General features: G+C 41.5%; 3 protein-coding genes and 1 long non-coding RNA gene across 8 annotated transcripts; 1 reads left to right on the top strand and 3 right to left on the bottom strand.

Annotated features, from left to right (window-relative positions):
- Positions 1–588: 588 nt before the first annotated feature.
- ddx28 (DEAD (Asp-Glu-Ala-Asp) box polypeptide 28) lies at positions 589–4,590 on the bottom strand. Its single transcript, XM_061814470.1, has 2 exons — positions 3,100–4,590; positions 589–1,317 (listed from the first exon to the last, which is right to left on the bottom strand). Exons 1-2 carry the CDS (start codon positions 4,365–4,367, stop codon positions 924–926), a joined length of 1,662 nt encoding a protein of 553 aa, XP_061670454.1. The 5' UTR covers positions 4,368–4,590; the 3' UTR covers positions 589–923.
- Positions 4,591–9,646: 5,056 nt separating this feature from the next.
- nfatc3a (nuclear factor of activated T cells 3a) lies at positions 9,647–82,890 on the top strand. Of its 3 annotated transcripts, none has more exons than XM_061814467.1 (10): positions 9,647–10,290; positions 24,467–25,649; positions 32,135–32,297; positions 52,004–52,203; positions 52,594–52,766; positions 55,587–55,727; positions 58,768–58,823; positions 58,991–59,117; positions 62,194–63,285; positions 80,713–82,890. In XM_061814467.1, exons 1-10 carry the CDS (start codon positions 10,200–10,202, stop codon positions 80,787–80,789), a joined length of 3,303 nt encoding a protein of 1,100 aa, XP_061670451.1. In that variant the 5' UTR covers positions 9,647–10,199; the 3' UTR covers positions 80,790–82,890. The 3 variants fall into 3 exon arrangements, with proteins under 3 accessions (XP_061670451.1, XP_061670452.1, XP_061670453.1); XM_061814468.1 differs by lacking the exon at positions 9,647–10,290 and adding an exon at positions 20,328–20,452; XM_061814469.1 differs by lacking the exon at positions 9,647–10,290 and adding an exon at positions 21,029–21,284.
- On the bottom strand, positions 57,890–84,228 carry LOC133498064 (uncharacterized). Its single transcript, XR_009794179.1, has 3 exons — positions 83,767–84,228; positions 59,021–59,064; positions 57,890–58,048 (listed from the first exon to the last, which is right to left on the bottom strand). It is a non-coding gene; the product is annotated as an uncharacterized LOC133498064 (long non-coding RNA).
- A 1,922-nt stretch (positions 84,229–86,150) lies between these two features.
- On the bottom strand, positions 86,151–114,825 carry esrp2 (epithelial splicing regulatory protein 2). 3 transcript variants are annotated; one of them, XM_061814838.1, is made up of 17 exons: positions 114,653–114,825; positions 114,311–114,463; positions 113,778–113,906; positions 105,254–105,367; positions 104,354–104,468; positions 104,124–104,219; positions 103,726–103,780; positions 101,848–101,958; positions 101,298–101,430; positions 99,290–99,332; positions 94,631–94,932; positions 93,046–93,273; positions 92,790–92,988; positions 92,028–92,214; positions 90,780–90,978; positions 88,341–88,441; positions 86,690–86,828 (listed from the first exon to the last, which is right to left on the bottom strand). In XM_061814838.1, exons 1-16 carry the CDS (start codon positions 114,731–114,733, stop codon positions 88,355–88,357), a joined length of 2,232 nt encoding a protein of 743 aa, XP_061670822.1. In that variant the 5' UTR covers positions 114,734–114,825; the 3' UTR covers positions 86,690–86,828; positions 88,341–88,354. The 3 variants fall into 3 exon arrangements, with proteins under 3 accessions (XP_061670821.1, XP_061670824.1, XP_061670822.1); XM_061814837.1 differs by lacking the exon at positions 88,341–88,441 and having other exon boundaries at positions 86,151–86,828; XM_061814840.1 differs by lacking the exons at positions 88,341–88,441; positions 114,311–114,463 and having other exon boundaries at positions 86,151–86,828.
- Between the last annotated feature and the right edge of the window lie 1,368 nt (positions 114,826–116,193).

Raw genomic sequence — 116,193 nt, 5'->3', positions numbered from 1 at the left:
CATCTGTCTGTTACTGTAATCTCCACATTTCCTCCCAGCAGCCCCACGCCCCAATCCCAGAATTTCAATTCTGGAAATGAGACGTCTCTGGGAAGAGAGATTTGGATTCGTTCCCGTCAGCTGCCAGTAACGCGTAATTGCGTGGCACCCTTCCACGAAACAATCCGAAGCGCAGGAAAAGTTTCACTGTGAGGCCCCGACACTTTCCTTTTGACAAGCAACCCACAAGCAAAAAGGAAGGAAAAGACCAGGGACGAGGGGGAAGAGGGGGGGTCCAATCAAGGTAAAGCTTCAAGGGCCACTACCACAGCAACAAGTGAGTTAAGGTGTCAGGTTTGGGCCTGTGCTCGTTCATTGAAATTGGAGACGTGTATAATTAGTGCAATGTGGAGTGATTCTGCAGCGCAAACATGGAAGTCACCAAAATGCACAAAGCACACTGAAAAAAAGCATTAACCAGTGACCCCCGTGGTAGGGTCATCGCTTTCAAACAAATCTCGCATGGATTTCTCATTTTCTGGCAACGAAGCATTGGGGGATCAGCCAAATGCTACCATCTAGTGGTTAATCATACGAGGTGAGCGTGGGTAACAGCAAAGTTACATTTATTTTTCCACAATCTTGAGAAATTAACGTGAGACATGTCAGAAAAGGGGTGTAGTACCCATCTGATTAAAGACAGCTTTAAAACAATTAAAAATAAATATTCAACAGGGTGAAGTGCAGTTTTTCATCATGAAATAAGAAAAACATGATCAGCAACCATCCGATGTCACATTCAGGTCTATACTTAAAAAAAAAAAAACAAAGATTACTGTACTCTCAAGCAGATGGGGTGCAAATTTGAGTATTTTATTTTGAGGACAAGCGCTGTAGAAAATTGCCAGCGAGCCATTTAATTCCATTGTTAATGTCCATCACCTCTACACATTTGTCTCCTCTATGACAGGTTTTGGTTCTCGTATCTCAGACTCCATGCCGGGCAAAGTAGTCCTCCTCCGTGCCGCGGTCTCAATCTTCTGCACAAGCTCCACCTCCCACGGATGCGTGACGAAGCTGAGCACCTCGCCGCCTTCGCACCCGCCGGCCCTCCCCACCCGACCGGCCCTGTGGATGTAGTCTGTGTGCGTTTCTGGGAAGTCGTAGTTGACCACCAGGCGCACTCGGGACGTGTCCAGGCCTCGTGAGGCGACATCTGTGCACAGCAGAACGTTCGTCGTGCCCTTCTGGAAGGACTGGAAGATGCCCGCCCGCACCAAGGCCGGCATTTCCCCTTGGAGGCGAGCGTGCGGCACGCCCATCTCCTCCATCGAGTATCTGTTATGGGGGGGAATACATCAAAAATTGTAAATCTTTGAAAATTAAATAACTTGCATGGTTTATTCATTTATTTTTCTATATCTTATTAGATCATGTTTAAAACTTGGTGAGTTAGCTGTGGAGTTTTTGACCAACTTATTTAATAGAATACTAGCGGCAGAGAAGATGGCTGAAGAATGGAGGAAAAGTGTACTAGTTCCCATTTTTAAGAACAAAGGCGATGTTCAGAACTGCGGAAACTACAGAGGAATAAAGATGATGAGCCACACAATGAAGTTGTGGGAAAGAGAGTAGTGGAGGCTAGACTCAGGACAGAAGTATCTGCGAGCAAAAGTATGGTTTCATGCCTAGAAAGAGTACCACAGATGCATTATTTGCCTTGAGGATGCTCATGGAAAGGTACAGAGAAGGACAGAAGGAGCTACATTGTGTCTTTGTAGACCTACAGAAAGCCTATGACAGACTACGAAGAGAGGAACTGCGGTACTGCATGCGCAAGTCTGGTGTGGCGGAGAAATACGTTGGACATGGACATGTATGAGAGCAGCAGAACAGATGTGAGGTGTTCCGTTGGTGTGTCAGAAGAATTTAAGGTCGAGGTGCGACTGCATCAGGGATCTGCACTGAGCCCCTTCCTGTTTGCGGTAGTAATGGATAGGCTGACAGACGAGGTTAGACTGGAATCGCCTTGGACCATGATGTTCGCAAATGATATTGTGATTTACAGTGAAAGAAAGGAGAAGGCGGAGGAACAATTAGAAAGATGGAGCCACGCACTGGAAAGGAGAGGAATGAAGATTAGCCAAAGTAAAACAGAATACATGTCCATGAATGTGAGGGGCGGAGGAGGAGGAGTGAAGATCCAGGGAGAAGAGATAGTGAGGGTGGATGACTTCAAATACTTGGGGTCAACAATACAGAGCAATTGACAGTGTGGTAAAGAAGTGAAGAAACAGGTCCAAGCGGGGTGGAACAGTTGGCGGAATGTGTCTGGTTTCTATGCGGCAGAAGAGTCTCTGCTCGGATGAAGGGCAAACTTTATAAGACAGTGATGAGGCCGGCCATGATGTACGGATTAGAGGTGGTGGCACTGAAGAGACAACAGGAAGCAGAACTGGAGATAGCAGAAATGAAGATGCTGAGGTTCTCACTTGGTGTGAACAGGTTGGATAGGATTAGAAATGAGCTGATTAGAGGGACAGCCAAAGTTGGATGTTTTGGAGACAAGGTGAGAGAGAGCAGACTTCGATGGTTTGGACATGTCCAGAGGTGAGGGAGTGAGTATATTGGTAGAAGGGTGCTGAGGATGGAGCTGCCAGGCAAAAGAACGAGAGGAAGACCAAAGAAAGATGGCACAATACCAAACAAAACCATTACAAAAAAAGTGTATTTTTCATACACACCCACTATTTGTGTTGGCGAAAAGAGAAAATCTGCAAAAAGTTGACTGCACCTTGAAAAAGGTTTATACTGTACTGTAATAACTGGCAGATGCCACAAGATAGCAGAAAAGGACTATGGTACCATTTTTCTAAATGAAGTTACACAAGTCTTTTCAACTTCACCAAGATACTACTAGGTCAAAATGAACTGAGAACAAAAACAGGAACTAGGTATCAGAAAATATATTTTGCACCCAAATTACACTATACAAGTCCCCCCCCCCCCACCCATCACCCGGTGTAATGCAGTTTCCCCATCCTTCTCTGCGAGAAAGATTCATCCTCCATCAGCAATCGCTGATCAACACAACACAAGATAACATTTCCCATGACGTACCCCAGCCAGTTGACAGTGGCGGACTTGTTGCAGAACACAAGGACGGCGTCCCCTCCCGAACGTCCGTCTTCCTGCTGGAGTCGTTTCAAGTAATGGTTGAGCTCCAGGACTTTTTCCTGTCCTCTCACCTTGAGGAAAGTCTGCTTCACGTGCGGCATGAGGAAGTGCAGCATCTTGCTCTTTATGACAACCATGCTGCCAAGGTCAGTCACCTGCGCGAGCACGTCGCCGACACCGCCGGGGAAGGTGGCCCCCACCACCAGCAACTGGGCCTTGCGGGCGAGGCCTCGGGTTTCCCCGGGGGCGCTGGCGATGTCGGTGTGCCGCAAAATGTCCTCCAGCATGTCAGCGAAGCTCGGGTCGAACATGGTGTCTGCTTCGTCCACCACCAGAAAGCTAAGATAGCTCAAGTCCAAGCAGCGTCTCCGTAGGGCTTTGACCAAAGCGCCTGGGGTGGCTACTAAAATGTCTGGAACACCTTGCTTGAAGACTCCCCTGATGTGACCCACGCCTCGTCCGCCTCCGACTGTCCTCGTCACTAAACCCAGCGGGGAACACAGGCTCCTGGACACGGACGCCACCTGCTCGGCCAGCTCCCTGGAAGGCACCACGACCACAGCATGGATTTTACGAGGCCCCACTTGATCCTGTTCCTCATCGAGATGCAACCGGTGCACAATCGGCAGCAGGTAACTCAACGTTTTCCCACTTCCAGTCTCAGCTGCACACAGGATGTTATGACCCCTCATGACCTTGGGGATGGTCTGCAGCTGCACGGTGGTGGGATGCGTGATGTTTAAGCGTTCCAAAGTCTCCACCAACTCCCCGGAGATGTGCAGTTTATGGAAAGTCTTCAATGGCTTTTTAATATCGCCCTCCTCCTCGCTTCCGGCCACAAAGGGCGCCACCGATTTGATGTTGTTGACTGTGAAATAATCCCCGAATGACTTTTTGTGTTTCCATCCTTTGGAGCAGAGTATCGGCTGTTCAAATTTGGCGTGCGTGTATCCTGCAGACTGGTTCAAACTGGCGTTCCTGCCCTGGATGAGGAGTTTGCCGGCCTTGGTAGTATTTATGTTCTTACTTCGGCTTTGCTTCACCTTCTCAAAGTGATTCTGCACGGAGCGAGGGACGCGAATGACTGGGAGCTCTTCCGGAGATGTTGGACAGACCGAAAAATAAACACGGTCGTTCGATAGTCTGTTCACTTTAGTCCGGTAAACTCTTGGTAAAGCCAGGGTGGCGTAGCCGACCTTCAGAAACCACATTCTGGTCAAATGAATGCTAACCTGCTAGCGGCTAAATATTCGAAACGAAAAAACGTGAATAAAGTATCGAACTGCGTACTAAAGCATTACGATTAATCAAGTAATGGGTCTTTATCAGTTAATCCAAAATGCCTGCTTAATCGCCATTTATAAATGCCAACGAACGAGACGACCATGCGCAATGTGACCATTGTTGATGACGTTACAGTGCGGAAGCGGGTTGATGGCGTCATAGTTTATTTAATACTCGCTTTTCTTCCAGAATAAAGTATAATTCAAATGTATTCGATGGAATTGATTTCTTAAAATGTTGTTAACTTGAATTATGGATCATAAACTCGCATTCAGATCACATTAAAAAATATAAACATCCTTGTCCTCAATGATAGAATTGTGCTTAATTAATCTGAAATCGATTTCTAAAAACTGCTTTTTTATTTTTTGTGTTTGCTTGATTTACTAACTGTCATGTTCCTGTCCATCTGCAACTTCAAATAATATGTACTGTGTATTAAGAAATAATAAAACTCTGGAGCCCCTTGTCTGATAATGTGAAAGAGGCATCTTGCTCTTATCCTGGAGAACCTGCCATATCTTGATACACCTTAAGACCACTAACAGGATACAGTATTAATTTTATTTATTTATTATTATAATATACAGTAATGCTATATCCTGTTTGTTATATTGTAGATATAGTTTATGGCGACAATAAAATACAACAGTTTGGTCGAAAGGAGGCGCTGCAGGAGTTTCTCGATGTCACAGACTGGTTTTGTTTTCAAATATTTTTTCATGTATGATTAAAAGTAATGTATTTGTTTGATTCTTAATGATTTTACTTGTTTTTTAATAAAAAAAATAATCACGATTATTATTACTATGTTCCCTTTTTGTTTTTGTACAGTGCTCTGTTTTAGCTGCATTTGCTCTATATGTCGAGTTGAACACATTTTATACAGGCAAGGACAGGCGAAACGCGGCTCCTTAATACTTTATTTTAGTTTTGTATTTATATGTTATTTCTACTTTGATATAGTTTTTTTATTTTTTCCCCTCATATTTATGTTTGTTTAGGTATAGGTGTGTGATTTAGCAACAATGCTTTTGGTTTTGGACATAATTCAACAAATGTTGTTTTTTTTTAATGAAATGACTAAAAAAAAAAAAAAAAAAGCACAGTTCTGAGGTCCGTAGTTTAGTTCTGGGAGTGTACCCTGGCTACCTCCCACGTTTCAGAAACACGCTTGAAGACTCTAAAATATGTGTAAATCTCAGTGTGAGTGCTTGTTTCTCTGTCGGCCATGGGGTTGACTGGGAAGTCAGTCAGGGGTCCAGATCAGGGTCCAGCTCACCTGTCAACCTAATCAAGCTCTACAAAAAAATGGGCAGATGTGCATATTTTTGGTCTATTTTAATAATAACGTGTACCCGCAACTGGTGAGCCGTAGATTAATATCAAAATCCCCCATTAACTGCGGTCAAGCAATCACTGAGCCTGTTATGAAAGATTTCTAAAGTCAACTTTTATGAACTTTTTCTTGACTAATCAAAGGCTCAGGCTGTGTTTGTGTGTGTGTGTGTGTGTGTGTGTGTGTGTGTGTGTGTGGTGTGTGTGTGTGTGGTGTGTGTGTGTGTGTGTGTGCCTGTCCTTGGATTCTTTAGGGGATAATCCAGTGTTGCTGCTGTGCCACCAGTCATTTAAAATAATGACGGGTCACTAATCCTTTTTTTTTTTTTTTTTGTATCTAGAAAAGGGGGTCCAAAAAGGGAGTTGCTCTTCTGAGTTAAATGTGTTCAGCAACATGTTTCAGTCATCACATTTGTGCTGCTGGCTGTTGTACAATTGATCGTAGGCCTACATGAGATTGTGTGCTGAATGAACTCGGTTGCCGTCATTGATTATCTGTATCATCAGGTCTGGCACAAATTAATTTCATGGCTGTCGGAATCCAGCCGGAGTCCGACAAAGAAAAGTATTTAATTTTGTCACCATTACAAGGAGTATGGTGTGTTTCTGCTGGAGTTTTATAATCACATTTGTGTGGGCCATCAAGCTACTAGTCAAAGAAATTTCACCAACTGACCACTAAGGGGAAGCAGAAACCAACAACTAATCGATGTACTGAAGGCCTTGAGGCCTCTCACCCAATGGGAATGTAATGGGAATTTGCTCTCCCCTCATATAACACTCAACATGTTTTCATAGTACGACACGATATTCATCTGTATATTCACAAATGTCAAACATAGAGATTTCCCAATAGGTGGTACTATGAAGGAGTGGTCAGCAAATCAGCCTGACTGTGCTGAAGTTTGGCATTAGAATCTGGCCTCTGGCCTTCCTGTGTGGAGTTGACCTCACGCTTGGGTAGGTTTTCTCCTGGTACTCCATCTTCCTCCCACATACCAAAAGCATTTTAAATTAATTGAAGACTGTAAATTGTCCTTACGCCAGGGAATGTGATGTTTGTTTGTCTACAAGTTCCTGACTCACAAGCAAACCAGGATGTACCCAATCTCCTTTTTGAACTCAGATGGGATTAGTTCCATTTTGACTCTGATGAGGATATGTGGTATAGGAACAGTATAAAGCCTTTTCTGGGGCTGCACCTATTGTGTTCTTTTGATTTTTATTTTTGATGAACATCATACATTGAAGTTATGGGAGTACACGTTTTTTTCAGTGTTTTAGGGTTCTGCGAGGGACGTACATTTCTAAATTAGGGAAATCCTGCTGTGCAAGACTTCATACGCAGATTATTTGGCCCCGCTTTATTGCCTCAGTGAGTTCTTATCTCTTCACATTCTAATACAGGGACCATGTGTAACTTGATATTTGTTGACATTTAGCAAACACCTGTTGCTTGGGCGCTTACGTTCGCATTTCTGCTGCATATGTGTGTGTGTGCAAATCCTTGAAAGAAGAGTGACACCTCAAAAGCACACACAAAAATAGTGTGAGATGAGGAAACGACGCCACGTGCTTGTTATTTTTTGTCGTTGTTTGTTTTCATCTAATTTTCTAGAGAAGAACAAACCACATCGGCAGCCTCCCACACAAATTGCCTTTGTTATGTTCTCCCTTTAAAGGTCATTGTGACGATAATACGTGCAGGTATAATTGAGAAATGTGACTTCGGTGTGTGTGTGCAGTGGAAAACGTTCGAGCACTGTCAGGGTAATGCCACAAAGTATGCTACAGTACATGTTAACAGCCCTACTGTACATTATATATATATATATATATATATTTTTTTTTTTTTTTTTTTTAATATTATGTGCATTTGTGTGTGCATGTGTTTCTCTGAGTGTCTGTGTGTGCACACGTCTGTCGACACGTGTGTGTCTGTGTGTGCAGTTATGTTTAGAACAGCAGCAGTCTTTGATAAAAGACAACAATTGTTCAGAAATTCAACCATTTACATATTTTGAATTATGCCGCCAATTGTGTGATCTAGGACATTCTAATCAACTGCAACTGACTGAACGTTGGCTGTGTCGTTATTGAGAACGAGTACTACTGTACTACTGTGTAATTTGCAGCTAAAAGATACTCACAAATACAAATTCACCTGTCAATAATATGAGGTATTTTAGTGAAGAACAATTTAAGCTTTCGTTTGCAGGAGGCAAAGAAGGGTTACGCTGATGTTTTTGCATGGAAATAAAAGACCACAGGAAATGTGATATTGATGCTTTCAGATGCGTCTTGTGTGCACCGAGCGCCTGCCTGAACGCCCACATGCGTCTGGCATCGGTGTCACAAATAAGTAGTGCTGGTCTACACGTGCACTTTGTCTCAAGGGGGAGTTTTGAAGTGATGCAATGTCACAAAATGATCTTTTTCAACTGAAAACAGAAATAAGTTAAATATATAGTACCCCACAGTACAATGCAAAAATGTTAGTCCCTCCACAAGTTGTTTGCTGTTTTAGCAATGCAATTATGACTTCATACGACGAGAATATATTACATCTTTATTACTGATTGAAATAGCTTTTAAGAACTGGAACAGAGTTAGCTGATAGCGGCAGAACCCCTTGCTCAAATGAAAACTTGGCTCACTTTTACATGCTGATGGATAATAGAACACGCACATCGATGTTTAGGGCATCAAAACAACTTATTAGAGCTTGAGCGTGCATTAGCCTGCGTGAGTGTGTGTGTGTGTGTGTGTGTATGGGTGGCCTCCGGATCCCCAGTAAAGATTAACCTGAGCTTGATGAGACTGATGGGTTTGATGTAAACAGAGGGGTTAAAAAGGAGTGCGGAAAGCCTGGACAGAGGGATTTCTTACTCGGCCTACGCTATCTTAGCTGCAGATTTTCAAAATACTAGGAATTGAATGTTCACCAAAGACAACACAGTAACAACCTTTTTTTCATGCATTTATCACCAGAATTGCACCTTACGGAGCAGCATCACATTTTTTTACATTTTAATTTTGATTTAGTGACATTGCAAACTTGAATCTCGAGTTGTATGCAGTGGTTCCCGCTTTGTGGTCCTTTAAGCGGTAGTGTTCATCAAAAATGCGGAAAGAATGGGGAAGAGATTTTATTCCTAAAAAGTATATTCATATTATTGTAAACCACTGGACCAGTAATCACAGTTTGAATATTTATGCTACACTTAAAAACAGCAACATTTCAAACTGTTCTAAAATAATTATTAAATAAAAATGTGTTGCACATGATTTTAACACACCGAAAATGCTGAAAAATTTGTTCTAAAAGATTCAGTGGAAATTAAGTGTGCTTCAATATTAAACACACATGAACTGTATTTAAAGTTTCTAAAAGTGATTCAAATGTATTTTTAATTTTCTCTATTTATCTTTTTAAATTTGTGGTAGAGTGATATATTGTGAATAAAATGTATTTTTTTAGGTATACATTTAAAGGTTTTACATTAACTGTATCACATAATTGGTGAAATCACCACCACAGTATTTTTATATCACAAAATAATGAAAATTAAGGTTGCAATTATTTTATTTTTATACAATAACAATTTTACATACGCATCTCCAATCATGTATTTATTTATTCATTTAATAATTGTTTTTTTCTGAGATCTTCTATTAAATTGTCCATTTATTCGCTTTAAAATTTTAATTTACCATTTTTATAAACCGTACTCCCCCTCTCCCCTGGAAAAATATACTTTAGGGAAAAGACGGTTAAAAGAAATATTTTGGGAACATTTTAATCCAATCAAAATATCGTGAGGGATGATTATATGCTTAAAATTTTTAGGAGAGGAGGGGAGGGAAGGGGAGGGGAGGGGGTGGTGGGATGGGGGCAAAAAGTTGGTGCCCCTATCGGTGCCAGGAGTCCTCTCCCCAGTAAGGAGAGCGTGTATGCGTGCGTTCTGTCTGCTGACATCACAGCTGGAAGCGCCGTCACACGGGGTTAGTAAAAGTTGGGATCGGAGCTCCACGGGGCGAGAGCGACGCGTAAAGACAAGCCGGCGTAGAGGCAGCGAAACCGGGCTCGACATTTCCGAGCCTTCGCTGACTTTACGACGAACATTTCGACAACTCCTCTTTTTGTTTATGTTGAGAAAGAGTGGCATACTCCCAGCGAGGGCGACTTTCTTCGAAGTTCAACGCGTTGATGCCAAATTAGAAGATTATTTTGGATTTACGGAAAGTAAAGAAGGAGGACACTTTTGGCACGGCGGTTGAAGCCCCAAATGAAGCAAAGTTGAAGTTCGGCTTCGGCGTCGTGCCATTCAGTCAATGTTGCGAGGTTTTCGGAGAGCGTAAACCTGCTTCGACGGTCGTGGGGGTGGTTCAGAGACGAGCGAGCCGAGCTGTCAAACCCGATGACGACGGCAAACTGCCCCGGCAATGAGGAGCTGGACTTCCGACTCATCTTCGGGGAGGACGGGCAGCAGCAGCCGTTGGGCCCCGCAGGTCAGTGTGCTTGCCCGAACCATGTTCAGCAACCCCCCCCCCCCCGCCGCCCCCTCCCCGAACATACTCATTCCCTTTTTTCAAATGTGACTTTCTTTGTCGCGACTTTATAATTTAACACCGTGAATTTCACCTCTTTAAGGCGAGCAGTTGTGCTTGAGAGCGGGAAATGTTTACATATCACTTTTCTATGGCCGCCTGCCAGAGAAGAACAGCAGCTGTCATTAGCCTGACGTGCTACACATGCTAACTGGTCATGAAGTGTCACTGCCCCAAAAAGTAGTTATTTTTGCTTTGTCGGTAACGTCTCCCCTGTTTTTTTTTCCTCCAAGTATTCAGTTAGCAGATTATTATAAATACTTAGAACAGGTTTATTGGATCAAGGGAAATCATGCCATAATTGTCAGCTTTTCACATGGTGTTCTACTTATGCAAGTATTTGACCTCTTTAGTGTACATAAACTGGACACGGTTTGCGTGCATTTCTAGATACTATAATTTGTTATTAACCATTTATACACAATAACAAACTGTCACAAACAGTGAAATTTGTAGAGGTTTCAGATGTATTTTCAGAATGGAAATGATTTGGTAACCGATCCCTTTGCATTTAATTACAGTAAATTTATTCCAGTATGTGTTGGAAAACTTCCACGACTGGTGTCACAAAAGATTTCAAAGCCGACCTACAATCTACAAGTTTTCCCCCTCAGTGTGGGCCAGACGATCAACCAGCGTGTCTACGAAGAGATCTTAACTGCGTTTGCTTAGTTCAGGGCTTGAGAAGAGCTCAGAGTTGTGACAGGACAACTCGTGGCTGCTTCAGTATGACAACGTACTTGCTTTACAATGCACTGAGCATCTGACAGTTCCTTAACCGAGAACAACATCGCCATCAGTGAACCACTTTGAAGATGGGGACGACATTAAAATAGCCGTGATAATGAAGATGCAGAAGATCCTGGAAGAATCTTTTCAAGGGTGCATCAAGGTGTGGCAGAGTTGGCTTTGAAAGTACATGAAGACTCGGGGATTACTTCCAAAGTGGAAAAACTTGTAGTTTGGATTTGAAATATATCTTTTGTGAGACCAGTCCTGTGGAACCTTTCACACACCTTGTATACTTGGAATAACTTAATTTGAATGTCACAATAAAAACTCGTTATCGTATTATAAAACCTATATTAACTCACTATAGAAGCATTTTTTTCCCCAAAATAACATTCTTAACTGTCATACACATCTACCGGAATCGCTATACAGTATTCATACACAACTACAATAAAATAGCCTTTAGAGATAGCGGAGAGGGAGGCTCACTGAAGGCATCATTACGCATCATTTTTTATAATCAGTACAAACTATCATACAGGAGAAGTCAGTATCGCTATATGAAAACTGAAAAAAAAAAATACATTGTGTACTTGCCAGTGTGGCACACGTGGCAATAGATTCTTGTATGTGTAAGATGAGTCTCCTCACATTAACACAAAACATTGTAATGGGACACTCAGGACAGAAACTTGTTTGAGCTTCGGCTACGTCAACGTAAAGCTAATTTCTGGTTCTGTGGTATTTTTATTTACATCACTGGTGGCATCTGAGGTAGATTATGCCAAATAGTGAATACTTTAAATACTCATTGTACTGAAGTCCTTTGTGATATGTGGAAGTCTCGTGTGGTGGTGATTTTCATCTGAGAAGCAAATTTTTGGAAACCGTATCAACAACACTATTAAAAACCCGCCAATAATCTTTATCCTGCAATACACAAGATATATATATTTTTGCCTTTAACATACTTAATCAAGGTGTATGGCCAAATCCAAAATCCTTTAAATAAAAAAAAAGAAAAGTTTAATAAAGCCCAAGTTGTTTCAAAAAGGATGTGAGTAGGTGTCAGCGGTTTTGCACTATACGTATAGAATATTCCCAAATGAGGCAAGTTTGCAACTATATAAAAACAAAGCGTTTGGGCCCCACTGCGCAGTCGCTGCAATCTCTAACGTTTGAGTCATGATTGAGTCAAAAATTTCATTTTCACTGACTGATACTTCAGTGGTCTACAGACAGTGAACTAACAATGTTCGAGAGCCTTTTTTTTTTTCCTCGCTCTGTTCATCCCACAGTGTTTAGATGCTTATTGGTTCCGTCATTGACTCAAAACCAGCAGAACCAATGAATGCTCCCACTGTGTCTATTTCTTAAACTTTGGAATATATTCATGGAATAGCTGCTGTAAGCATAAATCCGTTTTTCCCTGGTTAGAACTGTTTGAACTGCTGATGGCCCGAGGGGGAAAAACACCACTTTGAATTAGCGCTGTAGTAAGTAAAGTGAGTTTAATCATGTTTGGATGGTCTAGCTTGGCCCAAAAAAGGAGGTGGTGGGGTGTGGGGGTCCTGTCTAAACGAATAAGCAGAGCGTAAAAGCAGGATCACAATAAGAGGGAGTTTCACACTCTTTTCTCCGTTCTCTGAAGGCAACTCTCAAGTCACAGCTTGTTTTGTATTTTTTTTCGAGCAAGCTCGTGAACCTTGGCTCCGTTTTGGACAGGTTTCTACAAAGCGCCGTTTTGTTTCCTTGCATGTTGCACGGGCCGTGTTGTCATTTGACAAATTGGAATTTCAATCTTGTAAAAACAGAGGTTGCACTTCCAGATGCAACAAACAAGAAGGGCTTTGTTTCCCTACATTTGTTAAACAATACTTAAATGCAGTACGGCAGTCGCATAATATCAAAATCAAAGTCCTTTGTTTTTATAAAAAAGCTTGACTGTATTGGTTGATGGTTAAGAGTTCTAAAAATCCAATGGGAATGGAAAATAAAACAGGATGTAGAAACCTACCAAAATAAAATCAGTAGCAGCAGTGAACATGGCTAAACAAGAGAAGCCGCACTTTTGCTCAGTAATCCGGCATGGCTACTGGAAATCATCTCCAGCTATCATGACGTGAAACACTCGACCAAAGTACTTGGAAACTTTCTGCGAGATCAGTAATTTCCGGTACACATGCTTCTTCTCCTCCTCCTCCTAGCTCATTTGTCTTAGAACACATGTCACATCCACAAAGTGGCAAAACACCTGCAGAGTTAATCCTTTTATGATGGGTGAAATGAGGTCCTGTGAGGTTCTCTCTTATTTGCTAAGGGAGTCCCGTTTTACCGCAATCCCAACTCTCAGCTGTCATGCGGCCTTTCTACTTGTATAAGTAAACACGAGAGAGATTTATATTAATTAACATCCGATTAATAGGGTGCCTTTCTGTACAATGCCGAGAGCCTCTTTGCTTTGGTTTTTCCATCCTGCTGCTCCTTGTCTAATTATACATCTTTCTACATTTTCTTTATCATGCTCTTTGTGTGTTCTTTGTTGCTAAGGAAACAACGTACAACGTGAAATTGAAATACGTCAGGTCTATTATTTAGATGCTCGAGCAAATTTTACTGGTGGGGATTTTCCCAGAAATTGTATGGAAATGGACTGAATAGAGCATCTCGTGAACCAGACTAATTAGAACTTTGCTGTAGGTAGGAAGATTTTTATGGGGAAAAAAATTGAAGGGAAGAACAAAACAGTAGGATTTATTGTGTTGCTCTCCAACAAAAAAAATGTTTGGGGGATGATTGCAGAAATTGAAATGAATATAATGGAGCAACAATGGCAATCCAAGTGTTTCTTCATGAAGTAATTACAAATAGAACTTCCATCAAATAATTTAGAGTTCAGAGAGCATCAAAGCATGTAGATTTTTTTTCTTTTTTGTGGCTTCTCTTTCTTTATAATATATAAAACACCAGAGGTTACGTTTTTTTTTTTTTGCGCTACCGACAGCATAACTGCTATCATAACTGCTAGAGGTTTTTTTTTTTGTATATATAGCGTGATTTTTTTATTTTTTATTATGTAGTTTATTTATTTTTGGATGCCATTTGTCATTCAAGATAAGGTAAAGTGTTGGGTTTCTATTTAGCTGACTGGTTAGCACATGTGCGTCACAGTTCTGAGGACCCGGGTTCAAGTCCGGCATTGCCTGTGTGGACTGCATGTTCTCCCCGTGGATGCGTGGGTTTCCTCCGGGCACTCCATTTTTCTCCCACATCCCAAAAACATGTGTTAATTAGGGAAACTCTAAATTGCCCCTAGGTGTGATTGTGAGTGCGCCTGTTGTCTATCTCTATGCGCCCTGTGATTGGCTAGCAACCAGTCCAGGGTGTACCCCGCCTCCAGCCCGATGATAGCTGGGAACAGTTAAAGCTTATAACGAATTTTTTTTTTTTAATCTCATTTAGAGGTTGAGGATTGTCACAAAATGGAGGTTTCACAATGTAAAACAACCATGCAACCATGTTCTTAAACACTAGGTTCGCAGGTGTACTCTCCTCACCCATCCCAGCTGACTTTGAGCAAAACCACCATGAACAGGTCATAAGCCAATCACAGATCTATGCACAGTCAAATGAATTTCATGGCAAATCTTAATGACATTGTGATAAGTAACATGATTCTGTTGGATTTCCTTTAAGTAACTTTCTTTTTCTCCAGTTGTATTTATATTCTGAAGAACAGTCAATTTTAAAAAATTGTCAGTTCCAGTATAATCTGAAAACACTTGGATGTCGAAGAATAAAGGCAGTTTTTCCATCAGGGATGTATCAAGGGACTATCAGTTAAACAATTGTCAATGAACAACATTTTTACTTTCCCAACCCCCTTGTCTCCATTATTTTTTCATTATCATCATTCCATTTGGTTGCAACACATTCATGTAGCATTCTAGAATAGCTACTTTTCTCTTGCACAGCTTGTGTATTGGATATGGTAGCAACAGAGAAATCCATTAATTAGATACGTCAAAGAGACAGCAATCTATAACAGCAGTCCATTTAGAAATGAGCCTGGATTTGTTTAGCTTACTACAGTCTACTGCCTTGTCAAACTGTCGACATCATAAAACATTTATTATTGTACAACTTCATGTTTACAATGTTCTGGTAATATTAAAAAAAAAAAAACGGACTGTTGCCTGCACGATAATTGTCAACTTTTTCTGAGTCATGTCGGTAGATGAAAGGCAAAACAGAGCCATAGGTACCGTTTTAACAGCTAAACTACCACTATGTTACGCTAATTTTATTTCTGGTGGTACCATTGTCATCATATAGTATTCCTTATCTTTGCTTGGTACCGTTCTCTGGAGGGCTAAAGATTACTAAGTTCCGTTAATGCTAACATGCTAACAGTCAGTAAGCTAACATAGTATGGTAGCAGTCTTTGTACAGAAATTAACAGCTGATTGATAAGGAATTTTTCTTTGTCCTCTGTGGTCAGGCAGTATTCCAAATAAGAATTGACAGCTAAACTACCACTTTGTTATGCTAATTTTATTTCTGGTTGTACCATTGTCATCATATGGTATTCCTCATTGACAGCTAAACTACCACTTTTTTATGCTAATTTTATTTCTGGTTGTACCATTGTCATCATATGGTATTCCTCATCTTTGCTTGGTACCGTTCTCTTGAGGGCTAAATATTACTAAGTTCCGTTAATGCTAACATGCTAACAGTCAGTAAGATAACATATAGAATGGAATAAACTCAGTACAGAAATTAACAGCTGATTGATAAGGAATTTTTCTTTGTGCTCTGTGGTCAGGTAGTATTCCAAATAAGAAATACTAACATACTTACAATCGGTAGGCTACCATATAGCAAGATAGCGACCCAAGAAATTTCCCCGAAAATTTTGATTCAACTTAAGTCCGCATTATTAATGGAAAAGACTCAATGACTGAAATTACATCGCTCACATGGTGGACTATTTTGAGCTCCCAAAAGAGAGCGGCATAGAGCAGACGGTAGGTTCCGGTGACTCGATCATACTCGATGCGAGGGGGTCGCTCTCGTCCTAGTATGTCTGAAGCCTTTTTTCCCCTTACTGCGTGGACACTTCGTGATCTTAACAAAGACAGGTTTTGAAGAATGCTGTGCACCACATCTCCAGGTGAGTGTGTCAGCACTCCCAAACTCTAGCTAGGCGTGTTATGAGTGAATGTGTGGGTAGATTTAAATGTTGAGGGGTGGTAATGATTGAGATTGTGCATGTACAAGCTCATGAGGTCTGTCAGAAATTTTATCTTTCCCTAAAATGCTGGGAAACACAAAACTTACTGTACCAGAAATTCTGTAAAATTTATGCAATAGATCATCCTATGAACTACACTACATTCTATTTTTGTTAATCTACCAGGAATTTGGAAATTTATGATGCTCCTGAAGCGTATAGAGTTGAAATCTACAACAGTGTGGTTGAAGGCAATTTGACCTCATATGCAAGAGTTCTTCAGTTGTAAATTTCTCCACCACTCTCACCACCAGAAATCTAGAATGTGTCCGAGTCCACCATTGGCTACATAATAAATTTGGAATTTCTCTACCAGACATTTAGAATTTATCACCTCTCTTCTGACTAGACATTTAGACTCTATCCCTCACTCGCTCCTCTAGAAATTTTCAAATTTTCCTTGTAGAATTTGTTCAAAATCACCACACTAGAAATTGAGAGCACAAGTAGTCTTCAATAACGGAGAAATCCACTTTTTGTGAATGATCATAGCCCGAATGATTAAGATGACATTATTGGTTTGACTGTATACTTTAGTTTAAAGACCAGGGACATTGCGTGAATTTTAAAAGAGAATTTCAAGACCACCATTTTCTCGCCTCCATGAAAAGGTAAAAGGCAAAGAGGTCAATGGTGGTCAGACAGTCATGCATGAGGTCAACATGTGGGAGCAGACCACCACGTGGATGGCCCCTAACCCTCCTGAAATTATGGGGTCGCAGCACCCGGTATGATGAATGAGACGTTTGTTTCCCCCGGGGGTGAGGCATGACTAACTATGTGAGGCATCTGTCTAGTTTAAATTTAGTGTAACTGAAGCTACTGCTGGCTGCGCTGTATCAACATATCAGGGGCTGCGTTACACCCGAGAGAAAGCTGTTTTAACTCCTGTATCTCTTTTCATTTGTTTCTTTCACCCTTTGTACTGTGAGACACGGGGATTTCGGTATTTTGAATCTGAATTATTTTAGGAAAAACCTTTAACATATATTTCACCGGAAAAAAACACTTGGTATTGTCAACTTTACTGCCAGTTTCCCATGATTAGGCCAATATGGGGATTATTGCACTTGATAATACGTGTGTCCATAGCAAAAGTACATTTCATTTGTCACTATTTAAATATGTACTGCAGCAGTAAGATTATCACAGGATGATGTTCACATTCCAGCTGGGGCCCATAAGGTTGCGTGGACCTTACTACATGGGTCATAACCGGAATGTGGACCATGTGGACTCTTGACAGCTGGGCAAAAAGGGCATTACGCACCAACTGTGAATAGACTTCCAACAATACACACAAGCGTTTACTCCTCTGATCATCATAAACAACAACCGGCTTCCCGACACCCATCCTTTGAAGATTCAGTTTAACGACAGTGCTCTTCCTATTTGGAGCAAAGCACGTATTTTTTTATGACATATGCAGATTTCACAAGTATGTTTTACATGCTTGCTTTGTTTGGGGGTCAAGTCACCAACATTTTAGTTGTCCGGGTCACAAGATTGTGTAAGATAAAAGTCTGATCAGCGCTTTTCAGAAGAAAACAGGAATGTACCTACCTTTATGATCTTTGCTGGTGTTTATTATTATTATTATTTTTTTTTGTCACTATAATTATCTTCATCCCATAGTTATCTCAGAATGTTATTGTTAATTAGGAGCCTAATTTATCTGCTGGTGTATGTTCACATTGGCTTAGGGTGAGCCTCTGTTGGCCAGTGAGTTTTCTGTGACAGCGCAGTAAGGCTTTATGAAGTAACTCTCACATAAACATCACATAGCACGCAATCGCAAGACGAGACAAACAATCTAAGACTTCATTCTGAGCTACCACAGATTTTCATTTGTATACTGGCTCAGTAGATACCTCAAACACCAGTAGGCTTGGCACCAACCCAGTCAGGAAGGGTTTAAGCCACAGGTGATGGCAAACCATTGTAACACGTAGGTCTGTGCGTCACAAACTCTTATTTTAGAAAAGTAGGGCACCAGCCAGCCTACAAGATCCTAAAATCTTTATAAGACTACATTGGAAGGTATTTATTTGATGTTTGTGAATTTCTTAATAGAGTTACAATACACGGCATGATGTAAAATGCATTTTCATGATGAAATTTTGTTCCATTGAGCAGCACATTTGCAGTATGATGTGGGACGTAATTTTTTTATTTTCAGTATTTAAAGTGTGTCTAGGTACTAAAATAACCATATAATGTGTCATTGGGGTGTAAATCACAGTATTGGTAATTTGGTATCATTCTCACCTGGAAGTTTAAAGGCTCGATGGAATGAGAGACTGTTTCTCTGAGTGTTCAGAACTACTGTTTTAATGTCTGTCTTGTATTGAGAATGCTTTTTTCCAAACTTGTTGGAAATGCGGTTAAAATCACATTAGCCCACTAATGCAAAAGAGACATATCGTAGGGGGGAAATTATTTATGTGAAAATTATAGTGTGATTTACTGTTATGTTGCTTTTTTCTTGAGAGTCATGGTCAGTGGCAGATAATTCTGCAAGCTGTTGCCCAACACCTCCTGATGCTGGTTGAAACGGGAGACAGGGCCATTGGTCAGAATATAAAGCCTTTTGTACAGGGGGTGTAAGGAGAGCTGCTTCTAATCAAGTTGCGTGGCCGCCACAAAAGGGAACCTGGGGTTACGTTACACTCCAGCTCCTGCGCCACATGGTTTTGTGGCAAAGTGCGTAATCCAAGACTTTGATGTCGTGGTCCGTGAAAATGCACACAGAAATGGCACATTAGGGGCTGTTTACAGGGGAATACTGTAAATTTAAAAAGTGTCATTCTGGTGGTTTGTTGACATGAAAATGCAGACATGGGCAAACAGGTTTCAACCACCAGCAGAGATGGGGCGACTCGAGTCAAATGACTTGAGTTGAATTGACTCAAGTTGCCAGTTTTACGACTTGTGGCTTGCTTCCTTGACTTTGACTTGGTAGCCAAGAGACTTGACCTGTGAATACTTTATTTGGTGTCGTGATTCATGGGGTAAAATATGTGGGAAAAAATGTTTTATTATCACTTCAATATATTTTGCAATTGGAGCAAGGATATATAACTTGACTTGCGACTTGCTTAAACCAAGTAATGATTGGAATTGACTTGGTTGAAATTTAGTGGTGACTTTTCTTGACTTGCTTGATATTTTTTCCCCCACAATGACTTGCGACTTGTTTATGACTTGCTCATATGTGACTTACTCCCACCTCTGCAAAACGGTAATGGCTGACCTATAGTCGCTTGTACTGTGGTTTGTGCTCATAACATTTCTCCAACAAAGTGTCTACTGCACAATTACAGTGTCCAATAGAACTATTAATAATCATTTGGACAATGAATGATACATTTTGACAAATAAAAAAAAGCCCATTGTCCATATTATTCAAATATATTTTGAATAGGCATATTCACTGGTTATGGCATTAATAGTTGATAACTAGGATGCTTTAGATTGATGCATGAGATTCCATCTCACGGAAACCTTTCAGATAAGATAGCAGTGTGTAGTAATAGTGAATACTTTTGCAAATATAAAAAAACACAACAACATGGTGAACAGTTTACATTTTCACATCTTTTTTTGGTTCTGATTTTCTTGTGTCATTTTCTGCCTGGAGATACTCATTCAACAAATAACGTTTCACTTAAATTGAGAATTTGGATAATATGAGGCTTAGCTGAACATGTGTTAGGGTGACCTGAAAGACTGTGGCAGCAACACTGATGTGAATCTGCTCGGGAAGAGACTAACCCTACCTCTCTGTTGTTGACTGGACTTTCTCAGAATGTGGGCTTGTATGTCACTGCCGGTCACAGGACCCTGACACACTTTGTGTGAGGAAGGAGGAGGAGGAGGAGGAGCAGGAGGGGACAAAGTCCCTGCGCTTTATCCCCAGGCAAGAAACCACATGGGGTGTTACAATCATTCCGGGGCTTAGTGAATTTGTAACAATCAACCCAAGTGGATGTCAGCGTTAACAACAAGGTTTCCCGTCATTACAGTCCCTTTGTGGTATGTCACGAACATCCGTGCTTCAATGAAACAACGTTGTTATGCTATTAATAACTGAGGTACAGCAAAGCCTCTTAGAGATCTTTATTTAACCGGATTGGCTGTGATGTATGGACACTTGATGAGTCTGTGACGCATTGGACTTTCAAGAACTGCAGGGGATTTACATCCAAAGCCATTGATAAAACACTGGTACCTGCACTGTCTTCTCGTTTCTCCTCTGTGACCTACACTCCTTTTGACAGGGGGTTTTCCCATCACTGACCCTTTTCCTCACACCGGAGGTTTTAGGTCAGAAGCTAATAATATCTGGGGACCCACTAGCAGGGCCTTCCCCTCTATGATCTTCGGCTTTGTAACACTGCCCCTTGATGGCTGAAAATGTGTTGAAGTAGAAAAGCAGATGGACCTTGTGACATTTAACTTTGAGCGCTTGTTCTCAAGTGTAACCACATCGAAAAAAGAGAGAGACAGCTTAATGGGAAATTATTAAAAAGCCAAATTTAAGTTGATCATTTCAAATTTATGGCACTGAAACTGTTGGATGAGTCAGCAGAAGGTTTCCTAATCTTCCATCTGACTAGAGTGTTTAAAGACAGACCTTAAAAGGTTACTGCTCTCATTTCTACCCCAAAGCCCACACAGACGTGTGATTTGACACTCCCAAATAGCACGTTTTTGGCAAATGATTGTGCTCTGACCTGGATGGATAGATACTGATCGAATCAGAGTCGCCAGAACCCGTCTACGGTATCGTCGTCTGACTTGTAATGATCAGAACATTTGGTGCATCACTTGACGTTAATCTGTTTGTGTTGAAATTACAGATCAGGTATGATAATTTAAAGTGAATAAGAAAATCTCGTTTTATGCTGTTTTAGTTACTACTACAGGAAACACTTCATTTACAAGAACATCAACTCAATACTCGTGGAATTGCAATCTTGATCTGAATTCTCTAATTCTTTAGTTAATAGGTTGTTATATAGTGGTACGCCTCGAGTTTTCTGCACTTTCTTTCACTCACTGTTTCCTTCAAGTAATGACTCGTGTCATTGCTGCTATTGTGAAATTTTCTGCTTTTACTTTTCCACACAGCCTCTTCCGCTTGTCTCTGTCGTGTGTGTGTCACCCGGCCTGTCTACATGCTGCCTGTATGTTGTCTGTCAGTCAGATGCTGTCGTGAGAGGATCCAATGTTAGGTCTTGTGACAGGTAGCCAGACCCAGTGTGAAGTTGAGCAGCTATAAATATAAAGCTTGCTGCTGCTTCTGCTGTTGCTGTTGTTAGGAAGCAAGAGTATGGGGCCAGTCGCCCCCTTTATCCTTAAGCCTCAAAATCTGATTTGACAGGCAGTGGTGATTACACACTGAGAGAATGTTGTGCGTTAACTACAAAGTTACAGAACAATTTGGAATTTTCTCACCCAAAGTTTCATTTTTTGCACTTTTCTTTTGAACATAATTGCTAATTCTCTGGAATTTTGGGAAGTATTGTGCAACAATGTCACAATATCATGAAGGGATTACACATGCTTTTATTATGCTCTTCATTTTGTAGGTAAAAAATAAAGTCCACCTGTCACTGCCTTTCATCTTGAAAGCTATCTTTTCCCCTACGCTTGTGTAGCAGCATAACTGGAAAAACTACATGGCTGATTTCCACAAAAACGTTGTTGAGATGTGTATCTTGAGCAAAGGAAGAACCCTAAAACCACAGAGAGGTCTTGCTTTAATTCAAGTTTTGTCTTGTTAGTTTGTAAATCGGATTACACAAAAACTACAAAGGCACGATCCTTAGAACATTTTTGTATATGAATTAAATGTGCGAAGGAAGTAGTTGGTGTAGTGAATATCAGTAAAAAACTGGACAAAGGAGTTTATAAATTATCCATCCATGCATTTTCTGAGTCACTTATCCTCACAAGGGTCGTGGGAATGCTGGAGCCTATCCCAGCTGTCATTGGGAAGGAGGCAGGGTACACCTTGAACTGGTTGCCACCCAATTGCAGAGCACATGGAGACAGACAACAGTTGCACTCACAATCACATCTAGGGCCAATTTTGAGGCCCCAATGAATGTTTCTGGGATGTGGGAGGAAACCGGCGTGCCCGTAGAAAAACCACGCAAACACGAGGAGAACATGACTCTCCACACAGGGGGAGGGCGGGATTTTAACCCCTGTCCTCAGAACTTTAAGGCCAACGCTCTAAAGCTGCTCCACCGTGCCACCGAGTTGATAATTTTTTTCACTAAAACTGGCAGAGTGTCGTGACTTATGTCATTCCTTGAAAGTAGCATGCTGAATTTTCCACTTTTGATAGAACTTATTCTCACTTTTTATCATTTTGGTCGTGATTAAACCATTCCCATCACCTCTGAATAAAAATTGGTCCGGTTTTGTTATCATATACATATAAATATAATCCACCAAGAAACTAGATGTAGCCATGCAGACAGAGAAACAAACACAATGTTAATGGTTCTGCAAGCCTGTCGAACTCTGGGTTCAACTGAGTGGGATTCTGGCCAAAACTCAGAACCGTGAAGGTCAACAGACATGACTCCTTCTCCTTCAATTGTTTGGCAGTTGTCAAAAACATTACCACTATTGACATGACTGAAGTGTACCTACCTGCAATTATCAACTGCAAGTAAAGGCACTTTAAATTTGCAAATGCCCAAGTTGTTTTACGCGTAATGTACTTTTTCATGTTCTGTTTCTCTTATGTACAGTATTACATTTGCCACTAAACTATTCGATAAGAACCTACAATTATGTAGCATAATTTTTTTGGGACAAGGTGGATTACCATTTGACACGTGAGACATTTTGTAACCCGGGCTCTACTCTGAATGGGTGCTGCAGAGTGCATCCATGGGAGTTTATCAATAACCACTAACAAAGTGGAGCTAATGCAGACAATATGCTCTTGTCTGTTTGTTTGTTGTTTGTGTATGTGCTTGTGTTCATGCGTGCGTGTGTGTATATGCTGCCTGTGTTGAATGACTTTGGTTATAAATAGCCTACCAGCACTAGTTGTGATGACAGCTGACGGCATGGACCATTGTGTGAATTTGTTTCGTGAGTAGTGCTGTTCATCAATTATCTCTCTCATAACAATGCCTGTATGGCAGACTATACCAGGCAACCTCTTCCATTATTTCCTGAAGCTTGACTTCATCAGGTGATTTTTCTCATTTCTTTAACAGTAACAGTTTAACATTACTTGTCGTATTTGGGTTCAAATAAGTAACAATTTATTGTAACAAATTGTGGTAAAACAACCTTAGCTTCATAAAGAATAATTGTCATTAATTTTACATTTAGTTTATGGGCTACTTTTAACACCACAGAAGTGATCTTTTCAAGGGTGGTCATTGCTCTTACGGCTGCCATAAATACAAGCACTGTTAAAACCAACATAGGAAAAATCCCATCGGATTTCAAGCCCAATGCCTTAACCTCTCAGCCATTGCAGCTGGAGATGAGGTGATGTCGGGAACTCATGTACTTGTCTGTATGGGCTTCAGTGACCATATGAAAAGAGTTTGTTGGATGAAAAAACATGGACAGCGCGCCACTATAATGGGTAGCTTGTCTCCATCCCAGTTTAGGTTTGAATATTTGACTCAGTCCTTCCTGTTTGGAGTTGGGATCTTCTCCCTCCTTGTGTGAGTTTTCTCTGTGTACTCTCTGGCTTCTTCACATCTTCCCAAAACAAACACGTTAGGTTAATACAAGACTCAATTGTCAATAGGTGTGAGTGTGAAATGTGTTTATCTATATTTGCCCTGCAATTGACTGGCAACCATTCCAGGTTATATTTCAGATCTCGGGGCAAGTTGCCTGTGATAGACTCACCCTTGACCCCAATGACTGAAATATCTCCGCTAGTCATCCATGTAAACATGGATACTTGAATTCAACAACCCACCATCCACAATTCACGCTGATAAAGATGACTAAAATGTCCTGCTGTGTGTTAATGTTTCATTTCATGTCTCCTCTTAGACCTGGAGCCTGATGACAACACATCGTTCTACATCCTAAGCCAGCCCCCATCAGTAGTCACGAATCACCAGTCGAACAGCCTCCCTCGTCATGGCACCGCGCAGTCCCACTCTCCGCTCATCAGCACTTCGCCTCGCCTTCAGTCACACAAACAAGGACCTATGTACCTGAGTTATGAGGCACAGGACTCGAAGTATGGCACCTCCCCCTTGCTCCCTTCTGCTCCAGTGGAGGCACCAAAAGCCTTCGAATGCCCCAGTATTCAGATCACCTCCATCTCCCCAAGCTGCCAGCAGGAGATGGATGCCAATGAACAAGATCTGAGGTCAAATGGTCCTGATAGGGACTATCACAGTGAAAGGCCTCTTTCCAGAGACCACCTCTATTTGCCTCTTGACCATTCATACCGGGACTCCTCTCTCAGCCCGAGCCCAGGCAGCAGTCTCTCATCTAGGAGCTGGTATTCTGACGCCTCCTCCTGTGAATCATTATCCCACATCTACGATGATGTTGACGCTGAGCTCAATGAAGCTGCCGCTCGCTTCACCCTAGGCTCGCCGCTTACTTCCCCGGGCTGTACCTCCCCTCAAACGGGCATCGGGAATCTGGAGGAGCAGCCTCAGTGGCAGCACCCTCACCCCTCCTTCGTCCAGCAGTCCCACTCTGTCACTCTGTCACCTCGACAGTCCCCCTGCCATTCACCGCGCACCAGTGTCACTGATGAGAACTGGCTTAGCCCACGGCCGCCTTCTCGGCCCTCCTCGCGTCCCACCTCACCCTGTGGGAAGAGGCGCCACTCCAGTGCGGATATCTGCTATCCTGGCTCCGTGTCGCCACATCACTCACCCTCACCTACACCGGGACCTTCACCTAGGGGCAGCGTGACAGAGGACACCTGGAATGGCAGTCCGTCAGGAGGATTGTTGCCCTTCCAGTGCTGCCAATCGGAGGCAGACATCCCATCCAAGACAAGAAAGACTTCACAGGACACAACGGCGATGCAGACATCAGCAAAAGGAGAGTTAGGAATAGATGACCAAGGAAATATGCCTCCTAATCTCGACTCTCCCTCAGAGGAGGCCCTCCACAGCATTAAGAAGGATGGGCCTGGGGAGCAGTTCCTCTCTGTGCCCTCCCATTTTTCATGGAATAAACCCAAGCCAGGACACACACCTATATTCAGGTAACCCAAATAATGCTCATAAAAATGTTGCATTTCCAATCTACAAGAAAGTCCAGTATTTTCATTTTGGGATGTGGCATAGTATTTCATTTTAACTAGTCTGTAAAAGTATTTTTTTAGCATTTATATGGCTCCAGGACAGCATTGTAGAGTAAGAAAAATAAGTTTGGGGTATATTATCTAGAAAATTAATAGTGCCGAAACAAATAGCCAAAGGTATATACGGTACGTTTGTGAGGCCTATTTCAGCAAGCCAAGGATACGTAGTGCTCGCATGCAACCAGTCCCCTTAAAAATTCTTAGGCATGTGTAAGATTTATACAAACTGTTATAATTCCTACACCATTTTGCTGATTTGGTTGTAAATGGCATCAAATTAAAGATTAGAGTTTGCAGCTAAAGGATTTTGTACATTTCAGTTTAAATCCATTGCGGTGGTTTGTTGGTTGAAAATGATGAAAATACTGTCAATCATAAAATGGAGGGATGAAGAATTTTATGGACTGACGTTTATGCGTGAGATAATCTCATTCAAATATGATTACCATCAGGTAGGTAATTTTCAAATTACATGTCATAATCACTCCTCTACTCCAATTGGATATGAATCATGGAACGTGTATCATATAATTCATTTGTCTTCCATACCACTTATCCCTCACTAGGGTCATGGGTGTGTCCCCAATCCGAGCTGACTCTCGGCGAGAGGCGGGGTGCACCCTGAACTAGTTGCAGGCCAATCGCAGGGCACATATAAAGAAACAACCATTCACAGTCACACCTACAGGCAATTTAAGTATTCAATTAACCAACCTGATGTAGCATGTTTTGGGGATGTGGGAGGAAATCGGACCCACCCCCAAATCCAGCGAAAACACACACAGGCACGGGGCGAAGATGCAAACTCCACATAGGCAAGGCCAGATTGGAACCCAGGTCCTCAGAACTATGAGACAAATGTGCTAACCAATCATCCACTGTTCCACTGCACCATACTTACTGAATAAATTTTACTTTTATTTAGGAGATAAATTAGTACATCAGTGTATTCAAACATTTGTTTAGTCAAGGGGCCTATTTTACACTTGAAAAACCTCCAGCATTTCACATTACCGGCCGGTATGGCGTTGTGTCTGCCCACTGTGACAAAAATGTTATCAATGAATTGAATTGCCCTCCGAAACAGAAATGAATTAATATGTGGCTGATACATGGGATTAATTGATTTTTGAGGGCTAATTAATCAGATTTAATAGATTGAAAACAGAATTGGTAAAGGAGAATTAACACAAAGATATTTTTTGACGAAGGCGTGCCGAAATCTCATACACTTTGATTCAGGCTGTAATGCCTACCATTACAAAGATGATGCAATAAAAACATTAAAATGACAACTATTGAATCCATAAATTGTTAACAATTCCAACTATAAAGTGATGATTACATGATGATTGTAGAACTGAGCAATTTGCAGAAATTTTTCCATTACCTAATATACTGCAAAAACTGTCTTGCAATAATGTTTTTGGGAAAATTTTGAAAATCTGAAAGTTCATACAAATTGCTCTGAAGGCAAATTTTCGTTTCTCATCAGGTAAAGAAAACTAATAGAACTATAAATAACTTTTTTCAAAGACGCAAAGGTATGCTTACGGATTTTACATAGATTTTACCTAATTTCTCAACCCATTTGAGCTCCGCTAACCAAAACAGCAACACCTACTGCTGCATAATTATTCTCCGAGTCTCACCGCATGTTGTACATGAGTTCCCAGTCACTCATATTTGAAAAATGTACGGGTGTGGTAAGTCATGCCCGCAGATATAAAGTTACGGGTGTGGTCCACCAGTCATGCCTGCAGATATAAAGTTGCCTGTGTGCCTTCTGTTGGTAATTATGAGTGTCCCCCTTTAAGAACGGAGGGGGGCGGTGTCATTTAAACCAGGAAGTAGAAGTAGGGTGGGCAGCAGCTCGTTGTTAGAGACCGTGTGCTTCCGTGTCAAAAAAAGAAAATGAAAAAAGACGTCAGGCTGTGGTTCACTGCACTGGATCGTTTTTCTTGTGCGCTGAGAGTGTGCGACAAGTTCCCAATTGCGTAGTGGCGCAGCTTAGAGGGAACATTGGTCAAGATTACACAAAATAAGCGACGTCTTTCAATAACTATGTATTTCTACCTGTAACAAATTTCACGCGCATGATTTTTCATGCTCGACTGTGCAGATTTGCGACCGCGATGGCGCAAGGGGCATCAAATCACAGTGACTGAGTTCCCTACAGAGTACTGATTCTCCATGTTCGTTATTTGACGACAGTAAAGAATATTGTGATATCAGTATTGTTGGCAAAATATCGTAACTCAAAGTATCATATCACACATTTCCCTTCATTATCTAACCTTATAGAAAGCAGGTGGGCAGCATGTTTTTATTTGCACAAATGCTAGGAATTTTTCCATTTTCCATTTCCAGACACTGTCTGGACAAGTTCTCTTTTATGATTATGAATGCTATCGCTACTTGACGAGATTTGAAAGGCGGTTAATTGGTCAAGCCTTTGAAAGGACCCATAAACAAAGTTTAACTGTGCCATAAATCTTGAAGGTTTTGATCTTTAAGACAAATAACAGTGCAGTAAAATAAAAAAGAACATTGTTTGACTAGATTGGCTTTGGATGGAACACACACTGCGCTCCTGTGTTCTATAAAGGAACTTTGAGTTCTGTATCAGCAGTATAAATCTCACATAGTTACACTGCAATGTCTAAGAGGAGAGCCTTGCGTCTTCTGAATAGTATCCACATTAAAGGGTGATAAATGGAGCCAAAAGTTCATTATGTATTATTTTAGGCCAAAAGTCTGCTGTCTGTTGACCAGATGACGGCCTAGAGTGCACGCACTGGCCCTAAAGGTGCTTTAAATCAGCAGAGGGTGGATATGGTAACAAGGTCAACAACACCCACCCACACATTTGTGTACATAGACTGATGTAAACACATGCATGGACATAATACATGTGCTTGCTTGTGCTGGCCCCTTTCTAGACAATAACATCGTCAACCATTATTAGCCAGATGATCTTCTTGTCCTCCATATTGCAGGTAGGAATTTCCTCCATAACAGTAGCCAGTAGTAGACTGTCCTGATTAGTTGAAATCAGTCGTCACTGTCCGACTAGTATTTTCTACACCAGAGGCTGGCAGTGGTAGTTATGATTGAAGGATGTTGTTTTGCTATGTAAAAGAACAAGCGGTTAGTGCTTCGGCGAGTTCTTTGTTAAAGGAAAAGGCAAATAAATTCTGTTCTCTTACGGCTCAGATGGAACAATTTTGCTGAATTTCTCTATAAAAGAAGTTCCTTCCCGATAAACTGATGTGAATATTGTTGTTCACCTATACAAATCCACATAAACCTATTCATCATTCCCAATGAGTCTTTCTTTCGGCTTCTCCTATTAGGGGTCGCCACAGTGTGTCATCTTTTTCCATCGACGCCTATCCCGTGCATCCTCCTCCCTAACACCCACTGTCCTCATGTCCTCCCTCACAACATCCATCAACCTTTTCTTTGGTCTTCCTCTCGCTCCTTTGCCTGGCAGCTCCATCATCAGCACCCTTCTACCAATATACTCACTCTCTCGTCTCTGAACATGTCCAAACCATCAAAGTCTGCTCTCTCTCACCTTGTCTCCAAAACATCCAACTTTGGCTGTCCCTCTAATGAGCTCATTTCTAATCCTATCCAACCTGTTCACACCGAGCGAGAACCTCAACATCTTCATTTCTGCCATCTCTAGTTCTGCTTCCTGTTATTTTTTTCAGTGCCACCATCTCTAATCCGTACATCATGGCCGGCCTCACCACTGTTTTATAAACTTTGCCCTTCATCCTAGCAGAGACTCTTCTGTCACATAGAACACCAGACACCTTCCGCCAACTGTTCCACCCCACTTGAACCCGTTTCTTCACTTCCTTACCAAACTCACCATTGCGCCGTATTGTTGACCCCAAGTATTTGAAGTCATCCACCCTCGCTATCTCTTCTCCCTGGAGCTTTACTCCTCCTCCTCCTCTTTCAGATGTGTACATAGTGGCTGTTTCTACTTAATCTGTTCTTGATCGATCCCCCTCCAAAATAATCAATTATTTGAAAAAAAATCTGATTGAGTGAAGTGCTTTGTGAATTTGATTGCAATTTTTTTTGTCTAGTACTAATAGTGAATACATAAAGGCAATGAACTGTATTGTAGTATACATCTGGGAGTAGGATGATGAGACTTGAGTGATTGGACTGGAAGCCTCTACAGTAGGACTTGGACATTTGAGAAAGGTTATGTGGAGACAATCTATAGGCCGCCCCTCTGTCCCTGCTCACATTTCATCTGGCCTTCTACACTTTTCTTACCGTTGCACCCTTACAGGCCACACTTTATCAGGTGATTATGTCAGGTCTCCTGTCAAGAAAACTTAAAGTTGACTAAACTGCCACTACACCGTTGATGTGCTTAGTGTCTTGGATGTAGTGCAAAATACAAAAAAAGGAGAACAAAGACATAAGCTTTTGTGATGGACATATGGAACAAGTAATGGTTCTCCTGGGCAAAGTCTGGTGTTTATCTGACCTTTGCACCACCCTGAACACCACATGGAATTTATTTTACAACATTTAGATATTATCACATTCCCTTGGTTACCTTATTTTCTGCCCCAGTCTAATGTGTCTCCGTTGATTGCCTTTCATATTTTCAGACAAAATCTTTTACAATTCAAACAGCAAACACACACACTGTAGTTTAACTACGATTTAACAGAGGATGCTGATAAACCATTTAAATGTAAAATAAAATATCCCATGCCTAATTAATTGGCATTGATTTAAACTGTTGAGCACTTTTATTTCACTTTTGTTAACTGTCAGGTCAAAGACCGAACACATTTGACATTGTGTTGTATAATTCCCCCCTTTTCTTTTGTTTGATATAATCAATTTTGTGAGCAGCCATTATAGAGCTGCATGTAGAACTCACCACACTACTCTCGCAAGGGCCTTTTTTCTATTCTATTGCGATAATCACGTAAGAGTCATCCTTAAGTAATCCAAACAATAAAGGCACTTTTACATTTACTTGGCTGATATCTAAGATTCGCTCTGTTTTTGTGCACATTTTTCCAGCAAAATGTTGTTCGGTGTACAAGTAGTATGACCTCGGAGGCCTCCCACTCAGTCTTGAAAGGGTAACAACTATTTTTTCACGGTTGTTATGATGACATCATTTAATCTGAAATTAAAATGTTTATATCTAACGGGAAAGGATTATTCTACTGCTGACTAATCTTCTCAGTTTGTTCTTTGGTTAGTTAACACGATAATATGAAAACTATACAGCACACTGTTAACTGGTTTCCAGGGAATTTTGCAAGGAATTAAAATCTAGGTGCAGATTCAAATAAAGGAATTTATTACCGCTATAGATGAGGTAGCCTGCAAACTAATGCCTGTATCAGACTCCACTCACAATGGCACTATGACTATTGCCATAAAATCTCATCAATTTCAGTCAGAACACTGGTAACACCAGATGACATAGATTACAATATTAAAATATCGCTTCTTTTATGATCATTGAGCTCATCTTGTCAAATCAAGCTGTCGGGGGAGGTGGGACCAGAAAACATGTACCAGATGATAACCATTACCACAACAGCAGCAACAACAATCACAGAGCAAGAAGTGTCAGGTTTGATCAAGTCAATGTTTTATGGTGGAAAAAAAAAAAAAACAGAAGGGGAAAAAAATATTTTGTCTCAAATCTTGGTGCTCTGGAAAGGATGGTTTGGGCTGTCCATTCTTCAAGAAGAGCTTTAAGAAATTTTTAATTAAATGTTTAATACAGCTAGCAAGCACACAACAAAGTTATGTAGCTATTTCATGATAATCATCACAACCCAACATCAAAACTACAGGTTTGCTGCTTTCATAAACCCACCAGCTTTTATGTAATTTCATTCCTCTGCTCCACCTTCTTTCTGTTAGATATGGTGAGGACGTACAAATGTTGATGAGTAACAAAAGGAGGCAAGGGAGTTGTAAGTTGCAATCCCTAGTGGTCCGTGTGAAGGTGCTGTTTCCTAGGTTCTTGTTGATACAGTATGTCACATAAATGGGAGAGAACTTACGAGACTTTCCATTTTGGCATTGTAGATCTTCTCTTATGAAAAATGGTTGGGGGTGGACTATGTGGCACTAGAACAAATTTTGTTATTCCAGAAAAAAATGTCAAGGTCAATGTGAGAAATCGGCCACCATAGCAAATTGGGTCAATAACGGGGCTCAAAATCTTGTAATCGAAGCCAGGAATAACAAAACCATGGACAAACACAAATTTGGTGCTTCATGATGGCTTTTTTTGTTGTTGTTGCCAGAGATCTTCTCACGACTATTATTTTAGTTTAAATCTTGATTGTGTATGTGCGGTCTTCTCGCCTCAGGACATCCTCACTTCCTCCCCTTGACTGGCCGCTTCCAAGTCAGTTCGGACAGTACGAACTGAAGATTGAGGTGCAACCAAAAGCGCACCATCGAGCGCACTACGAGACCGAGGGCAGCAGAGGAGCGGTCAAAGCGACATCGAGCGGCCATCCTATTGTAAAGGTATCACATATTTTGGTTTTTCCACCAACACTTTATCTTACACCGTGAGCTATTGTGTTTTTGAACCAATGATGCAAGTTTTTATTGCAGTGGGGCCTGAGAGATGAAAGGTCACAGGCATTCGTTGTCGGTTTTGGGCGTTGCCACATTTCTGTAGCGATTTCCCCCGATTTCTCATAACACTGTAGACCATAAATGAAGCAACACTTAAATCCCTTGCCATAGTACATTTGAGAAACATTGCTCTTCCACCATTGGACGGACCATTTGCTGACAGTGTTGTTCATAAAGTGTTGAACCTCGCCCCATCCTTGCTTGTGAGCGAAGTGAGCTTTTTGGGGATGCTCCATTTATGATTATTTATGAAGCTGAACTCACATTTTTCCAATTTACCTTTTCACATGTGGAATGTTCCAAACAGGTGTTTTTTGAGCATTTGAGTTTGAGTCGTGTCCAAAAATTTTGCTTGAAAGCATCAAATGCAAAATGAGTGGATTATTTGTAAAAAACAAAACAAAACAAACATAACTAAGTACAGCAATTAGGCAATTAAATATCTTGTCTTTGTAGTGTCCTCAAATGACTATAGATTGAAAAGGATTTACAAATCATTGTTTTCTTTTTTTATTAAACTATTTACACAACATCTGACTTTGTTGGAATTGTGTTTGCAAACCACATAGCAAAGAGTTCTACTATTGCAACCTTTTGGGCTGGGCTCAAGCTGTACTACTGAGGTAGGCTGAGCCAAAATTACTTGCTGAATTCAGCAGCCACTTCTTCAGTCAGACTGTTTCGCCACTTTTCAGGGATTTCCTTCCGCATTTGAGACACAGTGTACTCTCGCCGTGAGCAGTAGAAACCCCCTTCGTACTTGGAATACTCTTCATACTTGAGGTGGAGATGACAGTAACAGATAACGTTTTGGAACTAGTTTTGCCTCCTCCAACATCCTAGTGTTTATTTTGCTCGTAATAAGCATCTACTGTATGTTTTTTTTTATTTTAGACACACACATGCATGCATACACACAAACTTATGGGTGTTTGTGTGTGTATATAATATAGAATGCCTAATACACAAAAACTGTCTGCACAAGCAATAGTCGTCTCACTTATAATTTATGGCTGTGGTAAGAAGCATCCTTCTGTGTAATTAAAGTGGAACCTGTTGTGAACCTGTACAATGGCCGAGTTCCTGCTAACTTCTTAAATAGTGGCCCTATCAGCCGATCAGGAACACTGAACGCATTCCATTCACTTAACTGTACCTTAACACTGTAATCATATTTATTTTAGTCTATTTTCTGAAATGTAGCTAGCTGTGTGAATTTGCTTAATTAACAGTGTGCTACACCTCAAAGGTTGCACATGAACTGTGATGTCTGCACATTACGCATAAATAAATCATTCAATACAATAAAATAAAAAATAAATCAATAAATCAATTAATCTGTCAGACTTTATTTGTATGTGCATTCCATCCAAAAATAATGCGACACGATGCGCTGTACATGATAGGGTTAGGATAAGTTATAATATAAAAATAAATTAAAAAGACCAGACACACTCTCACACATGCAGGTTAAAAATAATACGGTAATGACCTAATAACCTATCAAAAGAATTTACTCTTTTCTTTGGATTTTTAGGATTTCGAAGATGTGGGGGACATCGAGGCTGACCAGCTCTAAATTTGTCAGGGCGAGACTGGCAATTTTTATACCGTTTAGTATTAAGAGTGCTCTCTCTTTAGGGCCATTTTTTTTTTTGCATCGTTTTGTCATGTAACAGGTTGTTGAAAGAGCAGTAATATGCTATTTATGTAGATCGAGTGCAAGGTAGAATAGCTATGACAGGTTTCAGTTAGAAGGGCGAACAGTTGTTGGCATGAAATCTTTTGAAAAGAACCCGGAAGACCAAAGTCTCGTTTTATTGTTGTTGCCGCTTAAGAACCGGCCTGTCTGTTCTCACATAATCAGTCAAGCAGGCTCCCCTCCAGGCTGATAATTAACAATTTCAACCTCAGCGTGACCAAGATTCTATCCTGCCATATGTGACGATGCATAATTTAGCGGTCAAAGTTTGTCAGGCAAGCTTTGCTATACACTTGCCCTGATTTCTCGGTCTTTATTTGGGTAGTGCAGTTGCATTACATCCTATAGTGTTTCATACCTGTGTTGGATTTTCTCTATGGAACAAATTATGGATTTCCACTCACTGGGATTTGTAATTAGTTTGTTACAATATCACACTACTACTTCTCACCTCACCAAAACAATAAAACATACCTAAAGACAATAAAAATGACCTTGACATATAATAACATTATGACCAATCATTGGTGCTGCGGCAATGATTGATGCGTCCAATGATGCATCAAAAGCCTCTGAAAAGACAGCTAAAGGTGGTGTAGTATAAAATGGGGCAGGTAGAGTCGAAAAATGAGGGCAGGACTTGAACAGAAGTTTAAATCACAGCAAGAGGAGTAATCTCTGCCGACTGAGTTAATAGAATCGGGGATGATTTTAGAATCTCGGCAGGGTACTTTTCATAGGATACCATTATCAGACAAAAGTTAACTAAAATGTGTAGTGTCATATACTCTAGCTTTACTGCTACTGATTTTTTTGTTTTGTTTTGTTCCTTTTTAATAGCCCAAACATTGAAATTAAATAGCTGCGTAATGCAATGCAAGGGTTTTTATTATCAGAAAAAACTTTTCAGGACTTCTCTTAACGGTTACTAAACATCCCATGATCCATGTTTCATCTACATCATAATGCAACGTCTTACCATATGACATTATTCTTGTTGTTCCAAAAAAAAAAAAACCAGTACGTAAGAAACAATACACCTACAATGTCTTTTTACACACTCTACAGTTACTGTATATTATTAGAGATTACAGATCAATGAGAAATACTTAAAAGGTAATAAAGGGTTAACATAGAGTTACTTGACCCACTCGACTGGTCGCAACGGGGTCAGAGCACACACAAGTGTAAACAAGCTTGCACATATCCTGTTTCCCAGGTGCATTGAAAGCACGGATAGTACTATTCCCCCATGGCAAAATAACACTTGTGCCAGCAAAATCTGGTCACAGCTATCCAGCCCCACAGAAATGAAGCATAATTGATGTTACAAATAATTTTCAAGCGTTGCAAAGAGGGTGACAAAGCCAACTGTAGAACTCCAGAAGCAGCAGCAGCAGCAGCAGCCATAGTCCTCTGTTCCAGATTCCCCGTCTCATTCCAGTGATCCCTGCACAGTATTCTCTGTGAGCCTTGACTTTAGCGGTGTGATGTCACCCGGTGATGCCACGGCTGCCATATGGGCATGGCCATGACTTCCTTTTGTGACTGTGCCGAGCACTGCTGAGCTGCTGTATCAACAGAAAAACAAGGACGACTGAGAACAGGGTGTTTTCCATCTCCTACATGCTACAGTACTTTTGTTTTTACGACACACCTTTGAGCACTCAAGTTTGTCATTTTGGATGAAGGAGGCTTGATAAGAACAAGATAAATGTGCTGACTTATATTTAGGGATTTTTTTTTTGAGAGTCTGATTAACAGTAGAACACATTGAAGCGCACTCTTCTGGCCAAAGCAACAGATGGCAGTTATATCAGCGTAAAATAATGTCTTCTTCATATCAGACAGCCCCATGATTGACTGGCATCTAGTCCAAGGGTTTACCCAGCTTCTTGCCGGGAATCAGGTGGCGTAAGATCTAGTTTCCCTCAATCCTAATAAGCACAAGTTGTGCGGATGGACAGACAGACAGACAGCCCAGATGGATGGACCGATGGATCACGCTTGTGTTAGTTACCATCTACAATAAATCCAAAAATTCATCTACATTGAAGAAAATAAGTATTTGAACACCCCGCTATATTGCAAGTTCTCCCACTTAGAAATCATGGAGGGGTCTGAAATTTTCATCGTAGGTGCATGTCCACTGTGAGAGAGAAAAAATGAAAAATCCAGAAATCACAATGTATGATTTTTTACCAATCTATATGTGTGATACAGCTGCAAATAAGTATTTGAACACCTGAGAAAAGCAATGTTAATATTTGGTACATTAGCCTTTGTTTACAATTACAGAGGTCAAATGTTTCCTGTAGTTGTTTACCTGGTTTGCACAAACTGCAGGAGGGATTTTTGGCCCACTGCTCCACACAGATCTCTAGATCAGACAGGTTTCTGGGGTGTCGCTGAGACACACGGCGTTTCAGCTCCCTCCAAAGATTTTCTTTCTGGTTTAGGTCTGGAGACTGGCCAGGCCATGCCAGAACCTTGATATGCTTCTCACGGAGACACTCATTGGTTTTCTTGGCTGTGTGCTTCGGGTCATTGTCAGGGTGACAGACCCAGCCACAACCCATCTTCAATGCTCTGAGGGAAAGAGGTTGTTCTCCAAAATCTCACAATCCATGGTCGTGGTCATCCTCTCCTTCATACAGTGCAGTCATCCTGTCCCATGTGTTGAAAAACACCCCCAAAGCATGATGCTACCACCCCCATGCTTCACAGTAGGGATGGTCTTCTTGGGATGGAACTCATCATTCGTCTTCTTCCAAACACGTTTAGTGGAATTATGACCAAAAAGTTCAATTTTGGTCTCATCTGACCCGAAAACTTTCTCCTATGACTCTTCTGTATCATCCAAATGGTCATTGGCAAACTTAAAACGGGCCTTGACATGTGCTTGTTTAAGCAGGGGAACCTTCCGTGCCATGCATGACTTCAAACCATGACGTCTTAGTGTATTAGCAACAGTCACCTTGGAAACGGTGGTACCAGCTCTTTTCAGGTCATTGACCAAGTCCTGTTGTGTAGTCCTGGGCTGATTCCTCACCTTTCTAAAGCTGATTGAGACCCCACAAGGTGATATCTTGCATGGGACTCCACTCCGATTGCGACTGACTGTCATGTTTAGCTTCTTCCATTTTCTAATGATTGCTCCAACAGTGGACCTTTTTTCACTATGCTGCTTGGTAATTTCTCTGTAGCCCTTTCTAGCCGTGTGGAGTTGTATAATTTTGTCTCTGGTGTCTTTGGACAGCTCTTTGGTCTTAGCCAAAATTTGAGTCTTACTGATTGTATGGGGTGGAGGGGTGTCTTTATGCAGCTAACGACCTCACACAGGTGGATTTGATTCAGGATAATACATGGAGTAGCAATGGACTTTTAAAGGTGGACTAACACGTCTTTGAGGGTCAGAATTCTAGCTGATAGACAGGTGTTCAGATACTTATTTGCAAAAAAACATACATTGTGATTTCTGAATTTTTCTTTTTAGATTATCAATCTCACAGTGGACATGTACCTACCATGAAAATTACAGACCCCTCCATGATTTCTAAGTGGGAGAACTTGCAATATAGCAGGGTGTTCATATACTTATTTTTTTCATTGTATGGACATTGTGGTGTAATGCAAGCCTAAAAAAAAACAGCTATGCTCAACAAAGAAATACCATCAGTACAAACCCGCTCTCAGGCTTTATATTTTCACTGTTGGACAGAATTCTGGTATGTCCAATTATGATCATATATTTTTTTCACAAATAAATACTAATGGTCAGTCTCCACATGATCTACTTTAACAAATTATGATCCAAGCTAAAATGTAGAAAATTGCATTAGGTGAACTTTTTTAACTCACTTTGGCACTTCATCTGTCTGACAAATTATAGCTAAAGCCCAAGCGTCATCCCTATAAACATATTAAAATAGATATTGTAATGAAAAATACATAATATTATTCACTTCAATGTCTATACGAAAAAATAAATGTGAGCGGAGAACGTGTCATCCATGCGCAAAGTTCCAGAGGTGTCATTCTACTATATCCAAGTGGTCCCCATATTGGCTGCATCCTCCATCCGTTGACGTCACCCGGACATTCGCCAATGAAAACAAGCGGTGCACTCTCTATGGGAGACGAACACGTCCCTTCTGACACGGAAGCTCTTTTCGAAAAGGACAACACCACACAACCGAGTGAAGTTACCGGGGCAATATTACAAAATTGTTTCGAGCTCTCGGGGCAATATTACACTATTGTTATGAGCTAAATTCAGATGATATGCGATCGCGGCCAAACCGCATCCCCGTCCGATCCACTTCCGCGGCGGAGATGAGCCATCGCGGCTCATCGCAGCTGGCCGGTGTGGCTTATGACGGAGCCAAGCGGTGCTGCTTTAGGGGGTTGTTCATAGACGCCGCACTACGCAATGAGCAACACAGTCGAGCCTGGGCGCATGCGGCTGAGTGAGGCATTCTCGGCTAGGTTCTTCAGAGCCGCCCCCGTCTGCAAAGCCCGACATGCAGCCTTCACAGAAGCTGTGACCGCCGAATGCGGCGCCTCAGCCGGTGTGGCTGATTTTCAGTGCCGTGGTGGCATATAATGGAGCCGAGCCGTGCTGCTTTTAGGGAGATGTTCATAGCCGCCGCAGTACTCCAACACCGTCGAGCCGGGCCGCATTACTGCGCGCACGCGGCTGAGTGAGGCATTCTTGGCTGGGTTCTTCAGATTTGCCGGCGTCCGCGCAGGAACCCGACCCCGTCCGACGCGCACATGGACATATTTCGTACGCAGATCTTATGTTATGAGAGACTGACTGCGTGGTCCGCCCCAAACTATTATTTTTTTTAGTAGCTGTTTACACACCTACCTGTCATTCGGAACCCACAAAGCTCTCGTCCTCTGCACCCGTGCAATCCATTTTTCACAACAAACCGGGTCTCTTGCAAACTTATGAAGGCTAAATCCATTCTCCCGAGTGTTCAAGCAATGTCCAGCAATGCAATGAGCCGGCATTTTGGCTAACACGAAGGAACAACGAGCTACCTTCCCGGAGGTTAAAACTAACGGAAACAACCGAGTCCACTCGGGGGCACCGCTTTCCTTTACGTGACTTCCTGCTTCTTCTCGAAAACAAATCCCTCGAGGGGATTTTCACGGCGGGAGTTACAAAAAGCTGTATATGTCAAAATCATGTTTTGTGGTGAAAAAACACATGGGCACATATTGGCTGACGTTTTTTAATTAATAATATACTAAAAATCATCCATTTCATGACAGTAGCCCTTTAAGTATAACTCAACTCAATGCATTCTTGACCGTGCAGAAGCCTCTGAGCACTATTTTACCTTAGGATTGAAAGTCTGTCAATTTTGCAGACAAATGAATAAAAATGGTCAATTATGTATATTTCAATAGGCTTGTTAAAAATTGATATGCTTTGTTGCACAAGGAAGCCCCTCAGCCACAGAGGTAAATTTGAGTGCAGATTGAGTTCCTTGTATAACACTGTCTAGTCAGCTCATTTTTTTTTTTTGGGTCACGATGATATGCATATCAGGTATGTGGTACACCATACCTCATACCATACACCAGAAAAAAAGGTGCTCATTTTTGCTTGATGAGATGTCACAAAAAGCTACTAAACGCACCAGAAGATACATGACAGCAAAAAGAAAGCCGTCACGAAGCATTCGCTAATAAAAATCCAGGATTTTGGCTGTCATTTTATAACTGCTCTTTGCCTTCGATTCATGCAGGGTTCATGCTCAAATCAAAATGAACTAGTCTGGATGAGAGTTCACTTAAAAGTGAACCGAGACCAACGCTTAAGGTTGATGGTCACTTGCTTGGGGTGCACCACAGTTTCCATGATAGTGTTCACACTTGACCGAAGGAACAGAAACCACTCCAACTGTGACAAGAGTGGCAACATTATTCATGTCTTTAGGATGACCTGTTAAGTACAGTACAGTAGTGGAAAAAAAATAGTATTCACATTGAAAGAAATAAAAATATGACATGCTTATTGCAGCTCTTGGTTCTTGAGGACTGAAGCTAATTCTATAACTTCCAGCTATAGTGTCCAGTACATTTCTGTCTCTTTATTACTAGGCTGCATTGCAAACATGCAAAATGTAAGACATTAAAAAAGGAAAATATTTGAATTCTGCCATCCAAAAATAATCCAGTACTGTTGACCACCAGATCTTTTTCCATATACCTAATGATACATTGCAGAGGAGCCACGTCTGTGCCCAACAGACTGGGGCTGCGTTAGCCATTCCTCAGGGGCTAGCTACAGATGACAATCGGTGCACCTGTTGCTAGGAAACATATAAGTCCAAAGCCTCTCTGGCTGGCTGAGGTATCCTTGTGCGTATTTAACCAGCTTAATTGAGTGCTGCTGCGCCCACACAAATACAAGGAGCACTTTGGTATTACCTGCTGGCCATGGATGGAGGCAAGCAGACAAGACAAAGGCCGGCAGATTTAGCGAAAGAACACGAAACTTCATCAGATTAGTCCACATGTAACTGTACTACACAATAAGTGTGTAAAATCACAAATGGATGAAAACAATTTGCTAGAATAGAGTGAACCTTCCAAGGTTGAACATACTAATCAGTTCTAGGACAATGATTGGCTCTCTCTTCATATTCCAAAATATTTTTCCCATTACAGGTACAATAACCATTTAAAGATAGCCACTGAATTATCAATCCATCAATTTTATGTACTGCTTTTCCTCTCTAGGGGCGAGGGTGTGCTGGAGCCTATCCTAGGTATATTCAGGCGAGAGGCGGGGTACACCCTGAACTGGTCACATTCACACCTAAGGGCAATTCAGAGACCTCGATTAACCCACAATGCATGTTTTGGGGATTTGAGAGGAAACCAGAGTACCTGAAGAACATTCAAATTATGCACAGGCAGGGCCGGGATTCGAACTCTGGTCTTCAGAACGGTAAGGCAGGTGTGCTAACCAGTCGCCCACAGAATGATATGGTTAAATAAAGCTCACCACATATGACAATTCAATCTTCTAGACTTTGCATAAATTTTGAGGCTGATTCTATCGAGGATTTTGGTTGAAATGCAAATTGCGGAGCAGTTGGCACTGAAATCATTATCTAGTCTACTATTGCTATAATTTATACATCTTAATTTGTGGTTTGACCGTGAATATGCGCGGCGATTTTGATTGCTCAGCTTCGCTCGCTGCCTTTTTGTTTTGCAGGCCATTTATTTCTATGCGCCGCCTCCCTAAATAGACTGGCTGTCGTAATTGGCACGGAGACAACAATTCACAGCTTTTCACTCGAAGCTGCTGTTGCTTTGCCACCGGGCTCTATTTGATATAAACACAGTTAAAGCCGTTCACCGTAATCAGTCGTCTTTTCACTGCGAGGAAGCCAGTCACGAGGAGTACGAGTTTTATAGAGAGGTTGCAGGAGGATAGAATGGGACAGGGGAAGGAGGGAGCGCAGACCCGTCCTCCCAAGGCCATATACAGGTCTGATGCAGTATACAGTAAATGCTTGTGCGTGTGCATGCACATGTATTGACCTTGTTTAAACAAACAGTCAATGGGCTCCCTCTGCCCTCCCTAGCGTGCTGGGCAAACAGCGAACCGCTCAGATCAACGCAGTGGACATGCATGGCAAAAAAAAACAAAACAACTGGTGAATAGATAGAAGAGCGCTTTTCAAAACAATTCCTTTCATAGGAAGTCCATCCATTCCCGATGCAGACAGATGGCAACATAAAACTTTTATTCACTCTACAGGCATTTTAAAATTCCCAATTATTTAAAGAGATGTTAACCACAGTATAATGCAACCATTGATCCTTTTTTTTTTATAGCGCTTCTCATTAGTGTCATGGTTGAGCTGGAGTTGATACCCTCTGACTTTTGGCAAGGGGCGAGGTACACCTTGAACTGGTCTTCAGGCAATCGCTGGGCACGTATTGAGAAAACAGCCACCCGGACTCACACCTATGAACAATTTGTGAGAGGAAGGTGGAGAAAATACATGCAAACACAGATTCCACATAGTAAGGCCAGTGCTGAGATTCAAATGCCAAACCTCAGAACTATGAGGCAGATTTGCTAACATCTATTCGATAATAAAACTAATTAATAATAAGTAAGTAAGTTTCTTTTGGCTTGTCCTGTTAGGGATCGCCACAGCGAAACATCTCAGATGTACGCTCATATTTGTTTGGCACAGTTTTCACGCCGGATGCCCTTCCTGACGCAACCCCTCTTGGGGAGTAGAGGCCCCCAGTGAGATACGAACTCACGACCTCTGGTTTACCAAACCAATGCTCTAACCGCTGAGCTTGCTACATTAAAATGGGATAGGCATCGTGAGGATAAGCGGTACAGAGAATCGATTAATGAATAAAATGAACCTATCAAAGAAGAGGGAACTTAGCCAGAATTTAAAAAGACTTGTACATATGTCTGATAGTAGGGAACGTAGCAGGGTGGGTTGTTTGTGGTCGTATATTCAACATGACACTTGTTGGGAATGCATATTTGTATTTGAGTTTGAATTAATTGTATACTTCTGAATCATATTGTACTTAGCAGTTAGTCTTCCTTGTCGCAGGAAGTAAAATGTCAATTCTTTTAGTTATACCGTAGTCATAGTTCATCTTTTCCATGACTGATTTTCTCCTAATGTGACAAACAATCACAAAAAGTCTCAAGAGATTTGCGGAGGTATGTATGCCATCTTACAAACTCATAAAAACGACCTTCGACGTTGCCATCGTGTTTGTTTCCTCATCTGTCCCATGCATACACAAACATACTTAAGCCCAACTATCCACCCCTGAAGAACCAGCATTACCACTAAAGTCAACGAGCTCCATCCCAAGCTCGTCCTGCTTTCTAGCATAAATTGAAGAGCGGCAGCTTATGTGCGTATGAATCTCCTTGCTCACACACATACATACGCACACACGCACCTACTCGATTGCATACACAAAAAGTCTCACCATGGAAACGGTGCAGCAACACAGGGAAACAACTTAGCAGAGTCAGGCGCAGGATGGATGAAAGTGTCGAGTTACGGCCCGACCTGAGGTGGACGGTGACAGAGACTTGTGACAAGAGTCACGAAGCGAAATCAGTACCGCAGAGTGTTGGTGACAGATAAACAACAAATTACTCGTGCAACACCCTCCCTGTTTGAAACAGTTTTCAATTTTCACATAAGAAATGATAAAAAGATGGATTAACGTTGACAGGGTAAACAAGATAGAAGATGAATGAATGGATCGATGGATGTTTTATGCTTGGAAAAGTTAAGCAGCCTTCATGTTACCATGACTGTACAGAAACAAGACCAAAACAGTGACATTTTATCAAATACTGCAAAAATAATTAAATATTTTACTTGCGTAGGACAAATAGGCAAGCTTTGAATTTACTCATGTTACTCACTGTGCACCAATTTTGGGGGCGATGCTAAAGCACTAGATCATGGGTGCCCAGACTTTTTTACCCCAAGATCTACTTTTCAAGCAGGCAGAGTTTTGCGAGCTACCGAGGGGGGTATGATGATGCTCCCAAACCGTTTTAAGGCTAATGTTATGTTGCCTCCTATATTTAAAATACAGAATTAGATTTTTGTGCACTGTTTTGTCTGTGCTTTCATCCTGCATCAGGCTGTGCCAAGGTGGAATTTTAAAATTACACACCATCTCATCCTGCACTTTCTACTTTGGCTTCAGACCAGACCTTTCGCACTCGGAAAAGAGAAAATCTCATCCAGTTTAACCACTTTTTCTTCGATTATTCACATACTCCGACAGTCATCCCATCTTAAAACAACAGCATTTCTTTTTAAATTTTCCACATTAATATTTAAAATAAACATAAGCAGCATGTCTAGCTCGTCTTTGCTCTACGTTGCCCAGACTGTGTTGTGAACTAAAGCAGTGGTGGACGCTGTCATAATAAAACACATTGATGGGCTGCGTAAGTACTGTAACATTTGTACTGTAATTATGAGAGAATTATGAGAGAATGTCTTTAAGAGCGGGGATGGGGAGCAGGTGTAAGGTAAACTAGGAAAAAGAAAGTGTGGCAGAGTAGCGGTCATTGTTAGAGCAAGTTCCGTGTGCTGCCTAAAAGTAACCAGTGGCTTTTCATTTTTTTACAGTACGTATGTGAAATGTGCCATTGGCTGTAACAACCAGTCATCCCTCACTCATTGAATCACATTGCAAAATGCCACAAACTGAATAGCTGTATGTTATACTTTCAGTTTGCATTGGATTACATATTTTTTTGTGCGCAGTGCAGAATATCTGCGAAGAGACTGCATCAGCGGTGCACTATTGCGCACGCGTGCAGTTTAGAAGGAACATTGGCATTTTTTTGGCATGCCATCCCGAGAGCACCCCTGCACTAGATAAACTATTGACCAGAAAGCCCCAAAAGTCAAATAAAACGAAGCCCAGTCCACTGACACTTACTGAATTGGCCTTTCTGGATGTACGCTCAAGGGAAGTCATTCATGATGCTGGTTCAATTTGAATTCCAAATTGCATGACCTTCAATAGAGTTTGACTTCAACTCACACATACACGTAAATAGAAACCCAACTTGTGTTTAGGCCAGGTATTACCTTGAACACATCTTTGCCGCGTGTACAATTCCATGTTTACATGCAGCGCGAGAAGATGTTTTCCCCCCTGAGCTCGTGCTCTTATTACTGGACCATCGGAACAGATGAAGGCCCAAAATAAATGGGGACTTTATATAGTGGGCGCTGGATATGTAACTGTATCCAGCTGTTTTATTTTAGGGGAGAGAGTTCATCCTCAGCCCAAACCCAGTCCAGCCAGAGGCACCAGCAGTGGTTACTGTTTGGTTAATATAGAAATGATCTTTATCAAGATCCGGTTTCTTGCTGACCCGCCAGGAAGGAAGATCCATACAGTTTGCTGTGGACAGCCACAGAAGATGATTTAAAAGTACAGAGACCACCCTCCTGCGGTATTTCACACTCCAGCACAGATTTACGGGGGCGACTCTGGAATGTGAGATGTCAAGAGTGCGTTTGTTGTGTGTTTTTTTTGTTGTTGTTGTCGAGACGCGTCTGCAACCGGGACCCTCTTTTACCCGTCCTAGGTGTTGCCTCCCCCCACCCCCGAAGACTGCTTGAACCGCCATTCGTCTTTTGTTGTTTCATAAACACATTGTGTTCAAGCTGGAACGCTACTGGGAGATGACTTGCACAAGGTCTAAAATTAACACGGGCCAAGTCCAAATTAGGGTAGATTTTCCATTTGGCGCATAAATATCTGAAGGCTGAAGGCAAATGTTTGGACTAAAATAGTCCGTGTCATAAAAGACGTTGTAGTGTGTCTCTACCACATTTGATGTCATTTACAGGCCGTCCCAAGTTGATACACACACCAGCATGCGTCTCAACATGCTTCAACTGTCTCAAGGAAGTTTCTAAGCACTGTTTATACTTTGAGAGCCAACCCAGTTCTACAGTGTGTCCATTCTTGAAATTTGTCGTTGGCGACCAGCTAGTGAAAGTTACAAATGTATTATGTGCCAGTACATAAAAGGGGCACATCAGAACCTCTTAAGATTAACACAGTCGATTTGTACGAGTTAAAAAAAAAAAAAAAAAAAAAAACACTTTGAAACTAATCCAGTAGTAAAATGTAAAAACCATAAAGGGTGACAAATAATGAGTGATACAGTTCAGCTTGAATGTGACTCCAAAAAACAAGAGTCAAAAAGCCAGAAAGAAAAGCTCACACAGTTTACCCACTTCCTGTGAGGTGTGCTGTGGTTTCGCGTGACGTGTACTGCAAATTTGCAGGTTTTCGGGAAAAATGAAGTCGTACAGAAATCTGAATTTGAACCGCCGTCATTTATGATGATGCAGTAGTGTGTTTTTTTTTTCCACGGTTTTTTGTTTTCTTTAGAAAACTAGTGCTACCGTCTCACCTTAACTGACCCACTTTTTCCCTATTCGGCTGCCATATTTCATCTAACTTTATCCTTATGAGCGACACAACCACAGTTGAGCTTTTTTTTTTTTTTTAAGTCAATGTTATTCTTCAGACTGTCCCCCTCCTTTATGTTTATTTTACGTTAACAGAGAGTCTTTTGACTCCTGACGGCTGGTATTTGGAGTGCCCTTGCATTTTTTAGAACTAATTATAATTATTGAATCAAAGAGAGAATAAATTGAAAATAATTTGCTTTTTAGAAACGGTTGCACATTTGGGTGAGCGACTAAAATAGTCCGTCTGTGTGGCAATTGTTAACAGTCAGTAAAACAAAAGGAGGCATTATTGTGGCCCTCTTTATCAGGGTTCCCTGCTTAGCTCGGACAGAACCCCTGGCCTTCTAAGGGCGTATTTGTCAACACACCATACGAAATCATAAAGAAATAAGAGAAACATTAAAACTCCAAGGAGTGATAAATGGGCCCTGGGACCCCTGCGGCCATTACAGTTGTAATGGTGGCAGGGAGACATGATGCGTTTGTATGAGTTTTTTGGAACTTGGCAATACAGGAGGAGAGTTTTGTGTTTTATTTTGAGTCGTCTAAGTTTGATGACATGATTAGACAGGAAAAAAAATGGAAAAAGTAAAATGAATTCAAGTTATGCATCACCTGACTGTCTACTTTATCTTTTTCAAATTTAATAGCAATCAGACCAAATTTCAAGAACGGGTTCGGAGACTCGTGAAAACTGCCGAAAAGACAGAAATGGCTCCTTCCACCCACACAACAGAATTGTCTTTTCAGATATGGATTTTTGAGGCTTTGTCTGTTCATAATGGTTGAATGAAAAAAATCCATTGTTTTGATGTGAAGGCTTCAGGGTGTTTTTTTTTTTTAAGCTAATTTTCACGTGGTTGTGTCCCAGGAAGAACATGAGTATGGCGAAACCCTCAAAATGGTGATTTATTGAGTTTAAGAATAATGACAGAGGCTATTACAAGAAGGTCTTTATAGGATAGCTTGCAGATTTAATGGTGAGTAGAAAGAATAACGGATGATTTGACCGCTTTTGTTTTCATGTTTACTTCCGGCCTGTGGCAAAGCATCACAAGATGATGGACTTGATCAGTTTTGGTGAAGTTTCCTGTCTTTCCACACAAACATCCCAACTCATTTTATACAGTTGGCAACACGTGCTGCTGCTGTTGCTGCAGATGAATGGTTTGCACGAGCGCTGACCGACCGCCTGGGCTCACTTGACGTGATCATGAACAAAACAAAGTGACAGTTGAGTTTTTCGGAGTGTAAAAAAAAAAAAATGGTGTCATTCACAGACTTGGGTGCATAATGACCTGTTAGCTTGTTACTAGCATATGATTCATGCTTTCATGTGGCCAAAGATGAGCACATTACTGGTTATTATGGATGCCACGTGCTACTCCTCACTGTAACTTCCTTCCAAATATATTTCAAGTGCCAGATATTGTATTTTACAACAAGGAATGATATTCTCTTCAATCCATACTTAGCATCTCTGGTGCATTTTTTTTTTTTTTTTTGCTGTTTTCTGTAATACTAATATTGACTGTAAGATCTAGCTTAAGCTCAAGCACACACCAAAAACTAGTCAGCCCGTAATGTTTTCAACGCGGCGCACAGTGAAAAGATGTAGTGGAATACACAGAATGCGTCTAAACATCTCTCGGGTCTTTGCTTCACAACGGAGCCGAGGGCATGGAAAATTGTAGCTCAGATTGAAACACTTTTAGCAAATGACTGGATTTAACTGGTGCCAAATAAAAGATCAACAGAGGTTTTGTGCTGTATTTCCTGTTGAGCAGTACTATCTGGACTTAAGTCAAATCTGTTTGAACTCTTAAAATGTCATAGCTGTGGAGTAAAGATAACGTCAGTCTGATTTGCATTATATTTTCTGGTTGTGGTTGTTCATGTATTTTATAAGCAATGATAATTTGAGAGGTTCCCTCATAAATAGCACGTGAATGCTGAGAAACGGCAGTAAAAGAAATATATGGACTCATGACACGCATAATGTATTACGGCGATCCCAAGATTTCATGCAAATATTTCTCCTAGGGGCTTTAGGGAGTATAAGAATAATAATTTCCACTGCTCGGCTCAGTTCTGCTCACCTCTTTTTCAGCAGAAGCAGACAAATTGTATCCCACAGGCGACTGAAGGCAGCAAGAAAACGGAATGCTGCAGTAAAATGTAGACTTTGGACCATAGTACTCCAGCGCCCATAGTTCAGCTACACCAACAGGATAAGCTAATGTTAGCATCTGTGTTTTTTTTTCTTGTAGTGTCTGGTTCAAGCAACAGTTTACACCACCTATATGGTATCTGCTGGTACTCGCTTTTGCCAAAAGAAAAGCACTATAAGGTGGCCAGAATAGCAGTACCAAGCTGGGTAGTTAACATGCAGTGGAATAGGATAATAACAGGCATAAGTACTATGATGTGTTTTCTGCGCTTACGTTTGAATTCTAAGTCTGATATTTTGGATGTGATCAGTTGCGAATTGCCTTTTGCTTTCACACACTGTAGGTCAGTGTAGTTCAAGGCATGATTGTGACTACACACATGCCTTTTCACTCAGGTTGGTTTTGGAACAGCATATGAATATCCCACATGTTGTCCTTTCAGTAACCACAATATTGGACGGAGCATTGACGCGGTGGCATGTGACGCAAAGCTTAGAAGATGGGGTCAGTAACCAGCTGAAGTTTGTGTTCAGGCTTGGCAGTTCTCAGGGTCCAAACAGCACTGAAAGGCCTTGTTCCCTTCGGTGAGCCCGTAAATGCTGCACGCGGATAGGTGGGGGGTGGAACTATGAGGGCAGTGCAGGGCGTGCAAATTTTAGCGGGGGTGCCATCCCGTCGTCACCGGCTCTGCCAAGCACAACATCACAACAGTAGTAGGATTGTGCAGCTTCTGGGTTGCAGAAAAAACAACGTCCTGCTCTCATTTCCATTTTGCGCTCAACTCTACCAGACATGCAACACTTTCCGCCTTCAAAAAGCTCACCTGTCTTGAGTAGAAAACAAAGTTCCAACTCTCAGGACAAATGGAGAAAGCATCTGCTTGCCGGGTGTGCGAGGCCAGCATGGTTGGCAGGCGTGAGACACTGGATTTGAAAAGGACGACAGCATTATTACTGGCAATTTTCTTTCCTTGTCATTCTGACTTGAACTGTGAATAGGCTTTGTATATACTGTCCTTTAGAAGAAACTGCATCGTTCTACTTTTTGGGTTACGATGTACTGTCCCCAAGCTGAGACCCTGAAAGTTACAGCCTTGTCACTAAAATTCTTCTTCTGTACAGGGTTATATTATTTTTAAATAGTTTGCCTTAGGTCCAGTATTCACATCACATTTCACTGTCATGAAATGCATGATTTTTAGTATGTTATTAATGAAAAAACAGCAGCCGGTATGGACCCAGCCGTTTTTTCCCCACCACAAAACGTGGTTTTGACGTATATGGCTTTTTGTAACTCCCGCCATGAAAATCCTCTCGAGGGATTTGTTTTCCAGAAAAAGCAGGAAGTGATGTACAGGGCAGTAGCGCACTCAAGCGGTCTCGTCTGTTTATACTAGATTTACCTGCTGGAAAGTAGCTCGTTGTTCCTTTGTGTTAGCCAAAATGCCTGCTTGTTGTATTGCTGGATATTACTCGAACACTCGGGAGGATGGATTCACTCTTGACACGTTTCCAAAAGATCCGGTCCGTTGTGAAAAATGGATTCCACAGGTGCAAAGGACGAGAGCATTGTGGGTTCCAAATTACAGGTAGGTGTGTATACAGCTACTAAAAAAAAAGAAAAAAACAATAGTTGGGGGACAGGGGGTCCGTAATCCGCAAGTCAGGGATGCTAAATGTGTCAACGTGCGCATCAGAAGGCTTTTGTGTAGCAGCTGCTGAAAGATGGCCTCAGCAGGCCTTGTGGATCGCCACCGTCCTTGTTGACAAGGCCGAGCCATACTTGTGAATCGCAACCGAGCTTGTCAACAATGCCGAGCCACGGTGGCTCATCTCCACGCAGAAGTGGATCGGACGGGGAGGCAGATTGGCTGCGGAGTCGTCGTCGCTCGCAGGTGCTGTTGTTTTTATTACCGCCGCACGGAGGCGGACCGGGCGGGGAGGCGGTTTGGCCGTGATCCGCTTATCATCTAAATATGGCTCAAAACGATAAGGTACTATTGCCCCGGTCACTTCACTCGGTTGTGAGATGTTCTCTTCTTCGTAAAGAGCTTCCGTGTCTGAAGGGGTGTGTCCTACAGTAGGGGCCACAGCGTGTTTTCGGTGGTGAATGTCCGGGGTGACATCACAGGCAGTAGATGCAGCCAATGTAGCGACCACTTGGATGTCGTATAACACTTCCGGAACTTTCCGCATGGATGACTCGCTCTCTGCTCAGATTAATTTTTTTCGTATGGACATTGAAGTGAATAATGTTATATCTATTTTTAATTACACTATCTATTTAAGAATGTTTATAGGGATGACACTTGGGCTTTAAGGGTGTGGTGTAGTCTAACCCACGCCTTGAAAGACAGAAATGCTGTTTTAATCCTCTTTTTCAAACTTTTTTTTTTTGCCTGAAACTTTCAACTCAAATGAAATGGAGCCTCTAAAGTTGAACACCTTAAAGTTGGACAATTTGGAGTTGAACAAAACCTTTTTAAACAGGATATGCGTCTAAAATATGTTCCAGGTTTTTGGTGGGGTTGTTTTTTTTTGCTGCTTGTGTTCTTGAAACTAATATCTTTCATCTCGTGAAGGCAATTCATTTTATTGTGAAGGCCGGGTGGGTGTTTTAAAGTATGTAAGAGAACGTGGATAAGGCCATGGCTACAGAGGAGGGCTTCACCGTGGGGCGCCATCTTGAAATCGTGTGAACATGACCCTCCCTTGTTGTTTGCTCATTCCAACTGAAATGGTCAGTGTAGTTGTACTATCTATCATAATGTGGAAAATCTGAGACCTACACAACTGGGCCATATTTACTTCCATCAACACACTGCGCTATGTAACGCTGTGTTTCGTGTGCCTGTGTGTCACTTCATGGATGCATTCTGTTCACGTTGATTATCACATTTGGTTTGATGTGAATGACTACTTAGACCACTCACACGATTCTTTTCAATCATAATCTAATTGATGGTGGGAGTTCTGTAGTTATTACGTTAGAAAGGAACACTGATTGCCCTGGTATTCTTTCATTTTATAATCTATCTATTTTCTGAGCCACTTATCCTCAAAAGGGTTGCAGGAGTGGAGTTATCTTTGGGCAGGAGGCGGGGTACACTCTGAACTGGTTGACAGAGACAGACAATAGTTGCACTCTCAATCACACCTCGGGGCAATTTAAGAGTCTCCAATTCATGCATGTTTTTGGGACGTGGGAGGAAACCGGAGTGCCCGGAGAAAACCCACACAGGCACGGGGGGTAAAATGCAAACTCCACATAGGCGGTGCCGGTATTTGAACCCCAGTCCTCAGAACTGAGAGGCCAACGCTCTTACCGGTCGCTCCACCATGTCACCTCATTTCATAATATCTCATTTTATTTTTGCGTCACGAAAGTAGTCCCGGACAAACTGCTAGGCAATTACTGGATGTGGGGCACTACCATCTCCTGGGCCAGGTATGGAAGAGGAAAATATATTGACTCTTATTAAATGAATCATCAGTTATAATGCCAAAACGCCAGATGAATATCCAGCGCTTTTGCCAAAACTACATCAACCTTGAGCTGACATTTCAAATGCCTCCCAAACTAAAGTCAGACAGTTGAATGTTTCTTTGTTCACACTTTTCAGCTGGACTCACATGTGTTTGACTCAGTGTTCCTGTCGTGTTTCAGCTGGTTGGCTACAACGAGAAGCCTGTCAACCTGCAGATGTTCATCGGAACAGCTGATGACCGTTACTTGAGGCCACACGCCTTTTACCAAGTGCACCGCATCACTGGGAAAACCGTGGCCACGGCCAGCCAGGAGATTGTGATCACCAGCACCAAAGTTCTCGAAATTCCTCTCTTGCCTGAAAACAACATGTCTGCCAGGTACGTCGCGAGCATTTCCAGATTGCAATTTTCATTCACGAGCTTCTCGTTGTGAGGAAGGTGCAATTTTGTTTCTAGAGTTTGCGGCTTCTTCCAAATGTGAACTTTTATGTATTTTTAATCTAAAACAACGGAAAGTGGTGAACATCAAAGTGGTAGAAAAATAAACTTTATGTGAATGTTTATGATTCTGCATCAATTCACTGATTATATTTGCATAAGGCCCTGGTTCATTTATTTACATTGGATTTAACTGGAAAGGATGCGGTCTGGACTTTCCCACTTATTTTACATTTTAAATTTAATATGACGCTCCCAAAAGCCTGCTGTGCTTGTATTTGTTTTTCCTCTGGATTTACAGCCAACAACTTTTCCTTCCTCTTTCCGCAGCATTGACTGCGCGGGCATCCTCAAGCTACGAAACTCAGACATCGAACTGCGAAAGGGCGAGACGGATATAGGGAGAAAGAACACCCGCGTACGGGTGGTGTTCCGAGTTCACATCCCTCAGCCGAACGGGAAGGTTCTGTCGCTGCAGGCCGCCTCCATTCCGGTAGAATGCTGTACGTCCCACACAGGCACACATACACACATGCATGCATGCTCACAAACACAATCACACTCACACAAAATGAACCATGCTTCTCTCAATTAATCGCAAGACACATTTTCACTTAGCAGCACTCATTTGTTCAGTTGCATATGATGAGAACATTTTTTTAAAGGTTGTAAAGTCTCCCAGCATATTTTATCAGTACCATCCACCACCACGAGAGGGATTGAGTTATTTTCATTTATGTAAAGCATTTTGCCTTGCATTCTTCTCAGTATGAAAAGCGCTTACAAATAAAGTTTGGGTTACCATCCCAACCATGCTATAGTTGAACTGATACAACTGACACTGCAACGCACGCAACATAAAAACAAGAACCAACACAAAATGTAGCCTTAAAAGTAAAAAGGATTGCAAAAAAAAATCACACATTCTGTTTTTTTTTTTTTTTTTTTTAATGGAAGTACAAAGCACCTGTCATCTTTCTAGAGTCTCCTCCCTCATTTTTCTTGGGTTAGTTTGGGTTTCAGTTGTGTCACAATGATGCAGGGTCATAAAGGAAACTAGTTTCTTTCCCTCTTTGTGCAATCTACAGTATGCTGTTTTTTGCCATAAAGTATTGTAGTTTAAAGAGCCAAAAACACGCCAATAATGGAAATAAAGTCCAGTTTAAAGGTAATTTCACAACTGCACTTCACACAACTGTCAGCTAACCCATTCAATTGTGTATATAATGGCGCGGCGCAAGGGCAAAACGGTGTGTAGCTGAGGTTTGCAGGCATGCAGTGTGGGTGTCTGCGGGAACACTGACAAATGTTACATTTGGGCACTGCACTCTGTGATGACATCTTGGTGCATCCATTTGCTAAGCTGGTGGCCAAGTGGATTCAGGGTAGAGAAACGTACCGCTTGGTAAAAGTGTGGTTTAATATACAGTGAAGAAAATGAGTATTTGAACGCTCTGCTATATTGCAAGTTCTCCCACTTGGAAATTATGGAGGGGTTTGAAATTTTCATCGTAGGTGTATGTCCACTGTGAGAGAGACAATCTAAAAAGAAAAATCCAGAAATCACAATGTATGATATTTTAATAATTTATTTGTGTGATACAGCTGCAAATAAGTATTTGAACACCCGAAAAAAAAACAATGTTGATATTTGGTAAAGTAGCCTTTGTTTGCAATTACAGGGGTCAAACGTTTCCTGTAGTTGTTCACCAGGTTTGCACACACTGCAGAAGGGATTTTTGCCCACTCCTCCACACAGATCTTCTCTAGATCAGACAGGTTTCTGGGCTGTCGCTGAGAAACACAGAGTTTGAGCTCCCTCCAAAGATTTTCTATTGGGTTTAGGTCTGGAGACTGGCTAGGCCACGCCAGACCCTTGATATGCTTCTTACGGAGCCACTCCCTGGCTTTCCTGGCTGGGTGCTTCGGGTCATTGTCATGTTGAAAGACCCAGCCATGACCCGTATTCAATGCTCTGATTGAGGGAAACAGGTTGCTCCCCAAAATTTCACAATACACGGCCGCAGTCATCCTCTCCTTAATACAGTGCAGTCGTTCTGTCCTATGTGCAGAAAAACACCCCCAAAGCATGATGCTACCACCCCCATGCTTCACAGTAGGGATGGTCTTCTTGGGATGGAACTCATCATTTGTCTTCCTCCAAACACGGTTAGTGGAATTATGACCAAAAAGTTCACTTTTGGTCTCATCTGACCACAAAACTTTCTCCTATGACTCCTCTGTATCATCCAAATGGTCATTGGCAAACTTAAGACGGGCCTTGACATGTGCTGGTGTAAGCAGGGGAACCTTTCGTGCCATGCATGACTTCAAACCATGACGTCTTAGTGTATTACCAACAGTCACCTTGGAAACGGTGGTCCCAGCTCTTTTCAGGTCATTGACCAAGTCCTGTCGTGTAGTCCTGGGCTGATTCCGATTTATTTGCGTGATACAGCTGCAAATATGTATTTGACAACCTGAGAAAATCAATGTTAATATTTGGTACAGGAGCCTTTGTTTGCAATTAGAGAGGTCAAAGTTTCCTGTAGTTGTTCACCAGGTTTGCACACAGTGCAGGAGGGATTTTGGCCCACTCCTCCCCACAGATCTTCTCTAGCTGATTCCTCACCTTTCCAAGGCTCATTGAGACCCCACGAGGTGATATCTTGCATCGGGCTCCACTCTGATTGAGATTGACCGTCATGTTTAGCTTCTTCCATTTTCTAATGATTGCTCCAACAGTGGACCTTTTTTCACCAAGCTGCTTGGCAATTTCTCCGTAGCCCATTCCAGCTGTGGGGAGTTGTACAATGTTGTCTCTGGTGTCTTTGAACAGCTCTTGGGTCTTTGCTATGTTACAAGTTTGAGTCTTACTGATTGTATGGGGTGGACGGGTGTCTTTATGCAGCTAACGACCTCACACAGGTGCATCTGATGCGGGATAATACATGAAGTGGAGGTGGACTTTTGAACGCGGACGAACAGGTCTTTGAGGGTCAGAATTCTAGCTGATAAACAGGTGTTCAAATACTTATTTGCAGCTGTATCACACAAATAAATCATTAAAAAATCCTACATTGTGATGTATGGGTTTTTCTTTTTAGATTATCTCTCTCACAGTGGACATGGACCTATGATGAAAATTTCAGCCCCCTCCATGATTTCTAAGTGGGAAATCTTGCAATATAGCAGGGTCTTCAAATACTTATTTTCTTCACTGTACAAGCAAAATAAACACCGCATTTCCTGTTTATGTGAATAAACATGAGTTAGAAACAGTGGCATTCTTTTGTCTTCAACCTCTGCTCTGTCTCTTCCAGCCCAACGATCGGCTCAAGAGCTGCCCCAAGTTGACAAATCTAGTCTGAGCAGCTGTCTCGTCAATGGGGGAGAGGAAATGGCCATCACTGGAAGCAACTTCTTTCCAGAGTCCAAAGTTATCTTCTTGGAGAAAGGCCCTGGTAAGAGCTTTGTTGGTGGGGGGTTTTGAAAGAAGAAGAAAATGACTGGACTTTGAGAAAAACCAAAGCTAAAATAACACTTTTTAGAAGTAAATAAATTGCTTGATTCATCAATGAATAGAACTTCTATTCTCAAAAGAGCTTGTTTAATTTACTGTAGCTATTGTAGGTCTAAAAATGTTCTTTGCAATCAACACAAGTCATAGACGTTGCCTGTTTTAAAAAGGGAGAGCATTCATTGAGTCAGTCACTGCCTGCCCCAACTACTGATGTTCTGCTGTGTTAAAAATCAAGCTTGCAAATGGGAGAAAGTCGAGTCGTGTGAGTGGCAGACCTTTGCAAAGATCTTTGAGGGGAATAAGGCACATGCGGAGGAATGTCTTCAGCTCTTTGAGGGATATGCGGTGAAGCATGGTTTACAGAGTGTAGTTAGCCTGTCAATTCCAAAAACACAAAAGCAAAGCGAAATCAGAAAAGAGTAAATGATGGGCACCGCCATGCATGAAGAAAGTGGACTGTAGAAGAAGGCAGAGAGACTGTGAACCAACAAGGAGTGGAAGATGATGATCATGATGATGATGATGATTGGGGTTTGTTTAAATGGTCCCCCTCATCTCAACTAATCTGCCCGCTTTAGTGTAGAAAGGCACTGATTGGAGTAATTGTAGCACTGGAAGAAATGAGAAAGAATGGAAGGCAGATATTTTTCCTAACTGAAAAACCACAGCAGTTGGACGATTTTAGGAAGGTACCATAAATGGCTTCAGTCTGACAGTGATCCCTAACCTCCATGCACATGTGATCCTACTTGAAAGAAAAACAAACTGAAATCAGCTTTTTCGTGTGTAGTTTTGAAGTCAAGAATGAAGGCCGAGACTAAGAGGAATTGGGACCAAGTTAGGAATTAAGAAGAGTCCACGTGAAGACTTTGTGGCGTTGGAAATAAGACCAAGTTCAGACCAGATTTTGAAGAGTCAATACAATCAGAACAAGATCAAGGCAGGCAGTCTTGGAGAATAATACTAGGTCAAGCCTTGTATGTTAATGTTTCTTGAAGTCTCCAAAATTTGAGGAAAATATTACAAAAAATAAACAGTACCGTGAGGATCAAAGATAAAAATAATTTCTCTGAAATGGTTTCAGAAATGTAGTGAGTGTTTTACAGTTCAAATTTAATTAACTACGATATTAGAACAAGACCCTAAAACGTAGCCTACAGGGAGTCCTCGGTCTACGACTGAAATCCATTCCTAGAGTAGCGACTTGACTCGAATTTCGACTTAAGTCAGATTCCACCATAAAAGTCAGAATTTACATCAAAATCCTTTCTATAATAAACAAATACATTGAAATAAACAAGATGATGTACTTAGCATGAGTGCTGAGAGGTGGATGGAGAAGAAGAAGAAGAAGAAGGGGAGGGTGTGCTTAGCTATTGCGAAAGACCCTGGTCTTCAATCCTCTCCATCTCGACAAGTATCAAAGAACCTTGTTTTGTGATCATTGTACACGACATACGAACGGAACCCTTCACATGCGCTAAAATACAGGCTTTGTCTTGAATATTTGTGACCATGGTTGACCAACTGAGGCTTTTGTGGTTTTTGCGTCTCTCCTTTCTCCAATCTTTTTATGATCTTGAGCTTCGTTTCCATGGTAATGCATTTTGTTTTAGTTGCAGAAGCACTGCTAAAAGTCACAGATTTTTTTCTTTGGGGCGCTAATGTCTAAAAAGGAGGGCAAAAAATGCAAAGGTACTCCCGGCACACAAACACGGACAAGCATTAGCCAGACAAAAGCAGCCGGGGACGGGCGTTGTAAAGTCGAATCGTCTAAAGTCAAGACCGTCTTAACCCGAGGACTCCCTGTTGTTTGGTCTTGGGGTCAAGACTGATCTTGTGTACTTGAACACTCCCAGATAGTGTACACGTTAGAATATTTGAGCAACAACATTTGTAATCCACAATGTTATGAGTACCTTTTCAGTTGGTTTTTATAATGTTCATAAAAGTACTTTTTTGTCGCTTTTATAGGAAAAGCAATATTTTAAGTGTTGGGAAATTTGAACGTTGAGAAAGTGTTTTAAAAAAATATTTGGAAGAAAAGAAACCTTTTGGATTGAAGGTAAAACCGTCTTCAAGAAAAAGTCTAGTTGCCGCAATTTAACCTTTGCGATTTTTTTAATATTTTCACATTCAGTACAGTAGAACAACCACATTAAAACGCTGCTGCGTGTCCAATCCGAGCCATTGTCTTAGCGTTGTATGAGCTTCTTGTTGCTGCTCGTTGTCTGACGGCGCATGTGGGGCCCTTGCTCCAGCCTGTTGAATGTCAACAAGACACGTTGCAATAATTCGCTGCTGTCAGCTGTCAGCTGCAAAGACATTCAAGGTCATTTGTTCATTTGGAATTGAAATGTCTCTGTCTCTCTCGCAAATGATATGTGACTACCTACTGTTTTACCACAACTCAATTATGTTTTGGGGGTAGACGACAGGTGCAGAAGGTTAGACTTCTTAAAGCTACAGAAAAATGAAAAGCCTAAAATGTTCCTGAGCACTCAGGATACTCACTCACTCAGAGGGAATTATGGGGGAACACACTGGTCTTTGGTGGGAGAGGCTTTACACTTGTAGACTGTACTAACACCAATAAAACACGGACTTTAAATAATAAAGCTTAACGATGCATTCTGTGTTAATGTAGCTCAATGACGGGCTGTGTGATCCAAGCCCAAGATGTCTGCGCATATAATTAGATGCATCATAGGAAAACAGCAAAGCACATTTTATTAGCAGTTAAAATAAATAGAGTGATTCCACAGAGGCCTTTATAATTTTATCCAGGCAAGACAAATACGAGGCTTATTTGGACATTTGATTTCGATTAAGTCGCTGCTACTAAGATTTTCACCACATGGCTACCAGGCCTCTGAAATGACACATTGCCCATAAATTTGAAAGTCCTGTGGTTCCTTCGCCTCATCCAATTTTGCAGATGGTAAAAGTTGTTTTTCTACTCTTTTGTCTCCCGTCTTTAGATGGGCGGCCGCAGTGGGAAGTGGAGGCCAAAATCATCAGGGAGAAAACTCAAGGCGTAAGTACCTATCTGGTCGACTTGTTGTTTTTATTAGGTGGGAAAATTCCAAATGTAATGAGCCATGAGACATTTGAGAGTTGAGCGGACCCTCAACTTTACACCTTATTTTTGGCAAGAGCATAAAGCGCATGTTAATAATGGAGCCTGTTTTGGTTTTCACACAGTCATGCATTGTAGTGGAAGTCCCTCCTTACCACAGTAAGACTCTGAGCTCGGCTGTACAGGTGCAGTTTTATGTCTGCAATGGAAAACGGAAACGGAGTCAATCCCAACGCTTCAGTTACCTTTCAGGTGAGGAAAACATAACTTGCTATTATGATTGCTATTATTCCTCCGATATTCTTAAACGTTGAGCATTCTATACTCTGGTTAACCAATTCAATTTTCCAATTCAAAGTCATTACAGGCATTTACGCACATGCACGAGGCATTCCTTTTTGTTTGTGGCTTCCTGCTTTTTCCCTCCCACGCTAATAGTCTGAGTACATTTAAGATGACAGCACACTATTGTATCAAGAACTTGAGCGTGATGGCGTGAAGTGCCACAATGACACAAACACCTGCTCGCTTTGTATTTTTTAAAACCTTCGCTAACTCCCAGGCCTCTTTTTGCCTTAAGTCTTTATACGCTGAATCCGGTGGGCGGAGATTCCTGAGTGTCTAATGGTGTGTCTGTGTGTGTGTCTTTGAAATCCCTTCCACCCACCCGCTCATTCTGTTTGCAAGCACACCCACAGGCGGTTCCTGTTGTCTTTTGACAGGTCGAACAGCCAATGACAGCTGAGTATGGTAAACCTGCTCTTGTTTTTTTTTTGTAAAAGCAGGTTTGCTGACACCATCAGAGGAACCGCAGACACCACCTGCTTCAGTGTGTGTGTGTGCGTGCACTCGTGTGTGTGTGTGTGTGTGTTTATGCGAATGTGTGTGTGTGTGCACACGCGCACGTGTGGGGGATGGCGGTCTTCAAATAAGTCATGTTTCCTGTCTTGTTGTGGGGTGGATGGCAGAGATCCCTGTAGCAGACATCACATGCTAAAGAATTAGTCATGCACTATCTCACAGGGATACTGAAAGCGAGAACCCATCCATTATCTGAGCTGCTTATCCTCACAAGGCTCGGGGGAGAGCTGGCGTCTATCCCAGCTATCTTCGGGCATGTTATTCTAGAACTGTATTAGAATTCCTTTGGCAGTCACCAGGATACATTGTTGTCTTAGATTTTGTATTTTTTCTTCAAAAAAAAAAAGTGTGACTTAATTCACATAATCTTTCCTATTAAATTCCATTGTATTTTTAAAAAATAAATATTCATATTTTTTGAGAAAAAAATGTCCCCCAAAAAAGACAAAACATATAAAAAATAAATACCAAAATTAAATTATACTAGGATGAAGAGTTCTTTCTAAAAGAAAAAGTAACTTTGATGACATGACATCAGAATTATTACTTTATTTTTCCAATGTCATAGTAAAAAAAAAATCATAGTTCTTGTGTTTAGTGTGTACACTAAATATACACAGAACTCAAACACATTCCATCTAGGAGACTCTTTGACCTTAAGTGTTTTGAATCATGAGTTCAATGGACATTTTTTTAATTAATACAATCTTAATGCCGTGATTCAGCTGGTAAAGCGTTGGCCTCACAGTTCTGAGCTCTCGGGTTTGATCCTGGACCCACCTGTGTGGCTTTTGCATGTTCTCCCTCTGCGTCGGTTTCCGCCGGGCACTCCGGTTTCATCCCACATCCCAAAAACATGCAACAATAATTGCACACTCTAAACTGCACTGAGGTGTGATTGTGAGTGCGGCTGTTTGTCTCGATGTGCCCTGCAATTGGCTGGCAACCGGTTCAGGGTGTACCCCGCCTCCTGCCCGTTGACAGCTGGGATAGGCTCCAGCACGCCCCACAACACTTGTGAGGATAAGTGGCAAAGAAAATGGATGGATGGCTGGACAATCTTAATGGAGAACTGTTCACCTTTAGAGCCATCCTAAAACCTAAATACTGCACAAGTATGTTTTACCAGCTTTAAATGGCATGTTACTGAAAAAAAAAGAGTTATTAAAGTACAGTAATTGTTGGTAACGGTAAAAAAAGAAATCATCATTAATATTTTGTCTTTTGTTTATCATAACTTCACCGTGTTCTTATTTGGCTTGTTCTCAATATCCATTTTCTATCCCATTTATGCTGGTGTGGGTGTGCTGGAGCCGGTACACCATGGACTGTGCTGACCAGTCTACTCTTGGGCACGAATTGACAAACCCATTGACATTCACCTTTAGAGCAAATCAAATGCTGCGTGCTTGGTGTAATTCTGCGACAAAGCGGAATAGACCTGGTTATGGCAATTTTGTGGACCAGCGTCTTTGCCCAGTTTAATTTAAAAATGCCACATCTGCGTTGGTCTGGGCATTTTCACATCTGTCTTCAATCCTGTCCAAGCAAGATTCTCATTAAAACTTTGAATTGGTTTCGCATGGAGACATCCTGATATGCGGAAGAGGGCGTAGCGATACTTGCCTGACTGGAGCATTGAATGTTCTTGGGTACTCTTAATAAATACAGAATGAGTGACCTAAATATGTTTGCGGACCTCACGTATCTACATCCCCTCAAATGTTCATTCGTGTGAGAAATCCGGAGTACCTCGAGGAACAAACAGTAGGAGGATATGTAAAGGCCACATAGAAAGCCCACAAAATGTCGTTTCCAAACCAAATCGTCAGACCTCTGAGGCAAAGATGCTAACCTGTCAGCCAATATACCGTTTTCTAGATGATATTCTAATTTAAATTTAAAGTTGGTCCACTGGCAAACTGTTTAAGTTTCAAGGGTAAACTGAAAGTAATTAATTTTCAAACACCCGTCATTTTATATTTCTGTGGATTTTTTTAGATCAAAGCTTTTTTGTTTTTGGGGGTTTTTTTTTCACCCCTCGTCTCTTCGTCCCAGAGGCGTGATGGGGTAAGTTGAGGGCGTGAGATCAATGGACTCGTTTGTTCTGTTGCTCTGATCCGTGCTGGGGGGCATTCGGGCATTCAGCTTGTCACACAGCATTTCACGTGATGCCGCCCATGTTGACAAGCAGTGTACGCTCGCCCGCTGATTCTGAGCTAAATGAAAATTTTAAAAAAATCATGATTGGGTAAAAATTGGCACATCGGAGAGCCTGCGTAAATGTAATTTTAATTATTTAATCAATCAGGGGTTGACGAGACCCCCTGTTGGTCCGTCTTAGTTCAACCAATAAACTGTAACGGTAACTTTTGTTTTTCAGAAGTGTATTTTTTACCTGACATAATTGTGAGGTTGCAAAGCACTCCGTTGATGGATGTATTTTCTTTTGTGTCCTTTTCATCAGTGATGGTGAAACAGGAGCACCGGGATGAGCTGGACCATCCCACTTTACCTGCCATATCCATGCCTCTGACACACCCTGCCAGTCTGGTGGGTCCTCAGCTGCCTACCCCCGATCAGGGCCACCCATCGGAGAACCTTCTGTCCACCTCCCCACATGGCCGGGCCTCAGGCTCAGGACCCGTCCTGCTACCCCTGCAGGGTCCCTGCCCCTCCATGGGCTCCCCATCCTTCCAGCACCTGCCTCAACTCCAGGGTCGCAGTTTGCACCACACCCCCACCGACTGCCACATGACGTTTCATCCGAGCTCCTCTTCTGTCGCCCTCCCTGCCTCCCCTTCGCCCTCGCTGCCCGTATACCAGCCCATGCAGCGCAACCAGAGCCATGCTCATAGCCTGTCCTTCAACGGCCAGTCCAGCCTTTCACCTCAGAGCTATGATAGGATGCCTTTCCAGCAGAGTCCCAGTGCCGTTTCACACACGCTGGGCATGGGGATGGTGTACTCCTCCTCCCCCTGCTCCTCCCCATCAACACCTGTGTCATCAGGCCCCATCGTAGGCTCTCCGCAGACCCACCAACCCCTTTTCACCCCCTCATCCACACACCTCCACACGCTCGGAGGGTACCACTGCTCCCCAAATCCCGCCCAGGTGCCCTCCCCAAGCGGCCACCCACTCGTGGGGCCTCACTCAACCCAGCTGCAGCGGGCCATGGGCTACCACCCAGTGAGTCAACGTTCAGCCTCTTGCCCCACGCCATCCACCGCACCTCCTCCGCATATGATCCCATCTGCCCACTCCGGGCCATCTTCCCCTCAGCTCCAATCGCTCCCCTACCAATCTCCCACCTCCTCTTCACCAGGTAACAGTCCCTTGGGTCCCTTGCAGCATCCGCATTCAGGACAGCCTTCTCCCCAGGCGGCGAGCCCAGTCATGGCCGGCTTGTCCCCGACAGCTGCGGGGCAGTTGGTTCACCCGCTAAGCCCCCAGGGGCCCTTCACACCGGAGGGCGAGAGGCTAAACATCAAAGAGGAGCCCGAGGATAGGGAGCCCACCTTCCGCTCTATAGGCCTACAAGACATCACGCTGGATGATGGTAAGAGTAACCCGAACATATTTGAGTTCAAACTACAGTGGTGCCTTTTACTTGTTTTTTTTATTTTATTTTTGTAACAGTATTGACAAAAGGGAGAAATATAACGTCCACCATAGAACCATAGATTGCTATATAGCAGAGCATGTAAAGTTCACTAATGTCACTGTCATGGCAACTCACTGCAACATGGGAAACTCAACAAAAAATCTTGTCTTTGTACAATGCCACTTACATCGTCCCTCCCCAGGTCACTCCCTTTATTGTGTGCTGAAGATAAATCCACATTTTCTTGTTTTTACACCTTAATTTAATTTATTTTGGAGTGGCGGCTGTGGAGTTTTTGACCAACTTATTCAATAGAATACTAGGGGGAGAGAAGATGTTAAAAGAAAGGAGGAAAAGTGTACTAGTACCCATTTTTAAGAACAAAGGCTATGTTCAGAGCTGTGGCAAGTATAGTGGAATAAAGATGATGAGCCACACAATTAAGCTATGGGAAAGAGTAATGGAGGCTAGACTCAGAACAGAAGTAAGTATCTGCGAGCAACAGTATAGTTTCATGCCTAGAAAGAATACCGCAGATGCATTATTTGCCTTGAGGATGCTCGCGCAAGTCTGGTGTGGTGGAGAAATACGTTGGACATGGACATGTATGAGAGCGGTGAGATGGGCCGTAGGTTAGTCAAAAGAATTTAAGGTGGAGGTGGGACTGCATCAGGGATCCGCGCTGAGCCCCTTCCTGATTCCAGTAGTAATGGATAGGCTGACAGATGAGGTTAGACTGGAATCCCCTTGGACTGATGTTCACTGATGATATTGTGATCTGCAGTAAAGGCAGAGAGCAGGCGGAGGAACAATTAGAAAGATGGAGGCACGCACTGGAAAGGAGAGGAATGAAGATTAGTCGAAGTAAAACAGAATATATGTGCATGAATATGAGGGGCAGAGGAGGAAGAGTGAAGCTCCGGGGAGAAGAGATAGCGAGGGTGGACGACTTCAAATATTTGGGGTCAACAATACAGGGCAATGGGGAGTGTGGTAAGGAAGTGAAGAAACGGGTCCAAGCAGGGTGGAACAGTTGGCGGAAGGTGTCTGGTGTTCTATGCGACAGAAGAGTCTCCGCTCGGATGGAGGGCAAAGTTTATAAAACAGTGGTGAGGCCGGCCATGATGTACGAATTAGAGACGGTGGCATGCTGAGGATTGAGCTGCCAGGCAAAAGAGCGAGAGGAAGACCAAAGAAAAGCTTGATGGATGTGGTGAGGGAGGACATGAGGAAGATGCATGAGATAGGCTTAGATGGAAAAAGATGACATGCTGTGGCGACCCCTAACGGGACAAGCCGAAAGATCACAGAACTTGGCTTCTTTTTATACACTATGATATGTTAAAATGTTCAGATTGCGTTAGGGCAGCATTATGGATTGTGGTTAACAGTGCATTCATACATTTTAGGTTAATGGAAGACTAAATTGGCCATAAGCGTGTGTGTGCCCGACATTTACCCGGGGAGCAGTTCAACGTGTACAGTATTACGCCTCTCGCCCAAAACAAAGTCAGCTAAGATAGGCTCTCCTGTTACCCAAATAAGGACAAGTACTATAGAAAATGGATGGAATTTAGAAGCCCTTCTCTTGTATTTAATACTTCCTGTCATCAAATTTGAAGAGCCACACACAGAGTCGGACTGCATCGGAGTTGAATTCTGTCGAGGCCATTCATAACAAGTGCTTACATAGATTATCGGAAGCATCCACATCAAAAACAAGACACCCCTGCGGGATTCAATTACATCAAAGTCAAATGCGAGGCAAATCCATACCCTGTGATGTAAAACAATACTTGTCAGCATCGGTTTATTTTCTTTGAGTTAAATCGTTAATAGTGATAGTGTTTCATCGTCCAGTGTTGCTACAGACAGGTAGAACTTTGGACACAAAAGACATACGGATGATGAACAAAGCATCAGATTAAAGGCTCTAATTCGATTTGATCTAATAATGTATGGGGCGGCTGCGGCTTTAGAGACTGATTACCTCCACCTGGTACAGGGTTGTGGTTATCATTTATCAAAATCTATACATTGAATAAACCCGTTCAATTTGATTTTAAATCTGGATAAAGGTGTAGCTCTATGAATTTAAAGGACAAATCCAGTGCTTTGCATGAACAACGTATCTAATAGGTCACGTAATATGTACTCTATTTTGACAATGTGATGTTAAATCCTCGTTCATTTAATAGTGTTTTGGGAAGATTTTTATCAAGAATTACGAATTTTCAGGGGCGCTGCCATTTTCGTGTGTCACATGACTTACGTACGCGGATGTGACGTGTAAGGTGCCGCACCAAAGGCTCGATTATATTGTGCCCAGCGTTGATTTCTTGGATTTATCCTCATCTGATGAAGAAATAGCAGTATCGATTGATCGGGAAGACGGAGGAATACTTCCATACAGATTTGAAATTCTGGCTGAAAATAATGTTGAATATTTGAATGGTTCATCAGGTGGAATGACGCCGGAGGCCGACAAATCAAGAGGCCTACGCGCGGGACATAAGTGCATAAACAAAGGCCCCGGGAGTTCCAGGCCGGCAGCCGTGGATGGTTCTTCGGACGGGAATGACGCAGAGTCTGACGAGTGAGCTCTGGCTGCCAGACACCGAAGCTCGGACGAGCAAGCCGAGCTTCGGCATCTGGCGGAGGCCGCGAGCCGAAATTTGGCTAACGGCCTCCGCTGGAGCTTTCTTGTCAGACTCCGCATCATTCACGTCCGAAGAACCCTCCGCAGCTGCCGTCCCGTAGCTCCAGGGGCCTTTGTTTACGCACTTGTGTCCAGCACGTAGGTCTCCCAGTAGTCAGACTCTGGCGTGATTCCGCCCAAAAACCATCTAATATTCAACATTCTTTACAGCACAGGTCTGTATGGAAGTATTCCTCAGTCTTCCTGATCAACCGATACCGCTATTTCTTGATCAGATGAGGATAAATCCGAGAAATCACCGCTGGGCACATTGTAATCGAGCCTTTGGTCCAGCACCTTACACGTCACATCCGCGCACGTAAGTCACGTGACTCGCGAAAAATCTTCTCAAAACACTATTACATGACAGAAGATCACATCACACTGTCAAAATAGAGTACATATTACATGACCTATTGGATACGTGCTCACATTCATGCAAAGCACTGGATTTCTCCTTTAAGTGTACTTTTGCACTTGAGTCACTGCGTCAAGATAGCGTTCATCTATTTGTTAAAGTTTTAGGTCACTATCTACGACTGGAGAAGGAACATTTTAACACAATGAAATCTTTTCCGTGGACACTGATAGAGTAGCGGTACACGCACCTGACTTTGGTGGAGGCAGCGTGGGTTCTGTTCTCCCTCAGTGACGGTGTGAATATGAATGGTTGTCCGTGTCTATATGTGACCTGTAATTAACAGGCGACCAGTTCAGGGTGTGGTCCACCTTTTGTCCGAAGTGACCTGGGATACGCTCCGGGACAAGCGGTGGTGAAAATGGGCAAATGAAACCTTTTCCACTTGCCTTGACAGCAAAATATTGCATCATTTTAAGATAATTGCAAATTCCCAGTGTGTGTGTGTGCATTGCTTTGATTATTATAGTCTTTGTGTTTGTGTGTGGATGTGTGAGTTTTAACAACTCTAATTGGGATGCTCAGGAGAACATGTTGACTTAACAATTAGCATTGAAGTCAGTCCAAAGTGTTACGGCGCCGGCTTTTTTTTTTTCCTCCCCTGGTTTTCTTATATCTGAAGTACGCGTCTCCTAACAGCCTCTTATCTGCCACTCAGGAACTTGGTTGTTTCGCCGTATTCAAATCAGCGTCCTACAGGCGGAGGGTTAATAAATAGCCTGACGATGCTCCGTTGGGAGGTGTTACATTGTGTGCTAGCAAGGGTCGGCCTAATTAACACATGCCGCTTGTCAATAAGTCATGTGTGAAAATCCAGTGAGGTTTATCAGTGGTGCTGTATTTATGCAAGCGCACACCACCGCCAAATAAGCTATGTCCAAGGTAAAATGTTTTTTTTTTTTTTTTCACTCACACTATGTACGGAGGCGGGCACAGTAGTACAGCCACAGTCCGTACTCTTTTCCGAAAGAGTTTGAGAGTGACACAGTTCGGCTGAAATGTGAGCTCTCCTTTTGAGCCCGTAGCTAAAAATAGCTTTGTGTGCCAGCCTGGCTCTGTAGGCCATGTTTTGAAGTAGCAACATTGAGCCTGGCCCCGCTCTGTGTTTTAAGAGGTCACTGCACACTCACTAAGTAGACCGTGTTCGTATTCCGTGGCACTGACCGACACGGCAATACTAAGTGTATCCATTAGCATGATGTATGCCTTGTGAGGCTTTCTCCTGATGAGTCATGACTAAAAGTACTGATACACTGCAGCAACAGTGTAAAAACAAGTGTTTCTTTCTGAAATGTGAGTATTTGGCCATGTTACATTGCAAAGAAACATTACACATATGCAAACTGCTTGTCTGAAACAGACTTGAATATCGACTCCACAAGAAATTTACTCTGCGTCACCATTGTGAACACTATATTTTAATCCAAAAGGTGGTTTATTTTTAGCCTCTTTTGACATTAGCGTAATTCCTGGCCTACAGAGTGCACCTGGTTACAAGCCTCACCGAGTAATTTTTAAAGGAAATACCATTTGGTACATACATACATACACCGTAGCTGTGTAAAAGCCACAAGTGCCCACATTGAAGCCCACAATGAAAGACGAGATATTTACAAAGAAAGATGGTATACAGAAAGAGTTTAATGCTAGCGCTAAACCTAGTGCTAACGCTAGCACCACACTAAAGCTAGCGCTAATGCTAGTGCCGGACTAAAGCTAGCACTAACGCTAGCGCTGCACTAGCAGGGCCGGTAAAAATGAAACTTACCGGTATATATCACTGCGACACGCCAGTAATACAACAGCAACAACCTAGCACAGCGCTAAGAGGGGTGGTAAATGTATTCCACCGGTCTCATTCTTACCTTTACCGCTCGAGTGCCCCCTTACGGCCATTAGACAAAAATCCACAAATTAGCCACATCACTGCATAAACCGCATGGTTGAAAGTGTGTGAAAAAAGTCACGGATTGTAGGCCGGAAATAAATATATCTGACTACCTATAGTTACTGAAAAAAAACATGTTGGCGGTGAGGGACAGGAAATACGTAATGCCTGGATCAGACTGCAGAACAAATTTGGTCGTTCATGATGGCACTATGTCAGAATTTTCTGAGCCGCTTATCTTCACGAGGGTTACGGGAGTGCTGGGGCCAATCCCAGCTGTCATCAGGCAGGAGGGCAGGGTACACCCTGAACTGGTTGTCAGCCAATCGCAGGGGACATAGAAACAAAAAGCCATTCAGGCACACAGTCACACCTACGGGCAATTTAGAGTCTCCAATTACTGGGTCTTTTTGGGATGTGGGAGGAAACCGGAGTGCCCGGAGAAAACCCAAGCAGGCACGTGGAGAATATGCAAACTCCACACAGGGGGAACCAGGATTTGATCCTGTGTACTGAGAACTGTGAGGCCGACGCTGTACCCCTGCTACACCGTGCTTACCGCCATTAATCCATTCCAGCCCATAATAAAAAAATATAGATTTTTGATCAGGAAAGTAGTGCTCTACAATATCGAACAGAATGGGAGATTTCAATTGGAAGTGGCTTCAAATAGGTTCTAATTTTCTTCGGAAAATTGTTCTCTATTTCCAAGTGTTGCTTGTAAAGTGTGTTGAGTTGGACTTACTGTAATCTAACAATGCTCACAGTAGGCCGTTAAAGCTGATTCTGATTCTTATTACAAATTTTTGATCACTAGGCAAAAAAAAAAAAAAAAAATGTCCAACAGGACGCCTTGTGTCTTGAAAAACTCGAAAGACAGGTCACTCATATCTCAACGTACCACTGTCCACCATTTTTGTAAGATTTTGTTGACCCGTATAGAAACAATGACATCAGGTTTTGAAAAGATCTTAACAGTATTTTGGCACCTTCCTGTGTCATTTCCAGCTAATAGATACCCATTCCCAAAAGAAAAATTCCTTGGCGCTCGAAAAAATGGCCAGCGCATAAATCGTCACGCTTTAACTGTGAAGTGTAAATAAGGGAAGCTAATCAGCTCAGTCACCCGTAGGACACCTCTTCGTGTCTTCCTCTTACATAAGAAACTGATTTTCGTTTGCTTTTTTTTGCAGGGGGGGGGTCCAGCATTATTAATCCACATTGATGTGAACAGTAATGAATAAACTGCTCCACTGTAAAAGCGGCAGTAATACTATCAAAGAATTAGACTAAGTGGAATGAGTACAAACATGGAGTGTGTGGAGAAAAAAAACTGCTGTTAGCGAGCAGATGGGCCCTGTGACGCACAGGCTCGCAGCGCGTGTGTGTGTGTGTGTGTGCAGAGAGAGAGAGAGAGAGAGAGAGAGAGCGAGAGAGAGAGAGAGAGAGAGAGAGAGAGAGAGAGAGAGAGAGAGAGTGTCTTCATGGCAATTACCAGTTGTATGCTGTTGATCGCAAAGACATATTTTTTAAAGCGCTGATGTTCTTAACACGTGCTTCCACGCCACTGTCATATCCAGCAGAATAATACACACTGGCGAGGTGGTGTTTTGAGCATAAACCTGTTAATTGCAACAGTTGACGCAAACCCAAACCATCCCTAGATGTTGCACACAGTCATGTGTATGTGTGTGTGTGTGTGTGGTGTGTGTGTGTGTGTGTGGATGCCACACAAACGCACAGGAGGTAAGGGGACAGACTGACACACAGATGGGCGGACAACTCCAGCATCCAATCGCACAGCGGGGCCGCGCAGCCGAGACACTCAATCTGGAACGTTCTCGGCATCGGACGTCCAAAAACGAAGCGCTGCCGCTCCTTTCCAAAACGCGACGCTTCTTTCATTACGCGCACATAATCAAGTGCAGTGACGCTGGGATGATTCAATGTGTACAATTGATGCACTCACGAGCATATTGAACCTCCTGTCAACATAGGTTATGCACTGATAGTTGGCAAAATGAAACTTAATTTCCTAATCTAAATTATGCAGGTAAATACTGCATGTTTGTGCGTGTGTGTGGTTGAACAGCTGCCTCCATCTGCACGTGAGCCATAACAACAACTGAAGGTTTCCCTTAGCCAGAAAGTATTGACACAAACACGCACAGGGACTTATTCATATACACTAGACCACCTGTGACTCGTGTTAATGTATAGTTTTTATTTACACTTTATCTTATATGGGATATGGTCCAAACCCACCAATGATGAGTGAATGTCCTTAATACGGAAAGACCATATACAAAAAAATCTAAACTGTTTACATGCCCCACCCCATGGTTTAAACCAATCTAAACTTATAAAAACAGAGCCGCTTATCCTCACAAGGTGAACTGCCAGCTGTCAATGGGCTGCAGGCAGGGTACACCTTGAACTGGTTGCCAGCCAATCACAGGGCGCATCTAAGCAAAAAGCCGCACTCAAAATCACACCTCGGGGCAATTTGGAGTGTCCAATTAAAGTTGCATGTTTTTGGGATGTGGGAGGAAACCGGAATGCCCGGAAGAAACCCACGCAGGCACAGGGAGAACATGCAAACTCCAAACAGGGAGGGCTGGGATTGAACTTTGGTCCATTAGAACTGTGAGGCCAATTCTTTCCAGCCAACATCTTTATTTACTAAAATTATTATTATTATTATTATTATTATTGCCTAAGGGGCAGTACAGTGGCGCAGCTGTAGAGCAGCAGCTACCAGTTCAGGGTGTGTGTCCCCCCCCGCCTCCTGCCTGATGATAGCTGGGATTGGCTCCAGCACTCCCACGACCCTGGTGAGGATAAGCGGCTCAAAAAATGGATGGATTTTTGCCCAAGGCTGTTCTGACGCTCAAGAAATGGAAAAGTATCAAAAAAGCATAAAAAAAGAAAAGGACTCCGAGTTTTTCTAAGGAGTAAAGTGGTGACGCTTCAAGCTTTTTATTTTTCCTTCACAGCTGAAATCAATTTTTAAAAAATGACACGTGAAACAAAAGACAATTAAACATTGTGTATTCAAAAACCCAAACGTTTCTCCATTTTGGCAGATAAACGTCACCTAGCTTAATGCTAACGTATAACGCCATAGACGGGCTGACGTAAATTAGCATAGATTTCCAGGTAATCATACTGCTAGTTTAACGGTAGACAATAGACGGCAATACAGTGGAGGTTTACTGTTATGTTTTTTCAATGTGGTCAAGTTTTTTTATTGCATTTTACACTGCTTAACTTTTTTTCAATGTTCACGTTACAATGTTCGATAGTGGCGATAGTTTGAGCCTTTGAGGTGCCGTTTGCATTTCGAGTGTTCCCTATATTACAGCGCTTTCGGTCATTTGTGCAAATTTGTATGCGTGCATAAATCATTGAATCAAAAATGAAGACTTTTAGGTAACATATGTCTGCTGCTGCTGCTGTGTGTGTGTGTAGGTGTGTGTCCGTGTGTCTGTCTGTGTGCGTGCATTCGTGGAACTCTTTAATTCACTAATAGATTTGTCCAGAATACTTCCTGACTCGCTGGCACCAAAAGAACTTTGGAAACGTGGAAGACGAACTTTTCCATCCAATTAAAAGCCCAATGACAAACATTTGCTGCTCTGTTCCTCTTTGAGTGAAGTGGAAATGGACCTCGTGTGTCATCTTTCCATACCATGAAGGTCTCGCAGAGGCAAATGCTTGGCGGAGCTTTGGGGAAAATGGTGCCAGTGCTTCTTTCTCCGTCCAGACGGGGACGGAAAGGTCTCAATGAGCACGCACGTCCTAAATTCAAACCATGATCGTGTTGTTTTCAAAGCCTAAACCAATTGTTGCATCTGTTCGCAAATCGAGAGCGACAGCGAATCAATTTGACTCCTCCAAAAGCTGCAGAAATGTATCGCATGCACCGGAATGAGATTCTGCGAATGTGGGGAGATGTGCACTGACGATTTTTGTTGTCTTGATGAAAAGATGACATGTAGCTCGTTAAAAGATTAACCCTTTCTGGGCAGGGGTTGGCAATTTCCAACAGGTTTAATATCATCGAAAATTTTAAGTCCTGAGTATCATTTTCTGAAAGTATCAGATTTTTCTCTCTGCAAAATTTTATTCGGTCAGAGAGGGTTAAACCTTCTCACCACAACTTATAATTATGTATCAGGAGGCAGTTGTCACACTCGTACTTGAATATCTTGCACGATAGACACTAAAAGGCAGAACTTGGATGCTGTTTTGCTGCTAAGTCTAAAAAACACACAAAAAAAAAAGATTTAAACAAACCAACTTTAAAAACACAATGAAGTAAATTACTGAAGTAGTAGGCCAAAAGATGAATACATATACATAAATAAAGCCAGCGGCACGGTGGGACAGCTGGCCTCACAGTTCTGAGGTCCCGGGTTTGATCCCAGACCCGCCTGTGTGGCGTTTGCATGTTGTCCCCATGCCGGCTTGGGTTTTCTCCGGGCACTCCGGTTTCCTCCCACATCCCAAAAACATGAAACATTAATTGGACACACTAAATTGCCCCTAGGTGTGATTGTGAGTGCGGCTGTTTGTCTCCATGTGCCTTGCGATTGGCTGGCAACCAGTTCAGGGTGCACACCGCCTCCTGCCCGTTGACACCTGAGATAGGCTCCAGCACTTTCCGCGACCCTCGTGAGGATGAGCGGCAAAGAAAATGGATGGATGGATAAATAAAGCCAGATAAAAAAAATACAAAAAGCTTGCAACAAAACAACACACACGGGTCCTAATTCAGCAGCACAATAATGTGTCTATTCCTGGACTTCTTGTTTGAACTTGTCCTCTATTTCTCTCTCCGCTTTCACACCAGTGTTCTTCCTTTCCAACAGCGATAGCAAAGGGAACTGATAAACTACAGTGCAGTCTGACTTTAAAAATTGAGATAACTTTACCATCGGAGAAAACAGACCTGACAAAAATGAGCAAAAAAAATATCCGAAAAAATCTTGATAAAAACATGACTAAATAGGTCAAAATATGAGCGAAACCCAGTTGACTAGGCAAAAAATTAGCAATAGTGTGCGCCATGTTCTGGCTGGCCTGCAGCTCAGGTTACAGAACAGCAACATGGGAAAAAGGCAGATAAATTCCACCTTGGACAGGATGTGTAAAAGAGCCCGGTGTTGTAAAATATCGTAAATAGAAGCCTGGATGCTATTTTTGCAACAGGAAACAAGTCCTGAATGAGTGATTGCGACTACCTAAGAATCAACTATAAAACGATAAACCCACGGATGATTCACAGAGTTGAACAATTTTGAGAAAGACATTGGACAAAGAAATGATGCAGTCAAGTAATTATGCGTCTTTTTCCTCCAAAGACCGTGGCGTTGCTGGCTTTTGACTCAACGTCCGGTGTTGCAAAAGACGTCATTACAGAGCCTCGCAAAGTGGAAACTCTCCTCAGATACTGCATTCTCTTTTTTCTTTTCTTTTCTTCTGTTTTTTTTGTGCGAGCAAATCAAGCCTCTTCCGTGCAAAGCTTTTCCATTGTGGCTCTTCATTTCCGAAAACCGCTGTGCCAGTGTCAACATTTGTGCCAGGAACTATTGGGAACATGGCGAAGGGGTTTGCAATAGTCAGCTTGTCTCCCCTCATTTTCGGTGTTGGAAAATACCTTCGTTACAGATAAATTAATATTTTCCTCGCAAGTAACTCCACATCAACCCTTTTCACATTGAGCTGGTCCCACTTGTTACTCCTGTTGTGATTGAGTGAATTTAGAAAATAATATTAATAAAGCGGCAGCACGGGGGATCAGCTGGAAAGCGTTGGCCTCACAGTTCTGAGGTCCCAGGATCAATCCCGGACCCGCCTGTGTGGAGTTTGCATGTTCTCCCTGTGCCTGCGTGGGTTTTCTCCGGGTTTCCTTCCACATCCCAAAAACATGCAACATTTACTCCACACTCGAGGTGTGATTGTGAGTGCAGCTGTTTGTCTCTGTGTCCTGCGACCCTTGTGAGGATAAGCGGCAAAGAAAATGGATGGATGGATAATAAAGTCCAATGGATGCCAGAAATGAGCATGTTTATGTAAAAATTGAGACTGCTCAGTTACCACGGCAAGTCAGAACCAAAGCATAGAAGACATGCGTCCATCCATTATCCAAGCCGCTTATCCTCACAAGGGTCACGGGAGAGCCAGAGCCTATCCCAGCTAGCTTCGGGCGAAAGGCTGACAACACCTTGAACTGGTCGCCAGTCAGTCGCGGGGGCAGATATCGACACCATCACTAAGCGGGAAGCGATCCCACGCTGCCCACACCAAAGTCAGGCTTGTGTACCACTGCACTATCAGTGATTAGCATAGAAGACTCTACAGCTAATGTTTGCATCAACACACTAGTGTAAGCAAGGCTGGTTTATCCATGAAACAGTCTGAAAAGGACGACATTTGGCCGATCTTGACAGTGATCTGATACATTCGACGCAAACCTACAACTGCATTTCCCCAAATTTGAGCTATTTTCCCCTGATTGCAACAGTGAGTCAAGAGAAACACGCTTCTTTATTAGCATTCCGAGTGCAAGTGGTTTTAACATCCACTGAACAGCAATGACAGACCGTTTGGTTTAAAATATGAGTACAATTACAAAGGCCTGAAATTTGATTTAAAAAAAAAAACAAAACCCTCATCTCAATATTATTTATAAATCACTTTAAATCCAACCTCAGATGAAACAAAGTGCAGAACATACGCTAAATAAAAGTAAGGCAGACCAATCTGAAGTTTTGAAAATCCATTTTAAAATGAAGTTTCAAGCGCAAGGGCCACCAGTGGAGTTAAGCCAGAAGAGTTTTGTGCTCCACCTTTCGTGTTCCCGTTTAGAGGCGAACAGCAGCAATTTGGACCACCACAAAGGACTGGCTGACTCCAAAGTAAAATGTCTTAAAGTAATCCAGGTGAGATGTGGATTTGATGTATTTAAGACACAATAAAAGGAAAAAGTGTATTTTGTGTACAGTTCCATCTAAATTTGACTGTGATCAGAAAAGCAATGGCAGGAAATCCTATTCTTTCTCAAGACGGAACCCACAAAAGTAGGACCCCTAAGAATGAACCCTGTGGAATCCCATCAGAGTGGAAAAGAGCACCGTTGAATACTAACAAAGGTTACAGCTCTCCGCTAGGTTGGATCTAAACCAATCCAGAGTGCTAGCACGAATGTGTTCATGCAGTTCAAACTTCAAATAAAATCACAACTCAAGTTTGGATTCATCTTGCTGCCAAATAGTTGTCTAAAAATAAATAAATAAATAGATAGATAAATAAATAAGAACCAGTGCTAATTGTGTTTCTAACAGCTCTATGTCAGTTCAAGTCGTATAAAAAGCCTGAGCTTTCCACCAACAACTAATCTGTAGGTGTGTCTTGTTTCATACTATTTATGTAGTAGGGAGCCCCCCATGTAAGTCATCTGTAGAGGGTCTCCCTCGCGCCGAGGCGTTGTGAGACAAGGGGGGGGAACGTCTCCTTGTGCGCTGCACCAGTAAATTTGAAAGAGTGGCCCAGCAGTCAATGAAACTTACGCCAGCATCAACTCATCTCTCTCTTTCACTTGTGGCTTTTTGGCCTCAAATTCAAGACAAAGTCTGTTGGTGGTGTCAAATGTCGTAAAGCTACGTTTGGTGTACACTCACTGAAGAGTCATAGGTCAGAGCTGACAATACCTGACATTTCTTATAAAGGACGTGATTGCATACAGGGGAAAATAAATAATAATCACGCTTTACCCACTGAACGGCTTGAACAGCTCTGTCTGGTCCACTGGGGCTGAAGCCACAAAGAACTGGACTCCAGGGCTAGTTCCTTGTTTTCCCTCCACAGCAGGATCGAATGGAAAGACTCCGGTTGTGCAGTTTCCAGCCTGGATGCACCTTCTTTATTTTTCATGTGTGACATGTACACTAGATTTGTCACTTAGCTTTCATGGACTCGAATGGTCTGAATTTAAAGTCATTAATATTTAGGGTCAACAATCCAGAACAATGGTGAGTGTGGTAAGGAAGTGAAGAAACGGGTCCAAGCGGGGTGGAACAGCTGGCGGAAGGTGTCTGGTGTGTTATGTGACACAAGAGTCTCCGCTAGGATGAAGGGCAAAGTTTATAAAACAGTGGTGAGGCCGGCCATGATGTATGGATTAGAGACGGTGGAACTGAAGAGAGAACAGGAAACAGAACTTGAGGTAGCAGAAATGAAGATGCTGAGGTTCTCGCTTGGAGTGAACAGGTTGGATAAGATTAGAAATGAGCTCGTTAGAGGGACAGCCAAAGTTGGATGTTTTGGAGACAAGGTTAGAGAGAGCAGACTTCGATGGTTTGGACATGTTCAGAGGCGAGACAGTGAGTATATTGGTAGAAGGATGCTGAGGATGGGGCTGCCAGACTAAAGAGCGAGAGGAAGACCAAAGAAAACGTTGATGAATGTTGTGAGGGAGCACATGAGGACAGTGGGTATTAGAGAGGAAGATGCACGAGATAGGCTAAGATGGAAAAAGATGACACGCTGTGGCGACCCCTAACGGGGACAAGCTGAAAGGAAAAGAAGAAGTAGGCAACACTAGTGACTCTCGTTAAGCGGTTGCGTGCACCTCAAGCTACGGGGAAAAGCAGCTTTTGGAATATCTTATCTTGTTTTAGTTTGCACTCGTCAATAGCGGCTACTTGAGGGAAGGAGCTGGACAAGGTGGTGATCAGGATGTGGAGGGTCCAAGAGAATTTTGCCTGCTTGTGTCTTCGTTGTTGGAGCGTCCAAGTCCTCAAGACCGGGAAGTATCATCATCTTTTCAGCAGTCCTAACAGACTGTGATGGATGAACACAAGACTAAATAAAGTGATTCAATGACTGCTGCGTTGAACGGCCTCAACAGCTCCTGTGGCAGGTCTAAGGAAGTACATCCTCCGCTCGGTCTTTTGGAGGATGGACTTGATACCAGCCTGTCACTTCAGGTTATGAGAGATTGCAATTCCTCCATGCTAAAAGGTCTCAATGGGCGACCCAGGACATTTGGACTGTGTAAAGGGAGGATGTTCCCTGAAGTCCACAATCATTGCTACAGTGTTGGCCGTGTTCAGCTCGAGGTTGTCTTAGCCGTACCGGAAGACCAGCCGCTGTACTTTTCAGCGATATGTATACTCGTCACCAAACACTGTCACGGCGGGACTATTCGTTCAGAAATAGAACACGTTGTACTCGATTGTCTTGACCAAAATCAGTGCGGAAACGTCATTGGGTGTGAGGGAAAAAAATGACTTATGTCTCAGTCTTTTTTCTGAACACAAGGTGAATCATATTTTATTCAGATCGCTCGCCACTCCGTGACCTTTGAATTGGTTCTGCGGAAATGTGGCTCTCTCTTTCTGCAGACGCCCACGGGACGCTCGTCGTCTTACAGCACAACTCCAGTGACCCGTTTGTCTCTCTCGCACTTTGAACAAAACTTGCTTGGCGTTCTTCAATCCGTCAGTCCACCTCGTTTAATTTTTATTTTATTTTAGTTTTATTTATTTTAGCTGTGTTTGTACAAAGGTTCATTACCTTTTGCTGTTGTTGTGTTTTGAGCAAAATGGGTTTCATTTGAGTCAACGCTTGGAGATGTTTGGTTTTTCATATTTTCTGACAGATTCAAGCTATGCATTTTTGGACAAAGGTGCAATTTCATGTTATCGTCGTAGTTTTTGAAAGAGAAAACTGAACTCCGGCAGCACTGTGGATCAGCTGGAAAGCGTTGGCCTCAGAGTTGTGAGGTGCCGGGTTCAATCCCGGACCCGCCTGCGTGGACTTTTCATGTTTTCCCAGTCTCTGCGTGGGTTTTCTCCGGGCACTCCAGTTTCCTCCCAAATCCCAAAAACATGCAACATTAATTGGACACTCTAAATTGCCCCGAGGTGTGATTGTGAGTGTGGCTGTTTGTCTCCATGTCGCCTGTGATTGGCTGGCAACCAGTTCAGGGTGTTCCCTGCTTCCTGCCCGTTGACAGCAGGGATAGGCTCCAGCACTCCCTGCGACCCTTGTGAGGCTAAGCGGTTAAGCAAATGGATGGATGGATGAAAACTGAACTCCAATGGTCGGTCTGTTTGTTTCTGTGTGCCCTGAGATTGGCTGTCGACCAGTTCAGGATATACCCAGACTCTTTCCCAGAGTCAGCTTGGATAAGCTCCAGCACGCTTGCAAGCCTTGTGAGGTTAGTATGTTTCTTTCGGCTTGTCCCGTTTGGGGTCGCCACAGCGGGACATCTCCGATGAACGCTCAAATTTCTTTGACACAGTTTTTCCGCCGGATGCCCTTCCTGACTTAACCCCTCTCGGGGAGCGGAGGCCCCAGTGGGATACGAACTCGCGACCCCTGGTTTACCAACCTAATGATCTAACCACTAGGCTATGAGGATAAGCAGGACAACAACAAAAAAAATGAATGAATGAACTCCAATGGCGCACATAAATAGTGCAATTTTAATTTTAAGAAGTAGTGGCGAAGAAATACATTTCAATTTAACATGTGGAGGCTTTCTCTGTCAGCTGTAGAAAAGCTGGACGATTAGTAAAATTGGGAAAACGATGGTATAAAATGTTTCAATGATGTTCTGCAAAAAACACGAGTCGGGACTTTACGCAGTAAGAGAAGCAAACAAAAGGCTTTTTTTTTTTGGATTGCAAACTATGTGTGAAAGAGGCCCGAAGGCCTGCAGAAATCTTTAAGCTGCTGCGTCGTTGCACAGATGCTAAGCGCGAGAGTGTGGTTGTGTTGACATGGGAAAGGAAGAACCTCCCACGCCAACAGGATGACAAAAGCCATGGTTGTCATGCTCAAAAAGCACACGCGGTGCACCCACGCCACTCAACACAATGTAGCGAGTGGATGTTATTTGGAAAATGCCGATAACCGGACCGTGTTTTTTTTCCCCGCACATTGTTTACATGGTGCGCTTTTTGCGGCCTTTAATGAAGTTTGTGGTCGTGTTTATAGTCGCGCTCGAGAGCATTTTGCTTCAAAGTGCAATAGCGATGACTATTAATCACTCGCTCAATTTAATCACATAAGAATCAGATTCCACAGCTCACATGAAATGAAAACTTGCAATACTAGAAAACTAGTCGAGCACACCAAACATTTTAACAAATGCTTCTTTTAAAAAATGAATTACATTTGGTGTATTTTGTATTTTTAAAATCTGGATGTACATTTATTTACTCTTAATTTATTGTGTAGAGTCTTACACCCCCTCCCCCCCCACCACAAACATAAGTCTAGGGGAAAATGGATTTACATTTTAGAAATGTAGGCCACCATACTGAGGTTTTGAAAAAGCTGTCCATTTTCATTCCAATATGCCACCATCACCTAGAGGTTATGAGAAAGATGTAGCCTATATCTTCATTCTAATATGATGTGTTCATAGAACTACGTTTATGTACATTTTGTAATTTACATATCCTAACAGAATTTAAGAAATTTTGTTGTTTTTTCTTGATAGAGCTGATGACAACAGCAATCATCATTAATTTCAGAATGATTATTCAAAATGTTTGATAAAGCTTTTCTGAAAGGTTTATCGGTTAAATTTGAATACCGTTGAAATAAAATGTAAAATGTTTTTTACCTGGCCCTTGATATTTTTATATATTCCCATCTTACAAAGTTTGCTTGGGTAATCGAACATATGAGCACAACTCTGAGAACGTGACACAGTTCTTTGCATAAATTGAGGCACACACGGGCTTGTTTTGCAGCAAATTTACGAATGTGACGTCAGCACAAAAGGAAGCAAAAAGAATGTGTGCTTCCCTCGCCGGCGGACAGACGAGTCGGAGTCGTCTTCCCCGAACCAAACCGGTCAATCCGGCCTCGTCACCGACGTGTCGCCAAGCTTAAACATTAAAGAGGGTGCGGGAATGAGTCAAACCGTCAATGTATGCCTGCATGCAAATATGACGTGAGGCAAGGACAACGCAGGTCACTAAAGTTCACCTCGGTGATTGCCTGAGAGAGGTCACGCGATTGTGCTGCGCTTGCGTAAGATCTTTGAACCTTTCAGGAAAAATATCCCCAAGGGGCGGTGGGGGGATTGGCATCCTTATTTTTGTTTTGGTTTTCCGAGCATGCACACAATGAGGCTCTCAACACGTGGAAACAAACCTGTTGGAAATACATTTTTTTACAGAAATATGGTAAAATAGAAAGTAGGTTTTTATCGAATTCAGAGTTGATTTTTCTCATTAAAAAATATGTTGCCAAAAAATGGTGTTTCCTTTCATTTCAATCAGAAAAGCTGCTTTTTGGTTTCAGAACAAAGGTACAACTACACAAATGTTGATTGTTTTTCTTTTTCCGCAGTGAACGAGATCATCGGTCGAGACATGTCGCAGTTGCCCAGCGCCCGCGGCCCCACCGCACGAACTGCGCCGTCGTAGCTCACGGACCGGACGTGAACTTCAACTCCCGCGATGCAACAACCCGTCAGGACTGCTCAAAATACTGCATACCAAAATCAAGAGCGTCGATTTGTGTGAATTTTTTTTTTTTTTTTAAGCGATCAAAGCATTTGTTATCCCTGCGAGGAGTAGAAGAAGAGGAAGAGGAAGAGGCTCAACATTCCGCAATTGTCAATCACCTGTAAATCTTTGGACATGAACTTTTAACGTTTATAGAAATAGACTGCTGGAAATACTGATAAATGCCTTACTATAAACTATTACTAGTGAACCCTGCTATTCACGGGCCCCCTGAAAAACTACCGTAATTCCCGGCCGACAGTTGGTTATAAGCCTCACCCAGCACATTTGTAAAGGAAATACCATTTGGTACATACATAGGCCACAGCTGTGTAAAAGCCGCAAGTGCCCACATTGAAACCCACAATGAAACACGAGATATTTACAAAGAAAAACGGTACGCTAGACCGTCACTAACACGAGCGGGGCGCTAACGCTAGTGCGGTGCTAACACTAGGGCTAGCACTGCGCTAACGCTAACAGGGCCAGTTAAAATAAAACTTACTGGTAAATATCACAGAGACACGCCAGTAAACGAAGCTGCAACACGCTAGCACAGCGCTGACAGGGCCTGTAAAAGTCACTTCCTCGGAACATATATTCCACGAGTGTCACGCTTACCTTTTCCGCTTGAGTGCCCCGTTGGAAAAAATGCACAAATTAGCCGCATCACCGCATAAACCACAGGGTTGAAAGCGTGTGAAAAAAGCCGAGGCTTGTCGGCCGGAATTTACGGTACTTTGTTTTGTAATTTCCCACAGATGCCACCAAATTGTAGAAAAGCACTTTTTTTTCCCCTATTAGACAACACTATGGCCTGACAAAAGGAAGCTCCTCCCCCTCACTTCAACATAGTAGCTGGGCAACGAGATGCCACCAAATGTTACCAAAGCAATAAATTTGCATTGTCTTTTGGCCTGAGCACAAAAACAGCAAATAGTCGAAAAGAAAAATAATGCTGAACTAAAAATACGCGAGGGTTCACTGTGTTATTTCTATTATTATTAGTACCTGTGTAGCAGCATTAAATGGCAGCAAGGTTAACCTTTCCTACCAAATTGACGCCATATTGTTCACGAGATACAAGATGGCTGCCCTTCTTCTCGGTGCAATTGATTCCTCCGGTGTGCCTTGTTTGCAAGCAAGATAAAACTTTAGTATTTTGTCATAAAACTATCGTCCACAAAACGTTGTCCAACATCTGGATGTGAAGACGTCTTCCATGTCCTTTGAAAAAAATAAAATAAATATATATATATATATATATTTTTTTTTTTAGAGAATAACCGCAGCAATAACGCTCGAATTGGACTGCCCTCCCTCCCCCCCTCCGGCCTTACGATGATGATCTGTGGATTCACCTTAAGCCTAACAAGCCTTCGCAAGCCCCAAAAAAGAAGCCTGCAAAGCAGGGGTGGGCGACCTCTGGCCCCACCGGTGGGGGCAAATGGTACAGGTCCACCTCGTCGTATTTTTCCAGAAATTTACCGCGGCCTTCAACTGAGGAAACCCACCCCTGATCGAGACCTGAAGACAGCCAAGGCCCGCAGTGTGTACTGTCCGTGGACTATACGTGTACGTGTGTGCGAGAGGGGTGTTCATACCAAATCTGGACAGGAAAAGTCCCGACTTTCAAGTACACGTGTACTTCAAGCTATGCAAAGTACAGTCAATATGACAAAAGGAGTTACTTTAACTTCACAGCAGTAGAATGAGAATTATTATTATTATTTTTTAGGATGCCTTAATCCGTTTGTTTCGTCATCGTGTGCTCTCCTATAAATATGTTTTTATCGGGGCCCGGCTAAGCGGAGATTTTGTTGGTCGCTTGTGAAGCTTCAAAACCAAAATCAAGAAAATTGCGTCGTCGTGGGCCGCAACCAAAGAGCGAACAATACACACAAGTCACACTTGACAAAAAGAGACTCTACTCAACTCTATTTTTGATACTTTTTTTTTCTTGTTCAAATTGATGTCATTAAGTAAAATAATAATAAAAAAAAAAAAAAAAGGTTTGGGGGCATATAATGTGTTGAACGATATATGTGTACACACACACACACATATATATATATATATATATATATATATGACAAATAAAAAGGACGACACGTATGAGATGACGTTGACAACCTTTGCAGCTTGTTTTTTCTCCTTTGTTACCCGTCTAGATATGATATAATTTGTACAGAAATAATTAAAAAAAAAAAAGGGAAATACAGGTTTAGCTGACGTTTACCAAGCCTTGTATTGTCAACTGATGTATATTTTGTATGTTAAAGGTTTTTGTTGTTGTTTTTTTGCAATTTTTAAGACTGCAGTGCTTTTGGAAATTATTCAAAGGGAATAACTTGCCTCATGCTGTAGGTTTCCAAAGTAGTGACTATCAATAAAATAACATTGAAAAAAAAAACAACACCGTGCCCTTGCATTTTTGTCCACTGACTTTCGCTTGATTTTTTAAAATGAATTTATAAGTAATTTGATTGATAACACAGGAGGAGGGTGACCCTTGTGAGGATAAGCGGCTCCGATAATAGATGGATGTAAATTGAGCATGGTGAGGGATTACTGTAGAAAAAAAGCTATTGTTCCAGGTTTTCAGCAATTTTTTTTTTTTAATACGGAAGATACATTCATGAACTCTCTGAATTCAATTAGTAGTGGAACCTCAGTTTGAACAGAATTCATTCTTGTGAAGTGATCAATGTCTGAATTGTTCAATCTCCGAAACATTTTTTTTCATAGGAGATAAAATCTGTTAATCCATTCCCAACCTCCAAATACTAAATTCCAATTTGAATTCCCGATTATGTAAAAATATGTACACCGTGCTTTTAAACAATTTTTTTAAAAAATGCATAAACTTAAAGCAACTTAAACGTATATCATTTACCTTTTTGGTGGTGGTGCGGTGGCTTCGGAGGGACTCGAGAGGTCGTACTCACCCTCCATGATTTGACTGCGTAGCTGACTCCAGTAGCTTCTCCATTTCTTCTATTATTTGCGGCCTTTGCTTTGTAACGCTAATCACTCCTTTGGCAACGCTAGCTTCCTGTTATTATATTTTTATTCTATAGGATAGGCGAAATTGTCGACTTAGCCATACGACGCTTGCTAGCAAGAGCCGCAAATAACATTTCCGTACTTAGAGCAACTCTCGTTAGCTCAGTTTCCTTTTCCTTTGGTGCTAGTAGCACCACTTTCTTTTTTTGGTGGGATATGGCAAAGAAAATACTGGGAAAATAACAACAACAACAAACAATCGTGAGAAGCACTTGCGAAATTGCACTAGGCCCACAGTGGCTTGAGTACGAGAAACTGGTCGACACTAAGTGGGCTGATGTGTTATAGTAAACTCTTGCTAGCATTTTAGCATGTAGCATCGTCACCATGACTCAGTCTTAAGAGGTCAGAGGACAAATATTTTTTTTTTTTTTAAAATTTTGACAGCTCCAGAACCACATCTGTCCTTTCCAAGTGATTATATAGCAGATCTAGAGCCGTTACATCTATAATAAATATGATTCAGAATGTACCGGCCTGTGTTGTGTTCTATGCAGTTGTTCCTGTCCTTGTATTGCGTAATTATTTAACTACATCATTATTGTGTGATATTTGGTTGTACAAATGGTTCAGGCCAGGACAGCTACGAAGCGGCACTGACGAGTTCTCTTTGACTACCGTATACCTACAACTATTGTGGTTTTTGTGCACTGGGCAGTTGGGGGGAGAAGCCACTCAGTACTTTTCAGTACTGTTTTGTACTTTTTTGTACTACATGACAAACAGAGACAGCAATACTTTGTGTGCAGCGTGTTAGAAACGCAACTTGGTCAAGGGGCAGCAACACATCAGAATAAGGCATACGATATCAGTAAAAGCTTATGCTGCGTCACCGAGATATGTATGAGCATACTGTCTATGTATAATCGTGCTTAAAAATATTGGCACCACTGAGTTGGCAATATTCCAAGTCATGACTGAATAGTAAAAAAGACATGCTTTTGATAGTGTCACAAAGACTTGTACATATTCACATATTCCAACATGTTGCCCGTCGTTTGCAGTATGAGGTTGAGTTAATGTTTAATTCATTCCTTGTTAGCTGCTTATCCTCACAAGGGTCAAGGGAGTGCTGGAGCCTATCCCAGCTGTCGACGGGCAGGAGGCGGGATACACCCCGAACTGGTTGCTGGCCAATCGCAGGGCACATCAAGACAGAAAGCAGTCACACTCACAATCAAACCTAAGAGAAATTTTGAGTGTCCCATTAATGTTGTATGTTTTTTGGGATGTGGGAGGAAACCAGAGTGCCCGGAGAAAACCCACGCAGGCACGGGGAGAACGTTCAAACTCCACACAGGCGGGTCCGGGATTTGAACCCCGGTCCTCAGAACTCTGAGGCCAACGCTTTCCAGCTGAGTCCACCGTGCTGCCATTTGAATTCATGGATAGTGTTGGATGTTTCATTGGGACTTCAGATCTGTTAATGGTAAAATAATGTCAAGTTTTAAACAATAACAGAGCTAATGGTGGTGGCTCGCAGCTTTGTAAAAACCATGTGAAATGCATAATTTATCTTGGCCTTCAAATGCAGACATAAATGGAAAAAATGATTCCACTTATACAAAATCATTTGACACTTGTCTTTGTACATACATAACACTTGTTCTAAGACTAAAAGTCATATACAGCTCAGAAATGATTACCATCTTTTTTTACTGTCTGATATTGTGTGAATGTAAAATGGCTGCCACCTGCACCTCAGATCCCTCTGGTGTCTTGCAAAAACTCCTTCCAGTGGCACTAACCATTAAGACAGCTTGACTGAGAGGACTATTTGTAAAAAATATATATAAATATATATCTATAAAAAGCAAATCTTAAAAATAGTGTAATAGTAAAACAGTGTTATTGATTATATACAAAAATGGCCCATATTACTCTATTTCACAAAAACTACAGAATAATATACATTTAAACACCACTCAAGATCACTTCAAGCTGAGCCTGTGTGACTTTGGGCGAGATGCGGGTTACACCCTGGAATGTTCGGCCGCCCACTGCTGAAATATTCACATTGGTTGGACATATTTTGGGATTTAGCCAAGTCTACAGGTACAAATTGAAAAGCCATTTTTACACAGTAAGCACACATACACCAAATCAATATTTTTTATTGTTAACATTCATATTCACAATTCTAATATATATATATATATATATATATATATATTGCAATATAGTTGACATACAAACAAAAAAAAAATATCTCTCCTCAGCAATTGGAGATTGAAGCCAGTGGTGCATTCTGGTAAGTGTAAGCACTTTTTTTTTTTTTTAACTTTATAGAGCGAAAGAGGAAGAAAAATAATACCAGTCATTTGGTTTGCCGCAGAAAATCAAAATATTGGTTGCTTCCTACAAAGGATAAAAACTGAAGTGAACCTGTGTCATCTTTAAGGCTTTCATCTGAGCTGTGAAGACAGAATGGAACATAAGTCACCATTTGTTCAACAACCCGACAACTGAAGGCGGGGGACCCAATCACAAAATAACAGACGTATGCTTTTAAAAATTCCCTCCTCTTTCTACAAGAGTCATTTTATGGCTTTTGGCTGCCACTGTGCTCAAGACTGCACAAAAGGACTACGTTTGGACAAAATAATTATATATACTGTATATAAAAAAGAAAAAAAAAGAAAAAAAAAAGTTCAAGTGCGGACAAATGCTTTGGTAGGATGGAAGCAGCCATATACACGCGGTGGCCGAAAAGCGATTGGAGTCAGTCAGTCAGTCGCAGAAGGCCAAGTGGACCCGTTGGCCGTAGAAAGCGTGACCGGAGCGCTCGGCCACGGCCTGGCGCGCCGCCTCCTCGCTGGGGAAGGTGACCAAGGCCTCGCCGCTGCACTGGCCGCTGAAGTTGTACAGGACGAGGACGGCGTCCGGCTGGAGCTGCGCGGCGACAAAAACAAAACAAACAAAGAAAAAAAAAAGGACAAAAGATGACACGCACAGGAGAAACTAAAGGGGGGGGGGGGGAGCCCTTTGCGTTGGATTTCAATGTACAAAACATCAGGGGGACACCAGGGGGAGCCCGCACACATTTGAGGAGGACCAGTAGATCACACTGAGAAAGAGAGGACAGTGAATAGCAAGAGGCCATTTTGGATCCCCAGGAGACTCCTTGAAGCTAAAGTTGATTAGCTTTAGCATGCTAGCTGCAGCTACCAAAGGGAGGAAGAGTTCAAGAACTCGAAAGCTGGAGACGAGAGAGGCTTTTTCCTCTTTCGTGCAGGATTCAAATTGTTGCTACAAGTTTGCATAGGAGTGCTGAGTCATGACTACCATGTCGTCACCTGTACATTTTCTTTTAACCCAACTGCAAAGCTATTAGCGGTAATGCGATCAAAAGGTTGATTTTATACAAATGTACTTTTATTTGATAATTTTTTTTTAAAAAGCCAATGTATTAACTGTATAGCAGTTGTTCCCAAACTTTTTACACCAAATCAAACTTAAAAAAAAATACTCAAGTACTTATGACCAACATTCAAATACAACTTAGTTCCAAGCGTTCTTCTACAAAAACAAGGTGTAAGTTTTATTCAACAGAAGTTGCTAAAATTATTATAACATAGTACTTACATTGAGGAAATTACAACTAATTATTCTGTTGGAGTAAAGTAAAAATAGTTTGTGTGTAATAATGTTTGTAAAGATTAATATAAATGTATCGTGCTTAAAAGTTTGAGAAAACTGACGTGTACTCATTTTTAGGTTCTTGCACTTAACCACACAGAATAATAACTGTACAGAATTACATTTTAAATACATATGTAATTAAATGTAAAATTCTGACTCAACTGCAGTGTACTTGCATCAATTGGAGGCAAGAAGTTTATCATAAGACGGGGTCCTTTTTGACAAATGAAGGTTTAAGTTTAAATGTTATTTTGTAACAAATTCAATAACCTAAACTTTTTTTAAACAATCAATTTCAGAGCATTAGGCATTGATTAGGGTCATGGTGGAGGCTACACAAAAATCAAATATACTACTTACAAAAAGCATTTTCTCTCTCACCACCAGGGAATGTCGTTAATTTGGTCCCACGTTGGGTGGCTGGTAATGCAATGTAATGAGTAAAATATTTTCTTTTTGATTTACTCTTTTTGATTGACGCTTTGTATTCCTGCAACTGTTAGTTGTATTTCCAGCAGACAGGTGTTCAATTTGCATTTTTTGAAAAGACCAGCAAGGGGCGCCATCTGTCCGCATTGCTTTCGAGGAAAATGCAGCTTTTCCTGCTCAGAAAGTGACACACAGCACTCCTCAAAAACGAAGCAAGGATTTACAGCAGTCGGGAAACATGCAGACAGACGAGCCGAGTCAGAGAGCACACGAGCGCCACGGCTCCGATCAAGCGAAGGAACGGGAGTCGTCGGTGGGCCTGGAGCATCTTACCTTGCTGTGAGCCCTTACAGACAGAGCCATTCTTTGGGCTGAATCAGACTCCTGGCCTGTTCGCTCATCTGAACCATGCTGCCGTACTCCTCGGGGGTGTACTACACATAGCATGATAACCAACACGGTCAGCCTGACAGTGGCACATTTGCGAGTACAATCACATTTACACACCGTACAAGGACGGGGGGGGGGGGGGGACCCTCAAACTGCCAGAGAACGATCCAATTAAGCATACGAAGAAAGAACGACGGTACCTCAATTTGCAAATGAACCAAATTTGGAGTTTATCGAGATACAAGGCAATGCGAGTCCTGAAGTAGGACAGAACAATAAAGTAGCAATGTAAGCGTAGGAGTGAACAATTATAACAAACATTATTGAATTATAACTCCCAAGTGCTTCCTTTAACGTTTTTAAAGGTCCATTACCAGTAAAGTTAGGCTAAAGAAAAACTACATTTTGCATTTAAAGCAAAGCAGATAGCAGACACCCAATGTAAAATGCAATAAGACAGCCTGGCGAACCTGGTAGCAATGTTGTACTAGTTTCAACTCTTTAACAATCGATAGTTGAACACAAATGGTGCAGCAAAACATGCACAGAAAGTATAACCGTACAGGCATATCTTTGCCCTCTACAAAAGAATGACTAATACAGATTGCTAAATCTGTATGATACAACACCCTGGTGGCAAAGTTGGACACACCAGAAACACAACTTCAGTAGGCGCTGAAGTGTGAAATCTGTTTAATAATTAAAGCAATAATTATTACTGTACTTCTTTTTATAGATTATAATAAAAATGTGCTGCAAAATGTTTGTTGGTGTTTTTTTTGGGGTGGAAAAGATGAATGGCATTTCCATTCATTTAAATTGGGAGCGTTGGTAGAACAAATTCTATTTGAAAGTGGAGGCACCGCCGCATTTCATATTGTAGCCAGTAGAGATGGGCATGGTTTAAAAACCAAAAAAAAACAAAAGGGCTTTTATTTATTATGTATGTCCAAAGTGAGGGAGGGTTCCCTGGTAACCAGCTTCAGTGGGTGCAGGCTAGTTTTAAATTTCATTCACAGCCTGCACTGCAGAGTGGGAGAATAGATTTAGCTACACCGCTTCATATGCAACACTCACCAGCCAAGTGCAACAACGTCAAATAGACAAATGAGACACCATTGATTGTGGTCTCCCTTATTGACACACAGGATGTCGATTTGATTAGGGAGTAATACGCACCCATGTGAGAGTCAGCTGCTGAAAAAAAACAAAAAAACTACTGCAAGTAATTGACTTTTTTTTTTTTTTAATAGAGCAACCCATTCTGGCAGAAAACTAGCTAGGCTAGGTTTTGATCAGCAGGGTAAGGCAAACATTTCTGCTCAACGGCCACTTTTGATTTTTTTTTTCAGATTTGCAAAGACATTTGAAACTTTTTTATGTCAATACTTATTTTTTTTAAATAAAAGTATTTCATGGTTCAATTACATGTATGTTTTTCCTATTTTGCTATTTTTCAATTAATAAAATGAATAAATTAACTAATAAGTGTTTAATATAGAATGTTGGTTGCTAGGTTTTGATCAGCAGGGTAAGGCAAACATTTCTGCTCAACGGCCACTTTTGATTTTTTTTTTCAGATTTGCAAAGAAATTTGAAACTTTATGTCAATACTTATTTTTTTTAAATAAAAGTATTTCATGGTTCAATTACATGTATGTTTTTCCTATTTTGCTATATTTCAATTAATAAAATGAATAAATTAATAAGTGTTTAATATAGAATGTTGGTTGCTAGGTTTTGATCAGCAGGGTAAGGCAAACATTTCTGCTCAATGGCCACTTTTGATTTTTTTTTTCAGATTTGCAAAGAAATTTGAAACTTTATGTCAATACTTATTTTTTTTAAATAAAAGTATTTCATGGTTCAATTACATGTATGTTTTTCCTATTTTGCTATTTTTCAATTAATAAAATGAATAAATTAACTAATAAGTGTTTAATATAGAATGTTGGTAAAAATGTTTCTAATTATGTTTACAATAAATCAGTGATAAAAACACTGTAAAAATTACTTTTGAAAAAATTAAATCAAATAATGCCCATCCCTAGTACTTGATAGAAGCGAACTCAAGCCTCAAACTTGGTACAAAATGAGAGCAAAAGTAAGGAAGCCAAAAAAAAAAAAAAAAAAAAAAAAAAGAATAAAATCCAGCCACTCTCTAGTCAGTTGTATTGAGTCAAACCTCGCAGAGCTCCATCTCATTCGGCCTGGCAGCAAAGTATTATGGGAAGAAAACAGGATTTTGAAATGCCAAGTACAGTGTTGTGCCCACTGTTTTCACCAATCTCTCAGTATCAACATGAAATCATGCATCCATTTTGCTCATCTTCAAACCTCATCTCTTCAATGCGCCCCCATGTGGCTGTGGTAGGTACTGACCTGGTAACCCTGGAAAAAGCTGAGGATGTCCTTGACCCCTGTGTTGTAGGGTAGGCCTTGCATCCGCACGAGCGCACCAGGTTGAGGCAGCACCTGGGAGGAGGCGGCTGCCGCCACAGCGGCTGCATGGTGAGGCTGGGCTGCCATGACCGATGGGGGGGCGGTGAAGTAGCTCACTGTGGAGGGGGACACTGGGGGGCTGCAGAAGGAACCAGGCAGGTGAGGAGTTTGAAGTTTGTTTTTATTTAAATGATTGTGGTTAGATTGATGGGCCGAATTATCCTGCGTGGAATTTTGGCCACTGAGTGCTCAGATTAAAATGACTACAGCCCATTTCACACTGCCATAAGACTATTTGTCAGGTGTCAATGTTCTGTACAAGGACCAGGGACAACATGATTTTTCCACCTTCGGGGTTAGTATCAGTACTGAAAGAAAGGTGGTACAACAGCTAGATGTCACTGTACAAACTGTCAATTTCCTATGTGGAGGATTGTCTATTATGATGCGTCCATTTTGTAGAAGCTAAAATGCTTTGTAGTCGAGTAATTGCCGACCACTGTGGTCTGGCAAATTACTCCGCCTTAAATTTCCTTTAATTGGTCGAAAAATCAAAATCCATATAAGTACACCACCTTTGTGTTCAACTCAACAGGCCCTCATTTCACATAGGGTAAGAAAATTTGTGAGTAAAATGAGAAGAGATTATTATTTTTACCTTAGTATATACTTTCAGATATTTATTTGGTGGTTGCCTGGGAGAGTTTAAATTGTGAGCATATCAAATTTCATTTCAGGAGTGGAATTTCAGCATAATCCGTTGAACAGAGGACGTAGGTGGTCTAAGCAGAACTGGCCAGCATTATGAGATAATTTCAGCTATATCATTTTCACCCCCCCCCCCCAAGCAATAAAAGCTATTATTTTAGGAAGGTAACGATAAGCGCCCTCAATTGTGTGTGGGAAATACTGCACTGTACTCAGCAAAAATGTGTACTGCTGGGCAGCAACCAGCAGAGGATAGAGTTGATGAAGTCTGTACAAGACCAGAAATCCTATAATGTGGTAACATTTCCGTTTGAATTTTTTTTAGATATGGCGTGTTTGTGGGCTAAGAAACAAAACCATGATTACTCTCTTCAAATAATTTAAAAGGTTAACCTATTACCTGACTATTAATTTTTACAATGTTCATCAAGTAAATAGAGCTTAAAAAAAAAAAAAAAAAGAAACGTGTGACGTGCATACCTGGGATAGTAAGCTGTGTAATTCATGTTCATGTAGAGGTGGGGCTGAGGGGGGTAGTAGGCTAAGGCGGGGCTATGTGTGGCCTGATGAGCTCTGGGTGCAGCCAGCAGGGGGGGCTGGAAGAGGGCGGCTTCAGACAAGATGGCAGGCTGGGTGGGGAAAGCGTAGGCTGTAGGGGGAGATAAACCTAAAGGAATGACAAGCGTCCATTATAGAGCACATTTGAACAGCCAGAAACTATAAAGTGCATTTTCAACATTTTAATGAGAAACTTATTTACTTGCACATTCAAAATGAAAACCTTTCTTTGCTCATACCAGAAATCTTATTTACAAAACTGACATTGTCCTTCAGGCTGTCATTGTCACAAAATAAACAAAACGTAAATGTCAGCATGGCCATATTTACATCCAAACAGCCTCTAATGAGCGTGTGGCTGTGGCCATCCAAGCAGGGAACAGGGGGAAATGAGAGGGGGGAGAACGAGACGACTATAGAGAGGCGGGTGGGGGGATCTTAGCTACCAATCTAATCTCTACAGATAAAAAGGAAGGAGCAAAGGGCAAAGTGGAGTTTCCTTTAGTACAGTCAGAACTGGCATCCTTTTTTCCAACTCACTCATTCTAAGAGTGGCAGAAAAAATGCACACAATCATAAATCGATTTAAGTACACCCATCTGATTTATACTGGAAAGCAGGCCAAAATGCTGCATTAAACGCTGGAAACTGTCATCAAGTGCTCGGTCAGTAGACTTTACTTACAGGGGAGTTTGCAAGGGGGTGGAGAAAGGCCGCTGCGGTTCAAGGTTCCTCCCATCAGCACAATACTCATCTCCTCCGTGGAGCACTGGAACACCTCCACGTAGCGATCCTTCATTGTCTTCTTGTGGCACTTCTGGGACACCATGAAGGCCTTGTCTGAGGACTTCATCTGAATGAAGGAGTCACCCGAGGGCCGGCCCTAAAAAAGAATCGCGTTTTGTTATGAAGCTTTGGATGTACGAGCCAGCGAACACACCTGCTGGTTGAGAACCATGTGGACTCCGTGGGGTTTGATATCTGCGGTGTGCTCGCCCATAAACTCCAAGATGTCTTCGATGCCGGCCGTGTAAGGCAGCCCGCGAAGGCGGACACAGTCGCGAGTGCTGCTAGCTGTCGGGAGGAAGGGTGGCGTGGCGAGGACGGGGACGATGGACGAGGCGGGCAGCGTGGATATCAGAGGGGTGGTCAGGTATCGAGTCAGCACCTAGCAAGCCCATTAGTAAAGAAGTAAAGTCAAAATCAGTGTGGGGAAAGAAGGGCAAATGAGGTAACATTGCTTACTTGACAGGTTGGTTAGTAAAACAGCCCTTTGACATTAAAAATCTCAAGTAAATTTGCTTTGTGTAGTTAGCGTCATGAGAACAAGGTCTTATTTCTTCAATTTTTTTTGTCAGACTTTTTGTAAAGAGAGCAATTGATTTCCAATAACTGTCAATAAAAACTACATTGCACACAAGGACTTTCAACAGCTTGAGCCCCTGTCATCCTGAAAGCGGTACAGATGTGCAAAAACAAGGACCAACAGATGTTTTTTTTTTTTCCTGAGAGCCGTCATCACACTGAACTTTCACGTTTCCTCTAGCTGCGCTGATTTCAACATCTTGTGTAATACATTTTATGCATTCCATTTTACACAAATGGATTGATGATATTTTTTACCTTGCTTTTTGTATATACACCATGGCGGTAACAATTTGTCAAACAATTGATTGCTGAAGCAACGTTGGGGGGCAGGGAAAGAAGAGGGAAAAAAAAATTATGCAGTGTCACCAGGTGCCCGTATTTCAGGTTGTTCATTCAAGAATTGCATGAGGCATGCTCACATACTTTTAATACGATACAGCTCGAAAGCAGGGAACAAAATGTTATGTAGCCTTGCAAGATAATGCTAGCACTAATGTCTGTAAACATGACATTTTGTCAAAATGTGCTCTAAAGCTTTGGTAAACATTGGTTTTCCACATGAATAAATTCTGACAATAGCAACCAAGTATATTATCAATGGTGAGCACAGGAAACTATTCGCCTGTCACAATAAGCGATCGAGTTGATTGATATCGAGGTTCATTGTCAGAGAGTTGTTGTTGATACATCACATTATTTGGAAGAGAGCCCCAAAACAAACATGCCAGATATTTCATTTGTAGGGCCAAATCGTTGGTCCTGGATTATGCCACACTACAACAAGTTTTGTCATTCTTGAGAAAATATGTCGGGCCAGATCAGGGAAATCGCCCAACATAGCAAATAAAATAATATAATAAATAATAAAATGATCTAGGATATTTATGAGTGTTCCCCCCCCCCCTTTTTTTTTTTGAGTGTTTGATTGTCTATAGCATTCAATAAAGAGCTGATTGATGACAGACTCTCCTTTGTTAGTTGCCACTATACTGTATTTCAACAGAGACATATCTAATCTAAAGAGACTAAGCAATGACTTAAATTGCAGCACTCCTAAATCAATTTACCACTGTATCTTGGATTATTATGAATACAACTTTGGATTTGTCTGATGAAGACACAATGACAGTGGTCATGTTTAGGATGTACCAACTGACCTGTTGCACCTCAGCCGAGGTACTGCGAAAGAGCTCAATGTAGCGTTTGCCCAGGATCTGCCTGTGCTTTTTCATGGCGTTCTGGGCATAATCGTCACAGGAGAAAAGCACAAAAGCGTCGCCGGTGGGTCGTCCGTCGGGATATTTCACAAACAACAGCCCCTCAGCTCCATCTGTGACCGGACTCTCAGGACCGAGGAAGTCCAGGACCTCCTGTGGTGTGGCAGTGAAGGGCAGACCTCGCATGCGGACGATGACCTGGTTCTCTTTGGACAGGAACTGTGTCACCTCATTAGACGTGCCTGGTGACAGAGAAGCACAAAAACGGAGGAAACTGTTGATTATAAAATTCAGAATCTGAATGAGTGATTATAATTAGGCTTTACGTCACTGATGGTGTAGCGATACAAACGCCTGACTGTCGCGGGCAGCAAGGGATTCATTCCCCCCCTCATTGATGGTGTTGATATGTGCTCTGGAACTGACTGGCGACAAGTTCTGGGTGTAGTCTGTCTTTTGCCCAATGTTGGCTGGGATAGGCACTGCCTCTGCCACAACCCTTGTGAGGGTAAGCGGCTTGGACAATGGACATGATCAGGATTTTTGGGGCCGATCTCAAAGTTAAAAAAAAAATAATAATAACAAACGCTCACTGATCAAATCACAAGATGTAGAAATGTGTATTTAAATTACCTGTTCATTTACTGAATATACTTATGTGTTTAAATGTTTAAACAATATACATTTACAATAAATGTATCTATTTACCCGGTGAAGCATAGCAAGAGACACAATAAATTAATGGTCTTCTATGAGATGGCCGTAACTACACACAGCAATTAATGCATCTACTTTTAGTGGCATTTTTGTTTGTTGGTATGCTGTGAGATTTTTCATTTGTAAAGTATGTTCCTTGGCTCCATAACTGTAGGAATTCACTGCTCCGGTAAGATATTCTGTTCAACACAACGGCGGTATGTTTACACACAACTACGATTGGTGGCAAAACCTTGCTAGGCTATGTAACGGTTGCCTGCTTGCGAGCCATATTGCATTAAAAGTACGTGAACATACATGAACAAGCAAGCCTTAAACAAACGTCCGCTCCTGTCCTGGGCACCAGTGACAAGCAACACATGCCCCCCCAACAATCCCCACCATTTTCTTCTTATAATACAGTTGGCCTGATCCACTCATCTTGTCATCCCCACGGTAACGAGTGTGCTATAGTTGGCTGCATTTGAGTTAACAAGAAAAAGCCCAATGTTCGTAAAAAACGGGATGCGATGGCATGAGAATACAATATTTTATTGCAGTAGTCAGAAATCGTGCAGTTGTGAAAGAGCAAGGATGTCTTTCAGTCCGATCTGTGCATTTTGTGTTGTCTCTCAGCTGCCTTGTGGCTTCCATTGTGTTTTTTTTTTTTTTTATTGGGCATCATATTTACAGTACTATGTCAAAAGACACACATACATATTTTACAATATAAAACTAAAGTAGCTTTTGGATTCAGATATACCGCGCACAATGGTGACACAGTAAATGACTGAGTCAATCAATGACATCATTGATCAGATCGATGAATTATGACAAAACCAAAAAATTCCAATTAGCGGCCAATTCAGTCAGACTGATAAAAATCGGTGTAAACTAATTATAATGCCTCTTTTCCACTTCATTTGGTGTTTATTTAGTTTTCTACTTCAGAAAGAACACCCCCACAATAGTTGTGAGGACACCATACATGTAGGTCAAGGGGACTTTTTAAGAGGACGCTACAGCAGCAGGAAAATAGACCGCACAGCAAAATCCAGACTGCAGTAAAATAGTGCAGTATCCAAAGCTAAGACACAGCAACACTCTCATGCGCATTAATGTTTTTGAATTTCAAGCTATGTGTCCTCAAAAGGTATGAGAGGGTTATGCATTACATGACCTGCATGAGGTTGATTTCCAACCACGGTGTCATCGTACATTCATGTCCCGTGAGAGCAGAGGTGTGTGGAGGAAAGTTATTCAAATTCACTCACTTAATTGGGCAAACAAAATATTCATATACTACAACTAATGTACAATGGAACCTGGCATATTCTCATTTTCGCATCCGTGAATTCACTTATTTGCTCATTTTTGGGGGAGGCCTGGTTGGTTCAGTTGATCTTTGAGGGAGGTGACCTTAAAAAAAAAAAAAAAAAACACGAGCGAGTGAAAGGACACTGATCGAAAAATGACCATGCACTGCATCAACTCTTCTGAGGCGAGGCCATGTGTTTGATTTACACATTGCCCACTATGCCATACCTCCTTTATGTGGCTCAATACTAGGTGTCAGCATATCATCTGAGATTGACCAGCTATCTCTGCCACAACTTGTTACACAAAAGTCACTGCAATTTATTATTTCTTCCTCTCTTGCATTCAGTTTCTTCAGACGTTTACCCCATTACATAAATGGGGGGGGTTGGCTATCCCGAAAAGAAAATGGACACTTGTGGACTGAACTGAAACAGATGAACCAAACAGTTTTGACTGTTCAACAGTTTCTACCCCATCTATACCAGTGATGTATAGTGACAGGCACAACAATTAAATATTCTTCCACAAGATGGCAGAAGGCACAACAAACCTATGGAACCACCTGCTGCTTGTTCATTTATCAGAACATCAGCAGTTTGGGACTTAACTATAGAGGTCCTGCACTTGACGTCACCATTTTCACGGCGCCATATTGCCGGTCAAACAGAGCTGCTCAACATTGTGGGAGACATTGAACCGGTTTACAGTACCCAAGACCTGTTGTGCTGTTGGTTGTCACAATAGAAGTGACAGAGCTTCAAAGACATCATTCTATGGAATACCAGCTAAAAAGATCGATGGATTTCGGCAATTAAACATGATGGATGGTGCCCAACCTAAATACACACACGCCTGTGTAGCGATCGCTTCATTTCAGGTAGTAATTATTCTTCTCAATCTCAAATTAACAAGAAGTATTTATAATGGCAAGTTGGCTCATTTGAGAACAAAGCGTATAAAAAAAAAACAAAAAAAAAACTGTCGCAGAGGTTTAAGGAGATTGTGCGGCTGGAATTGCTTCAGTGTACGTACAGTGGAGAGGACTCAGTTCTCTTTTTTTTCCCCCAATCATAGTTAATGAATGGGAGTTTATGTAAATCCAGGGGTCATTAATTTAAAAATTGGTATGTGTACTGAATACTAGCTGAAAAGATCAATGAATTCCGGCAAAGGTTAACGTGGCCGAATGCTTCCTCTTTCACGAGCCGTCAGAACAGTAGTCTTTTTTTTCCCAATCATAGTTTATGAATGAGAGTTCATGTAAATCAAGGGGTTATTTATTTAAATATTGGTATTTGTGTTGAATACTACCTGAAAAGATGGATGGATTCCGATTAACGTGTGGCCAAAGGCTTCCGCGTTCACGAGCAGTCAAAACCGTCACTATGTGGGATTTATTCCTGATGAGAACAGATCCAGCAACGAAGTATTTGTATGCGTCCAGACTTCCATACGCTTTCAAACCTGTGTAAATCTCCACGACTCACTCACCAGATCCATGTGTACATCCAGTTGTCCAAGACAAGCGGAAGCGAATTAACAGTCCAATTTCTTATCGGCGAGAACATCGACTTCGGCATTAAATACGGGTCTTTTATGCTGAGTTTATCTAATTTTTCCACATACCTTTGTTTGTTTTCACCTTCTAAATGTCTAACAATATCAGACAAGACTCTGGGCGTCGTGTTATAAGACATTTTTGTGTCATCTCCAACCAACTTAGCATTGAACAATGCTTTCCTAGACTGGCAATATGCCCAGTCAAGTGATTTCGATGACGTAGCTGCACGAGCTCTATGGAGGCAAAGATCTCACACAGATATTAAGAGTAAAGTGAGTTGGGATCATCAATGTTATATGTATACTTTTTGTGATTTTTATAAATGTAACGTGTCATTTGGCTCAGTAAATATTGGGAAAGACTGTATGGCATCAAGTCGGCTCAAATGTGCCTAAAAAATACTCCACCCCCTCAAAAAAAAAAAAATCTTTACTGGAAGTGTATCACTTTCAATTCCCTTTCATAAATGGTTTGGTCTGCTTTAAATATTTACTTAAAGGCCAATGTGTGTCAATCTACATTGATCTGAGGTCATTCTGATTAAAGTCCACCGTGAATTTTGTTGTGAGAGTTTTCTGTTTTGTTAATGCTGCTCTGTGCACCTGAGGCCCTCGGCCCCAGCATTGTCCCTTCACACCCCTTTTGTGTTGCACTTCTGAGCGGTCGTCAGCCTGGCCCCCCTAAGGGGAGTGCGGACTTTGAGAGGTAGCGGAGCAGGTGAGGGTAAAATTTCTCTCCTACTAGTCTGTGAGGGGTGGGCTAGACAGATGAAGAGGTGGGGAAGGAAGGCTAGTGGGGGGTTGGGGATTTAGCTCCTCACAAAGCATCTTTTATGAGTCTAAGACAAGCTGTTGCAGACCACTGGGATGAGGCGGCCATACAGGTAACAGGAGAAAGCAAAAGAAACCCTTTTACAGCCATTAAGAAAGTTGGATTCTGAGGCATGTGTGGCCCCAAAACAAAAAGCTTTTCACAATGATTCATGCATGTAGTGTGAAAAGGAGAACATTTTAAAATCTGACCTCCAGCAATCTTGAGAAATTCTTCTCCTGTGGCCTTATAGACCTAAAAAGACAAGGAAGGTGGATTTAGGTCTTAAACATAAAAGACTGAATATTATCAATATAAATAGATAAAATAAATGCAGCGTGCATTGCTTTTAGATATTAATTTTGGTATCCTTTGGAGTACATCTTTGTGGTACCACCCAGAATCTTTATTACACCACCAAAGTCCCAACAGGCAGAGAAAACACAGCAGCACTCCAACTAGATTGAGGAGGAAGGTTCTGCTGCTGCCATCATCTCTCCTCATAAACAGGGACACGTCGGTTACGCATTTAACGGTATACCAGTTTGAAAACCGCGAAAACCTTTGATTACCGGCATACGTTTTAAGTTGACGTAATAAAGAGTGCAAGCCACGGCTAGTATGCACTCCACTGTGTTATGAGTTCTAAACAGTAGAGATGAGTCAGTTGCCAACGAAATGGCTTCAAGATCTGTCTCTTTGACTCAAGAGCCGGCTGCCATATCCACTTAAAAATGAGCCCCCATGTGATTGGTCAATATGTGTGTTTCTGTCTCTCTCTCCTTGAGCAAAGATGGGGAGGGGTGGGAACACACAAACAGTAAGGACGATGAGTGAGGAAAAGACTAAATGGCCATAAAACAAAAGACAAACATGCTGGTCAGGAATAGTTACAAAAATGAGTGATACCAGGAAAAAGAGACAAATCTGGATTTTTCAACTTCAGTGAGAATACAAGAGCAATGTAAACTTTGTAGGAAGAAAAAAAAAAAATCTACCAGGCTGGCTGCACAACGTACTTAGGATGCAACGAGAATAATTTGGGAGAGGGGGGGAGCGTCTGAATTTGGTATTAAGGTTCCAGGGTGTCTAAAGCACATTGTAGCTATGTCAGTAATGGAAGATAAAGATACACAATTTTCTATTTTTTGCAAAATAAATAAATGAAATTTAAAAAAAAATCTAAAGAGCCGTCTCTTTTCAGTGAGCCAATCTAAAAAGAGTCTGTTCTCTAAAAAGACTACCAAACTACCACGACCAAACTGTCCACCCCCTGCTGCAAAATGACAGGGTTCTCCAGTCAGGATGTACGCTACAATGATTGGGTGCTTGCAGTTAAGCATCCTGGAGAACAAATGTGGACATAGTAAACACACAGGCAACCGACACACTCTTCTAGCTCCTAGTGTGGAGTTATGCATCAACATGGATATAAAAATCTAAATTGTAGCATTATTTGATATTTTAAGGACTAGTAGTAGTAGCAGCAGTAATTGTGATGGTCTGTTTTTTTTACATAAAATCAATTACATCATGTAAAACTGTTCAAATTTGTTTAATCACATACTCCATTTCCAAAGCGCATTTTATTTGCAGCAGAGATAACACACAGTTTTAGGCTATATTTAAATCTATTTTTTTCTTCTTTATGGGATATTAGTAGCACTAATGGCAAAGGTGTCAAACAAAGGAAGGATCTCTCCATAAACGCTTGCGCAGCTGGATGTTTAAAACAATATAAAACATTGCTAAATCGAATTTGTAGATTACAATAATGATAAATCAAATGTAGTACAATAATTTTATTAAAAAATATATTAACCAGTATTTGATTTAAGTTAATGCATTTCACATTTGGTGTTTTTCTAACAAAGAAATATGTTGTGATTATTGCTACATTTGATATAGACCATGTATTTTAATTAATGTTTTTTGTTTTGTTTTTTTTAAGAAAGAATCCAAGTATTTGTCTTGTTAAGATGAAGGTTTTCCTCGCTTACGGCAATGCTTTAACTCTCATAAAGCCTGGAGAAACCTATTAAATGGCTCCACCAAGACGATACTAAAGTTCCACGTTTTACAGTGATGCAGCCCTGCAGCATAGCTTTAGGCTTTTGTCATCTGACATAAGGTATTTAAGAGTCTCCCACTGTTCAGCACTTAAACACGAAAGGAACATATGACTATTAGAAGTGCAGTTAAATACTTGGGCAAGCTGACCTCAATGTAGCGGCTGCCCATGTGGTGCTTGTGGCGCTCCAGTGCCAGGTCTCTGTGTTCTGAGTTGATGAAGCGAACCAATGCCTCGCCGTTCCTTCTGCCCTGAGCATTGAGGCATAAGGCCACACCCCCTCTGAAACACATCAATAACTTATATAACTAATATCAATGAAACTCACTACAAAAATTATACATAATCAACTACATTCATTCATTGATTTATTTTCCGAACAGTTTACCCTAACTAGCGTCGCGAGCATGCTGATGCTTCCCCAGCTGACTCAGGGCAAGACCCTGAACAGGTCGCCAGACGATCACAACAATCACACAAACACACTCACATTCACGGGCAATTTTTCAATCTTCAATTAACATACTATGCAACTTTTTGGGATGCTGGAGGAAATCAGAGAACTCTAAGAAAACTTATGCAGGCACGGCAAGAACATGCAAATTCCACACAGACGAGGCCAGATTTGAACCCAGGTTCTGAGAAATTTGAGGCAGATATGTCAACCAGTCGCTCATCGTGGTATCAAGTCTAACTTACTTGGCTATATTGAGGCCTTTGAAGAAGCGAGCAATGTCTTGGTCTGAAGACTGCCATGGAAGTCCTCGCGCTCTGATGATCGTCTCATTGTCCACTGGCTCTGTCTTACTGCTGCAAGTAAACAGAGCACTGGAATTCAACTGAGAGTACGTGTTACAAGAAGCAGCAACGCACAGTATGGTCAACGAGGTTAATTGCAGTTATTGATGAAAAAGGATTTGCACAATTCCAAATGTATGATGAAATTTGTTCGTAAGCCAATTGTCCAAATACCTAAAAGTTAATGCTAAAGCAAAGGAAATATATTTGCATAGCTCATTTCATACACAAGGTAAATCAATGTCCTTTACATGATTAAAGGCATTTTGAAAACTGAAAAAAAATAAGTGGATTTAAAAGCGTACAATGCAAGAAATATTTAAAAATGGAAATACTCTAAAAAGCATGAGAAGAAAAGTTAACCCATTTTTAAAAACATTCACACTTTGGGCTGATATCAATTTTGTTCGCAGCTTATACCGTGTGTGGACAGGATAATAGCTAAATGCTGCTTCACCATGTTTGCTTTGGATTCTGCGCTCCACTATTTGACCCGAGTGTCAATCTCAGAGCCCGACTGAGTTTATATTTCATTAGCATTTCTTTCATCTATTCAGGACCTAAACCATTTAGTGATTTATAGATCAGTAGCAGAAATTTTAAAATCAATTCTGAAGCTCACTGGAAGTCAGTAAAAATCCCTCAGAATTGGAGTTATATGCTCTAATCTTTGTTCTTGTCAGTCCACGAGCTGCAGAATTCTGAATGAGTTGCAGCTGTTTGTTTTTTTTGGGGAGTTCAGTCAGAAGACCATTACAATCGTCAAGTCTACTAAAAGCATGGATGAGCTTCTCCTGGTCTACTTGACAAATACAAGCCTTGACTCTGGATATGTTCTTCTGATGGTAAAAGGCAGTTTTAGTAATTTAATCGATTTGATGGGACAGAACACCAAGGTTTCAGACTTGGTCTTTGGTTTTTAAAGATATTGAATCCAGGTATTTACTAACAACAATCCGCTTTTATTTATTGCCAAAAAAAGTTATCAGTTTTGTTGTGGTTTAGTTAAAGAAAATTAAGGGTCATCCAGTTATTTATCTGCTTTTGACAGTGACACAATATCTCATTTGAACTGTAATCATTGGAGAGACAGGTAAATATAACTGTGTCATCTGCGTAGTTATGACAGTCAAAATTAAAGTTCTGAAGAATTTATCACAAAGGTAGCAAATACAGGCTGAACAAGAGGAGTCAAAGAACAGACCCATCCCATGGGTCATTCCCATTTGTTGAGTTTGAGCACTTCCAATGGCTACAGAAAAACTCCTTTTCTCCCGGTAGGCCCTGAACCATTTAAGAACTGTTGCATTTAGTCCCACAGATTTCCAATCTGTTCAGGAGTATATGATCATCTACCGTATCAAAAGCCACACTCAGATCCAATAAGACCAAAATTGACCTTTATTGAGTCAGTATGTAACCTTATATCATTTTGCACTTTGATAAGAACTGAAGAGGCAATGGCTGAGTCAATTAGGGTTCCATATATGCATACACACACAAAAAAAACTTGGCAAAAGGTACAATATATAATGATGGACTTAAACACCATACAAGGTTATCTATACATTTCAATCAAGATGTTCGACTGAAATTATGTAAAGTCTCATGGTGGTATGTGACAAACGGATAAGCACTTAACGCCAAAGTTTTAAGTGCTTCAATAACATGCGCTACTGTTCCTGCTGAAAATCAAATCAACTATTTTAGCCCCACAGCCTGGTTCAAGGTAAATATAACAGGAACAAGATGGCTGTGAGTCCAAAGGCTTCTACTTACCACGTGCCAGAATCAAATTTGTATTTCACTGTCTCCACACAGGAAAAGCTGTGATCTAAATGGAAGAAGAAAAATAAATAAATAAATTGAAATACATCAAAACACTACCATCCAGGAAACGTTCACTTCTCAAGTGTACATACTTCCTGTTGATATACAGGTCGGGCTAGTTGTGCTCAAACAAGCATGACAGGTTGTGGGCCAAAAGTGACAATTACATGAACCCAAACGATCAGGTAATTAACTATTTGCTCACAGCCCACGTCACTTAAATTATGTTCTGATAGTACCGTTGTCCTTCTGCACATGTATGGTTTCTTGTGAATCTCCAGAGGTTCGTAGCTTAAATAAAGCACTTTACCAGACTCATGTTTATGCCAAGACTGGTGGATACTTACTATAAGGCTCAGCCAGCATTCGGAGGGTTAACTGCACCATGCTTCTCACTTCTCTTACTCCCATCAGCTGTTCCGATACTGCAGCTACACCTACATCTGCACACCCAGTTAAAGAGAGTACCCTTTTCTTTGTTTTCATTGACATACTTAGAGACCTTGGCAAAGAGTTAACAACCCTCCATATTTAATTTCTCTGCATTTCACCAGAAAATAAAAAAGAAAAAGGATACGTTCTAACATGGAAGGGAGCTCCAGCTTGTTTGCAGGGCCGGCGTTGGGACAACATTTCTCAAACTCTTTTCTCAAGTCCACAAACGAGAAGAAACACTCAGGAAGGACAAGATTCTGAGGGGGCGGGAAACCAGAATATGCTGACATCATGCATCATTTAAAAAAAAAAAAAAAGTGAATACAAATTATAATTACTAAAGTTGGAATTATAAAATAATGAAACCGAAGGTAAAAATAGAGTTTTCCCAGCACAAAAGGGCCAGATATTTTAATCTAATACTGCAAAATAACAGTGTGTTTTGACACTTTCACACTAATTTTGAGCGCAAGCGTCTCAAGATGGACATGTTATTGTTTTGCATAATGGTAAAAAGGCAACGCGGCAAGGCTCCACAAATGCAACAACTGGTTTGTTTGGTATTTGAGGAAGGAGCTACTGCCGCAGCTTTATTTCCTTACACAATACCACACCATCACATACAGCAATGCTTTAGAACAGAAGTGTAAAAATTTTTTTGTCACTGGCCGTATTTTGTCATTTTTTTCACAGGGCACATTGTAGTTCAGGTTTCCCTTCAGAGGGCCATTATTACTGTGAAACCATAAAAACCTTTAACACGTCATCATATTTATAAATGAAATTGCAAATTTTGATACAAATTTTAGCAAGAATCATGCCATCGGGGCACAGAGAAAGGATGACGAACTTAATCATCATTTTATCTGGATTCATTTCTCAATACTTTATCTGGAAATATTACAAGTTCAGATCTCTTCCCAGAACGTCTGCCTGTCGCTTTTATTACATGCACAAGTAATGAGAGTGAACATAAAGTAAAACAGGTGTTGAGGTTTTTTTTGGTGTGTGCGTTTGTTTTACAGTGTGAAACACTATTTACCTTTTTAGAAGCCTCAGGGTGGAGGGCCTGTCGGATGACAAGGGGACTGTTAACACAAAGAGTATAAGAGTTCCTTTCGAGATTCTTCAATTCCGATGCCACCAACTGCTGGAACTGCAAAACCAACCACAGACAAAAATGTATTTGAAATTTCTGAGTTTCAGTCATTATATCTACACTCCTGTACGTGTACACACACACACACACACACACACACACACACACACACACACGATCGGTGAGTTCGGTATCGGCCAATCATGAGCAGTTTATGCTGATCGGGTGATCAACTTGATAATAGCTTGATCATAATTCGCCAGTCTGATCAATGACATCATTCATCAGCACCACAAAAGTCATTTACTCCGCATCGCTATTGTGCCCAGTATATTTGAAGACAAAAGTTTTCTTAAGCATTCTCGCTGAACTGAGAACTGTAAATAATTGGCAGGCAGTAATTGTTAAAAATAACTTCAAATTGATGGAAGCATGGGGGAGACGAGACTGCTGAGAGACAGAACTTAATCCGCGGATCAAACTACAAGAAATTTGCTCTCACGATTGTACCATGTCAGACAACTGCAATAAAAGATTGTATTCCGATACCACCGCATCCCGTTTCTTGCTCATCTTGCCGAATCAAATGTGACTCATTACCTTGGAGATGACAAATGGATCGCGCTGACTATATTATAAGAAAATGAGGGGGGGATTTGTAGTCACCAGTGCTAAGAACAGGAGAGGATGTTCGTGGAAGGCATAGGTGACAAAATCAAACTCAAAGCCTAGGGCCACATTTTATCTGGCCCGCAAAAGGAAATCATGAGCGCCAACTTCCATAATTCTTCATATAAATCTGAACAAAAACTCAAAACAATCATATTTAATGAACAATAATGCTGAGATATGGCATTTTCTGCTACCAATCCCCTTTTGAAAGTAACTTGATCACTAGTTGAGCAAAATATTATTCAGATTTTGAAGCTAGTTTTGTTGTGTATATGAGGGCATATGATGAGGTATGGTTTCACTGTTGTAACGACCTTAAGAGGGAAATTGAAACGATACTGCAGCCCTCAACAAAAATGAGTTTGACACCCCGAGTGGCTTGCTTGAGGTATTTTTATATACAATACAGCTCGCAAGCAGGAAAAACGTTGCAGAGCTTACCAAGCTAATTCTGGCACTAGAGGTTGTGTGTAAATGACTGTTGAACAAATGATATTGACCAGAGCAGTGAATTCCATCCTTTTTGGAGCCAACTCACCCTTTTTTTCACAGCACACCAAAAAAAAAAAAAAAAAAAAAAAAAAAAAAAAAAAAGAGTCAGATAAATTAGATACATTATTTGCTGGACGTACTTACTGACATCTAATAGAAGACCCATACTTTGTTATGTCTGTCACGATGCCTCACTGGCATAAATAGATGAAGATACGTTATTTATTGTAAATGTATAGATTTTTTAGCAGTTAAGTACACATGTATACACAGTAAATGAACTGATCTTTTAAATACTCATTGCTCTGTCTTGGGATCGGATCAGTCGTCGTTTGCTTAAACTTGCTGATTGGTCACAAAAATCCTGACTGTGTAACGCCTAATTTTATATATATATATATATATATATATATATATATATATATATATATATATATATATATATATATATAAAATACACATATACATACGGTGTCACAAAAAATGTTTACACACTTTAAATATTTGTAAATTGTTTTACGTTAAAAATTATTCGAATGATAATCGACAAGTTTACAATTATTTAAGTGTGTATACATATATGTGTGTGCGTGTATAAATGGTTGACTTTTGCAATATGATTGTAAAAGTGTTGTCGTGACAGTCAACTGCTGTGAAAACAGTGACAAAGAGAAAAATGAAAATGAAATAAAGGGACTTCAATTTTAAGGGCAAACCAGTGAAGGCAGTGCAGTGTTTGAGATTTGGATTGTGTGCGTTTGTTGTCGCAAACAAGGCTCGTCTGACAGGTTTTAGTGGGGGCGGTGAGCGTTTACGCTTGTCAAGAAGCCATACAAAGCTGACCCGCCTTTTTCATGTGATGCTCACACCCAATCCTCAACACCAGCATCCCATATCATATCTGCCTTTTATTTTAACTCACACACACACACACAACACACACACACACACACACACACACACACACTGTGTTGTGTCAACCTAACGCTACTTAATACCAACATACAAATATGATATCCTGCATTATTGTAGTTTCTTAAGTTGTATTTTATCTCTTATTTAAGGTCACATGAAGTTTTGTCATAGCTGCAAGGATGCTATAAGATTAATAACTGACAATGTTGAACAAAACCTTTTATCTCCGTAAAGACCATGGTCCTCAGTCGGAAAATGGTTGCGTACCCTCTCCTGATCGGGGATGAGAACCTGCCCCAAGTGGAGGAGTTCAAGTATCTTGGGGTCTTGTTTACGAGTGAGGGAACAATGGAGCGAGAGATCGACAGGTGCATCGGTGCAGCATCTGCAGTGATCTGGACTTTGCATCGGTCCATTGTCGTAAAAAGGGAGCCAAGTTGAAAGGCGAAGCTCTCAACTTACCAGTCGATCTCCGTTCCTACTATGGTCACGAGCTGTGGGTCGTGACTGAAAGAACAAGATCCTGAATACAAGCGGCCGAAATTACAGTAGTTTCCTCCGCAGGGTGTCCAGGCTCTCCCTTAGAGATAGGGTGAGTGTCAAGCGACTGCTCCTCTGCATTGAGAGGAGCCAGATGAGGTGGCTGGGGCATCTGATTCAGATACCTCCCTGGTAAGATGTTATAGGTACGTCCAACCGGGAAGAGACCCCGGGGATGACCCAACACACGCTGGAGAGATCATGTCTCTCGGCTGGCCTGAAAAATGCCTCGGGATCCCCCTGGAAGAGTTAAATGAAGTGGCCGGAGAAATGGAAGTCTGGACGCAAAGCCATTGCCCCCGCAACTTGAAACCGAAAAGCAGTAAAAGATGGCTGGATCTGCATAAAGAGACAATTAAATAACTCTGATTTTCAACTTGCTTATATTTCTTATTTTTGAATTTGGGTCTTCAGATGACAGTTTGGCAAACCCTGGCTGAGTGAACTGGGAAGAACATTCTGCCCTCTGAATCCCTACAGCTGCAATAGATGACAATATAAATTATGCCCAGTGAAACTGTCTGACAGGCAGGAGTCTCGCATGGCCAGGGGCTACATTTGACTGATCATCAGAAAGCAATTACAGGTGCATGTATGGGCCCGTTTCTCAGCACAGAAAATGCAAGACCACGAAGCAATGCCCAACAAATAACAAACGAGGAGGGGAACATTCAAATGGTTTTGACCAGAAAGTGCCTCAGTAAAGATAAAGCATCAAAGTTGTCAAATGGCTCCAGTGAGTGTTTAATTTAATCTAATTTCATGAGCAGAGTTAGCCACAACATGGAGTGCAAAGATTGATTCAATATGTCCTTGGGTTCTCACTGTTGAGGGATCACCATCAGTAACTACAGCTACCGAACGGAGACAATTTCAGAAGATGCCGCTGTTACAAATTAAATGAAAATTTTTCCCATTTCCAAAAGCAAATGGAGTTGCTCATAGTTTCACACAAACAAAGACTTGCACATAGCAACATAAGGCTTGCCAAATTATTAAAGCAGGTTGGCAGACAAAAATAAAGTTCTTGAGAAGCTACAACACACTTTGACCATTTTGTCAAACTGAACAAAAGATGTTGAAATTTTGAACCAACATGACCGCAAGAGAGACAAGGACACGTAAAGAGCTTTCCACTCAAATCAGCCATGTACACTGGACATAAATCTGCATAGTGGTTAACATAAAAACATTGGAAAAACTAAAGTCGAACACGCCTGAGACTGTACTGCTCTGAATTTGACTCAAACGTCCTGAAAAATATTCTTCAAAAGTCACCAAACTTTAGAGTTGAAACCACCACGAAGCATATCATGCACAACTCATTTGAGGATTTCTGTAACGCTCCAACAGGAGGGCCACCATGTTGGATGTCAGCACATCACACAAGAACTCAGTCCAATAGAAGAGAGCTCTGTTCAGTGAGCATCAAGATTTACCGGACATGTTCTTCCACTAACTGTCTCCACAATGATTGTTTAGAAGAAGAAAAAAAAAATGTAAGAAGAGACGTAGAAAGCTTCCTCACAATTCAGACAGATTTCATTCCAACACGCTTGAGCCGACAAGGTATTTTCACAAATGAGTGGGAGAAATGGCCTTTGATTGTACTCCTATCAAAAGTCTCTCTGCAGTGCAGTGTTTTCATGCAGAGGTGAGAAAGGTGGCCTCAGCAAACTGATAAGAGCGTCAGGGTGTGTGATGGAAGTTCAAGTGTTTAAGACATCTAAATAATAATAACCTAAATCACCACCACAAAAGGCATTGGAATGAACTTACATTTAATACTCTTGTGACTTTTAAATCCAACCTTAGTCGGCCAGTGTCCAGCATCTTCATACAAACCGAAAATTAGGTCCAAGTACACGAACGGGTTAAACTTAAGCAGGCAATCTTCCCTAGCATGTCATTTGTATTGTGAGGTGAACAACAATTGAATTTAAAAAAAAAAAAAAAAAAAGATATGATTTTAAACTTTCCTTGTTTTTCTTCATCTATCTCCTGTATGTGGCTGTTCTTGTAAATAGGATTTATCGTCAATAAAGTCAAGAGTAAATAAGTTACTTGAGATATGGATCTTTTCACTGAAGAACAAGCATTTCAACTTTATAGAGTGGTTTGAACACAACCAAATGTAAAATGGAAATTCAACATCCAAATGACTAATGCTTGAAAACAGTGTTTTGTTTGGTTGTTTTTGTTTGATTTTATGACACACCCAGCAGAAATGATAGCCTCTGACTTTGACTTCTTGACTATTCACCTGCTGGACTTGCCTGAAAATCCCCTTGGAATCTGGGTGAGCTGTACAAACGTTGCAAAACATTTTTGCTGCATTTACTAAAAAGATAGAAGAGTGATTGAGTTTCACCCCAAGAACAAGGTGCCTGCATCTCTACACAGGCTGTGACATGATGCAAATGTGGTTAGCAAGAACCAAACGTATGCTGTCATCACTGCGGGCATGTTCATAAAATGACACAATACAGGTAGATGATTGAGGCTGTAAAATCTGAATACGCAAGTTGCATATTTCAACACTACCACTTCTCACATCGCACGCAGAACTGGTTTTAATTTTTTTATTAACTCTGCAGATACACGCTTTTGTTAAAAACTTTGTAATAATTGTAATTAAATGTTTAAAATAATTACATTCTCAGTGCTTATATATTTATTAAGTGTACAGCTTGAACGCATTTCTAGAGTAGAACAATGTTGTCCACAGTGTATTTGTGTGTAGCTCTACTTCATATAGGTGACAGGTCCTTGTTCCATAAACCTAGTGGAGACTGAAGCAATAGCACCTCTGCCAGTTGCAGCAAAGTAGTACAGAATCAATTGATGATTATGCCCTGATAATCAAAACTTTACTGTTTCGACAAACAACGTGCCAAGAACTTCTGGTTAAGAAGTAAATGATGACTAACAAAAGTGAACAGTGAAAGATAAATGCATGCAGGTCAAAAATCGGTGGGTAAATTAGTCAAAAAAATTATAGTGACAAGTTTTCTTAGCAAGCTAATTTATTTCCTTTTGCAAACTGATTCCACGAAAAACTTTAAAACAAATGTCTAATGTAATTTAGAGTTTTTAGGAACCACTTAAATATTTAATAACATAAATTGAAAACAGCACATTCACAATCACCCCCGAGGTGGTAGCTCATGCATTCAAAGCTCCCGCAGAACTCCTGTTTCATGATCACTAAAGACATTGGAGCAGTTAGTCTTCATTTCAACAAATTGAAATCCAGACAAATTTATCAAATACATTAATTCATCTCACATTTCCTTAATGAAAGAGTAAAAACAAGCTATGAAGGGACCAATAGCAAGAGATTAATGGGTGACACAAAGGAATGAAAAGAACCAAGTGATTGCTTGGGTTAATATTTGAAGGTTCAGCACACAAACTAATCTACAGTGAGGCCTTAACCAGCCCCGTTTGAAACGTTAAGCATTTCACTCTGAGAAAGAATACAAAGCAGCGGTAGCATTAAGGCCATGATCATGAGAGACTTTCAAGGCGGGGGGTTGACGAAAGGAGGACCCAGTGAAAACAAACAAGGTTGCTCAAAAAACATTTGACAACATAAGCATTATTGGCTGAACACACGTAGGTAACAAGGAGCATGGCAGAGAAATTATATCTACCACGCCTTCTTTAAGACCCACTAACTGTCCCCTCCCTTCTCCTCTATCTGTCCTCCAGCCTAAAAGAGAGGTGCGGTTGAAGGTAAACAACCCACCTTCCAGATGTCTCCAGCATGCATCAAGCCAAGACAAGACCGGACCTGTGACTACTCTTAATCTCCAACAACCTCGGGCGATGCGAGCTCCTCAACTTCTTTGCTACACGCTGTCAGAACCCCAACCAACTCCAAAAAAGATCATCAAGGAGATTTGCAGTTCTTATATTACAGCTTCAACAGATCTATGCACAAAACACGGACAACAAGCTCCTCAAATACCATCAAGTGGAATCTGAACAATTTTAACACCCCAAAGTTAATTCGGTTTGTGGGAACTACATCATACAAGACTAGCGCTCGTAGTGATGACAGGCTACAAAGTTAAGGTCACGTGTTTTATTGATTAACCAAATCTACATCAGTACATTTGGATAGTATTTTAACTGTGTTTAGACCAATTTATTGCTAAACCTGGCATCATCTGACATTTATTTCTGTTTAAACTATTGGGATTTGAGTTCTTAATCAGAACTGCAAGAGGTGACCACCACCTGCGTACAAGAGAATTCTAAAACAGGAGGAAAGGGATGAGGAGTTTCACACTCAAATCTTCCTTCCTGCTGTGTTGAAAGAAAATGCTGACTGTCAGGCATGTTTTGCATACATGACACCAGTTTCCAGTGGACCTTTCCGACCTGTCAATCACTCATACAATAATACCCAATCAGATAGCCGCATTGTCTTAACACGCCCCTCTCGCCAAATTGTCTCACAAGCAATGCTGGTTGTCAGTAGCGTGCGCTTGGAAAAGTTAATGTTATGAAGAAAATGGTCCTCAGATGCGCTTGGTGAATGTGCAATTCTGTTGAAAGATATCCTGCTCGGTTACATGGGGCCCAGTTAATTAATTTTTCAAAGCCGAAAACACAGTTGACAAAGTGGCTACGATGGATTAAGGCTTGCAAAAGAGCGCACGTACAACTAAATGTGAACAATAACAAACACAAGGCTGTATGTTCCAAGGTAAGTGAGGGAGAAGTATGTTCTGAGTTTGATTGAATTATCAGTGCTTTATACATTGCAGGAGAACAACTTTCACTTTGTTAGTGTATCTCTGACCTTCTGAATGAAGGGTCTCATGTTTTATGCCGAAGAGTCGGCTTAGTGATACGTAAATGTGTGATGTCATGCAAGAGAAATGTCTATTTGCCTATTTGTATCACATCAGACTTTTAAGACAGAGGACTGGGTTCCATTACGAGCCAAGTCAAATGAATACACCCACTCACTTATAAAGACTACAATGATATTACTCGTGATCTTTACAAGTAAAAAGTAATCACCCTGCTTTACATGCGCAGTACAATTCCATTATTTTATCCTGTTGGATTTCAATATGAAGTTTGTGAGGCGTCAAACTTTTTTTTGCATCGATCACCAACATTTCACTGTAACTCTGACATTGCGTCCTGCTCCGTCCAAAATCTTAATTCCGTGTACAGATCCCTGCGCAAAATAATTGACGCCCTTCTGTAGAACTCTCTTGGACAAGTGTGACGCATGTGGCAAAAAAAAACCATACCCCAATATTATCTGGAATATGTGACAGAGAATCAACTTCAAACATGTTCTGTTCAATCACCATTTTCGAAGGTTGTGGGACATGGCTAAGAGGGAGGAGCTTAAGATCGCCATCGGAAAGGTCTATTGTCATCATGCATCAAATATCAGTACCAAATTCCAGAATACTCCGTTTCTCAATGAAACCACACAGAATTAAGAGCTCTGAAGCAGCTATTTCATGGGGCCTCTTGTTTTACCCATCAATATTGGAGTTTTCAATTCACCCAACATGCACATTTTCAGAATGTAGGAGGCATCTGGAGCACTCAGGGAAAATCCACATGCACATTCAACACAAAATACCTGAGCTAAGATTATTTTTTTTACACTAAGTACAAATGTTTATGTCATCAAAGTAAAGAGTTTACCTTGGAGTGGTGGGGTTGTGAGGACACTCCACTGTCAACATTTAAACACAAAAGACTTTACAAAAAAAATCTTGTGCTCTCTTTAGAGGTTCTGCTGCTGCTTCAACTACGTGCTGTCAGTCATGAATCATTCTGAACACTCCCGAGAGTCTCCAAGACTCACCTGTTGCAGAACTTTATCCAGGGGTTCGGCACTGACGACGTCGTCCAAACTGAGCCCAGTCTCTTCTTTGCACTGATCAGTAAACTCCGAAGTGTCTGGCTTGACAAGACATCTGTGAAGCTCGCCCACCTGAATGGAGCAAACTTTTAGCATTTCATCTCTCCCTGACAGGTGCTACTGCACTTCACAGGCTGCCCTCCCACACAAGAAACTGACAATTAAGAAATAAAATAACGTGGTTGCGAAGGAAAACTAAATAGTCAAGGAACGGCTTGACATGGCAAATCAAAAAGGTGTGCCGTTGGTTAATTTTGGGGGGAATACAAAGAAGTAAAAAAATATATAGAATAAAAAAAAAAAAGCACATCCCCCTCGTGTACCAGCTTGTCGCACACCTGGCCAAAAGGTGAGCTAAAAAGCTAGCATTAGCACACACCGTGTTGATTTGTGTCGAACACACACGATACCGAATTCAAATACACACACGCACGCACACTGCAGTAAAAGAAACCGGACGAACGAACGGGCCGTACCTTTTTCTCACGCAGGTCCACAATTTGCCACACCAAGAGAATTATTTCCCTCTCATCCGAACCCAGTTTACCCCCATTTGCACCAGCTGTTGCCCCAAAGAACACCACCAGAGTATCACTGTGCGAAGCCATCAGGGACCACAAGGGTAAAAACTACAATTAAAGCAAAGATTAAACTAAAAACAACACGAGGGTTCACCTTTTTCCAAGTGATAAGAAGAGCGAACAAAAGGGTCTGGAAACTCAATTGAGGTAAGGGGAGAGAGAGAAAGAATGAAGAAAAAAAGAGGGCAGATTATTTTCATAGGGAGCCACGAAGGAGTTTGCGGCCAGTCACTCTACCTGTTGCTGTACTTGAGAGTTTTCTATCCAGCGATACTGGTTTGACTGGTAAAGAAGGGTGGAAATCCGTGTTTCGTTCATACGAACTCCATAACAAGCCCCGGAGGATTTTTTTTTCCTCCCCCCGTTTTTTTTTTTTTTCTTAGTTACCTGTCTGTGTGTCACTGCCCTTCAGCTAGACTCGTCCCTCAGCTGTTTTCTTATTGGCTGTTTCTCAAAGGTAAGGGTGGGACAAAGAGGATTGTTTGTTACGTGATTGGTCAGTGGCGTTTAACCAGGAAGTAGCCTGACAAAATAGGGCTGTGGTAAAAACCTGCGCGAGGAATGTTGCAGAGTTGTGGCTGGGGAAAAAAAAAAAGTGATCGTAGTTACTCTCAAAACTACTACATTACGCAGTTGCATCAAAAGAGAGACAGTTACTTGTCCATGAGCTGGAGATTTTTCTCTCTCAATACATTAAGGACATGCCAAATTTATGAAACATACATTCTCACAAATGTTATTGAAAGTACAGTATTCAGCTTTTGATTGAATTTGAGGATGAATCTAAGATGCAATTTAACCTTTGCAGGTGAACCAAATTTGACTCTCTTCAACGTTTGAATCCAGAAGTCCAACTCGTCAAGGTGTCATTGATATTTACACAATTTTCTGTTCTCAGACAAGGAGCTGAATGAAAAAATGAACAGGTGTTTGATCCATGAATCGACCGATACATTTTCAAGGACCACTTGCAACCACTGTCTTCTTCATATTATTATTATTATTATTATTTTTAAGTGTTGTCTTGGTCTTGTGATGTCAGAATGTGAATTACGTGATGAAAAGTGATTTCTTACCAATTGTAATTGAACCAAGAAATACAGTGTATAGGTCGATGCAGGCTTTCTCCCACATTCCCAAAATATGCATGTTTAATGGAAGACTCAAAATATAGTGGCTGTTTTTTTTTTGTTGTTGTTTTTTTTGTAGCGTTTCTTCTTATCAATTCATTATTTATTTATTTATTATTTATTTTAATTATTGCACTGCAGGTCACATCCAATGCTATTCCAGAGCCATATACATCTCATGGCGTGTAGTTTTCCCACCCTTGCTTTATACTAGCATACTCAATAACTTTTTTATCTTAAATGTACTGAAAATGACACTGTACTTGATAGTTTCTTGCATATTATTGCTAAAAATTGCACAAATCAAGCGTATCCATCTACGGGCCTACTAATCTACACTTGGGACTACAGTATTCAGTAAACATATACGTACGTATTTACTGGCATACAGCCAAGATCCCCAAATTCCATATTTTGTCACCGCTGACGCATCACATCTCTTTGAAAGAGATGTCTTTCATTTCAATTGTTGAACCCCACCTTTTTTTTGTACATTCTTTCCTTGTCATTGCAGTTGTTGAACTCCACCTTTTTTCTACTCTGCCTTTCCTTCTCATTTCAATTGTTAACTCCACCTTTTTTTTTTCCCCTTCGGTCTTAGATGAACCGGTCTGAGCAGTTAAACGATACTTGGGGGTTTATGCTAAA

This window comes from Syngnathoides biaculeatus, chromosome 3, assembly GCF_019802595.1.
Source record: "Syngnathoides biaculeatus isolate LvHL_M chromosome 3, ASM1980259v1, whole genome shotgun sequence".
Taxonomy (NCBI): domain Eukaryota; kingdom Metazoa; phylum Chordata; class Actinopteri; order Syngnathiformes; family Syngnathidae; genus Syngnathoides; species Syngnathoides biaculeatus.
The sequence above is the reverse complement of the archived record's forward strand: the minus strand, read 5'-3'. Positions and strand labels throughout refer to the sequence as shown.

Excerpts from the sequence above, each read along its gene's own strand:
- esrp2 (XM_061814837.1), bottom strand. The coding sequence starts at position 114,733 with ATGAACGAAACACGGATTTCCACCCTTCTTTACCAGTCAAACCAGTAT. Across the intron at positions 103,781-104,123 it reads AATGCTGGCTGAGCCTTATA|ATCACAGCTTTTCCTGTGTG; the intron begins GTAAGTATCCAC and ends TCTTCCATTTAG. Across the intron at positions 101,431-101,847 it reads AAAGGCCTCAATATAGCCAA|AGGGGGTGTGGCCTTATGCC; the intron begins GTAAGTTAGACT and ends GATGTGTTTCAG.
- nfatc3a (XM_061814467.1), top strand. The coding sequence starts at position 10,200 with ATGACGACGGCAAACTGCCCCGGCAATGAGGAGCTGGACTTCCGACTC. Across the intron at positions 25,650-32,134 it reads GGACACACACCTATATTCAG|GACATCCTCACTTCCTCCCC; the intron begins GTAACCCAAATA and ends TTCTCGCCTCAG. Across the intron at positions 58,824-58,990 it reads TCAGGGAGAAAACTCAAGGC|TCATGCATTGTAGTGGAAGT; the intron begins GTAAGTACCTAT and ends GTTTTCACACAG.
- ddx28 (XM_061814470.1), bottom strand. The coding sequence starts at position 4,367 with ATGTGGTTTCTGAAGGTCGGCTACGCCACCCTGGCTTTACCAAGAGTT. Across the intron at positions 1,318-3,099 it reads GCCACTGTCAACTGGCTGGG|ATACTCGATGGAGGAGATGG; the intron begins GTACGTCATGGG and ends CCCCCATAACAG.